This window comes from Lepidochelys kempii, chromosome 24 (genome assembly GCF_965140265.1).
Source record: "Lepidochelys kempii isolate rLepKem1 chromosome 24, rLepKem1.hap2, whole genome shotgun sequence".
Lineage (NCBI taxonomy): Eukaryota > Metazoa > Chordata > Testudines > Cheloniidae > Lepidochelys > Lepidochelys kempii.
The window spans coordinates 17,510,502-17,652,031 of record NC_133279.1 but is presented as its reverse complement, the minus strand read 5'-3'; the positions used below and the strand labels follow the sequence as shown (position 1 = coordinate 17,652,031).

The window sequence follows — 141,530 nt, the reverse complement described above, 5'->3', positions numbered from 1 at the left end:
AGTTCTCAGTGGTGGCAGATGACAGAACGAGGAGCAATGGTCTCCAGTTGCAGTTGGGGAGGTCTAGGTTGGAGGTCGAGGGGAGGGACGGCATCCACAGGACAGCAACCGGGACCCCAGGGCAGGTCACAGTGGTGAGAGCTCAGCTGCCCGGTCCTGGGGAGCAGCTGGCCGCACGCTGCATGGTGGACGTCTCTTTTTCTTCCATCGGTGGCGGTTGCTACTTCAGGCTCATGATGGCCAGCGAGAAGCCGGGAAGGCTGGGCTGTGCAGGCCCTGCGGCCCGCCCGCCCCTTCTGTCTGCAGTCCCACCCCTGTTCTGCTCCCTCCCCCGTGGCCCTGCCCCGGTTCCCCCCACAGTCCTGTCCCAGTCCACCCACCCCCTTGCAGCCCTCCCGCCCACGTCCCCAAGACCAGGAAAGATCTGTCCCGCCGCCAACTCGGGGTGAGAGCTCTTCCAGTCCCCAGTCCCCAGTCCCCAGCCGCAGCTGGGATCCGGGTGCTGGGCCTTCCCCCGCCACCTGGCACTTCTGCCAGGCACCGGGCTTGGGGTGCAGGGGTGCCCATTTTCCAGGGGGCCCCCAATGGGCTGAGGCTGCTGGGCACTGGCCCTGATGGCCCATTGGCTAATCCGCCACCGCTGCACTGCGGGTAGGGGTGCAGGCTCCCCTGGCTGAGCTGGCCTGGCAGGGCGGGGCAGGTGGGGGTAGGGGGCAGGGGGCTCTGTGTGTGGACGGAGCGGGGTTTGGGTTTAAACACGGGTCAGAGCCATGTCCACAGGGAGAGGGGGAAGCCGGCTGGCTTTGAAACAGGGGAGCGTGGCTCCGAACTCGCTTGCAAAGCCACAGGGTGTGACAAGAGGCTCTGGCCCCATAGGGAGCCTGGGGCTGAGCTTTGCCTAGAGCTGGGCCAAGGGCATAGCTAGGTAAAGCGGGAACTGCCGGGAGGCTGCGGGGGCCTGGCCCACTGGAAATCCCGGCCCTGGGCCTCCCTTTGTCCTAGTGCCGATGGGCCCAGGGAGCCAGGGCTGGAAGGAATCCGGGACAGGCGCTCACCTTCCCAGATCTGCCCGCTGATGGAAATGCACTGGCTGGCACGGCCCTCGCACTGCAGGGTCTCCGTGCTGGAACAGCTGCTCCGACCCAGGGCAATGCAGATCGGGCACCGGCCTCCCGTCTAGACGGTGTTGATGATCGGCCCTGCAAGACCCCCAAAGAGAAGGTCGGTGGGGGTTGACGGGCTGGGCTGAGGACAGGTGCCTTCTCTACTTTGTTACCACTTGTTTCTAGCACCACAAGAAGTGAGATCAGGGACCCCATTGTGCCAAGAGCTGCACAGACTCCCCAGAGCAGGGGCCCTGATTGCACTGGGCACTGCATAGATCCCCCCAGCCTGCTACTGGGGGCCCCCCATTGTGCCAGGCACTGCACGCCTCCCTCCCCTGAGATCAGGGTCCCCCCTATGGCACCAGGTGCTACACGGGACCCCACACTTCTCCAGAAAAGAACCTTTTCCGAACCAGTTTGACACTCAGTCGGAGCCTGGGCCACTGGGAACGAGCAGGGAGGGATGCAGAGACGTACAGACAGGAGAGAACCGGGTATTGCAGCTGTTCGTAGAGCAGGTCCGGGATTGAATCTTCACAAAGACCCCGTTCCCGAAGAAGAGGGAGATGTTCCTGGGCGTGGCGGAGGATACACAGGAGAAGGAATAGCCTGCATTTTCCTTCGCTTCTGGTTAGAAGCAAAACAGTCACAAAAATTATTTACAGATGAAACCTGCGCCCCGAGGGCTGGTGATTCCTGGGAGCCACCTCACCCCTTTTCCTGGCGTCCCAGGCCAGAAGGGCCCATTCCCAGCATCTACTCTGACCTGCCGCATAGCCCAGGCTGGAGAAGTCCTCCCTACATTGTGCCCGATCACGTGTATTTGATGAAAGCATCTTCCAGGAGGGCAGCCAGCCTGGCCTGGGGGATGCCGAGGGACGGCGCATCCACCGCATCCCTAAGGAGCTTGTTAACCACCCTCCCCAGCATGTCTAGCTAAATACTTGTCTGGCACGCATCATCATGGTATCTGAACCCTGCGCCATCTTTAATGTATTATCCTCACAGCCACCTTGTGGGATGGGGCAGGGCTGTCACCCGCATTGAACAGATGGGGGAAACTGAGGCACAGATCCTCAGCACGACCTAACTCTTTGAAGCTCTGGGCCTAAGTGGTGTGTCCCAGGTCACACAGGGCGGCTGGCAGAGGGGGGCCTGGAGCCCAGGTGTGCTAAGCCCTTGGCACGCGTGTCCCGCCCACAGCCAGCAAACGGTCGGTGCGGAGACCGATGGTGGAAAGTCAGTGCCACCCACCTTTGACCAGTGCGTTTGCGTCCCAGACACCGAGGCAGGTGCTGTGACCAGCGGGGCAGGGCTGTGGCTGAGCAGGACAGTTGCTCACAGAATTTCTCCTACACTGGTAACAGGATCTGGTGAGGAGGGAAATAAAGCAGGATTTCCATTTTAATTTCTGGTGCCAGCGTCCCCCCTTTTCTCGTCCGGTCCCCGAAGGCCTCGGGTTCGTGGAGGTGGCCTTGGCTGGGTTGATCTCACTCCCCCTGTTAAAGCCAGTGCCTGGGATCGGTGCTGGCAGTGGCAGGGTGCACAGGCCGGTGTCTGCAGCAGTTTGGGGCACAGAGGGATGCGACAAAGTGGGAATTGAGCTCCTATTTCTACGATGCCATGGAGTGCCTCAGTTTCCCTCTGTGCTTTGCAAGGCTGTGCAGGGCCGCCCCTCCATCCATCCCCGACACACCTGTGAGGAAGTGGAAGCGTTCTTAATGTTTCCTCTGAATAGTGTGGGGGTGCCTCAGTTTCCCCTACGCAGTTCTTAAGTATCTAGGTGGGATAAGGGTGTATGATCCTTGCAGAGCCCGAGAGGGCAGGTGTGTGCAGGGGTCTGGAGACAGAGAATGGCCGACACCCTGTTTCCTGGCCACTGATGGCCTGGGCCCTTCCCCCTGCAAGGTGAGAGCTAAAGGGTTGGAGAACAAAGGAATCAGGAGCCCTCCTGGCCCGGGAAAGGGACAAAGCCCAGAGGAAGAGGGGCTGGAGGGAGTTTCAGTTTGGGGCTGGCTGGGGAGTGGAGTGAAGTGCAGACGGGGTTGTCTGGCTCACTGCCCCCCAAAATGGACCGGGCTGAGGGGTCCTGTTCTCTGCACCCACAAGCTCTGTTTTAGACCATGTTCCTGTTGTCTAATAAACTTTCTGTTTAATTGGCTAGCGGAGAGTCCCATCTGACTGTGGAGTTGGGGGACAGGACCCTCTGGCTTCCCCAGGACCCCGCCTGGGCAGACTCACTGTGGGAAGCGCACGGAGGGGCAGAGGAGGCTGAATGCTCCGAGGTCAGACCCAGGAAGGTGGAAGCCGGGCGAGCTGTGTGTCCTGCAGACAGGCTGCTCCCAGAGAGGAGACTTCCCCAGAGTCCTGCCTGGCTTCGTAGGGAGCAGGTCCAGAGCACCGCCCGGGGACTCCCTGACAACACCCATCCTTCCGTCCGTCCATCCTCCTACACGTCCACCCTTCCCCCCACACACCCATCCATCCATTCCCCTACGAGGCTGTCTGTCCATCTATCCATCTGCCTTCACGCCTGTCCATCCATTCCCCTACACACCTGTCAAGGTTCCTTCCCCACTCTGAACTCTAGGGTACAGATGTGGGGACCTGCATGAAAACCTCCTAAGCTTACTTTTACCAGCTTAGGTGAAAACTTCCCCAAGGTACAAATTAATTTTACGCGTTGCCCTTGGATTTCCACTGCCACCACCAAACTTTATCTGGGTTTACTGGGGAACGTAGTTTGGACACATCTTTCCCCCAAAATCCTCCCAACCCTTGCACTCCACTTCCTGGGGAAGGTTTGGTAAAAATCCTCACCAATTTGCACAGGTGACCACAGACCCAAACCCTTGGATCTTAGAATGATGAAAAAGCATTCAGTTTTCTTACAAGAAAACTTTTAATAGAAGTAAAGGAATCACCTCTGGAAAATCAGGATGGTAGATACCCGACAAGGTAATTAGATTCAAAACATAGAGAATCCCTCTAGGCAAAACCTTAAGTTACAAAAAAGACACACAGACAAGAATAGTCATTCGATTCAGCACAGCTCTTTTCTCAGACATTTAAAGAAATCATAATCTAACACATACCAAGCTAGATTACTTACTAAAAGTACGAAGACTCCATTCCTTTTCTATCCCCGGCAAAAGCAGCATACAGAGAGACCCAGACCCTTTGTTTTTCTCCCTCCTCCCAGCTTTGGAAAGTATTTTGTCTCCTCATAGGTCATTTTGGTCAGGTGCCAGTGAGGTTACCTTTAGCTTCTTAACCCTTTACAGGTGAGAGAATTTTTCCTCTGGCTGGGAGGGATTTTAAAGGGGTTTACCCTTCCCTTTATATTTATGACACACCCCCCAAATCTCAGCTGGGTGAAACGCTGGCTGGGATTTCTTCCTGGAGCTCTAGGAAAAACAGAGTTAATAAGACACATGCACCTCTAAATATACTACCAAGTACATAAAGACTAACAATCTTTTCAACATCTCAAGGACGATTTTAACCAGTTGATTGTGGGAAACTTTCACGGGAGAGTGCATCAGCCACTTTGTGAGAAGCTCCTGAGATGTGTTGGATGTCGAAATCAAAATCTTGGAGAGCTAAACTCCACCGAAGAAGTGTTTTGTTATTTCCCGTAGCGGTATGAAGCCACTGTAGTGCAGCATGGTCGGTTTGCAGGTGGAAACGCCGTCCCCAAACGTATGGGCGTAGCTTTTCCAGGACGTAGACAATGGCGAAACATTCTTTTTCACTGACTGACCAGTTGTTTTCCCTCTCAGACAGTTTTTTGCTGAGAAACACTACAGGGTGGAATTCTTGATCCGGTCCTTTCTGTATTAAAACTGCTCCCACACCACGCTCGGACGCATCTGTGCTAACTAGGAATGGTTTGTCAAAGTCTGGGGCCCTTAGTACAGGGTCAGACATGAGTGTCGCTTTAAGCTGGTGAAAGGCCTCCTGACACTTTTTGGTCCACTGAACAGCATTTGGCGGTTTCTTTTTGGTTAGGTCTCTCAGTGGGGCGGCGATTTGGTACAAATCGTCTGTAATAACCAGCCAAGCCTAAGAAGGATTGAACCTGTTTCTTTGACTTTGGGACAGGCCACTTTTGGATCGCATCCACTTTGGCTTGTAGGGCGCTGACAGTTCCTTGACCCACCTGGTGTCCAAGGTAAGTCACTCTGTTTAGGCCTATTTGACACTTCTTGACCTTAACAGTTAGTCCTGCCTCCCTTATGCGCTCAAGGACTTTTTGTAGATGTTCCAGGTGTTCTGCCCAGGAATCTGAAAATATGGCCATATTGTCAAGGTTGGCGACTGCATATTCTCCTAATCCCGCTAGGAGACCATCTACAAGTCTTTGGAAGGTGGCGGGTGCATTCCGCAGCCCAAAAGGGAGGACATTAAATTCATACAGCCCGAGATGTGTGATGAAGGCTGACCTTTCCTTGGTGGATTCATCTAGCGGTACCTGCCAGTACCCCTTGGTTAAGTCCAAGGTAGAGATGAATTGGGCCTGCCCCAGTTTCTCTAATAGTTCATCTGTGCGTGCTATTGGATAGTTGTCTGGGCGAGTTACAGCGTTTAGCTTATGGTAGTCCACACAGAAACGTATCTTCCCATCTGGTTTGGGAACTAGAACCACTGGAGATGCCCATGCACTCTGTAACATATCCTGGATCTCCCGGTCTATAGCAGTTTTAGCTTGAGGAGACACCCGGTAAGGTTGGACTTTAATTGGGTGAGCATTACCTGTGTCAATGGAGCGGTATGCCCGTTCAGTCAATCCTGGGGTGGATGAGAACGTCGGTGCGTAGCTAGTGCACAGCTCCTTGGTCTGCTGTCACTGCATACGCCCAAGGGTCATGGAGAGGTTCACCTCTTCCACACCACAAACAGTTTTCCCTTCGTAATAGACACCTTCAGGCCACTCAGCGTCGTCTCCTCCCTGGGCTGGAAACTGACAAACCTTTAATTCTCTGGAATAAAAGGGCTTTAGAGAATTAATATGGTACACCTTAGGCTTTCGGTTGGAGGTGGGGAATGCTATGAGGTAATTAACAGCTCCCAGGAGCTCCTGGACCGTGAATGGCCCTTCCCACGATGCTTCCATTTTATGGGCCTGGAGCGCCTTTAAGACCATGACCTGGTCCCCTACTTTGAAGGAACGCTCTCTGGCATGTTTATCATACCAGGCTTTTTGCTCTTTTTGAGCATCCTGTAAGTTTTCTTTAGCAAGGGCTAAAGAGGTTCGGAGGGTGTTTTGTAGGTTGATTACAAAGTCCAGAATGTTAGTTCCTGGAGAAGGTGTAAATCCCTCCCATTGCTGCTTCACCAACTGTAATGGCCCCTTAACCTCACAGCCATATACAAGTTCAAATGGGGAAAACCCTAAACTGGGATGTGGTACAGCTCTGTAGGCAAAGAGCAACTGCTGCAACACTAGGTCCCAATCATTGGAGTGCTCATTTACGAATTTACGGATCATGGCCCCCAAAGTCCCATTAAACTTCTCCACCATGTCGTTTGTTTGATGGTGGTAAGGAGTGGCAACCAAATGATTTACCCCATGAGGTTCCCAGAGGTTTTCCATAGTTCCTGCCAGGAAATTAGTCCCTGCACCTGTGAGGATGTCGGAGGGCCAACCTACCCTGGCAAAAATGTCTGCTAGTGCCTGGCACACACTTTTAGCCCTGGGGTTCCTTAGAGCTACTGCTTCTGGCCATTGGGTGGCAAAATCCATGAAAGTCAGTCTGTACTGCTTCCCTCTGGGTGTCTTTTTCAGAAAAGGACCCAGAATATCCACAGCTACTCACTGAAATGGAACTTCAATGATGGGGAGTGGTTGGAGAAGGGCTTTCACCTGGTCTTGGGGTTTTCCCACTCTTTGGCATCCTTCACAAGACCGGACATAGGTAGAAACATCCTTGCCCATTCCTTCCTAGTGGAATGGCCCCTCCAAAAGGTCTTTGGTCCTGTTCAGCCCAGCATGGCCACTAGGGTGATCGTGGGCTAAGCTCAAGAGCTTGGCCCAGTATTTAGTTGGAACTACCAACTGTCTCTGAGGATGCCAGTCTTCCTGGTGTCCACCAGAAAGAGTTTCTTTGTATAAAAATCATCTTTCTATAACAAACCTGGATCGAATAGAAGAGCTGAGAGGTGGTGGGTTGCTCCGTGCCGCCGTCCAAACTCTCTGGAGGCTTTCATCCTCTTCCTGTTCAGTCTGGAACTGTTCCCTTGATTCTGAAGACATCAGTTCCTCATTGGATTGTGGACCTATGCTTGGTCCCTCTGGAAGCAATGTAGGGGGTGGGGCTATTTCCGTTGACTGTGAACCGCTCTCTGCTGGGACACTATGTTGGGGTTCAGGCTCTGGCTTAGCCTCTTGTGTAGGGTTATGGGCTGCTGCTGGTTCAGGTTCGGTGGGGCCCTCTGGTGCTGAGGTTGCAAGTACTGGATTCAGTGCTGGCAATGGGTCTGGTGCTGGTTGTTCCTCTGGTTCCGGTTCTGGGACTGGTTCCGTCTGGGTCTCTGGGACTGGATCCACTAGTGCTGTTGCAGACATTGGCCTGGGGTCCAGGTCCATCACCTCTGACCGGGTCCTGAGAGAAGTTTCCGGAACAGAGCTAGGCCTCACGGCTTGTTTAGCCTGGCTGCGGGTGACCATTCCCACCCTCTTGGCCCACTTCACATGATTGACCAAGTCTTCCCCCAACAGCATGGGGATGGGATAATCATCATTGACTGCAAAAGTCCAAGTTCCTGACCAGCCCTGGTACTGGATAGGCAATTTGGCTGTAGGCAAATGGAAAGAGTGGGACTTGAAGGGTTGAATCGTCACTTGGATCTCTGGGTTGATTAAATTGGGGTCCACTAAGGAAGCATGGATAGCTGACACTTGTGCTCCGGTGTCCCTCCACGCGGTGACCTTCTTCCCGCCCACACTCACAGTTTTCCTCCACTCCAAGGGTATCTGGGAGGTATCTGGGCCTGCGGATCTTTGGTGTGATTCCGGTGCAATGAACTGTAATCTGTTGGGGTTCTTGGGGCAGTTGGCCTTTACATGCCCCAGCTCGTTACATTTAAAACATCGTCCAGCTGACGGGTCACTGGGGTGAGGTGGGTTGCTGGAGAACGGGGTGGTGGGACCATAAGGTGTTTGGAGGGTTCTTTGGGAGGTAGGTGGGGTCTTGGGTGGCTCCCGGAAATAGGGTGTGGTCTGGGGTTGTCCCTTCTGGTCTCCGCTCCAACTGCGACCAGTTTTCTTCTTCTCTGCCACCTCTACCCATCTGTCTTCAGTCTCTCCTGCCTCGATTACAGTTTTGGGCTTCCCATCTAGGATGTATTTTTCTATTTCCTCAGGAACACCCTTTAAGAATTTTTCCATTTGGATTAGGAAGGGCAAATTTACTGGAGATTCAACACTTGCTCCTGATATCCAGGCATCCCAGTGTTTCACAATGTGGTAGGCATGTCGGGTAAATGACACGTCTGGTTTCCAGCTTAGGGCTCTGAACTTCCGACGAGAATGCTCGGGTGTTATTCCCATTCTGACTCTCTCCTTGGATTTAAGCAGTTCATACTTGTTCATGTGTTCTTTAGGCATTTCAGCCACCACCTCAGCTAATTGTCCACTGAGCTGCGGCCTCAGCTCTACCATGTCTTGGTCTGCAGAGATGCTGTACCCAAGGCAGGCCCTTTTGAAGTTTTCCAAGAAGGCCTCGGTATCATCGCCTGCCTTGTAGGTGGGGAACTTTCTGGGATGGGAAGTGCTACCTGGAGAAGGATTGCTAGGGTTTGTTGGTATATTCTGCTGAGTCTTTACCTTCTCCATCTCCAGTTCATGCTTCCTCTCTTTTTCCTTCTCCTCCTCCACATGCTGCCTCTCTTTTTCCTTCTCCTCCTCCACATGCTTCCTTGCCTCCATTTCCCTCCTGTGGGCAGCCTACAGAAAAAGACAATTCCCTTTGTCTCTGCTCTGGCCTCCTTCTCCAGCCGCATGAGTTCTATCTGTCTTTCATGTTCCTTTTGTTTTTCCTCAGCCTGAAATCTGGCTAATTCCAGCGTTTCTTGAGCCGTGGATTCTGTCATCCGAACCTCTCTGTTTTTAACTAACTTTACACCCGAGGTTTGGAAATAAACAAACAAACAAAACTTGGCTGTAAAATTTTGCTGTGCTGGAATAGGATACTTATTCTCTGATAGTGATTGTCAGCCTACAGAAAAAGACAATTCCCTTTGTCTCTGCTCTGGCCCCAAATCAAAGCAAAAAACCTCCAACTACTTGGAAACCTGCTTATCAGCAGCCCCAAAGGAAAAAAAAAAGTTGTGTTCAAATCTGTGCTCCTTCGAAAAAAAAGTCAAAATCCTAAAAAAACCCCCCCTGCCACTTTTGTCTCCAGGAAAACGGGAAGAACACCCCCCACCCCATTTAGTTTTAGGGGAAAAAAAACCTCAGGTTTTCGAAGACTGTGAATTTCTCTGCAGGAGATTAACTACTCTGCCTCCAGGCAAAGAAAACCTGCAATTCACAAAGATAATCCCCTTTTGTCTCTGCTCTGGCCCCAAAGCGGAGAAAAAACTAGTTGCTTTCAGTTGGACCTCCTTTCCAGCAGCCCCAAAGGAAAAAAAATTTCCTTTTTAAAATCCGTTTTTCTGGTTCAAAAAAATCTCAAATTGATCTCAAAATGATTTCAGGTTAATCCCACCACTCTTCCACCATGTCAAGGTTGCTTCCCCACTCTGAACTCTAGGGTACAGATGTGGGGACCTGCATGAAAATGTCCTAAGCTTACTTTCCCCAAGGTACAAATTAATTTTGTCCTTTGCCCCTAGATTTCTTCTGCCACCACCAAACTTTAGCTGGGTTTACTGGGAAACATAGTTTGGACACGTCTTTCCCCCCAAATCCTCCCAATCCTTGCACCCCACTTCCTGGGGAAGGTTTGGTAAAAATCCTCACCAATTTGCATAGGTGACCACAGACCCAAACCCTAGGATCTTAGAACAATGAAAAAGCATTGAGTTTCCTTACAAGAAGACTTTTAATAGAAGTAGAAAAGAATCACCTCTGTAAAATTAGGATGGCAAATACTTTACAGGGGAATTAGATTCAAAACAGAGAGAATCCCTCTAGGCAAAACCTTAAGTTACAAAAAGACACACAGACAGGAATATCTATTCTATTCAGCACAGCTATTTTCTCAGCCATTTAAAGAAATCATAATCTAACACATACCTAGCTAGATTACTTACTAAGTTCTAAGAGTCCATTCCTGTTCTGTCCCCAGCAAAAGCATCACACAGACAGACACAGACCCTTTGTTTTTTCTCTTTCCTCCCAGCCTTTGAAAGTATCTTATCTCCTCATTGGTCATTTTGGTCAGGTGCCAGCGAGGTTACCTTTAGCTTCTTAACCCTTCACAGGTGAGAGGATTTTTTCCTCTGGAGAGGAGGGATTATAAAGGAGTTTACCCTTCCCTTTCTATTTATGACAACAGGTGAAAGTGTTTTGCCACGGGGCAAGGGGGATTTTATAGCACCGGGGACAGAAAGGTGGATCCTCTTCCCTTTATATTTATGACAGCTCCTTTCTTATGTTATTCTAAAAATACATAAGTGTTACGGCCACATTGTGACTGACAAATAGCTTCCTTTCTCAGTTCCACCATGTAATTATAAAATAACTCCACTGGGATATAAATATTGCTCTTACAGTTCAGTGGATAGTACATAGAGCTGCACAAACAAGTCATTGTGTCAGGAAATTTTAGCTCGTACTGACTTCACTAGTGCTTTATATCTGGCCTGTTGTAAAATGAGGCAAACATCAAGATAAGCTGATGTACCCCCTGGAAGACCTGTGTGTACCCCTGGAGTACAAGGACCCCTGGCTGAGAACCACAGATCTCCACTAACGCACAAGGGAATTGGCCTCAAGACACATCGCATCACCTGATCAGCCAAAGTCACATGCAGGGCTGTGAAATCTCCCATCTCCGGGTCCACCAGGATGTCATGGGGCAGCCCCAGCCGATCGCTCAGGGGGCAGGTATTTGCCATCCTGCCGGATAAAACCACAGCCAGATGCTTCCTCGCTGTTCCCCTGCCTGTCAGCGCTGAGATTCGTGCCAGGACTCCTGGCTTCATTCCCCGGGTTTGAAAGGGAATGGGGGTGCAACAGGTGGGGGCTGGGAGCCAGGACTTCTGGGCTCATTCCCCAGCTGTAGAAGCGGGCTGGGGTGTAGTGAGTTTGAGCAGAGATGGCTGCAAATCAGTACTCCCGAGTTCTGTCCGTGGCTGTGAAAGAGGAGTGGGATCTCGTGGGTTAGAGTGGGCTGGGAGTCAGGAGTGAGGACTTCTCAGCTGTCTTCTTGGTTCTAACCCTGAATTGAACACATCTTTTCTCTACCTCAGTTTCCATATTTCTTTGATAGGGATAATATAACTTTGCAACCATCTAGGGACATAGAAGGGCAGGGGAAGGTGTTCTGAGGTTTAATTGATGTTTCCACATGAAAGCTCTAAAAAAACCAAAGTGGAAAAATCTCTCTCTTTCTTTCTTTCTTTCTTTCTTTCTTTCTTTCTTTCTTTCTTTCTTTCTTTCTTTCTTTCTTTCTTTCTTAAAACTACCTTACGCTCACGTAATGAATTAAAGGCCCCCACGCTCTGGAGAGGAAAGAGTTGATGCTCCTGGGATCGCTGGCTGGAGACGAACAGCTATCAATCCAAAGGCTTAACAAGCATTAATCGTATTCTGAAGAAGAGAATTGGCAGGATCAGCGATGAAAAGTGGGCTGAAGTCGAGTGTGGCTGAGCTGACGTAACTCTGAGAGGCAGAGGCCTGGAGCAGAGAGTGACGGCGGGGTGTGTGTGTGTGTGTGTGAAAGGTTCACTGCAAAGCCAGGCAGAAAATCCTCTTCGGAGCAGCCGAAGTCTTGTTTTTCTGTCTACACAGACGTGTGGGGTTTGTTTGCAGGCACAAGCTGCACCCCAGATAGCCACGTCAGCAGCTGAAAATGTATTCTAGCCACAGACACTCAGGCAGAAAACAGACTTGTCTGCGGTTTTGAGTAAGATACAAATGACCAGCTAGCAAGATGCCTTTCCCCATCCGGAGAGTTAAATGGAACTGGGCAGAACTGCTGCAAAAGCAGGTGGAATTTCTCCAAGATCTGCTTGCCCACACGTTCAGTGAGGAGGCATTGGTGGTAACAACTCCCACAGTTGGTTGGTGGTGGTATTTCGCCCACAGGCACTGCCTGGGGAGGGTTGGGGAGCCGCGGTTTGTACTGAGAAGGGATTTTTCCAACCTCCAGGGAGCGCTCTGCAATGCGAGGTGTGTGCGTCCAGAGAGCAATCGTGCTCCGGCCCCCTGCAGCCCTGCGCCCCCTCGGAAGGGACCTGCGTCACCGTCGTGGCAGAGATGAGGCTGGGTGAGTGAAAGAAGATTTCTACTTAGTGTAGACACCATTGTCCACCTGAAGCCAGGGGTCGAACCCAGGAGTCCTGGCTCCCAGCCCCTCCCCCTACTCTAACCAATAGTCTCCGCTCCTCTCCAGGAGCAGGGACTGCTCAGTCTGGAAAGGTAATGTCATAGACGAGGGATGGGATGAGATGGGGATTTGCATTGGGTGGCTGTGGGGCCTGGATCAGACAGAAGAGAGGATTTTATCAGGGGTGGGGAGATGAGATTAGTTGGGGGTGGGGTGGATGGAACAAAAGGGGAGGATGGAGCACCTGGGGGTCCATTGGGGAGCTCAGAGGTGATCATAGAATATCAGGGTTGGAAGGGACCCCAGAAGGTCATCTAGTCCAACCCCCTGCTCGAAGCAGGACCAATTCCCAGTGAAATCATCCCAGCCAGGGCTTTGTCAAGCCTGACCTTAAAAACCTCTAAGGAAGGAGATTCTACCACCTCCCTAGGTAACGCATTCCAGTGTTTCACCACCCTCTTAGTGAAAAAGTTTTTCCTAATATCCAATCTAAACCTCCCCCACTGCAACTTGAGACCATTACTCCTCGTTTTGTCATCTGCTACCATTGGGAACAGTCTAGAGCCATCCTCTTTGGAACCCCCTTTCAGGTAGTTGAAAGCAGCTATCAAATCCCCCCTCATTCTTCTCTTCTGCAGGCTAAACAATCCCAGCTCCCTCAGCCTCTCCTCATAACTCATGTGTTCCAGTCCCCTTATCATTTTTGTTGCCCTTCGCTGGACTCTCTCCAATTTATCCACATCCTTCTTGAAGTGTGGGGCCCAAAACTGGACACAGTATTCCAGATGAGGCCTCACCAATGTCGAATAGAGGGGAACGATCATGTCCCTCGATCTGCTCGCTATGCCCCTACTTATACATCCCGAAATGCCATTGGCCTTCTTGGCAACAAGGGCACACTGCTGACTCATCTCCAGCATCTCATCCACTGTAACCCCTAGGTCCTTTTCCGCAGAACTGCTGCCTAGCCATTCGGTCCCTAGTCTGTAGCTGTGTATTGGTTTCTTCCGTCCTAAGTGCAGGACCCTGCACTTATCCTTATTGAACCTCATCAGATTTCTTTTGGCCCAATCCTCCAATTTGTCTAGGTCCTTCTGTATCCTATCCCTCCCCTCCAGCGTATCTACCACTCCTCCCAGTTTAGTATCATCCGCAAATTTGCTGAGAGTGCAATCCACACCATCCTCCAGATCATTTATGAAGATATTGAACAAAACTGGCCCCAGGACCGACCTTTGGGGTACTCCACTTGATACCGGCTGCCAAGTAGATGTGGAGCCATTGATCACTACCCGTTGAGCCCGACAATCTAGCCAGCTTTCTACCTACCTTGTAGTGCATTCATCCAGCCCATACTTCCTTAACTTGCTGACAAGAATACTGTGGGAGACCGTGTCAAAAGTTTTGCTAAAGTCAAGAAACAATACATCCACTGCTTTCCCTTCATCCACAGAACCAGTAATCTCATCATAAAAGGCGATTAGATTAGTCAGGCATGACCTTCCCTTGGTGAATCCATGCTGGCTGTTCCTGATCACTTTCCTCTCATGCAAGTGCTTCAGGATTGATTCTTTGAGGACCTGCTCCATGATTTTTCCAGGGACTGAGGTGAGGCTGACTGGCCTGTAGTTCCCAGGATCCTCCTTCTTCCCTTTTTTAAAGATGGGCACTACATTAGCCTTTTTCCAGTCATCCGGGACTTCCCCCGTTCGCCACGAGTTTTCAAAGATAATGGCCAATGGCTCTGCAATCACAGCCGCCAATTCCTTCAGCACTCTCGGATGCAACTCGTCCGGCCCCATGGACTTGTAGAAGGCCAGCTTTTCTGAATAGTCCCTAACCACCTCTATCTCTACAGAGGGATGGCAATCTCTTCCCCATTTTGTGATGCCCAGCGCAGCAGTCTGGGAGCTGACCTTGTTAGTGAAAACAGAGGCAAAAAAAGCATTGAGTACATTAGCTTTTTCCACATCCTCTGTCACTAGGTTGCCTCCCTCATTCAGTAAGGGGCCCACACATTCCTTGGCTTTCTTCTTGTTGCCAACATACCTGAAGAAACCCTTCTTGTTACTCTTGACATCTCTGGCTAGCTGCAGCTCCAGGTGCGATTTGGCCCTCCTGATAACATTCCTACATGCCCGAGCAATATTTTTATACTCTTCCCTGGTCATATGTCCAACCTTCCACTTCTTGTAAGCTTCTTTTTTATGTTTACGATCCGCTAGGATTTCACCATTAAGCCAAGCTGGTTGCCTGCCATATTTACTATTCTTTCGACTCATTGGGATGATTTGTCCCTGTAACCTCAACAGGGATTCCTTGAAATACAGCCAGCTCTCCTGGACTCCTTTCCCATTCAAGTTCGTCCCCCAGGGGATCCTGGCCATCCGTTCCCTGAGGGAGTCGAAGTCTGCTTTCCTGAAGTCCAGGGTCCGTATCCTGCTGCTTACCTTTCTTCCCTGCATCAGGATCCTGAACTCAACCTACTCATGGTCACTGCCTCCCAGATTCCCATCCACTTTTGCTTCCCCCACTAATTCTACCCGGTTTGTGAGGAGCAGGTCAAGAAAAGCGCCCCCCCTAGTTGGCTCCTCTAGCACTTGCGCCAGGAAATTGTCCCCTACGCTTTCCAAAAACTTCCTGGATTGTCTATGCACCGCTGTATTGCTCTCCCAGCAGATATCAGAAAAATTAAAGTCACCCATGAGAATAGCATGTTGCCTCAATATAAATCCATGGGACGCCCACAATTTGAACACTGTGTGTGGATGTGGTCGCCCCTCTCAGAAAAGAGATATTGGAATTGGAAAAATCTTCAGAAAAGCCCAACCAAAATGATGAGGGGGATGGAACGGCTGCCATATGAAGAGAGATTAATAAGAGTGGGACTTTTCAACCTGGAAAAGAGACGGCTAAGGGGGATATGACTTAGGTCTAGAGAAGGCTGAAGGGTGTGGAGGAAGGAAATAAGAAAGTGTTATTTACTCCTCCTAATATAAGAACGAGGGGTCACCACAGGCTGCACGTTTAAAACAAACCAAAGGAAGTACTGCTTCACACAGTGCACAGTCAATCTGTGGAACTCATTGCCGGGGGATGTTGTGAAGGTGAAGATGATAACAGGGTTCAAACAGGAACTAGAGAAGTTCCTGGAGGACAGGTCCATCTGTGGCTATAGCCAGGATGGGCAGAGAAGGTGGCCCTAGCCTCTGTTTGCCAGGAGCTAGGAATGGGCGACAGGGGATGGATCACTGGATGATTCCCTGTTCTGTTCCTTCCCTCTGGGGCACCTGGCATTGGCCAGAGGATACTGGGCTAGATGGACCTTTGGTGTGACCCAGGGGGGCCGTTCCTCTGTTATGTTCTCACGTTGTTCCAGCCCCCTGCTCTGAGCACTAGACCCCAGTCTGCCTGCAGAGCCGGGTGCAGTCCTGCTGGGAGGGGAGTGTGTGAGAAACCACATGGGGGACGGGGGAGGGGGGTTGTGGGAGCCCCTGATTACGTCTCTCTCCCCCCGTCCAGGTGGCATCACCGTGACGAAGATTGTGGCTGGATGTGGCTCCCCTGGCACCTGCGTGAAGAGAGTGGGGGTGAAGAAATACGCTCAGGGCGTGGTGGAGGTGCTGAGCCAGGCTGACTGCTACCCAGCTCCCAGGGCCGGTGGAGGCATCAGGGAGCCCTGAGCCCCGGCCTGGCGTCCTTCCCTTGTGCTGTGTGCTGGGCTGCAGTGAACCTCCCTTCAGCAGCCACCGGCTGCTCCTTCTCTTTGGGGGAGATTGCGGGTTAATTTTGTGCATTGGCTGAATGAAGCAAGTTGTGAGGAAAGCACCCCCCTTGCTCCTTGTCCCCTGACCGCCCCCTACCGGGCCCCACCCCGCCCCTATCTGTGCACAAGTGATGTTGACAGGAAGAGAACCCGGGAGTCCTGACTCCCAGTACCCCACCCTGTAACCCACCAGACCCCACTCCCTTCTGAAAGCCAGGGATAGAGCCCAGGAGTCCTGGCTCCCAAGCCCCCTGCTCTAACCACTGGACCCCTCTCCCCTTGCAGGGCCAGGGAATGGAACCCAGGAGTCCTGCCTAGGCCCCCTCCCCCAAGGCAAGGCCCATGGCTGGGGGAAAGGCACCGGCTGGCTGAGCTCCCCTGGGGAAGGAGGGCTGTGGGAAGGAGAGGCCGTGGCTCACCCAGCTGTCCAGGCGGACGGGAAAGCCCTGGAGGGGAGAAATGTCCTTCTAGGTTGATTTTGCAGGGCTCAGTTCGTCCCGCTCTCTGGAGCGGCTCCACTGGGAGTGCCGGGCTCAGGGATGGTGTCAGGAAACAGGGCAGATCCCCCCAACCGGTGGTGCTCTGTGAGCAGATTTCACCCAGCGTGAACTCCTGGATCGCTGCCCCCGGAGTCACAGCCAGTCCCCTCAGTTACTCTCAGAGAAGCCGGATTTTGTGAGGAAAGTTCACTTCCACCCCAAACTAGCCCACCCAGGTTGTCCCCTGCCCCAGGAGACCAGTCTCTTACCCCAGGGCCACGGGACCCCAGTTCCTACACCAAAGGCAACGCTGGCAGCCAGGTCTGTAGGAATCTCGCTAAAGATTCGTGAGCTAAGGAAAGGGAATGAGGGTCACAAGGGGTTAAAGCAGGTAAAATTCATGCCCGGGTGAGTCGCAGTCTGTAATTCCAAACGGTGGCGGTGAAGGAAGAAACTGCCATTTTCCAAAGTCTTTTCAGGTGCCCCCAGACGGTCTCCAGGGATCCCCGCTTTGCATCCGGTTCCGGTCCCTGTAAGCGTCCAGCCAGCCCAGCGAGGCAGGGTTACCTCAATCCATCCTTACAGCTTCTTCTCCCAGAGAAGAAGGTGGCAGGGCCCCCACCCACGTGGGCTTTGCCTTCGATGGGGGGAGGGAGGAACGCGGTGGTCTGCACACGCGATGCCCCTGCCTTTGGGGTCAGCACTTTTCTGGTGCTAAAGTTCTTCGTTAGCATCCCTACGGCATTGTCAAGGTTCCTTCCCCACTCTGAACTCTAGGGTACAGATGTGGGGACCTGCATGAAAACCTCCTAAGCTTACTTTTACCAGCTTAGGTTAAAACTTCCCCAAGGTACAAGCTATTTTACCCTTTCCCTTGGATTTCCACTGCCACCACCAAACTTTATCTGGGTTCCTGAGAAAACGTAGTTTGGAAACGTCTTTCCCCCCAAAATCCTCCCAACTCTTGCACCCCACTTCCTGGGGAAGGTTTGGTACAAATCCTCACCAATTTGCATAGGTGACCACAGACCCAAACCCTTGGATCTTAGAACAAAGAAAAAGCATTGAGTTTCCTTACAAGAAGACTTTTAATAGAAGTAGAAAAGAATCACCTCTGTAAAATCGGGATGGCAAATACCTTACAGGGGAATTAGATTCAAAACAGAGAGAATCCCTCTAGGCAAAACCTTAAGTTACAAAAAGACACACAGACAGGAATATCCATTCTATTCAGCACAGCTATTTTCTCAGCCATTTAAAGAAATCATAATCTAGCACATACCTAGCTAGATTACTTACTAACTTCTAAGAGTCCATTCCTGTTCTGTCCCCGGCAAAAGCATCAGACAAACAGAGACCCTTTGTTTTTCTCCCTCCTCCCAGCTTTTGAAAGCATCTCATCTCCTCATTGGTCATTTTGGTCAGGTGCCAGCGAGGTTACCTTTAGCTTCTTAACCCTTTACAGGTGAGAGGATTTTTCCTCTGGACAGGAGGGATTATAAAGGGGTTTACACTTCCCTTTATATTTATGACAACAGGTGAAAGTGTTTTGCCACTGGCCATGAGGGATTTTAGAGCTTCAGGGACAGAAAGGTGGTTCCCCTTCCCTTTATATTTATGACAAGTCCGTTCTTATGTTATTTTAAAAATATATAAAAGTGTCACGGCCACACTGTGACTGACAAATAGCTGCCTTTCTCATTTCCACTGTGTAATTATAAGATAACTCCACTGGGATATAAATATTGTTCTTACAGTTCAGTGGATAGTACATAGAGCTGCACAAACAAGTCATTGTGTCAGGAAATTTTAGCTCGTACTGACTTCACTAGTGCTTTTTATCTGGCCTGTAGTAAAATGAGGCAAACATCAAGATAAGCTGATGTATCACCGTGGAAGACCTGTGTGTACCCCTGGGGTACACGGACCCCTGGCTGAGAACCACTGGTCTCCACGAATACACAAGGAAATTGGCTTCAAGACACATTGGCATCACCTGATCAGCCAGTGTCACATGCAGGGTTGTGAAATCTCCCATCTCCGGTCCCACCAGGATGTCACGGGGCAGCCCCAGCCCATCCCTTAGGGGTAGGTATTTGCCAACCTTTCCGCAGAGAAGGACCTGGGGATTACAGTGGATGAGAAGCTGGCAATGAGTCAGCAGGGTGGCCTTGTTGCCAAGAAGGCCAACGGCATTTTGAGCTGCATCAGTAGGAGCGTTGCCAGCAGATGGAGGGAAGAGATTGTTCCCCTCTATTCGGCACTGGTGAGGCCACATCTGGAGTACTGGGTCCAGTTTTGGGCCCCCCACTACAGAAGGGATGTGGACAAATTGGAGAGAGTCCAGCGGAGGACAACGAAAATGATTAGGGGGCTGGAGCACGTGACTTAGGAGGGGAGGCTGAGGGAACTGGGCTTCTTTCGTCTGCAGAAGAGAAGAGTGAGGGGGAATTTGATAGCAGCCTTCAACTACCTGAGGGGGTTCCAAAGAGGATGGAGCTCGGCAGTTCTCAGTGGTGGCAGATGACAGAACGAGGAGCAATGGTCTCCAGTTGCAGTTGGGGAGGTCTAGGTTGGAGGTCGAGGGGAGGGACGGCATCCACAGGACAGCAACCGGGACCCCAGGGCAGGTCACAGCGGTGAGAGCTCAGCTGCCCGGCCCTGGGGAGCAGCTGGCCGCACGCTGCATGGTGGACGTCTCTTTTTCTTCCATCGGTGGCGGTTGCTACTTCAGGCTGATGGTGGCCAGTGAGAAGCTGGGAAGGCTGGGCTGTGCAGGCCCTGGGGCCCGCCCGCCCCTTCTGTCTGCAGTCCCACCCCTGTTCTGCTCCTTCCCCAGTGGCCCTGCCCCGGTTCCCCCCACAGTCCTGTCCCAGTCCACCCACCCCCTTGCAGCCCCCCCGCTCACGGCCCCAAGACCAGGAAAGATCTGTCCCGCCGCCAACTGGGGGTGAGAGCTCTTCCAGTCCCCGGGCCACAGCCGCAGCTGGGATCCGGGCGCTGGGGCTTCCCCCGCCACCTGGCACTTCTGCCAGGCACCGGGCTTGGGGTGCAGGGGTGCCCATTTTCCAGGGGGCCCCCAATGGGCTGAGGCTGCTGGGCACAGGCCCTGACGGCCCATTGGCTAATCTGCCACCGCTGCACTGCGGGTAGGGGTGCAGGCTCCCCTGGCTGAGCTGCCCTGGCAGGGCAGGGCAGGTGGGGGCAGGGGGCAGGGGGCTCTGTGTGTGGACGGAGCGGGGTTTGGGTTTAAACACGGGTCAGAGACATGTCCACAGGGAGAGGGGGAAGCCGGCTGGCTTTGAAACAGGGGAGCGTGGCTCCGAACTCGCTTGCAAAGCCACAGGGTGTGACAAGAGGCTCTGGCCCCATAGGGAGCCTGGGGCTGAGCTTTGCCTAGAGCTGGGCCAAGGGCATAGCCAGGTAAAGCGGGAACTGCCGGGAGGCTGCGGGGGCCTGGCCCACTGGAAATCCCGGCCCGGGTCTCCCTTTGTCCTAGTGCCTATGGGCCCTGAGAGCCAGGGCTGGAAAGAATCCGGGACAGGCGCTCACCTTCCCAGATCTGCCCGCTGATGGAAATGCACTGGCTGGCACGGCCCTCGCACTGCAGGGTCTCCGTGCTGGAACAGCTGCTCCGACCAGGGGCAATGCAGATTGGGCACCGGCCTCCCGTCTAGACGGTGTTGATGATCGGCCCTGCAAGACCCCCAAAGAGAGGGTCGGTGGGGGTTGACGGGCAGGGCTGAGGACAGGTGCCTTCTCTACTTTGTTACCACTTATTTCTAGCACTGCAATAACTGAGATCAGGGACCTCCTTGTGCCAAGAGCTGCACAGACTCCCCAGAGCAGGGGCCCTGATTGCACTGGGCACTGCATAGATCCCCCCCAGCCTGCTACTGGGGGCCCCCATTGTGCCAGGCACTGCACGCCTCCCTCCCCTGAGATCAGGGTCCCTCCTATGGCACCAGGTGCTACACGGGACCCCACCCTTCTCCAGAAAAGAACCTTTTCCAAACCAGTTTGACACTCAGTCGGAGCCTGGGCCACTGGGAAGAAGCAGGGAGGGATGCAGAGACGTACAGACAGGAGAGAACCGGGTATTGCAGCTGTTCGTACAGCAGGTCCGGGATTGAATCTTCACAAAGACCCCGTTCCCGAAGAAGAGGGAGATATTCCTGGGCGTGGCGGAGGATACACAGGAGAAGGAATAGCCTGCATTTTCCTTCGCTTCTGGTTAGAAGCAAAACAGTCACAAAAATTATTTACAGATGAAACCAGTGCCCGAGGGCTGGTGATTCCTGGGAGCCACCTCGCCCCTTTTCCTGGCGTCCCAAGCCAGAAGGGCCCATTCCCAGCATCTACTCTGACCTGCCGCACAGCCCAGGCTGGAGAAGTCCTCCCTACATTGTGCCCGATCACGTGTATTTGATGAAAGCATCTTCCAGGAGGGCAGCCAGCCTGGCCTGGGGGATGCCGATGGATGCTGCATCCACCACATCCCTAAGGAGCTTGTTAACCACCCTCCCCAGCATGTCTCGCTAAATACTTGTCTGGCACGCATCATCATGGTATCTGAACCCTGCGTCATCTTTAATGTATTATCCTCACAGCCACCTTGTGGGATGGGGCAGGGCAGTCACCCGCATTGAACAGATGGGGGAAAGTGAGGCACAGATCCTCAGCAGGACCTAACTCTTTGAAGCTCTGGGCCTAAGTGGTGTGTCCCAGGTCACACAGGGTGGCTGGCAGAGGGGGACCTGGAGCCCAGGTGTGCTAAGCCCTTGGCGCGCGTGTCCCGCCCACAGCCAGCAAACGGTCGGTGCGGAGAACGATGGTGGAAAGTCAGCGCCACCCACCCTTGACCAGTGCGTTTGCCTCCTAGACACCGAGGCAGGTGCTGTGACCAGCGGGGCAGGGCTGGGGCTGAGCACGACAGTTACTCACAGAATTTCTCCTACACTGGTAACAGGATCTGGTGAGGAGGGAAATAAAGCAGGATTTCCATTTTAATTTCTGGTGCCAGCGTCCCCCTTTTCTCGTCCGGTCCCCGAAGGCCTCGGGTTCGTGGAGGTGGCCTTGGCTGGGTTGATCTCACTCCCCCTGTTAAAGCCAGTGCCTGGGATCGGTGCTGGCAGGGGCAGGGTGCACCGGCTGGTGTCTGCAGCAGTTTGGGGCACAGAGGGATGCGACAAAGTGGGAATTGAGCTCCTATTTCTACGATGCCATGGAGTGCCTCAGTTTCCCTCTGTGCTTTGCAAGGCTGTGCAGGGCCGCCCCTCCATCCATCCCCGACACACCTGTGAGGAAGTGGAAGCGTTCTTAATGTTTCCTCTGAATAGTGTGGGGGTGCCTCAGTTTCCCCTAGGCAGTTCTTAAGTATCTAGGTGGGATAAGGATGTATGATCCTTGCAGAGCCCGAGAGGGCAGGTGTGTGCAGGGGTCTGGACACAGAGAATGGCCGACACCCTGTTTCCTGGCCACTGATGGCCTGGGCCCTTCCCCCCTGCAAGGTGAGAGCTAAAGGGTTGGAGAACAAAGGAATCAGGTGACCTCCTGGCCCGGGAAAGGGGAAAGCCCAGAGGAGGTGGGGCTGGAGGGAGTTTCAGTTTGGGGCTGGCTGGGGAGTGGAGTGAAGTGCAGATGGGGTTGTCTGGCTCACTGCCCCCCAAAATGGACCCGGCTGAGGGGTCCTGTTCTCTGCACCCACAAGCTCTGTTTTAGACCATGTTCCTGTTGTCTAATAAACCTCTGTTTTACTGGCTGGCTGAGAGTCCCGTCTGACTGTGGAGTTGGGGGACAGGACCCTCTGGCTTCCCCAGGACCCCGCCTGGGCAGACTCACTGTGAGAAGAGCATGGAATGGCAGAGGAGGCTGAATGCTCCGAGGTCAGACCCAGGAAGGTGGAAGCCGGGCGAGCTGTGTGTCCTGCAGACAGGCTGCTCACAGAGAGGAGACTTCCCCAGAGTCCTGCCTGGCTTCGTAGGGAGCAGGTCCAGAGCATCGCCCGGGGACTCCCTGACAACACCCATCCTTCCGTCCGTCCATCCTCCTACACGTCCACCCTTCCCCCCACACACCCATCCATCCATTCCCCTACGAGGCTGTCTGTCCATCCATCCATCTGCCTTCACGCCTGTCCATCTGTTCCCCTACACACCTGTCAAGGTTCCTTCCCCACTCTGAACTCTAGGGTACCGATGTGGGGACCTGCATGAAAACCTCCTAAGCTTACTTTCATCAGCTTAGGTTAAAACTTCCCCAAGGTACAAATTAATTTCGTCCTTTGCCCCTAGATTTCTACTGCTACAACCAAACTTTAACTGGGTTTACTGGGAAACGTAGTTTGGACACGTCTTTCCCTCCCAAACCTCCCAACCCTTGCACGCGACTTCCTGGGGAAGGTTTGGTAAAAATCCTCACCAATTTGCATAGGTGACCACAGACCCAAACCCTTGCATCTTAGAACAATGAAAAAGCATTGAGTATCCTTAAAAAGAAGACTTTTAATAGAAGTAGAAAAGAATCACCTCTGTAAAATCAGGATGGCAAATACCTTACAGGGGAATTAGATTCAAAACAGAGAGAATCCCTCTAGGCAAAACCTTAAGTTACAAAAAGACACACAGACAGGAATATCCATTCTGTTCAGCACAGCTATTTTCTCAGCCATTTAAAGAAATCATAATCTAACACATACCTAGCTAGATTACTCACTAAATTCTAAGAGTCCATTCCTGTTCTGTCCCCGGCAAAAGCATCACACAGACAGACACAGACCCTTTGTTTTTCTCCCTCCTCCCAGCTTTTGAAAGCATCTTATCTCCTCATTGGTCATTTTGGTCAGGTGCCAGCGAGGTTACCTTTAGCTTCTTAACCCTTTACAGGTGAGAGGATTTTTCCTCTGGAGAGGAGGGATTATAAAGGAGTTTACCCTTCCCTTTCTATTTATGACAACAGGTGAAAGTGTTTTGCCACTGGCCATGGGGGATTTTATAGCACCGGGGACAGAAAAGTGGTTCCCCTTCCCTTTATATTTATGACACGTCCTTTCTTATGTTATTACCTAAGTGTTACGGCCACATTGTGACTGACAAATAGCTTCCTTTCTCAGTTTCCCCGGGTAATGATAAGATAACTCCACTGGGATATAAATATTGTTCTTACAGTTCAGTGGATAGTACATAGAGCTGCACAAACAAGTCATTGTGTCAGGAAATTTTAGCTCGTACTGACTTCACTAGTGCTTTATATCTGGCCTGTTGTAAAACGAGGCAAACATCAAGATAAGCTGATGTACCCCCTGAAGACCTGTGTGTACCCTGGAGTACACGGACCCCTGGCTGAGAACCACTGATCTCCACTAACGCACAAGGGAATTGGCCTCAAGACACATTGCATCACCTGATCAGCCAAAGTCACATGCAGGGTTGTGAAATCTCCCATCTCCGGGTCCACCAGGATGTCATGGGGCAGCCCCAGCCGATCCCCCAGGGGGCAGGTATTTGCCAACCTGCCGGATAAAACCACAGCCAGATGCTTCCTTGCTGTTCTGCTCACTGCAGCTAACATCCAGGCACCATGTGGGTGGCTCTGCCCCTCTGCCTGCTGTCCGCTCTCCTGGCCACAGGTGAGTCCCGTGCGTCCCCGGGCACAGGGAGCCGGGTGGTGGGGTCGGGAATTCACTTGGGGAACGTGCCGCTGTGGATGGCGGATTCTGGGGTCAGGATGGAATTTGTGGGTAAAACCAGCAAGAGGAAAACCCGGTGCCACGTCCCCCGGCTGACTCGGGGAGAGCAGGGATTGGAGCCTGGGACGCCCACAGCCCACGCTAGGGCCTGGCCAGCGGGTCTGAGTCCGTCTGTCCTTCCTTCTTCTCGTTCCTCCTCCATCTCTCGCCCGAGCTTGGGGTCATCCCGATGAGGAGCAGCACCCCCGTTCACATGTCGTCCTGCCTAGAAATGTTCCCCTGCCTGTCAGTGCTGAGATTCCTGCCAGGACTCCTGGCTTCATTCCCTGGGTTTGAAAGGGGAATGGGGGTGCAAAGGGGGGGGGCTGGGAGCCAGGACTTCTGGGCTCATTCCCCAGCTGTCGAAGCGGGCTGGGGTGTAGTGAGTTTGAGCAGAGATGGCTACAAATCAGGACTCCCGGGCTCTGTCCGTGGCTCTGAAAGAGGAGTGGGATCTCGTGGGTTAGAGTGGGCTGGGAGTCAGGAGTGAGGACTTCTCAGCTGTCTTCTTGGTTTTAACCCTGAATTGAACACATCTTTTTTCTACCTCAGTTTCCATATTTCTTTGATAGGGATAATATAACTTTGCAACCATCTAGGGGCGTAGAAGGGGCGGGGAAGGTGTTCTGAGGTTTAATTGATGTTTCCACATGAAAGCTCTAAAAAAACCAAAGTGGGAAAATCTTCCTTTCTTTCTTTCTTAAAACTACCTTATGCTCATGTAATGAATTTAAAGGCCCCCATGCTCTGGAGAGGAAAGAGTTCATGCTCCTGGGATCGCTGGCTGGAGACGAACAGCCATCAATCCAAAGGCTTAACAAGCGTGAATTGTATTCTGAAGAAGAGAATTGGCAGGATCAGCGATGAAAAGTGGGCTGAAGTCGAGTGTGGCTGAGCTGATGTAACTCTGAGAGGCAGAGGCCTGGAGCAGAGAGTGACGGCGGGGTGTGTGTGTGTGTGTGTGAGAAAGGTTCACCACAAAGCCAGGCAGAAACCCCTCTTCAGAACAGCCGAATTCTTGTTTTTCTGTCTACACAGACGTCTGGGGTTTGTTCGCAGGCACAAGCTGCACCCCAGATAGCCACGTCAGCAGGTGAAAATGTATTGTAGCCACAGACACTCAGGCAGCAAACAGACTTGTCTGTGGTTTTGAGTAAGATACAAATGACCAGCTAGCAAGATGCCTTTCCCCATCCAGAGAGTTAAATGGAACTGGGCAGAACTGCTGCAAAAGCAGGTGGCATTTCTCCAAGATCTGCCTGCCCACACGTTCAGTGAGGAGGCATTGGTGGTAACAACTCCCACAGCGCCACCTCTTGGTTGCTGGTGGTATTTCGTCCACAGGCACTGCCTGGGGAGGAGTGGGGAGCTGGGGTTTGTACTGAGAAGGGATTTTTCCAACCTCCAGGGAGCGCTCTGCAATGCGAGGTGTGTGCGTCCAGAGAGCAATTGTGCTCCGGCCCCCTGCAGCCCTGCGCCCCCTCGGAAGCGACCTGCGTCACTGTCGTGGCAGAGATGAGGCTGGGTGAGTGAAAGAAGATTCCTACTAAGTGTAGACACCATTGTCCTCCTGAAGCCAGGGGTCGAACCCAGGAATCCTGGCTCCCAGCCCCTGCCCCTACTCTAACCAATAGTCTCCGCTCCTCTCCAGGAGCAGGGACTGCTCCATCTGGAATGATAATGTCATAGACGGGGGATGGGATGAGATGGGAATTGCAGTGGGTGACTGTGGGGCCTGGATCAGAAGGAGAGAGGATTTTATCGGCGGTCGGAGGGGAGATGAGATTAGTTGGGGGTGGGGTGGATGGAACAAAATGGGAGGATGAAGAAGCTGGGGGTCCACTGGGGAGCTGAGAGGTGATGCTCTGTTTCCCTTCCACAGAGGGATCCTCCTTCTCCTACACGGGTAAATCGTGCCTGGAGCCCAAGAACTGTGAGCCCGGCCCCTTCTCGCTGACCTACCCACACAATGTCACCGTGCGGGCGAACATCGCCTGCTGTGACACCGACGGCTGCAACGCCGGGGCCATCCCAGGTGTGTGTCTGCTGCAAACCTAGAGCCCTGCTCCGGCCATACCTGCCTGGAGAGTACCCAGGAGTCCTGGCTCCCAGCCCAAAGCCCCCATTCCTAACCACTAGACCCCACTCCCTTCCCCGAGCTGGGATTGAGCCCAATGTGTGGTGACTCCCCACCCTTGGCTGACTGTGTGTGTCTGACTGTTCTCAGTGCCAACTGTGAGCTCCGTCCCCAACGGCCAGCAGTGCCAGTCGTTCCTCAGAGTGGGGCCATATAACTGGAACGAGAAGGATGTCTTGGCCTGCACCGGCGCCGAGGACCATTGTGTTGTGGAATCTGGGAAATTAAGACTGGGTAAGTCCTCCAGATGCGGGCGGGGTCTGAACACAGAGTACGAGGTGGAGCCCAGGTGTCCTGGCTCAGTCCCAGCCCCCCTTGCTCTGACCCACTAGACTCCAGTCCCCTGGCAGAGTTGCAGAGAGAACCCAGGAGTCCTACTTGCCGAGATGCCAAAGGAGCACCCAAGGAGGATAAGGCCACTGCGGAGAAAGTAAATGAATTCTCTGCATCAGTCTTCACGGCTGAGGCTGGGAGGGAGATTCCCAAACCGGAGCCATTCTGCTTTGGTGACAAATCTGAGGAACTGTCCCAGATTGAGGAGTCATTACAGGAGTTTTTGCAAGAAATTGATAAATTAAACAGTAATAAGTCACCAGGACCAGATGGGTTTCACCCAAGAGTTCGGAAGGAACTCAAACGTCAAATTACAGAACTACTAACTGTGGTTTGTAACCTACCATTTAAATCAGCTTCTGTCTCAACTGGCTGGAGGATGGCTAATGACACGCCTGTTTCGAAAAAGGGCTCCAGAGGTGATCCCGGCAACTACAGGCCAATAAGTTTGACTTCAGTACAGGGCAAAGTCATTGAAACTATAGGAAAGAAGAGAACTGTCAGCCACATAGATGAACATAATTTGTTGTGGAAGGGTCAACATGGTTTCGGTAAAGGGAAATCACGCCTCACCAGTGTACTAGAATTCTCTGAGGGGGTCAACAAGAGTGTGGACAAGGGGGATCCCATGGATATAGTGTACTTAGATTTTCAGAAAGCGTCCCTCACCAAAGGCTCTTAAGCAAAGTGAGCTGTCATGGGATAAAATCCTCTCATGGCTCAGTAACTGGTTAAAAGATAGGGAAAAAAGGGTAGAAAGAAATGGTCAGTTTTCAGAATGGAGAGAGGGAAATAGTGGGAGTCCCTCAGGGATCTGCACTGGGCCCAGTGCTTTTCACCATATTCCGAAATGTTCTGGAAAAAGGGGTAAATAGTGAGGTGGCAAAATTTGCAGAAGATACAAAGCTACTCAAGATAGTGAAGTCCAAAGCAGACTGTGAAGAGGTACTAAAGGGTCTCTCAGAACTGGGTGACTGGGCAACAAAATGGCAGAGGAAATTCAGTGTTGATAAATGCAAAGTAATGCACATGGGCAAACGTAATCCCAAGTAGACATACACAATAATGGGTCAAATTTACCACTCAAGAAAGATCTTGGAGTCACTGTGGAGAGTTCTCTGAAATCATCCACTCCATGTGCAGTGGCCGTCAAAAAAGCAAACAGAATGCTGGGAGTCATTCATAAAGGGACAGAGAATAGGACAGAGATCTAACCCCAAAGATCGTGTTGCCTCAATATAAATCCATGGGACGCCCACAGCTTGAACACTGCGGACGGATGTGGTCGCCCTGTCTCAAAAAAGATCTATTGGAATTGGAAAGGCTTCAGAAAATGCCAACCAAAATGATGAGGGGGATGGATTGGCTGCCATATGAGGAGAGATTAATAAGAGTGGTACTATTGAGCCTGGAAAAGAGACGGCTAAGGGGGGATATGATCGAGGTCTAAAGAAGGTTGAAGGGTGTGGAGGAAGGAAATAAGGAAGTGTTATTTACTCCTCCTAAAATAAGAACGAGGGGTCACCACAGGCAGCAGGTATAAAATAAACCAAAGGAAGTACTGCTTCACACAATGCACTAGAAACCTGTGGAACTTATTGCCGGGGAAAGTTGTGAAGGCGCAGACTATAACAGGGTTCAAACAGGAACTAGAGAAGTTGTTGGAGGACAGGTCCATCTGCGGCTATTAGCCAGGATGGGCAGGGAAGGTGGCCCTAGCCTCTGTTTGCCAGAAGCTGGGAATGGGCGACAGGGTATGGATCACTGGATGATTCCCTGTTCTGTTCATTCCCTCTGGGGCACCTGGCATTGGCCAGAGGATACTGGGCTAGATGGACCTTTGGGGTGACCCAGGAGGGCCATTCCTCTTCTGTTCTCATGTTGTTCCAGGCTCCCTGCTCTGAGCACTAGACCCCAGTCTGCCTGCAGAGCCGGGTGCAGTCCTGCTGGGAGGGGAGTGTGTGAGAGACCTCATGAGGGTCGCGGGGGTGGGGGGAATTGGGAACCCCCGATCACGTCTCTCCCCCTGTCCAGGTCACATCAAACTGAGGATGATTGCGGGTGGATGTGGCTCCCCTGGCGCCTGCGTGAAGAGAGCGTTGGTGAAGAAATACGCCCAGGGCGTGCCGGAGATCCTGAGCCAGGCCAAGTGCTACGCAGCTCCCAGGGCCGGTGGAGGCATCAGGGAGCCCTGAGCCCCGGCCTGGCATCCTCCCCTTCTGCTGCGTGCCGGGCTGCAGTGCACCTCCCTTCAGCAGCCTCCGGCTGGTGGTTCTCTTTGGGGGGATTGCGGGTTCCTTTTGTGCATTGGCTGAATAAAGCGAGTTCTGGGGAAAGCACCCCCCTTGCTCCTTGTCCCCTGACCGCCCCCTACCGGGCGCCTCCCGCCCCTATCTGTGCACGAGTGATGCTGGCAGGAAGAGAACCCGGGAGTCCTGACTCCCAGTACCACACCCTGTAACCCACCAGACCCCACTCCCTTCTGAAAGGCAGGGATAGAGCCCAGGAGTCCTGGCTCCCAAGCCCCCTGCTCTAACCATTGGACCCCTCTCCCCTTGCAGGGCCAGGGAATGGAACCCAGGAGTCCTGTCTGGACCCCCTCCCGGAAGGCAAGGCCCATTGCCGGGGAAAGGCACCGGCTGGCTGAGCTCCCCAGGGGAAGGAGGGCTGTGGGAAGGAGAGGCCGTGGCTCACCCAGCTGTCCAGGCGGGCGGGAACGCCCTGGAGGGGAGAAATGTCCTTCTAGGTTGATTTTGCAGGGCTCAGTTCGTCCCGCTCTCTGGAGCGGCTCCACTGGGAGTGCCGGGCTCAGAGAAGGTGTCAGGAAACAGGGCAGATCCCCCCAACCGGTGGTGCTCTGTGAGCAGATTTCACCCAGTGTGAACTCCTGGATTGCTGCCCCCGTCTGACCCCGGAGTCACAGCCAGTCCCCTCAGAGACTCTCAGACAAGCCGGACTTTGTGAGGAAAGGTCACGTACACCCCAAACCAGCCCACCCAGGTTGTTCCCAGCCCCAGGAGACCGGTCACTTACCCCAGAGCCACGGGACCCCAGATCCTCCACCAAAGGCAACGCTGGCAGCCAGGTCTGTAGGAAACTCGCTAAAGGGTCGTGAGCTAAGGAAAGGGAATGAGGGTCACAAGGGGTTAAAGCAGGTAAAATTCATGCCCGGGTGAGTCGCAGTCTGTAATTCCAAACGGTGGCAGTGATGGAAGAACCTGCCATTCTCCCAAGTCTTTTCAGGTGCCCCCAATCCGTCTCCAGGGATCCCCGCTTTGCATCCGGTTCCGGTCCCTGTAAGAGTCCAGCCAGCCCAGCGAGGCAGGATCCTTCCCTGAATCCATCCTTACAGCTTCTTCTCCCAGAGAACAAGCTGGCAGGGCCCCCACCCACGTGGGCTTTGCCTTCGATGCGGGGAGGGAGGAACGCGTTGGTCAGCACACACGATGGCCCCTGCCTTTGGACTCAGCACTTTCCTGGTGCTAAAGTTCCTGATTAGCATCCCTCCACCGTCTCTGCTGGGTCAGTGAGTCCCAGGGCTGTGCTCAGGGTGAATGGTTGTTACTCCGCTAAAACAGCAGACGGGGAAGGGAAAACCATACCACGGCCCACTGGTTTTCATGAAATCGAAACTCCAAACACACTGGTCTACCTTCGCCATGCCTTTGATCTAGGCCAGGGGCTCTCGACCTTTCCAGACCGCTGTACCCCTTGTGGCAGTCTGATGTGTCTTGCATAGCCCAAGTTTCCCCTCACTTAAAGCTACTTGCTTCCAAAACCAGACATGGAGTCTAAATTAGCTGTTCCCAGTCAAGAAAGAGATCTTGGAGTCACAGTGGATAGTTCACAGTACGCAGTGCATGTCAAAAAAGAGAACAGAATGTTGGGAATCATTAAGAAAGGGAGAGATAATGAGACAATAAATGTCATATTGCCCCTATATAAATCCATGCTACTCCCATTCTTGAAAACTGTGTGGAGATGTGGTCACCCCAGCGTATAAAAGAGATATCGGAATTGGAAAAGATTCAGGAAAGGGTCATAAAATTATTAGGGGGATGGAACAGCTTCCGTGAGGAGAGATTCATAAGAGTGGGACTTTTCAGCTTGGAAAAGAGACAGACAAGGGGGGATAGGAGAGAGGTCTAGAAAATCATGAGTGGTGTGGAGAAAGTAGATAAGGAAGTGTTATTTACTCCTTCTCATAACACAAGAACTAGGGGCCACCAAATGAAATTAAGAGGCAGTAGGTTTAAAAAAACAAAGGAAGTGTTTTTTCACATAATGCACCATCAACCTGTGGAACTCCTTGCCAGAGGAATGTGCAAAGTCCAAAAGTAAACTGGGTTCAAAAAAGAGCTAGATAAATTCATGGAGGATAGGGCCATCAATGGCTATTAGCCAGGCTGGGTAGGGATGGTGTCCTTAGCCTCTGTTTGCCAGAAGCTGGGAATGGATGACAGGGGATGGAACACTTGATGTTTGATTACCTGTTCTGTTCATTCCCTCTGGGCAGCTGGCATTGGCCACTGTCGGAAGACAGGATACTGGGTTAGATGGACCTTTGGTCTGACCCAGTGTGGCCCTGTCAGGGTTCCTTCCCCACTCTGAACTCGAGGGTACAGATGTGGGGACCCGCAGGAAAGACCCCCTCAGCTTATTCTTACCAGCTTAGGTTAAAAACTTCCCCAAGGTACAAACTTTGCCTTGTCCTTGAACCGTACGCTGCCACCACCAAGCGTCTTACACAAAGACCAGGGAAAGAGCCCACTTGGAGACGTCTTCCCCCAAAATATCACCCCAAGTCCTACACCCCCTTTCCTGGGGAAGGCTTGATAAGAATCCTCCCCAATTTGTACAAGTGAACACAGACCCAAACCCTTGGATCTTCAGAACAATGAAAAAGCAAACAGGTTCTTAAAAGAAGAATTTGAATGAAAGAAAAGGTGAAAGAATCACCCCTGTAAAATCAGGATGGTAAATACCTTCCAGGGTAATCAAATTCAAAACATAGAGAATCCTCTTGGCAAAACCTTAAGTTACAAAAAGACACCAAACCAGGAATATTCATTCCCTCCAGCACAGCTTATTTTACCAGCCATTAAACAAAAGGAAATCTAACACATTTCTAGCTAGATTACTTACTAACTAACAGAAGTTCTGAGACTCCATTCCTGAGCTGTTCCAGCAAAAGATCACACAGACAAGCAGTCCCTTTGTTTCCCTCACTCCCGATTTGAAAGTATCTTGTCTCCTCATTGGTCATTTTGGGTCAGGTGCCAGCAAGGTTGCCTTAGCTTCTTAACCCTTTACAGGTGAAAGTGTTTTGCCTCTGGCCACGAGGGATTTTACAGCACTGGGGACAGAAAGGTGGTTCCCCTTCCCTTTATATTTATGACAGGTCCTTTCTTATGTTATTATAAAAATACATAAGTGTTACGGCCACATCGTGACTGACAAATAGCTTCCTTTCTCAGTTCCACCGTGTAATTATAAGATAACTCCACTGGGATATAAATATTGCACTTACATTTCAGTGGACAGTACATAGAGCTGCACAAACAAGTCATTGTGTCCGGAAATTTTAGCTCGTGTTGACTTCACTAGTGCTTTATATCTGGCCTGTTGTAAAATGAGGCAAACATCAAGATGAGCTGATGTTCCCCCCAGAAGACCTGTGTGTACCCCTGGGGTACACGGACCCCTGGCTGAGAACCACTGATCTCCACTAATGCACAAGGGAATTGGCATCAGTACACATTGGCATCACCTGATCAGCCAGTGTCACATGCAAGGCTGTGAAATCTCCCATCTCCGGGTCCACCAGGATGTCATGGGGCAGCCCCAGCCGATCCCCCAAGGGGCAGGTATTTGCCATCCTGCCGGATAAAACCACAGCCAGATCCTTCTTCGCTGTTCTGCTCACTGCAGCAAACACCCGGGCACCATGTGGGTGGCTCTGCCCCTCTGCCTGCTGTCCGCTCTCCTGGCCACAGGTGAGTCCCGTCCGTCCCCGGGCACAGGGAGCCGGGTGGGGGGGTCGGGAATTTACTTGGGGAACGTACCGCTGTCGATAGCGGATTCTGGGGTCAGGATGGAATTTGTGGGTAAAAGCAGTGAGAGGAAAACCCGGGGCCACGTCCCCCGGCTGACTCGGGGAGAGCAGGGATTGGAGCTTGGGACTCCCACAGCCAACGCTAGGGGTCTGGCCAGCGGGTCTGAGTCCGTCTGTCCTTCCTTCTTCTCATTCCTCCTCCAGCTCTCGCCCAGGCTTGGGGTCATCCTGATGAGGAGCACCACCCCCGTCCACTTGTAATCCTGCTTGGAAATGTTCCCCTGCCCACCAGCACTGAGATTCCTGCCAGGACTCCTGGGTTCATTCCCCAGCTGTGGAAGAGGGCTGGGGTGTAGTGAGTTTGAGCAGAGATGGCTGCAAATCAGGACTCCCAGGTTCTGTCCGTGGCTCGGAAAGAGGAGTGGGGTCTCGTGGGTTAGAGTGGGCTGGGTGTCAGGAGTGAGGACTTCTCGGCTGTTATCTTTCTTCTAACCCTGAATTGAACACATCTTTTTTCTACCTGAGTTTCCCTATTTCTTAGATGGGGATAAGATCACTTTGCTACCATCTAGGGACATAGAAGGGGCAGGGGAAGGCGTTCTGAGGTTTAATTGATGCTTCCACATGAAAACTCGAAAAAAACCAAAGTGGGAAAATTTTTCTCTTTCTTTCTTTCTTTCTTTCTTTCTTTCTTTCTTTCTTTCTTTCTTTCTTTCTTTCTTTCTTTCTTTCTTTCTTTCTTTCTTTCTTTCTTTCTTTCTTTCTTTCTTAAAAAGCCTTATGCTCACATTATGAATTCTAAGGCCCCCACTCTCTGGAGAGGAAAGAGTTGATGCTCCTGGGATCACTTGCTGGAGGCACACAGCCATCTATCCAGAGTCTTAACAAGCGTCAATCATATTCTGAAGAAGAGAATTGGCAGGATTAGCGATGAAAAGTGGGCTGAAGTCGAGTGTGGCTGAGCTGACGTAACTCTGAGAGGCAGAGGCCTGGAGCAGAGAGTGACGGCGGGGTGTGTGTGTGTGTGTGTGAAAAGTCCACCGCAAAGCCAGGCAGAAACCCCTCCTCAGAGCAGCTGAATTCTTGTTTTTCTGCCTACACAGACGTGTGGGGTTTGTTCGCAGGCACAAGCTGCACCCCAGATAGCCACGTCAGAAGATGAAAATGAATTCTAGCCACAGACACTCAGGCAGCAAACAGACTTGTCTGCAGTGTTGAGTAAGATACAAATGACCAGCTAGCAAGATGCCTTTCCCCATCCGGAGCGTTAAATGGAACTGGGCAGAACTGCTGAAAAAGCAGGTGGCATTTCTCCAAGATCTGCCTGCCCACACGTTCAGTGAGGAGGCATTGGTGGTAACAACTCCCACAGCGCCACCTCTTGGTTCTTGGTGGTATTTCGCCCACGGGCACTGCCTGGGGAGGGGTGGGGAGCCGGGGTTTGTACTGAGAAGGGATTTTCCCAACCTCCAGGGAGCGCTCTGCAATGCGAGGTGTGTGCGTCCAGAGAGCAATCGTGCTCCGGCCCCCTGCAGCCCTGCGCCCCCTCGGAAGGGACCTGCATCACTGTCATGGCAGAGATCAGGCTGGGTGAGTGAAAGAAGATTCCTACTAAGTGTAGACACCATTGTCCTCCTGAAGCCAGGGGTGGAACCCAGGAGTCCTGGCTCCCAGCCCCTCCCCCTACTCTAACCAATAGACTCTGCTCCTCTCCAGGAGCAGGGACTGCCCAGTCTGGAAAGGTAATGTCATAGACGGGGGATGGGATGAGATGGGGAATTGCAGTGGGTGGCTGTGGGGCCTGGATCAGACAGAAGAGAGGATTTTATCGGGGGTCGGAGGGAAGATGAGATTAGTTGGGGGTGGGGTGGATGGAACAAAAGGGGAGGATGGAGCAGCTGGGGGTCCATTGGGGAGCTCAGAGGTGATGCTCTGTTTCCCTTCCACAGAGGGAAACTCCTTCTCTTACACGGGTAAGTCGTGCCTGGAGCCCGAGAACTGTGAGCCCGGCCCCTTCTCGCTGACCTACCCGCACAATGTCACTGTGCGGGCGAACATCGCCTGCTGTGACACCGACGGCTGCAACGCCGGGGCCATCCCAGGTGTGTGTCTGCTGCAAGCCTAGAGCCCTGCTCTGGCCACACCTGCCTGGAGAGAACCCAGGAGTCCTGGGTGCCAGCCCAAAGCCCCCATCCCTAACCACTAGACCCCACTCGCTTCCCTGAGCTGGGATTGAGCCCAGGGTGTGGTGACTCCCCACCCCTGGCTGACTGTGTGTGTCTGACTGTTCTCAGTGCCAACTGTGAGCTCCGTCCCCAACGGCCGGCAGTGCCTGTCATTCTTCAAATCGGGGGCAGATCACTGGCAGAAGAAGAAGGAGCTCTTGGCCTGCACCGGCGCCGAGGACCATTGTGTTGAGGATTATGGGGTGTTAACACTGGGTAAGTCCTCCAGATGGGGGCGGGGTCTGAACACAGAGTACGAGGTGGAGCCCAGGTGTCCTGGCTCAGTCCCAGCCCCCCTTGCTCTGACCCACTAGACTCCACTCCCCTGGCAGAGTTGCAGAGAGAACCCTGGAGTCCTACTTGCTGAGATGCCAAAGGAGCACCCAAGGAGGATAAGGCCACTGCGGAGAAAGTAAATGAATTCTCTGCATCAGTCTTCACGGCTGAGGCTGGGAGGGAGATTCCCAAATCGGAGCCATTCTGTTTTGGTGACAAATCTGAGGAACTGTCCCAGATTGAGGAGTCATTACAGGAGTTTTTGCAAGAAATTGATAAATTAAACAGTAATAAGTCACCAGGACCAGATGGGATTTGCCCAAGAGTTCGGAAGGAACTCAAACGTCAAATTACAGAACTACTAACTGTGGTTTGTAACCTACCATTTAAATCAGCTTCTGTCCCAAATGGCTGAAGGATGGCTAATGAGATGCCAATTTCTAAAATGGGCTCCAGAGGTGATCCCAGCTACAACAGGCCAATAAGTCTGACTTCGGTACTGGGGAAACTCATTGAAACTATAGGAAAGAAGAGAACTGACAGCCACATAGATGAACATAATTTGCTGGGGAAGGGTCAACATGGTTTCGGTAAAGGGAAATCACGCCTCACCAATGTACTAGAATTCTCTGAGGGGGTCAACAAGCGTGTGGACAAGGGGGATCCCGTGGATATAGTGTACTTAGATTTTCAGAAAGCGTCCCTCACCAAAGGCTCTTAAGCAAAGTGAGCTGTCATGGGATAAAATCCTCTCATGGCTCAGTAACTGGTTAAAAGATAGGGAAAAAAGGGTAGGAAGAAATGGTCAGTTTTCAGAAGGGAGAGAGGTAAATAGTGGGAGTCCCCCAGGGATCTGCACTGGGCCCAGTCCTATTCACCATATTCCGAAATGTTCTGGAAAAAAGGGTAAATAGTGAGGTGGGAAAATTTGCAGAAGATACAAAGCTACTCAAGATAGTGAAGTCCAAAGCAGACTGTGAAGAGGTACTAAAGGGTCTCTCAGAACAGGGTGACTGGGCAACAAAACGGCAGATGAAATTCAATGTTGATGAATGCAAAGTAATGCACATGGGCAAACGTTATCCCAAGTAGACATATACAATGATGGGTCAAATTTTACCACTCAAGAAAGATCTTGCAGTCATTGTGGAGAGTTCTCTGAAATCATCCACTCCATTTGTAGCAGCCGTGAAAGAAGTGAACAGAATGCTGGGAATCATTCATAAAGGGACAGAGAATAGGACAGAAAAGAGCGTGTTGCCTCAATATAAATCCATGGGATGCCCACAAGTAGAACACTGAATGCGGATGTGGTCGCCCCCTCTCAGAAGAGAGATAAGGGAATTGGAAAAGCTTCAGAAAAGCCCAACGAAAATGATGAGGGGGATGGAACGGCTGCCATATGAGGAGAGATTAATAAGAGTGGTACTATTGAGCCTGGAAAAGAGACGGCTAAGGGGGATATGATCGAGGTCTAGAGAAGGTTGAAGGGTGTGGAGGAAGGAAATAAGGAAGTGTTATTTACTCCTCCTAACATAAGAACGAGGGGTCACCACAGGCAGCACGTTTTTAACAAACAAAAGGAAGTACTGCTTCACACAACGCACAGTCAACCTGTGGAACTCATTGCCGGGGGATGTTGTGAAGGCGAAGACTATAACAGGGTTCAAACAGGAACGAGAGAAGTTCCTGGAGGACAGGTCCATCTGTGGCTATAGGGCAGGGATGGTGGCCCTAGCCTCTGTTTGCCAGAAGCTGGGAATGGGCGACAGGGGATGGATCACTGTGCTGGATTTGTGCTGGAAATGGCCCAACTTGATGATCACTTTAGATAAGCTATTACCAGCAGGACAGTGGGGTGGGAGGAGGTGTTGTTTCATGATCTCTGTGTGTATATAATATCTGCTGCAGTTTCCACAGTATGCATCCGATGAAGTGAGCTGTAGCTCACGAAAGCTTATGCTCAAATAAATTGGTTAGTCTCTAAGGTGCCACAAATCCTCCTTTTCTTTTTGCGAATACAGACTAACACGGCTGTTCCTCTGAAACCTGTTACTAAGTTCTAAGAGTCCATTCCTGTTCTGTCCCCAGCAAAAGCATCACACAGACAGACACAGACCCTTTGTTTTTCTCCCTCCTCCCAGCTTTTGAAAGTATCTTATCTCCTCATTGGTCATTTTGGTCAGGTGCCAGTGAGGTTAGTAGTATAATGGCCCTACAGTCAATCAAACCCTAACTCCGCCCATTGACCACTTAGCCCTTGACCTCTGGCTCCCACCGGAAGTCCCACCCCAATGGGGTATTACTTCCGGGGTCATGGCTGCCACAAGACCGGAAGCAAGGTATGTCATGTGACCCCTCTAACAAGTTCTCCCACTGCCCTCTACCAACCAGGAGAGGTTTTGCCCCAGTAGGACTTCCCCCAATAGGAGATTTGACCAATCAGGGCGAGTTTCAGGGCAGTATGTCCTCCCCGGAAGTGGGTCTTGTGACCCCTCTAACAACTCCTCCTCCCACCCTCTACCAATCAGGAGGGGTTTTGTCCCTATAGGACCAAGAGGAGATCTGACCAATCAGGATGAGTTCCGGGGGCAGGGTGACCCATCTGGAAATGATTAGTGTGACCCCTCTAACAACTCCTCCTCCCACCAACGTCTGCCAATCAGGCCGCCCCGAGAGCAGATTTGACCAAAATAGGGCAGGTTCTGGGATGGGGTGAACCGCCCAGAAGAGGGGCATATGACCCCCTCTGCCAATCAGAACGCAGCACCATCACCCCATAAGTCCCAGCGTCGGGCAGAAGAGGCTGTCTTTTACCAAGAGCTCGTGTTTTAGAAATCGTGGAAACATGGACTCCTTCACCACCCCTGTGGGAACTTCGGACTTTGTTTTAGCCCCAAGGGCCTTCGACAAACCGCAGAGAAAGCGTTACATCAGCAAGAGTTCCAAGGAGGAGACGGGGGCAACTGAGGGGAGCCCTTTGGCCCAACCGTTGATGCACACACGGGACCCCGAAACCCGGCTGCTTGTGAGGCACCGTGATGAGCGTGATGGCCTCTTGTTGTCCACCCCCCGAGAGGTGGAAGGTGATCATGGCTTGGGGGAGTTACGGGCAGACAAGGTGACTGCAAAGGATGTGGCTCAGGTAAATGAATGTTTAAGAGGTGACGGTCGGGGTGGGGGTGTGTAATGGGGGGCTAGGAACCAGGGATTGTGTAAATCAAAAACCAAGCAGTGGGGTGCTTACGCTGTTCCTTTTTTGAAAAAAATCTCTCGACAGCTCGATGATGCCGTTCTAGAGGACCCGGAGACCCTGGACAGCGTTGCACCAAGCGGCAAGGATGAACTGGGCCCCCCTTGTTTTTGCTCAACGCCGATACAAAATGTTGAAGAGGACTCCGAGGATGACGGCTAGGAGGAGTTTAGGAGGAGGCTTGGCATGGAACTGACTGAGCCAGTGTCACGTCGTGAGCGTAAAAAAGTCATGCGGACTATTGTACGCGTTGCTGTTTATGCTGTTCTTAATCACTGTCTCAGGGAAAAGCTTTTTGAAGATTTTGAGGGCTGTGTCATAGATGTGCCAGGCCAGCGGCACCATGACTGTGTGACTTGGACTTCAGTGGATATAAACTGCCAGCTCCAGGGCCTGTGTGCTGAGCTGGGTTTGGAAAGCTTATTAACCACTGTGATTGCCATAGGTTATGCTACGCACTGTCTGTGTCTAACCCAAGAACATTTAGCGCAAGGGGTGACCTTGATAAATGCTGTGCAATTCAGTGGAGACCCTGGCTGTGTTTTAAAGAAAATGGCCAAACCGGAAGATGCCTGCTTAGACAGTTATATTGACCAGCTGGTCCGCACAAAATGTTACAGAACCCTGCTTAAGAAAATGGCTATTTGTAAGAAATCTATAAGGATTAAGTTAGAAAATGGCGAGGGGCCAAACATGCGATATAAAACTTGGTAGCTGTAAATTCAAAATAAAATCTATTGAAAAGGGCTTTGTGACTCTCTGTATTTCTGTTAAAACGGCTCTGGCCCTTAAGGGAGTTTAAAGGTTTTCTTTCTTTCTTTCTTTCTTTTTTTTTTTAATGGAGTATTGTGGTTTGTTTTAAAGGAGCTGTATGTCTTTTAAATAAAAAATTGTTTGTGAGCACCTCGCTCTTGTGTCTTTTGTGTAAGAGAAAGACCCACTGACAGCAAAAAAAAAAAGCTGAAATGTATGTTGTGGAAGGGGAAAAAATATCCTAAAAACGTGTTTACAATAAAACAAACAGGGATTGTTCAGACATGTGGTTGAGGACAATAGAGCTGACTTATCCTGTTGAACTGAATGGGTTTAACCACCCCCCTCACTGAATAGCCAGAGTGACTGTGATTACTCACCCTTGTGGCCATAGGGTTAATTTTGATGCGGGGGGGGGGGTGCACCCATCGTCAGGGAGATGGGTGGGTGAGGATGGTGAGTTCTGATTAATATGAAATGAAATAAAACCTCAGGAGTTCGCAGATGCTATTGGACAGTTTAAATATAACCCCTGGAGTTGGCAGAACGCTATAGGCCAGTTTAAATATGACCCAGGAGTGGGGTGAAGGCCATGGGGCACTTTTTCTAGAAAGCACCCCACCCCACCCAACTTTAAGCATGAAAGACACATGTTTAAAAACAACAACAACAACAAAAAACACAAGCCCCAAGACATTCATTGATATCTGCAAAGGGTCTCTCACTTGAAACGGTTATTGTAAGAAGGCCCTACAGGGGTGGGGGAAAAATATGTATTTGAACTTAAAAAAGAAAAGCAGGCCAATTGTGCAGAAAACTTATTCCCCCCAGATCACAAAAGGGAATGCTAGGGAGGGGTGATCCAATCAACCTGCTAACTATTTTGAAACAAAAGAGTTAGGATGGTCTAAAAACCTCAGATAGCTTGGAGACTTTCTCTTTCAACAGAAACTCTCTTGAATTGCTGCTGGACTGCAAGAGGAGGTATGTTCCCTGTTTTTAACTCTGAAAAAAATATATATTTATTAGATAATGCCATGCTTTGGCCATGCTGTCTTAGTAAATAATGGTGCCTATCTTTATTGCAGTGTGATCTGTTTAGCATGGAGCCAGTAACTTTAAGTTGCAGTTCATCACCAGGCCAAGGTAAAAAAAAAAACATTTTAACTGTAGTTTTGCTTAATAACTTCAGGTATTACATAGGATGAATAGGGATTTGGGGGCTAATACTAACTAACATTTTGGCTTGTTTTTTAACCCAAAGGCTCCAAGCACACATGGCTGGGGCGGGGGACAGAACAACCAGGGGTCTCTTTAAAAGCATGTGGTTTTATTGAAAAGTATTTTGTTGCAAACAGGGTTTTAAACTGCTCTGTGTGTGTGTGTATGTGTAAAACATAGGTGGTTTTTAAAAAGTATATGTCTACAAAGTGATGGTGATGGTGTGTTTCCAATTAACAGGGTTTTTACTTTGCAAAATGAGATGTATTTTAAAATGTATTATATATATATATATATTTGTGGGGGTTGTTTTTAAAGCGGTAGAAATAAACTCAAAACCTGTGTTGCTTGTACACCCTGAAATGGATTATTTTGTTTTAAAGCTATGACTTTTTTAAATAGAAAAAACACCCTAATGAATATTTTTTGATTTTAAAGTTTACTAGATAGTTTCATGTGTCTTATTAGAATGTTGTTTGCTTTACAGTACGGTCAAAACGTGAGGGGGTAAACAACCTCAAAAGAAAAAGGAAAGAGACAACTGAAAAGAAAAATTCATCAGTATCAGTGACGGATGGATGGATGAAGCTGGGTAAATATATTTTGCTTATTAGTCTGTGTCATAAATATAAAGGGAAGGGTAAACCCCTTTGAAATCCCTCCTGGCCAGGGGAAAGCTCCTCTCACCTGTAAAGGGTTAAGAAGCTAAAGGTAACCTCGCTGGCACCTGACCAAAATGACCAATGAGGAGACAAGATACTTTCAAAAGCTGGGAGGAGGGAGAGAAACAAAGGGTCTGTGTCTGTCTGTATGCTGGTTTCTGCCAGGGATAGACCAGGAATGGAGCCTTAGAACTTTTAGTAAGTAATCTAGCTAGGTATGTGTTAGATTATGATTTCTTTAAATGGCTGAGAAAAGAATTGTGCTGAATAGAATAACTATTTCTGTCTGTGTATCTTTTTTGTAACTTAAGGTTTTGCCTAGAGGGGTTCTCTATGTTTTTGAATCTAATTACCCTGTAAGATATCTACCATCCTGATTTTACAGGGGGGATTTCTTTATTTCTATTTACTTCTATTTTTTATTAAAAGTCTTCTTGTAAAAAACTGAATGCTTTTTCATTGTTCTCAGATCCAAGGGTTTGGGTCTGTGGTCACCTATGCAAATTGGTGAGGCTTTTTATCCAACATTTCCCAGGAAAGGGGGGGTGCAAGTGTTGGGAGGATTGTTCATTGTTCTTAAGATCCAAGGGTCTGGGTCTGTAGTCACCTAGGCAAATTGGTGAGGCTTTTTACCAAACCTTGTCCAGGAAGTGGGGTGCAGGGTTTTGGGAAGTATTTTGGGGGGAAGGACGCGTCCAAACAGCTCTTCCCCAGTAACCAGTATTAGTTTGGTGGTGGTAGCGGCCAGTCCAAGGACAACGGGTGGAATATTTTGTACCTTGGGGAAGTTTTGACCTAAGCTGGTAAGGATAAGCTTAGGAGGTTTTTCATGCAGGTCCCCACATCTGTACCCTAGAGTTCAGAGTGGGGGAGGAACCTTGACAGTCTGGTTAATTTATGAGGTTTTGTATTTTAAGTAAATACATAGGTGTGGGTGAGAAAGCTGGCAAAGTTACGTTTTTGTACAAAATGCATTTTTCCCCCCGTCCCAATCAGTCAGGTGCAGCCCTTCTGACAAGGCTGTAGTGGGAGCTACCAGGACACAACCCCGAGAACCACCAAAGAACCAGGAATCTGCTTTGAGACCTTTAACAAGGCAAAACAGCACAAGAGAGCAGATGAAGCATCAGGCCAGTCCAAACCTCATTTACGTCAAAGCCAAGGACAAAACAAACACTCTGGTAAAAAACACCCATGCAAACACAACTCCAGTTCCTCAGCGGCCACCGCCACACCGAGCCCTGAGAAAACTGTGAGCGAAAACGCCCACGTTCACAAACCCAGAGCACGCACGCTAGGGGCTCTGAATGTGCCCAGAAACACACACATTCCAAACCCGGAGCAGGCGCTCTCGGGGTTGTGAACAAAAAACCAAGGATTGATAAGCCATTCTCCCAAAACCATAAGCTTGTCACAGATCCCCCATATTCTCGTATTTTGGAAGAGTTTGATGCTTCATTCAGAAAACTGATGGACGCTGTATCCTCGGGGGGTCTAAAACAACAGCATTCTCAAAAGATTTGGAAAAAATACGATGCTTTGTTCAGAAAACTGATGGATGCTGAATCCTCAGGGCGCCTAAAAGAAAGGGGGTCTGGAAAGGGTGGCTCTGATCAGGCATGACTAGGTGTGGAAAGGGGTACCCTGAAGGGTGCACGTCAGCTCATGTGTAAACAAAAGGGCGGACAGCGCTTGGGGGATAAACAGATGGCTGCCAAAAAGTTCCAGGCCAGGGTCGCTGTAAAAATTTTAAAAAGGGCTAAAGAGGTAATGAGGAAAAAAACCCAAAAAGATGAGAGCCTCCGGTAGGGGGCATCAACTGGCATGTCTGAAAATGGGGAGGCGAAATCAGACTCTGGTTTAGAAAATTCCCCAGAGGGCTCTCTAGACGGGGGCCCCATCTACTCCCAATGACCCTCACAGAGGCGTCTCAGAGTCTGACTCTCAATTAGTATGGGATGTAGAAGATGCCACTGATGGTTCTGTAGAGGAACCCCCAAGTAACCCTGAAAATGCAGAGATCTATATGGAGAGAGTGAGAAGTTGGCAACGTGAATTACCTAGATTTGGGGGGTCAGTGTATTGTGAGGAGTTTTGTTTTGTCAATCTTGAGGAAATAAATTCAGCTGAAGCTGAAGAGGTTGTTGAAGCCATACACAGAGGGATACAGCTAGTTCTCGATGACATTAATGGTAGGGTAGGCCCTGATGATTATGTACAGTTATGTTTAGAGAGCCGTCATTGAACTGACCCTTTGTTTTCAGTCAGAAGAAGTAGGGATGAGCTGTCCGCTGAGGATTTCTTAAACCAGACCTCAAAGCTGCTACAGAGCGATAGAGAATTGCATGTCGATGGGACATTGCGCCTCATTGTGACAGTTGTAAAAAATAGGGGTGGGGGCGCTCGAAGAGTTTTAAATTCTATCCTTAGTAGTCAAATTATTCCAAAAAAGAGACAATGTTTAGTAGAGCTGACTTACACTGGTACCAATTTCTATGTTTTGCGGGTGGGCTCTTGTCCGTCATGGCCGGTCATAAACCTACGGATGCGGAATTGTTAGCAGAGGCTAGAAAGTTGCATGAGAAACTGGGGTGGTCAGATCCAGAGAAGGTTCTGCTCAGTGACGTAGCAAAGTTTGAACAGCATTTAGGAGGTGGTGCTGTATGCAGTGAAAGGTGGCTGGGGTTTTACCCTAAGACTTATTTCATCCTGTTGCATGATGAACATTACTATGGGGTTCTGGCGTGGGGGTGCTCCTGAGGTGTCCTAGCTGTAGACTGTTTTGTCGGCCCAAAGAGTGTTTAGACAGACATGTCAACTGTGCATCAAAAAAAACCAGTTGAATGCCTGTCTAAAACTTTGTGTGATCAGTGTCCGTCGTACGTGGACAAGCGGCACCGGTGTAAAGGGAGGCGCTGTAAGCAGGGTCAGGGTTTGGTCGTTGGAGATATAGACAGTCACCTCTGTTTTATGGACAGCCTTAGGAAGCCCGAATCCTCAGAAAAGTATATTTTTTATGATTTTCAATGTACGCAGGAGACTGGGTTGCATGTGCCCAATTACATTTTTGCGATGTCCCTAAAGCCAGAAAAATCCTGGGAATTTAAGGGTGACGAATGTCTTTCAATATTTGTTAAGACCTTTATTGGCAAAGAGTTCCGGGACTACACGTTCCTAGCGCACAGTTCCAAAGGTGATGATGCGTATGTAACCCTTCTGCCAGGCCAAGTTGATAGCAGCAAGGGCCGGGTTCAGTACACAGTGGTTCCCTCTCATCAAAGCAAATGGAAAACTGGCTCGAGCCCCCACATAGTGACCTGGGAAAATCTTACACACCCTCTGGACACCTCAAAGAGGCGATACTTCCCCTCTTGCAAGCACAGAGTCTCGGTGTAGCAGAGAATCTTTAATAACATGAGGTAAACGACATCAGCATTAAATTGGGAAAACACCACAACTAGTGTTCATTAACCAAACCATGAGCAAAGACCCACCCCAGCAAATTGGGCCACATCCTTTCCCTCGGGTTCTTGAGTCCCAGAACCCAAACGTCTTGAGTCCAGCAATCCACAAATCACCCAAAGTCCAAAAAGTCCAGCCCCAGAGTTCAAAAGTTCATCTGCAGAGTGTTACTCCCCAGTCTGGCTAAAAATGTGCCTGTGTGTGGGGGAAAGAGGTAAGGGGCACCTTACGTGACCTGAAGCTGACTGCCCCACAGGGCTCCGCTCCACTCCACCACGACCGGCTCCGCTCCGCCACGAACGGCTCCGCTCTGCACAGCTCGCCGTCTCACGAACAGCTCCGCTCCGCACAGCTCGCCTCGCTGTCTCACAAACGGCTCCGCCAGCCTGTCCACGATCAGCACCGCTGCACTCTAGATCTTCCGGCTCCCCACTACTTGACACAGCGCTCAGTGATTCCAGCTCAAAGTAGTGGGAGCCTTAGTGCTGGTGCACCATAAGGCCAAAGTGAATTCAGCACAGTACCTGTAGCAAGACTCTTAATAGACCCAAAATTAGCTCTGACATTCCACAGTGGAGAGAGACAGACAGAGGTGCAACTGGTGTTTCAGGCCCTCACAAAGGGGCCCACACCACCAGGTACTAATACCTGTCTCAAGCCTCTCTCCAGTCACAGAGTTTTGGCACCCATGTCCCTTCCCTAGCGACTGCTACTTTGTTGATGGTGAGTCCCTCCATCATAACAAATGGCCAAGTACAGTTCCAAGCACAGTTCCCATAATCAGGGTAATAGCAAGTTATTCTTCCTGCCCCAATAACAGAGACACTGGGGATCCCACAACAGCCAAAGTGACCATTTGGGCAGCTATGGCCTCATTCTAGGCGGGGTGGATGTGCCTATGCAAATGAGATCAGCCCCTGAAGTTCTTTTCCACAACTTGCCACACCTCACCACCAGATGTCAGGGTGGAGCTCATCCTGGCTCTGCTTACATCCTCCCCCCAGCCGAGAATTTGTCGTCCCGACAAATCACACTCCCTTTATACCAACTCATTGGTTTCCTCCAAAGGGCCTCAGGAAGCCCACTTGAGCTTCCACAATCCTGTGTGCTAAATGTATTGGCTCCTCACTAGTCACCCCAGGTGCATCATAAGTTAACCATTTTACTGGTCTTATCACCTTGTCTCGTCTATTGAGAATCTCTGTTGCCGAGGTAGGGGGAACATCCTCTTGAGTGATGGATGGAGAGGCTTCCTTTGAGGGTCCCTTGGCTACTGGCATAGGCCCCTGCACTCCTAGTTCTAACGCTGGAGGGTCCAAGGTGCCCAGGACATCCTCTACCTGTGTGTCCACTGTCCAATAACCTGTGTGTGTCATCAGCAGCACAGGGGTGTCGGAAATGGGCCTAAATAATTCCGCTATGGGGTTTAGGGCGGAAGAGGGAGAACTTTCATTTCGTTCAGCTGATCGAGACTGAAATCTTGTCTCCATCCCAGGATACACCAGGGTTGTGTCTTCCTCCTCAGACTCACTCTCAGATGTGCAGAATAGGGGTAAGTTAGCTGCCCGGGTCCCGCTGTCTGTGTTGGATGGCAGCTTTGGTCTAGCTCTTCTGTTCTGGCCGACTGCCCTGTCATGGCCCATCTCATAAGGGGTGCTTACCAATTCCCCCACAGGGAGCAAAAGGTTTCTATGCACTGTCTTTATTTGCCCTGGACCGTCTTCAGGTTTGATCTTGTAGACTGGCAGATCTCCCAGCTTTTCCATCACCAGGTAAGGTATTGCCTTTCATCCGTCAGCTATCTTGTGTTTGCCGGCAATACCCAAATTTCGCAGCAGGACTCTGTCCCCCGGCTGGAGTTCCTGGGAACGCACTCTAGCATCATATCGATGTTTGTTGCGGTCTGCGTTCTTCTGAGTCGTTTCTGAGGGGGTGGAATCTCCATCCTTTGAAGTGTTTAAGGCCCAGCTTGACACAGCTCTGGCTGGGATGAATTAGTTGGGGTTGGTCCTGCTTTGAGCAGGGTTTGGACTAGATGACCTCCTGAGCTCTCTTCCAACCCTGATCTTCTATGGTTCTCTGATTCTCTGAACCTGCCTGCCTGCTCTGGTCACTGCAGAAAATGCCCGGCCACCATGTGGGCGCCCCAACCCCTCTGCCTGCTGTCTGCTCAGCTGGTCACAGGGGAGTCCCATCCGCCCCTAGGCACATGGAGCCGGGCACCGATGAGGAGCAGGAAACGTTTGGAAATCACAGACAATTCTCAGGAGCCAGGAAAACCGTCCCCCACCCTTGTCATCCTGCTTGGAAATGTTCCCCTGCCCCCTGCACTGAGATTCCTGCCAGGACTCCTGGGATCATTCCCAGGCTCTGGGAGGGAGTGGGGGGGTCTCTTCTGGGGTGTATGTACCCCACGCTGGCCCAAGGAGTGCAGGGAGAAAAGGGCTGAGCAGCAGAGAGGGTTTTGCAGATTCCTGGGCACAGGGACTAGCGTGAGGGCCGCGCTGAGCTGGGTGAGCCGGGACCGCGCCCTGCTTGGCCAGGAGGGGACACTGTTGCACCATCGCACTGACTCACATGGTCTGATTTCTGGGAGCCAGGACTCCTGGGTTCTATCCCCAGGTCAGGGAGGGGGTGGGTCTAGAATAGGCTGGAAGCCAGCAGCAATTAGGACTCCTTGCTTAAAAGAACAGGAGTACTTGTGGCAACTTAGAGACTAACAAAGTCATATAAATTGGTTCGTCTCTAAGGTGCCACAAGTACTCCCGTCCTTTCTGGGGATACAGACTAACACGGCTGCTACTCTGAAATCTGACTCCTTGGCTGTATTCGTGGCTCTGAGTCTGACACCGCCTCTTTCTGCCTCAGTTTCCCTGTTTATAAGATTGGGGATAATGTTCCCTTCCTCCCACCTGGGACCCTGGCAAAAGCGGGGGAAGGCATTTGGAGGTTGAAGTGATGTTTCCAGAGGAAAGCTCTGGAAAAAACCAAAGTGCATGAATTGGTTTTCTTTCTCTCCTCCTTCAATTAAAAACTTATGTTCACTGACTGAACTGTAACTCTCCCAAGCTCTAGACAGGAAAGAGTTAACGATCATGGGATCTCTTCAGCCAGTCCAGAGTTTTTGCATGCATGATGGAGGTGTGAAGGCATCAGTGGCAAGGGTGAACTTGGCCAATCAAATTCGGAAGAAGAGAGTTGACAGGACAGGATGGTCCCCGGCTTTGGAGTGGACACTTTTCTGGTGCTAAAGTTCTTCATTAGCATCGCCGGGCGTCTTTGCTGGGTCAGTGAGTCCCAGGGCTGTGCTCAGGGTGAATGGTTGTTATTCCATTAAACAGGAGACAGGGAAAGGAAATCCATACGATGGTCCATTGGTTTTCATGAAATCGAAACTCCAAACACAGTGTTCTACCTTTGCCATGCCTTTGATCTAGGCCAGTGACACTCGACCTTTCCAGACAGCTGTACCCCTTGCAGCAGTCTGATGTGTCTTGGGTACCCCAAGTTTCCCCTCACCTAAAAACGACTTGCTCACAAAACCATCCATAAAAATGGACAATGTCACGGCCACACTGCTGCTGACAAATTGCTTCCTTTCTCATTTCCACCATTACAAAATAACTCGGCTGGAATGCAGTATGTCAAGTTTCCTTCCCCACTCTGAACTCTAGGGTACAGATGTGGGGACATGCATGAAAACCTCCTAAGCTTACTTTCACCAGCTTAGGTTAAAACTTCCCCAAGGTACAAATTAATTTTATCCTTTGCCCCTGGATTTCCACTGCCACCACCAAACTTTAACTGGGTTTACTGGGAAACGTAGTTTGGACATGTCTTTCCCCCCAAAATCCTCCCAACCTTTGCACCCCACTTCCTGGGGAAGGTTTGGTAAAAATCCTCACCAATTGCATAGGTGACCACAGACCCACACCCTTGGATCTTAGAACGATGAAAAAGCATTCAGTTTCCTTACAAGAAGACCTTTAATAGAAGTAAAGGAATCACCTCTGGAAAATCAGGATGGTAGATACTTTACAGGGTAATTAGAATAATAGAATCATAGAATATCAGGGTTGGAAGGGACCTCAGGAGGTCATCTAGTCCAACCCCCTGCTCAAAGCAGGACCAATCCCCAATTAAATCATCCCAGCCAGGGCTTTCTCAAGCCCGACCTTAAAAACTTCTGAGGAAGGAGATTCTACCACCTCCCTAGATAACACATTCCAGTGTTTCACCACCCTCCTAGTGAAAAAGTTTTTCCTAATATCCAACCTAAACCTCCCCCACTGCAACTTGAGACCATTACTCCTTGTCCTGTCCTCTTCCACCACTGAGAATAGTCTAGAACCATCCACTCTGGAACCACCTCTCAGGAAGTTGAAAGCAGCTATCAAATCCCCCTTAATTCTTCTCTTCTGCAGACTAAAGAATCCCAGGCAGAGGCCTGGAGCAGAGAGTGACAGCGGGGTGTGTGTGTGTGAATGTGTGTGTGTGTGAAAGGTTCACCGCAAAGGTTCACAGGCAGAAACCTCTTCAGAGCAGCCAAATTCTTTTTTTTCTGTTTGCACAGACGTGTGGGGTTTGTTCGCAGGCATAACCTGCACCCCAGATAGCCACGTCAGCAGCTGAAAATGTATTCTAGCCACAGACACTCAGGCAGGAAACAGACTTGTCTGTGGTTTTGAGTAAGATACAAATGACCAGCTAGCAAGATGCCTTTCCCCATCCGGAGAGTTAAATGGAACTGGGCAGAACTGCTGCAAAAGCAGGTGGAATTTCTCCAAGATCTGCTTGCCCACACGTTCAGTGAGGAGGCATTGGTGGTAACAACTCCCACAGTTGGTTGGTGGTGGTATTTCGCCCACAGGCACTGCCTGGGGAGGGGTGGGGAGCCATGGTTTGTACTGAGAAGGGATTTTTCCAACCTCCAGGGAGCACCCTGCAATGCGAGGTGTGTGCGTCCGAAGAGCAATCATGCGCCGGCCCCCTGCAGCTCTGCGCCCCCTGGGAAGGGACCTGCGTCACTGTCGTGGCTGAGTTCAGGCTGGGTGAGTGAAAGAAGATTCCTACTAAGTGTAGACACCATTGTCCTCCTGAAGCCAGGAGTCGAACCCAGGAGTCCTGGCTCCCAGCCCCTCCCCCTACTCTAAACAATAGACTGTGCTCCTCTCCAGGAGCAGGGACTGCTCCGTCTGGAAAGGTAATGTCATAGACAGGGGATGGGATGAGAAGGGAATTGCAGTGGGTGACTGTGGGCCCAGGATCAGACAGAAGAGAGGATTTTATCGGGGATGGGGGGGGAAGATGAGATTACTTGGGGGTGGGGTGGATGGAACAAAAGGGGAGGATGGAGCAGCTGGGGGTCCATTGGGGAGCTCAGAGGTGATGCTCTGTTTCCCTTCCACAGAGAGAAACTCCTTCTCCTACATGGGTAAATCGTGCCTGGAGCCCAAGAACTGTGAGCCCGGCCCCTTCTCGCTGACCTACGCACACAATGTCACCGTGCGGGTGAACATCGCCTGCTGTGACACCGACGGCTGCAACGCCGGGGCCATCCCAGGTGTGTGTCTGCTGCAAACCTAGAGCCGTGCTCTGGCCATACCTGCCTGGAGAGTACCCAGGAGTCCTGGCTCCCAGCCCCCCTGCTCTAACTACTAGACCCCACTCCCTTCCCGTAGCTGGGATCGAGCCCAGCGTGTGGTGAATCCCCACCCCTGGCTGACTGTGTGTGTCTGACTGTTGTCAGTGCCAAGTGTGAGCTCTGTCCCCAACGGCCGGCAGTGCCCGTCATTCTTCAAAATGGGGGCAGATGGCTGGCAGGAGAAGGAGAAGGAGCTCTTGGTCTGCACCGGCGCCGAGGACCATTATGTTGAGGAATCTGGGATATTAACACTGGATAAGTTCTCCAGATGGGGGCGGGGTCTGAACACAGGGTACAAGGTGGAGCCCAAGTGTCCTGGCTCAGTCCCAGCCCCCCTTGCTCTGACCCACTAGACTCCACTCCCCTGGCAGAGTTGCAGAGAGAACCCTGGAGTCCTACTTGCTGAGATGCCAAAGGAGCACCCAAGGAGGATAAGGCCACTGCAGAGAAAGTAAATGTATTCTGTGCATCGGTCTTCACGGCTGAGGCTGGGAGGGAGATTCCCATACCTGAGCCATTCCGTTTTGGTGACAAATCTGAGGAACTGTCCCAGATTGAGGAGTCATTACAGGAGTTTTTGCAACAAATTGATAAATTAAACAGTAATAAGTCACCAGGACCAGATGGGATTCGCCCAAGAGTTCGGAAGGAACTCAAACGTCAAATTACAGAACAACGAACTGTGGTTTGTAACCTACCATTTAAATCAGCTTCTGTCTCAACTGGCTGGAGGACGGCTAATGACACTCCAATTTTCTAAAAAGGGCTCCAGAGGTGATCCCGGCAACTTCAGGCCAATAAGTCTGACTTCGGTACTGGGCAAACTCATTGAAACTCTAGGAAAAAAGAGAACCGTCAGCCACATAGATGAACATAATTTGTTGGGGAAGGGTCAACATGGTTTTGGTAAAGGGAAATCACGCTTCACCAATGTACAAGAATTCTCTGAGGGGTCAACAAGCGTGTGGACAAGGGGCATCCCGTGGATATAGTGTACTTAGATTTTCAGAAAGCATGCCTCACCAAAGGCTCTTAAACAAAGTGAGCTGTCATGCGATAAAATCCTCTCATGTCTCAGTAACTTCACCTTGAAATGAAACGGCTAAGGGGGCATACGATCGAGGTTGAAGCGTGTGGAGGAAGTAGAGAAGGAGTGTTATTTACTCCTCCTAACATAAGAACGAGGGGTCACCACAGGCAGCAGGTATAAAACAAACCAAAGGAAGTACTGCTTCACACAACGCACAAGAAACCTGTGGAACTCATTGCCGGGGGAAGTTGTGAAGGTGCAGACTATAACAGGGTTCAAACAGGAACTAGAGAAGTTCCTGGAGGACAGGTCCATCTGTGGCTATTAGCCAGGATGGGCAGGGAAGGTGGCCCTAGCCTCTGTTTGCCAGGAGCTGGGAATGGGCGACAGGGGATGGATCAGTGGATGATTCCCTGCTCTGTTCATTCCCTCTGGGGCACCTGGCATTGGCCAGAGGATACTGGGCTAGATGGATCTTTGGGGTGGCCCAGGAGGGCCGTTCCTCTGTTATGTTCTCACGTTGTTCCAGGCTCCCTGCTCTGAGCACTAGACCCCAGTCTGCCTGCAGAGCCGGGTGCAGTCCTGCTGGGAGGGGAGTGTGTGAGAGACCTCATGAGGGTCGGGGGGGAGAATTGGGAGCCCCCGATCACGTCTCTCCCCTGTCCAGGTGACATCAAACTGAGGATGACTGCGGCTGGATGTGGCTCCCCTGGCGCCTGCGTGAAGAGGGCGTTGGTGAAGAAATACGCCCAGGGCGTGCCGGAGATCCTGAGCCAGGCCAAGTGCTACCCAGTTCCCAGGGCCGGTGGAGGCATCGGGGAGCCCTGAGCCCCGGCCTGGCATCCTCCCCTTCTGCTCCGTGCCGGGCTGCAGTGCACCTCCCTTCAGCAGCCACGGGCTGCTGCTTCTCTTTGGGGGAGATTGCGGATTCCTTTTGTGCATTGGCTGAATAAAGCGAGTTGTGGGGAAAGTACCCCCCTAGCTCCTTATCCCCTGACCGTCCTGTACCACCCCCCCACCCCTATCTGTGCACAAGTGATGCTGGCAGGAAGAGAACCCGGGAGTCCTGACTCCCAGTACCCCTCCCTGTAACCCACCAGACCCCACTCCCTTCTGAAAGCCAGGGATAGAGCCCAGGAGTCCTGGCTCCCAAGCCCCCTGCTCTAACCACTGGACCCCTCTCCCCTTGCAGGGCCAGGGAATGGAACCCAGGAGTCCTACCTAGACCCCCTCCCCAAAGGCAAGGCCCGTGGCCTGTGGAAAGGCACCGGCTGGCTGAGCTCCCCTGGGGAAGGAGGGCTGTGGGAAGGAGAGGCCGTGGCTCACCCAGCTGTCCAGGCGGGTGGGAACGCCCTGGAGGGGAGAAATGTCCTTCTAGGTTGATTTTGCAGGGCTCAGTTCGTCCCGCTCTCTCTGGAGCGGCTCCACTGGGTGTGCCGGGCTCAGGGAAGGTGTCAGGAAACAGGGCAGATCCCCCCAACCGGTGGTGCTCTCATAGAATCATAGAATCATAGAATCATAGAATATCAGGGTTGGAAGGGACCCCAGAAGGTCATCTAGTCCAACCCCCTGCTCAAAGCAGGACCAATTCCCAGTTAAATCATCCCAGCCAGGGCTTTGTCAAGCCTGACCTTAAAAACCTCTAAGGAAGGAGATTCTACCACCTCCCTAGGTAACGCATTCCAGTGTTTCACCACCCTCTTAGTGAAAAAGTTTTTCCTAATATCCAATCTAAACCTCTGTGAACTCCTGGATCGCTGCCCCCGTCTTTTCAGGTGTCCCCAGACGGTCCCCAGGGATCCCAGCTTTGCATTCGGTTCCGGTCCGTGTAACGGTCTAGCCAGCCCAGAGAGGCAGGGTTTCCTCAATCCATCCATACAGCTTCTTCTCCCAGAGAACAAGGTGGCAGGGCCCCCACCCACGTGGGCTGTGCCTTCGATTGGGGGAGGGAGGAACGCGGCGGTCAGCACACGCGATGGCCCCTGCCTTTGGGGTCAGCACTTTTCTGGTGCTAAAGTTCTTCGTTAGCATCCCTACGCCATTCTCAAGGTTCCTTCTCCACTCTGAACTCTAGGGTACAGATGTGGGGACCTGCATGAAAACCTCCTAAGCTTACCTTCACCAGCTTAGGTTAAAACTTCCCCAAGGTACAAATTAATTTTACCCTTTCCCTTGGATTTCTACTGCCACCACCAAACTTTATCTGTGTTTACTGGGAAACGTAGTTTGGACACGTCTTTCCCCAAAAACCTCCCAACCCTTGCACCCCACTTCCTGGGGAAGGTTTGGTAAAAATCCTCACCAGTTTGCATAGGTGACCACAGACCCAAACCCTTGGATCTTAGAAAGATGAAAAAGCATTAAGTTTTCTTACAAGAAGACTTTTAATAGAAGTAAAGGAATCACCTCTGTAAAATCAGGATGGTAGATACCTTACAGAGTAATTACATTCAAAACATAGAGATTCCCTCTAGGCAAAACCTTAAGTTACAAAAAAGACACACAGACGGGAATAGTCATTCTATTCATCACAGTTCTTTTGTCAGCCAATTAAAGAAATCATAATCTAACATATACCTAGCTAGATTACTTACTAAAAGTACGAAGACTCCATTCCTTTTCTATCCCCGGCAAAAGCAGCATACAGACAGAGCCAGACCCTTTGTTTTTCTCCCTCCTCCTAGCTTTTGAAAGTATCTTGTCTCCTCATTGGTCGTTTTGGTCAGATGCCAGCGAGGTTACCGTTAGCTTCTTAACCCTTTACAGGTGAGAGGATTTTTCCTCTGGCCAGGAGGGATTTTAAAGGGGTTTACCCTTCCCTTTATATTTATGACACGTCCCCCAAATCTCAGCTAGGGTGAAATGGTGGCTAGGATTTCTTCCTGGAGCTCTAGGAAAAACAGAGTTAATAAGACACATGCACCTCTAAATATACTACCAAGTACATAAAGACTAACAATCTTTTCCACATCTCAAGGACGGTTTTAACCAGTTGATTGTGGGAAACTTTCACGGGAGAGTGCATCAGCCACTTTGTGAGAAGCTCCTGAGATGTGTTGGATGTCGAAATCAAAATCTTGGAGAGCTAAACTCCACCGAAGAAGTGTTTTGTTATTTCCCGTAGCAGTATGAAGCCACTGTAGTGCAGCATGGTCGGTTTGCAGGTGGAAACGCCGTCCCCAAACGTATGGGCGTAGCTTTTCCAGGACGTAGACAATGGCGAAACATTCTTTTTCACTGACTGACCAGTTGTTTTCCCTCTCAGACAGTTTTTTGCTGAGAAACACTACAGGGTGGAATTCTTGATCAGGTCCTTTCTGTATTAAAACTGCTCCCACACCACGCTCGGACGCATCTGTGGTTACTAGGAACGGTTTGTCAAAGTCTGGGGCCCTTAGTACAGGGTCAGACATGAGTGTCGCTTTAAGCTGGTGAAAGGTCTCCTGACACTTTTTGGTCCACTGAACAGCATTTGGCGGTTTCTTTTTGGTTAGGTCTCTCAGTGGGGCGGCGATTTGGTACAAATCGTCTGTAATAACCAGCCAAGCCTAAGAAGGATTGAACCTGTTTCTTTGACTTTGGGACAGGCCACTTTTGGATCGCATCCACTTTGGCTTGTAGGGCGCTGACAGTTCCTTGACCCACCTGGTGTCCAAGGTAAGTCACTCTGTTTAGGCCTATTTGACACTTCTTGACCTTAACAGTTAGTCCTGCCTCCCTTATGCGCTCAAGGACTTTTTGTAGATGTTCCAGGTGTTCTGCCCAGGAATCTGAAAATATGGCCACATCGTCAAGGTAGGCGACTGCATATTCTCCTAATCCCGCAAGGAGACCATCTACAAGTCTTTGGAAGGTGGCGGGTGCATTCCGCAGCCCGAAAGGGAGGACATTAAATTCATACAGCCCGAGATGTGCGATGAAGGCTGACCTTTCCTTGGTGGATTCATCTAGCGGTACCTGCCAGTACCGCTTGGTTAAGTCCAAGGTAGAGATGAATTGGGCCCGCCCCAGTTCATCTGTGCGTGGCATTGGATAGTTTTCTGGGTGAGTTACAGCATTCAGTTTATGGTAGTCCACACAAAAACGTATCTTCCCATCTGGTTTGGGAACTAGAACCACTGGAGATGCCCATGCACTCTGTAACATATCCTGGATCTCCCGGTCTTTAGCAGTTTTAGCTTGAGGAGACACCCGGTAAGGTTGGACTTTAATTTGGTGAGCATTACCTGTGTCAATGGAGTGGTATGCCCGTTCAGTCAGTCCTGGGGTGGATGAGATCGTCGGCGCATAGCTTGTGCACAGCTCCTTGGTCTGCTGTCACTGCATACGCCCAAGGGTCATGGAGAGGTTCACCTCTTCCACACCACCAACAGTTTTCCCTTTGTAATAGACACCTTCAGGCCACTCAGCGTCGTCTCCTCCCTGGGCTGGAAACTGACAAACCTTTAATTCTCTGGAAAAAAGGGCTTTAAAGAATTAATATGGTACACCTTAGGCTTTTGGTTGGAGGTGGGGAATGCTATGAGGTAATTAACAGCTCCCAGGAGCTCCTGGACCATGAATGGCCCTTCCCACGATGCTTCCATTTTATGGGCCTGGAGCGCCTTTAAGACCATGAGCTGGTCCCCTACTTTGAAGGAACGCTCTCTGGCATGTTTATCATACCAGGCTTTTTGCTCTTTTTGAGCATCCTGTAAGTTTTCTTAAGCAAGGGCTAAAGAGGTTCGGAGGGTGTTTTGTAGGTTGGTTACAAAGTCCAGAATGTTAGTTCCTGCAGAAGGTGTAAATCCCTCCCATTGCTGCTTCACCGACTGTAATGGCCCCTTAACCTCACAGCCATATACAAGTTCAAATGGGGAAAACCCTAAACTGGGATGTGGTACAGCTCTGTAGGCAAACAGCAACTGCTGCAACACTAGGTCCCGATCGTTGGAGTGCTCATTTACGAATTTACGTATCATGGCCCCCAAAGACCCATTAAACTTCTCCACCATGCCGTTTGTTTGATGGTGGTAAGGAGTGGCAACCAAATGATTTACCCCATGAGCTTCCAAGAGGTTTTCCATAGTTCCTGCCAGGAAATTAGTCCCTGCACCTGTGAGGATGTCGGAGGGCCAACCTACCCTGGCAAAAATGTCTGCTAGTGCCTGGCACACACTTTTAGCCCTGGGGTTGCTTAGAGCTCCTGCTTCCGGCCATCGGGTGGCAAAATCCATGAAAGTCAGTCAGTACTGCTTCCCTCTGGATCTCAGAAAAGGACCCAGAATATCCACAGCTACTCACTGAAATGGAACTTCAATGATGGGGAGTGGTTGGAGAGGGGCTTTGACCTGGTCTTGGGGTTTTCCCACTCTTTGGCATACTTCACAAGACCGGACATATGTAGAAACATCCTTGCCCATTCCCTCCCAGTGGAATGGCCCCCCAAAAACGGTCTTTGGTCCTGTTCAGCCCAGCATGGCCACTAGGGTGATCGTGGGCTAAGCTCAAGAGCTTGGCCCGGTATTTAGTTGGAACTACCAACTGTCTCTGAGGATGCCAGTCTTCCTGGTGTCCACCAGAAGAGTTTCTTTGTATAAAAGTCCTCTTTCTACAACAAACCTGGATCGATTAGAAGAGCTGAGAGGCGATGCGTTGCTCCGTGCCACTGTCCAAGCTCTCTGGAGGCTTTCATCCGCTTCCTGTTCGGTCTTGACCTGTTCCCTTGATGCTGGAGACATCAGTTCCTCATTGGATTGTGGACCTATGCTTGGTCCCTCTGGAAGCAATGTAGGGGATGGGGCTGTTTCCGTTGACTGTGAACCGCTCTCCGCTGGGACACTATGTTGGGGTTCAGGCTCTGGCTGGGCCTCTTGTGTAGCGTTATGGGCTGCTGCTGGTTCAGGTTCGGTGGGGCCCTCTGGTGTTGAGGTTGCAAGTACTGGATTCAGTGCTGGCAATGGGTCTGGTGCTGGTTGTTCCTCTGGTTCTGGTTCTGGGACTGGTTCCGTCTGGGTCTCTGGGACTGGATCCACTAGTGCTGTTGCAGACATTGGCCTGGGGTCCAGGTCCATCACCTCTGACCGGCTCCTGATAGAAGTTTCCTGAACAGAGCTATGCCTCACGGCTCGTTTAGCCTGGCTGCGGGTGACCATTCCCACCCTCTTGGCCCACTTCAGATGATTGGCCAAGTCTTCCCCCAACAGCATGGGGATGGGATATTCATCATAGACTGCAAATGTCCACATTCCTGACCAGCCCTGGTACTAGACAGGCAATTTGGCTGTAGGCAAATTGAAAGAGTGGGACTTGAAAGGTTGAATTGTCACTTGGATCTCTGGGTTGATTAAATTGGGGTCCACCAATTAAGCATGGATAGCTGACACTTGTGCTCTGGTGTCCCTCCACTCGGCGACCTTCTTTCCGCCCACATTCACAGTTTTCCTCCACTCCAAGGGTATCTGGGCCTGTGGATCTTTGGTTTGATTCCGGTGCAATGAACTGTAATCTGTTGGGGTTCTTGGGGCAGTTGGCCTTTACATGCCCCAGCTCGTTACATTTAAAACATCGTCCAGCTGACGGGTCACTGGGGTGAGGTGGGTTGCGGGAGAACGGGGTGGTGGGACGATAAGGTGTCTGGAAGGTTCTTTGGGAGGCAGTTGGGGCCTTGGGCGGCCCCTGGCAATAGGGTGTGGTCTGGGGTTGTCCCTTCTGGTCTCCGCTCCAACTGCGACCAGTTTTCTTCTTCTCTGCCACCTCTACCCATCTGTTTCTAATCTCTCCTGCCTCGATTACAGTTTTGGGCTTCCCATCTAGGATGTATCTTTCTACTTCCTCAGGAACACCCTCTAAGAATTGTTCCATTTGCATTAGGAAGGGCAAATTTACTGGAGATTCAACACTTGCTCCTGATATCCAGGCATCCCAGTGTTTCACAATGTGGTAGGCATGTCGGGTAAATGACACGTCTGGTTATCACCTTAGGGCTCTGAACCTCCGACGAGAATGCTTGGGTGTTATCCCCATTCTGACTATCGCCTTGGATTTAAACAGTTCATACTCGTTCATGTGTTCTTTAGGCATTTCAGCCGCCACCTCAGCTAATTGTCCACTGAGCTGCGGCCTCAGCTCTACCATGTATTGGTCTGTAGGGATGCTGTACCCAAGGCAGGCCCTTTTGAAGTTTTCTAAGAAGGCCTCGGTATCATCGCCTGCCTTGTAGGTGGGGAACTTTCTGGGATGGGAAGTGCTACCTGGAGAAGGATTGCTAGGGTTTGTTGGTATATTCTGCTGAGTCTTTACCTTCTCCATCTCCAGTTCATGCTTCCTCTCTTTTTCCTTCTCCTCCTCCACATGCTTCCTTGCCTCCATTTCCCTCCTGTGGGCAACCTCCTGTACCTCCTTCTCCAGCCGCATGAGTTCTATCTGTCTTTCATGTTCCTTTTGTTTTTCCTCAGCCTGAAATCTGGCTAATTCCAGCGTTTCTTGAGCCGTGGATTCTGTCATCCGAACCTCTCTGTTTTTAACTAACTTTACAGCCGAGGTTTGGAAATAAACAAACAAACAAAACTTGGCTGTAAAATTTTGCTGTGCTGGAATAGGATACCTATTCTCTGATAGTGATTGTCAGCCTACAGAAAAAGACAATTCCCTTTGTCTCTGCTCTGGCCCCAAATCAAAGCAAAAAACCTCCAACTACTTGGAAACCTGCTTATCAGCAGCCCCAAAGGAAAAAAAAATGTGTTCAAATCTGTGCTCCTTCGAAAAAAAAATCAAAATCCTAAAAAAAAAACCCCTATTCACAAAGATAATCCCCTTTTGTCTCTGCTCTGGCCCCAAAGCGGAGAAAAAACTAGTTGCTTTCAGGTTTCAGAGTAACAGCCGTGTTAGTCTGTATTCGCAAAAAGAAAAGGAGGACTTGTGTGCTCTAATAAATTGGTTAGTCTCTAAGGTGCCACAAGTCCTCCTTTTCTAGTTGCTTTCAGTTGGACCTCCTTTCCAGCAGCCCCAAAGGAAAAAAAAATTCCTTTTTAAAATCCGTTTTGCTGGTTCAAAAAAATCTCAAATTGATCTCAAAATGATTTCAGGTTAATCCCACCACTCTGCCACCATGTCAAGGTTGCTTCCCCACTCTGAACTCTAGGGTACAGATGTGGGGACCTGCATGAAAATCTCCTAAGCTTACTTTCCCCAAGGTACAAATTAATTTTGTCCTTTGCCCCTAGATTTCTACTGCCACCACCAAACTTTAGCTGGGTTTACTGGGAAACATAGTTTGGACACGTCTTTCCCCCCAAATCCTCCCAATCCTTGCCCCCCACTTCCTGGGGAAGGTTTGGTAAAAATCCTCACCAATTTGCATAGGTGACCACAGACCCAAACCCTAGGATCTTAGAACAATGAAAAAGCATTGAGTTTCCTTACAAGAAGACTTTTAATAGAAGTAGAAAAGAATCACCTCTGTAAAATTAGGATGGCAAATACTTTACAGGGGAATTAGATTCAAAACAGAGAGAATCCCTCCAGGCAAAACCTTAAGTTACAAAAAGACACACAGACAGGAATATCCATTCTATTCAGCACAGCTATTTTCTCAGCCATTTAAAGAAATCATAATCTAGCACATACCTAGCTAGATTACTTACTAAGTTCTAAGAGTCCATTCCTGTTCTGTCCCCAGCAAAAGCATCACACAGACAGACACAGACCCTTTGTTTTTTCTCTTTCCTCCCAGCTTTTGAAAGCATCTTATCTCCTCATTGGTCATTTTGGTCAGGTGCCAGCGAGGTTACCTTTAGCTTCTTAACCCTTTACAGGTGAGAGGATTTTTTCCTCTGGACAGGAGGGATTATAAAGGAGTTTACCCTTCCCTTTCTATTTATGACAACAGGTGAAAGTGTTTTTTCCACTGGCCATGGGGGATTTTATAGCACCGGGGACAGAAAGGTGGTTCCCCTTCTCTTTATATTTATGACAGGTCCTTTCTTATGTTATTCTAAAAATACATAAGTGTTACGGCCACATTGTGACTGACAAATAGCTTCCTTTCTCAGTTCCACCATGTAATTATAAAATAACTCCACTGGGATATAAATATTGCTCTTACAGTTCAGTGGATAGTACATAGAGCTGCACAAACAAGTCATTGTGTCAGGAAATTTTAGCTCGTACTGACTTTGCTAGTGCTTTATATCTGGCCTGTTGTAAAATGAGGCAAACATCAAGATAAGCTGATGTACCCCCTGGAAGACCTGTGTGTACCCCTGGAGTACAAGGACCCCTGGCTGAGAACCACAGATCTCCACTAACGCACAAGGGAATTGGCCTCAAGACACATTGGCATCACCTGATCAGCCAAAGTCACATGCAGGGTTGTGAAATCTCCCATCTCCGGGTCCACCAGGATGTCATGGGGCAGCCCCAGCCGATCGCCCAGGGGGCAGGTATTTGCCATCCTGCCGGATAAAACCACAGCCAGATGCTTCCTCACTGTTCTGTCACTGCAGCTAACATCCAGGCACCATGTGGGTTGCTCTGCCCCTCTGCCTGCTGTCCGCTCTCCTGGCCACAGGTGAGTCCCGTCCGTCCCCGGGCACAGGGAGCCGGGTGGTGGGGTCGGGAATTCACTTGGGGAAAGTGCTGCTGTCGATGGTGGATTCTAGGGTCAGGATGGAATTTGTGGGTAAAACCAGCAAGAGGAAAACCCGGAGCCACGTCCCCCGGCTGACTCGGGGAGAGCAGGGATTGGAGTCTGGGACTCCCACAGCCCACACTAGGGGCCTGGCCAGCGGGTCTGAGTCCGTCTGTGCTTCCTTCTTCTCATTCCTCCTCCAGCTCTCGCCCGAGCTTGGGGTCATCCCGATGAGGAGCAGCACCCCCGTCCACATGTCGTCCTGCCTAGAAATGTTCCCCTGCCTGTCAGCGCTGAGATTCCTGCCAGGACTCCTGGCTTCATTCCCCGGGTTTGAAAGGGGAATGGGGGTGCAAAGGGGGGGGGGCTGGGAGCCAGGACTTGTGGGCTCATTCCCCAGCTGTAGAAGCGGGCTGGGGTGTAGTGAGTTTGAGCAGAGATGGCTGCAAATCAGGACTCCCGGGTTCTGTCCGTGGCTCTGAAAGAGGTGTGGGATCTCGTGGGTTTGAGCGGGCTGGGAGTCAGGAGTGAGGACTTCTCAGCTGTCTTCTTGGTTCTAACCCTGAATTGAACACATCTTTTTTCTACCTCAGTTTCCATATTTCTTTGATAGGGATAATATAACTTTGCAACCATCTAGGGACATAAAAGGGCAGGGGAAGGTGTTCTGAGGTTTAATTGATGTTTCCACATGAAAGCTCTAAAAAAACCAAAGTGGGAAAATCAATGTTTCTTTCTTTCTTTCTTTCTTTCTTTCTTTCTTTCTTTCTTTCTTTCTTTCTTTCTTTCTTAAAACTACCTTATGCTCACGTAATGAATTTAAAGGCCCCCACGCTCTGGAGAGGAAAGAGTTTATGCTCTTGGGATCGCTGGCTGGAGACGAACAGCCATCAATCCAAAGGCTTAACAAGCGTCAATTGTATTCTGAAGAAGAGAATTGGCAGGATCAGCGATGAAAAGTGGGCTGAAGTCAAGTGTGGCTGAGCTGACGTAACTCTGAGAGGCAGAGGCCTGGAGCAGAGAGTGACGGCGGGGTGTGTGCGTGTGTGAGAAAGGTTGACCGCAAAGCCAGGCAGAAACCCCTCTTCAGAGCAGCCGAATTCTTGTTTTCTGTCTACACAGACGTGTGGGGTTTGTTCGCAGGCACAAGCTGCACCCCAGATAGCCACGTCAGCAGGTGAAAATGTATTCTAGCCACAGACACTCAGGCAGCAAACAGACTTGTCTGTGGTTTTGAGTAAGATACAAATGACCAGCTAGCAAGATGCCTTTCCCCATCCGGAGAGTTAAATGGAACTGGGCAGAACTGCTGCAAAAGCAGGTGGCATTTCTCCAAGATCTGCCTGCCCACACGTTCAGTGAGAAGGCATTGGTGGTAACAACTCCCACAGCGCCACCTCTTGGTTCCTGGTGGTATTTCACCCACGGGCACTGCCTGGGTGGGGTGGGGAGCCGGGGTTTGTACTGAGAAGGGATTTTTCCAACCTCCAGGGAGCGCTCTGCAATGCGAGGTGTGTGTGTCCGAAGAGCAATCGTGCTCCGGCCCCCTGCAGCCCTGCGCCCCCTCGGAAGGGACCTGCGTCACTGTCGTGGCAAGGTTCAGGCCGGGTGAGTGAAAGAAGATTCCTATTAAGTATAGACACCATTGTCCTCCTGAAGCCAGGGGTCGAACCCAGGAGTCCTGGCTCCCAGCCCCTCCCCCTACTCTAACCAATAGACTCCGCTCCTTTCCAGGAGCAGGGACTGCTCAGTCTGGAAAGATAATATCATAGACGTGGGATGGGATGAGATGGGGAATTGCAGTGGGCGGCTGTGGGGCCTGGATCAGACAGAAGAGAGGATTTTATCAGGGGTGGGGAGATGAGATTAGTTGGGGGTGGGGTGGATGGAACAAAAGGGGAGGATGGAGCAGCTGGGGGTCCATTGGGGAGCTCAGAGGTGATGCTCTGTTTCTCTTCCACAGAGGGATCCTTGTCCTACACGGCTAAATCGTGCCTAGAGCCCAAGAACTGTGAGCCTGGTCCCTTCTCGGTCACCTACGCGCACAATGTCACTGTGCGGGCGAACATCGCCTGCTGTGACACCGACGGCTGCAATGCCGGGGCCATCCCAGGTGTGTGTCGGCTGCAAACCTAGAGCCCTGCTCCAGCCACACCTGCCTGGAGAGAACCCAGGAGTCCTGGCTCCCAACCCCACCCCCCACCTCTAACCGCTGGACCCCACTCCCCTCCTACAACTGGGGACAGAACCCAGGAGTCCTGGCTCCCAGCCCCCCTGCTTTAACCACTAGACCCCACTCCCTTCCCCGAGCTGGGATCGAGCCCAGCGTGTGGTGACTCCCCACCCCTGGCTGACTGTGTGTGTCTGACTGTTCTCAGTGCCAACTGTGAGCTCCATCCCGAACGGCCGGCAGTGCCCATCGTGCTTCACACTGTGGACAGGAAGCTGTAAGGACAACGAGCCCTTGGCTTGCACTGGTGCCGAGGACCATTGTGTTGAGGAATCTGGGATATTTCAACTGGGTAAGTCCTCCAGATGCGGGAGGGATCTGAACACAGAGCACGAGGTGCAGCCCAGGTGTCCTGGCTCAGTCCCAGGGCCCCTTGCTCTGACCCACTAGACTCCACTCCCCTGGCAGAGTTGCAGAGAGAACTCTGGATTCCTTCTTGCCGAGATGCCAAAGGAGCACCCAAGGAGGATAAGGCCACTGCGGAGAAACTAAATGAATTCTGTGCATCGGTCTTCACAGCTGAGGATGGGAGGGAGATTCCCAAACCTGAGCCATTCTTTTGTGGTGACAAATCTGAGGAACTGTCCCAGATTGAGGAGACATTACAGGAGGTTTTGCAACAAATTGATACATTAAACAGTAATAAGTCACCAGGATCAGATGGGATTCGCCCAGGTGTTCGGAAAGAACTGAAATGTCAAATTACAGAACTACTAACTGTGGTTTGTAACCTACCATTTAAATCAGCTTCTGTCCCAAATGGCTGGAGGATGGCTAATGACACACCAATTTTCTAAAAAGGGCTCCAGAGATGATCCCAGCAACTACAGGCCAATAAGTCTGACTTCAGTACAGGGCAAACTCATTGAAACTATAGGAAAGAAGAGAACTGTCAGCCACACAGATGAACATAATTTGTTGGGGAAGGGTCAATATGGTTTCCGTAAAGGGAAATCATGCCTCACCAATCTACTAGAATTCTCTGAAAGGTTCAACAAGCCTGTGGCAAGGGGGATCCCGTGGATATAGTGTACTTAGATTTTCAGAAAGCCTTTGAAAAGCTCCCTCACCAAAGGCTCTTAAGCAAAGTGAGCTGTCATGCGATAAAATCCTCTCATGGCTCAGTAACTGGTTAAAAGATAGGGAAAAAAGGTTTGGAAGAAATGGTCAGTTTTCAGAACAGAGAGACGTAAATAGTGGGAGTCCCCCAGGGATCTGCACTTGGCCCAGTGCTATTCACCATATTCCAAAATGTTCTGGAAAAAGGGGTAAATAGTGAGGTGGCAAAATTTGCAGAAGATACAAACCTACTCAAGATAGTTAAGTCCAAAGCAGACAGCGAAGTGGTACTAAAGGATCGCTCAGAACTGGGAGACTGGGCAACAATACGGGAGATGAAATTCAAGGTTGATAAATGCAAAGTAATGCACATGGGCAAACGTAATCCCAAGTAGACATACACAATGATGGGTCGAATTTACCACTCAAGAAAGATCTTGGAGTCATTGCGGAGAGTTCTCTGAAATCATCCACCCCATGTGCAGCTGCGGTGAAGAAAGCGAGCAGAATGCTGGGAGTCATTAAGTAAAAGACAGAGAATAAGACAGACAATAGCATGTTGCCTCTGTATAAATCCATGGGACGCCCACAGCTTGAACACTGCGTGCGGATGTGGTCGCCCCATCTCAAAAAAGAGATATTGGAATTGGAAAAGCTTCAGAAAAGCCCAACCAAAATGATGTGGGGGATGGAACGGCTGCCACATGAGGAGAGATTAATAAGAGTGGGACTTTTCAACCTGGAAAAGAGACGGCTAAGGGGGGATATGATTGAGGTCTAGAGAAGGTTGAAGGGTGTGGAGGAAGTATATAAGGAAGTGTTATTTACTCCTCCTAACATAAGAACGAGGGGTCACCAGAGGCAGCAGATTTAAAACAAATAAAAGGAAGTACTGCTTCACACAACACACAGTCAACCTGTGGAACTCATTGCTGGGGGAAGTTGTGAAGGTGCAGACTATAACAGGGTTCAAACAGGAACTAGAGAAGTTCCTGGAGGACAGGTCCATCTGTGGCTACAGCCAGGATGGGCAGGGATGGTGGCCCTAGCCTCTGTTTGCCAGGAGCTGGGAATGGGCGACAGGGTATGGATCACTGGATGATTCCCTGTTCTGTTCCTTCCCTCTGGGGCACCTGGCATTGGCCAGAGGATACTGGGCTAGATGGACCTTTGGTGTGACCCAGGGGGGCCGTTCCTCTGTTATGTTCTCACGTAGTTAAAGCCCCCTGCTCAGAGCACTAGACTCCTATGCCTGCAGAGCCTGGTGCAGTCCTGCTGGGAGGGGAGTGTGTGAGAGATCTCTTCGGGGTCGGGGGGGGGGGAATGTGGGAGCCCCCGATCACGTCTGTCTCCCCCCGTCCAGCTGGCATCACCCTGAGGAGGGCTGCGGTTGGATGTGCCTCCCCTGGCGCCTGTGTGAAGAGAGCGGGAGAGAAGAAATACGCCCGGGGCGCGCTGGAGTGGCTCTTCCAGGCCAAGTGCTACCCAGCTCCCAGGGCCGGGGGAGGCATCGGGAAGCCCTGAGCCCTGCCCTGGCGTCCTCCCCTTCTGCTGCGTGCTGGGCTGCAGTGAACCTCCCTTCAGCAGCCTCCGGCTGCTGCTTCTCTTTGGGGGGGATTGCGGGTTCCTTTTGTGCATTGGCTGAATAAAGCAAGCTGTGGGGAAAGCAGCCCCCTCACTCCTTGTCCCCTGACCGTCCCGTACCAGGCCCCCCCCCCGCCCCTATCTGTGCACAAGTGATGCTGGCAGGAAGAGAACCCGGGAGTCCTGACTCCCAGTACCCCACCCTGTAACCCACCAGACCCCACTCCCTTCTGAAAGGCAGGGATAGAGCCCAGGAGTCCTGGCTCCCAAGCCCCCTGCTCTAACCACTGGACCCCTCTCCCCTTGCAGGGCCAGGGAATGGAACCCAGGAGTCCTGCCTGGACCCCCTCCCGGAAGGCAAGGCCCATGGCTGGGGGAAAGGCACCGGCTGGCTGAGCTCCGCTGGGGAAGGAGGGCTGTGGGAAGGAGAGGCTGTGGCTCACCCAGCTGTCCAGGCAGGCGGGAACGCCCTGGAGGGGAGAAATGTCCTTCTAGGTTGATTTTGCAGGGCTCAGTTCGTCCCGCTCTCTGGAGCGGCTCCACTGGGAGTGCCGGGCTCAGGGAAGGTGTCAGGAAACAGGGCAGATCCCCCCAACCGGTGGTGCTCTGTGAGCAGATTTCACCCAGCGTGAACTCCTGGATCGCTGCCCCCGTCTGACCCCGGAGTCACAGCCAGTCCCCTCAGATACTCTCAGACAAGCCGGACTTTGTGAGGAAAGGTCACGTACACCCCAAACCAGCCCACCCAGGTTGTTCCCAGCCCCAGGAGACCGGTCACTTACCCCAGAGCCCCGGGACCCCAGATCCTCCACCAAAGGCAACGCTGGCAGCCAGGTCTGTAGGATACTCGCTAAAGGTTTGTGAGCTAAGGAAAGGGAATGAGGGTCACGAGGGGTTAAAGCCGGTAAAATTCATACCCAGGTGAGTTGTAGTCTGTAATTCCAAACGGTGGCGGTGATGGGAGAAACTGCCATTCTCCCAAGTCTTTTCAGGTGCCCCCAGACGGTCTCCGGGGATCCCCGCTTTGCATCCCGTTCTGGTCCCTGTAAGAGTCCAGCCAGCCCAGCGAGGCAGGATCCTTCCCTGAATCCATCCTTACAGCTTCTTCTCCCAGAGAACAAGCTGGCAGGGCCCCCACCCACTTGGGCTTTGCCTTCGATGGGGGGAGGGAGGAACGCGGCGGTCAGCACACACGATGGCCCCTGCCTTTGGGGTCAGCACTTTTCTGGTGCTAAAGTTCCTCCTTAGCATCCCTCCGGCGTCTCTGCTGGGTCAGTGAGTCCCAGGGCTGTGCTCAGGGTGAATGGTTGTTACTCCGCGAAAACAGCAGATGGGGAAGAGAAAACCATACCACGGCCCATTGGTTTTCATGAAATTGAAACTCCAAACACACTGTTCTACCTTCGCCATGCCTTTGATCTAGGCCAGGGGCTCTCGACCTTTCCAGACAGCTGTACCCCTTGCGGGAGTCTGATGTGTCTTGGGTACCCCAAGTTTCCCCTCACTTAAAAACGACTTGCTCACAAAACCAGCCATAAAAATGCAAAATGTCATGGCCATGCTGCTGCTGACAAGCTGCTTCCTTTCTCATTTCCGCCATTATAAAATAACTCGGTGGGAACACAGGACAAATCCTGCACTGGCATTTCAGTGTAGAGTATATAGAGCAATATGAACAAGGGGTCGACAGTTTAGCTCGTACTGACTTCACTCGTGCCTTAATGCGGCCGGTTGTAAAATGAGGCAAGCATCAAGATGAGCTGATGTTCCCCCCGGAAGACCTGTGTGTACCCCTGGTGTACCTGGACCCCTGGCTGAGAACCACTGATCTGCACTAATGCACAAGGGAATTGGCCTCAAGACACATTGGTATCATCTGATCAGCCAGTGTCCCATGCAGGGTTGTGAAATCTCCCATCTCCGGGCCCACCAGGATGTCATGGGGCAGCCCCAGCCGATCCCGCAGGGGGCAGGTATTTGGCAACCTTTCTGCAGAGAAGGACCTGGGATGAGATGAGAATGGATGGGTGGTTGAGAAGCTGGCTATGAGTCAGCAGGGTGGCCTTGTTGCCAAAAAGGCCAACGGCAGTTTGAGCTGCATCAGTAGGAGCGTTGCCAGCGGATGGAGGGAAGTGATTCTTCCCAACTATTCGGCACTGGTGAGGCCACATCTGGAGTACTGGGTCCAGTTTTGGGCCCCCCACTACAGAAGGGATGTGGACAAATTGGAGAGAGTCCAGCGGAGGGCAAGGAAAATGATTAGGGGGCTGGGGCACGTGACTTAGGAGGGGAGGCTGAGGGAACTGGGCTTCTCTCGTCTGCAGAAGAGAAGAGTGAGGGGTGATTTTATAGCAGCCTTCAACTACCTGAGGGGGTTTCCAAAGAGGATGGAGCTCAGTTGTTCTCAGTGGTGGCAGACAACAGAACAAGGAGAAATGGTCTGCAGTTGCTGTGGGGGAGGTCTAGGCTGGAGATCAGGAAACACTATTTCAATAGGAGGGTGGTGAAGCGCTGCATTGGGTTTCCTAGGGAGGGGGTGGAATCTCCATCCTTTGAGGTGTTTAAGGCCCAGCTTGCCACAGCCCTGTCTGGGATGAATTACTTGGGGTTGGTCCTGCTTTGAGCAGGGGTTGGACTAGATGACCTCCTGAGCTCTCTTCCAACCCTGATCTTCTATGGTTCTCTGATTCTCTGAACCTGCCTGCCATACCCACAGCCAGCTGCTTCATCGCTGCTCTGGTCACTGCAGAAAATGCCCGGCCACCATGTGGGTGCCCCAGCCCCTCTGACTGCTGTCTGCAGGGAGTGGGGGTCTCTTCTGGGGTGTATGTACCACACGCTGGCCCAGCGAGTGCAGGGAGAAAAGGGCTGAGCAGCGGGAGGGGTTTTGCAGATTCCTGGACACAGGGACTATCGTGAGGGCCGCGCTGAGCTGGGTGAGCCGGGACCGTGCCCTGCTTGGCCAGGAGGGGACACTGTTGCACCATCGCACTGACTCACATGGTCTGAGTTCTGGGAGCCAGGACTCCTGGGTTCTATCCCCAGGTCAGGGAGGGGGTGGGTCTAGAATAGGCTGGAAGCCAGCAGCAATTAGGACTCCTTGGTTAAAAGAACAGGAGTACTTGTGGCACCTTAGAGACTAACAAATTCATATGCCACAAGTACTCCCGTCCTTTCTGGCGATACAGACTAACACGGCTGCTACTCTGAAATCTGACTCCTTGGCTGTATTCGTGGCTCTGAGTCTGACACTGCCTCTTTCTGCCTCAGTTTCCCTGTTTATAAGATGGGGATAATGTTCCCTTCCTCCCACCTGGGACCCTGGCAAAGGGAGGAGAAGGCTTTTGGAGGTTGAAGTGATGTTTCCAGAGGAAAGCTCTGGAAAATACCAAAGTGGACCAATTGGTTTTCTCTCTGTCGTCCTTCAATTAAAAACTTATGTTCAGTGACTGAATTGAAACTTTTCCAAGCTCTGGACAGGAAAGAGTTAAGGATCATGGGATCTCTTCAGCCAGCCCAGAGTTTTTGCATGCACGATGGAGGTGTGAAGCCATCAGTGGCAAGGGTGAACGATCACCAATCAAATTCGGAAGAAGAGAGTTGACAGGACAGGATGGTCCCCGGCTTTGGAGTCGACACTTTTCTGGTGCTAAAGTTCTTCGTTAGCATCGCCGGGTGTCTTTGCTGGGTCAGTGAGTCCCAGCACTGTGCTCAGGGTGAATGTTTGTTCCTCCGTTAAAACAGCAGACGGGGAAGGGAAAACCGTACAACGGCCCATTGGTTTTAATGAAATCGAAACACCAAACACACTGTTCTACCTTAGACAATGGCATAACATTCTTTTTCACTGACTGACCAGTTGCTTTCCCTCTCAGACAGCTTTTTGGTGAGAAACACTACAGGGTGGAATTCTTGATCAGGTCCTTTCTGCATTAAAACTGCTCCCACACCACGCTCGGACGCATCTGTGGTTACGAGGAACGGTTTGTCAAAGTCTGGGGCCCTTAGTACAGGGTCAGACATGAGTGTCTCTTTAAGCTGGTTAAAGGCCTCCTGACACTTTTTGGTCCACTGAACAGCATTTGGCTGTTTCTTTTTGGTTAGGTCTGTCAGCGGGGTGGCGATTTGGCTGTAGTGCAGTACAAATTGTCTGTAATAACCAGCCAAGCCTAAGCAGGATTGAACCTGTTTCTTTGACTTTGGGACAGGCCATTTTTGGATCGCATCCACTTTGGCTTGTAGGGGGCAGATAGTTCCTTGACCCACCTGGTGTCCAAGGTAAGTCACACTGTTTAGGCCTATTTGACACTTCTTAGCCTTAACAGTTAGTCCTGCCTCCCTTATGCGCTCAAGGACTTTTTGTAGATGTTCCAGGAGTTCTGCCCAGGAATCCGAAAATATGGCCACATCGTCAAGGTAGGCGACTGCATATTCTCCTAATCCCGCTAGGAGACCATCTACAAGTCTTTGGAAGGTGGCGGGTGCATTCCGCAGCCCGAAAGGGAGGACATTAAATTCATACAGCCCGAGACGTGTGATGAAGGCTGACCTTTCCTTGGCGGATTCATAGTGGTACCTGCCAGTACCCCTTGGTGAAGTCCAAGGTAAAGATGAACTGGGCCCGCCCCAGTTTCTCTAATAGTTCACGTGTGCGTGGCATTGGATAGTTGTCTGGGCGAGTTACAGCATTTAGCTTATGATAGTCCACACAAAAACGTATCTTCCCATCTGGTTTGGGAACTAGAACCACTGGAGATGCCCATGCACTCTGTAACATATCCTGGATCTCCCGGTCTATAGCAGTTTTAGCTTGAGGAGACACCCGGTAAGGTTGGACTTTAATTGGGTGAGCATTACCTGTGTCAATGGAGCGGTATGCCCGTTCAGTCAATCCTGGGGTGGATGAAAACGTCGGTGCGTAGCTAGTGCACAGCTCCTTGGTCTGCTGTCACTGCATACGCCCAAGGGTCATGGAGAGGTTCACCTCTTCCACACCACAAACAGTTTTCCCTTCGTAATAGACACCTTCAGGCCACTCAGCGTCATCTCCTCCCTGGGCTGGAAACTGACAAACCTTTAATTCTCTGGAATAAAAGGGCTTTAGAGAATTAATATGGTACACCTTAGGCTTTCAGTTGGAGGTGGGGAATGCTATGAGGTAATTAACAGCTCCCAGGAGCTCCTGGACCGTGAATGGCCCTTCCCACGATGCTTCCATTTTATGGGCCTGGAGCGCCTTTAAGACCATGACCTGGTCCCCTACTTTGAAGGAACGCTCTCTGGCATGTTTATCATACCAGGCTTTTTGCTCTTTTTGAGCATCCTGTAAGTTTTCTTTAGCAAGGGCTAAAGAGGTTCGGAGGGTGTTTTGTAGGTTGGTTACAAAGTCCAGAATGTTAGTTCCTGGAGAAGGTGTAAGTCCCTCCCATTGCTGCTTCACCAACTGTAATGGCCCCTTAACCTCACAGCCATATACAAGTTCAAATGGGGAAAACCCTAAACTGGGATGTGGTACAGCTCTGTAGGCAAAGAGCAACTGCTGCAACACTAGGTCCCAATCATTGGAGTGTTCATTTACGAATTCACGGATCATGGCCCCCAAAGTCCCATTAAACTTCTCCACCATGCCGTTTGTTTGATGGTGGTAAGGAGTGGCAACCAAGTGACTTACCCCATGAGCTTCCCAGAGGTTTTCCATAGTTCCTGCCAGGAAATTAGTCCCTGCACCTGTGAGGATGTCGGAGGGCCAACCTACCCTGGCAAAAATGTCTGCTAGTGCCTGGCACACACTTTTAGCCCTGGGGTTCCTTAGAGCTACTGCTTCTGGCCATTGGGTGGCAAAATCCATGAAAGTCAGTCTGTACTGCTTCCCTCTGGGTGTCTTTTTCAGAAAAGGACCCAGAATATCCACAGCTACTCACTGAAATGGAACTTCAATGATGGGGAGTGGTTGGAGAAGGGCTTTCACCTGGTCTTGGGGTTTTCCCACTCTTTGGCATCCTTCACAAGACCGGACATAGGTAGAAACATCTTTGCCCATTCCCTCCTTGTGGAATGGCCCCTCCAAAAGGTCTTTGGTCCTGTTCAGCCCAGCATGGCCACTAGGGTGATCGTGGGCTAAGCTCAAGAGCTTGGCCCGGTATTTAGTTGGAACTAACAACTGTCTCTGAGGATGCCAGTCTTCCTGGTGTCCACCAGAAAGAGTTCCTTTGTATAAAAATCATCTTTCTATAACAAACCTGGATCGAATAGAAGAGCTGAGAGGTGGTGGGTTGCTCCGTGCTGCCGTCCAAACTCTCTGGAGGCTTTCATCCTCTTCCTGTTCAGTCTGGAACTTTTCTCTTGATTCTGAAGACATCAGTTCCTCATTGGATTGTGGACCTATGCTTGGTCCTTCTGGAAGCAATGTAGGGGGTGGGGCTATTTCCGTTGACTGTGAACCGCTCTCCGCTGGGACACTATGTTGGGGTTCAGGCTCTGGCTTAGCCTCTTGTGTAGGGTTATGGGCTGCTGCTGGTTCAGGTTCGGTGGGGCCCTCTGGTGCTGAGGTTGCAAGTACTGGATTCAGTGCTGGCAATGGGTCTGGTGCTGGTTGTTCCTCTGGTTCCGGTTCTGGGACTGGTTCCGTCTGGATCTCTGGGACTGGATCCACTAGTGCTGTTGCAGACATTGTCCTGGGGTCCAGGTCCATCACCTCTGACCGGGTCCTGAGAGAAGTTTCCGGAACAGAGCTAGGCCTCACGGCTTGTTTAGCCTGGCTACGGGTGACCATTCCCACCCTCTTGGCCCGCTTCACATGATTGACCAAGTCTTCCCCCAAGAGCATGGGGATGGGATAATCATCATTGACTGCAAAAGTCCAAGTTCCTGACCAGCCCTGGTACTGGACAGGCAATTTGGCTGTAGGCAAATGGAAAGAGTGGGACTTGAAGGGTTGAATCGTCACTTGGATCACTGGGTTGATTAAATTGGGGTCCACTAAGGAAGCATGGATAGCTGACACTTGTGCTCCGGTGTCCCTCCACGCGGTGACCTTCTTCCCGCCCACACTCACAGTTTCCCTCCACTCCAAGGGTATCTGGGAGGTATCTGGGCCTGCGGATCTTTGGTGTGATTCCGGTGCAATGAACTGTAATCTGTTGGGGTTCTTGGGGCAGTTGGCCTTTACATGCCCCTGCTCGTTACATTTAAAACATCGTCCAGCTGAAGGGTCACTGGGGTGAGGTGGGTTGCTGGAGAATGGGGTGGTGGGACGATAAGGTGTTTGGAGGGTTCTTTGGGAGGTAGGTGGGGTCTTGGGTGGCTCCCGGAAATAGGGTGTGGTCTGGGGTTGTCCCTTCTGGTCTCTGCTCCAACTGCGACCAGTTTTCTTCTTCTCTGCCTCCTCTACCCATCTGTCTTCAGTCTCTCCTGCCTCGATTACAGTTTTGGGCTTCCCATCTAGGATGTATTTTTCTATTTCCTCAGGAACACCCTCTAAGAATTTTTCCATTTGCATTAGGAAGGGCAAATTTACTGGAGATTCAACACTTGCTCCTGATATCCAGGCATCCCAGTGTTTCACAATGTGGTAGGCATGTCGGGTAAATGACACGTCTGGTTTCCAGCTTAGGGCTCTGAACCTCCGACGAGAATGCTCGGGTGTTATTCCCATTCTGACTCTCTCCTTGGATTTAAGCAGTTCATACTTGTTCATGTGTTCTTTAGGCATTTCGGCCACCACCTCAGCTAATTGTCCACTGAGCTGCGGCCTCAGCTCTACCATGTCTTGGTCTGCAGAGATGCTGTACCCAAGGCAGGCCCTTTTGAAGTTTTCCAAGAAGGCCTCGGTATCATCGCCTGCCTTGTAGGTGGGGAACTTTCTGGGATGGGAAGTGCTACCTGGAGAAGGATTGCTAGGGTTTGTTGGTATATTCTGCTGAGTCTTTACCTTCTCCATCTCCAGTTCATGCTTCCTCTCTTTTTCCTTCTCCTCCTCCACATGCTTCCTCTCTTTTTCCTTCTCCTCCTCCACATGCTTCCTTGCCTCCATTTCCCTCCTGTGGGCAGCCTACAGAAAAAGACAATTCCCTTTGTCTCTGCTCTGGCCTCCTTCTCCAGCCGCATGAGTTCTATCTGTCTTTCATGTTCCTTTTGTTTTTCCTCAGCCTGAAATCTGGCTAATTCCAGCGTTTCTTGAGCCGTGGATTCTGTCATCCGAACCTCTCTGTTTTTAACTAACTTTACACCCGAGGTTTGGAAATAAACAAACAAACAAAACTTGGCTGTAAAATTTTGCTGTGCTGGAATAGGATACCTATTCTCTGATAGTGATTGTCAGCCTACAGAAAAAGACAATTCCCTTTGTCTCTGCTCTGGCCCCAAATCAAAGCAAAAAACCTCCAACTACTTGGAAACCTGCTTATCAGCAGCCCCAAAGGAAAAAAAAATGTGTTCAAATCTGTGCTCCTTCGAAAAAAAAATCAAAATCCTAAAAAAAAAAAACCCCTATTCACAAAGATAATCCCCTTTTGTCTCTGCTCTGGCCCCAAAGCGGAGAAAAAACTAGTTGCTTTCAGGTTTCAGAGTAACAGCCGTGTTAGTCTGTATTCGCAAAAAGAAAAGGAGGACTTGTGTGCTCTAATAAATTGGTTAGTCTCTAAGGTGCCACAAGTCCTCCTTTTCTAGTTGCTTTCAGTTGGACCTCCTTTCCAGCAGCCCCAAAGGAAAAAAAATTTCCTTTTTAAAATCCGTTTTGCTGGTTCAAAAAAATCTCAAATTGATCTCAAAATGATTTCAGGTTAATCCCACCACTCTGCCACCATGTCAAGGTTGCTTCCCCACTCTGAACTCTAGGGTACAGATGTGGGGACCTGCATGAAAATCTCCTAAGCTTACTTTCCCCAAGGTACAAATTAATTTTGTCCTTTGCCCCTAGATTTCTACTGCCACCACCAAACTTTAGCTGGGTTTACTGGGAAACATAGTTTGGACACATCTTTCCCCCCAAATCCTCCCAATCCTTGCCCCCCACTTCCTGGGGAAGGTTTGGTAAAAATCCTCACCAATTTGCATAGGTGACCACAGACCCAAACCCTGGGATCTTAGAACAATGAAAAAGCATTGAGTTTCCTTACAAGAAGACTTTTAATAGAAGTAGAAAAGAATCACCTCTGTAAAATTAGGATGGCAAATACTTTACAGGGGAATTAGATTCAAAACAGAGAGAATCCCTCCAGGCAAAACCTTAAGTTACAAAAAGACACACAGACAGGAATATCCATTCTATTCAGCACAGCTATTTTCTCAGCCATTTAAAGAAATCATAATCTAACACATACCTAGCTAGATTACTTACTAAGTTCTAAGAGTCCATTCCTGTTCTGTCCCCAGCAAAAGCATCACACAGACAGACACAGACCCTTTGTTTTTTCTCTTTCCTCCCAGCCTTTGAAAGTATCTTATCTCCTCATTGGTCATTTTGGTCAGGTGCCAGCGAGGTTACCTTTAGCTTCTTAACCCTTTACAGGTGAGAGGATTTTTTCCTCTGGAGAGGAGGGATTATAAAGGAGTTTACCCTTCCCTTTCTATTTATGACAGCTCCTTTCTTATGTTATTCTAAAAATACATAAGTGTTACGGCCACATTGTGACTGACAAATAGCTTCCTTTCTCAGTTCCACCATGTAATTATAAAATAACTCCACTGGGATATAAATATTGCTCTTACAGTTCAGTGGATAGTACATAGAGCTGCACAAACAAGTCATTGTGTCAGGAAATTTTAGCTCGTACTGACTTCACTAGTGCTTTATATCTGGCCTGTTGTAAAATGAGGCAAACATCAAGATAAGCTGATGTACCCCCTGGAAGACCTGTGTGTACCCCTGGAGTACAAGGACCCCTGGCTGAGAACCACAGATCTCCACTAACGCACAAGGGAATTGGCCTCAAGACACATTGCATCACCTGATCAGCCAAAGTCAAATGCAGGGTTGTGAAATCTCCCATCTCCGGGTCCACCAGGATGTCATGGGGCAGCCCCAGCCGATCGCCCAGGGGGCAGGTATTTGCCATCCTGCCGGACAAAAACCACAGCCAGATGCTTCCTCGCTGTTCCCCTGCCTGTCAGCGCTGAGATTCGTGCCAGGACTCCTGGGTTCATTCCCCGGGTTTGAAAGGGGAATGGGGGTGCAACAGGTGGGGGCTGGGAGCCAGGACTTCTGGGCTCATTCCCCAGCTGTAGAAGCGGGCTGGGGTGTAGTGAGTTTGAGCAGAGATGGCTGCAAATCAGTACTCCCGGGCTCTGTCCGTGGCTGTGAAAGAGGAGTGGGATCTCGTGGGTTAGAGTGGGCTGGGAGTCAGGAGTGAGGAGTTCTCAGCTGTCTTCTTGGTTCTAACCCTGAATTGAACACATCTTTTTTCTACCTCAGTTTCCATATTTCTTTGATAGGGATAATATAACTTTGCAACCATCTAGGGACATAAAAGGGCAGGGGAAGGTGTTCTGAGGTTTAATTGATGTTTCCACATGAAAGCTCTAAAAAAACCAAAGTGGAAAAATCTCTTTCTTTCTTTCTTAAAACTACCTTATGCTCACGTAATGAATTAAAGGCCCCCACGCTCTGGAGAGGAAAGAGTTGATGCTCCTGGGATCGCTGGCTGGAGACGAACAGCTATCAATCCAAAGGCTTAACAAGCATTAATCGTATTCTGAAGAAGAGAATTGGCAGGATCAGCGATGAAAAGTGGGCTGAAGTCGAGTGTGGCTGAGCTGACGTAACTCTGAGAGGCAGAGGCCTGGAGCAGAGAGTGACGGCGGGGTGTGTGTGTGTGTGTGTGAAAGGTTCACTGCAAAGCCAGGCAGAAAATCCTCTTCGGAGCAGCCGAAGTCTTGTTTTTCTGTCTACACAGATGTGTGGGGTTTGTTCGCAGGCACAAGCTGCACCCCAGATAGCCACATCAGCAGCTGAAAATGTATTCTAGCCACAGACACTCAGGCAGCAAACAGACTTGTCTGCGGTTTTGAGTAAGATACAAATGACCAGCTAGCAAGATGCCTTTCCCCATCCGGAGAGTTAAATGGAACTGGGCAGAACTGCTGCAAAAGCAGGTGGAATTTCTCCAAGATCTGCTTGCCCACACGTTCAGTGAGGAGGCATTGGTGGTAACAACTCCCACAGTTGGTTGGTGGTGGTATTTCGCCCACAGGCACTGCCTGGGGAGGGTTGGGGAGCCGCGGTTTGTACTGAGAAGGGATTTTTCCAACCTCCAGGGAGCGCTCTGCAATGCGAGGTGTGTGCGTCCAGAGAGCAATCGTGCTCCGGCCCCCTGCAGCCCTGCGCCCCCTCGGAAGGGACCTGCGTCACCGTCGTGGCAGAGATGAGGCTGGGTGAGTGAAAGAAGATTTCTACTTAGTGTAGACACCATTGTCCACCTGAAGCCAGGGGTCAAACCCAGGAGTCCTGGCTCCCAGCCCCTCCCCCTACTCTAACCAATAGTCTCCGCTCCTCTCCAGGAGCAGGGACTGCTCAGTCTGGAAAGGTAATGTCATAGACGAGGCATGGGATGAGATGGGGATTTGCATTGGGTGGCTGTGGGGCCTGGATCAGACAGAAGAGAGGATTTTATCAGGGGTGGGGAGATGAGATTAGTTGGGGGTGGGGTGGATGGAACAAAAGGGGAGGATGGAGCACCTGGGGGTCCATTGGGGACCTCAGAGGTGATCATAGAATATCAGGGTTGGAAGGGACCCCAGAAGGTCATCTAGTCCAACCCCCTGCTCGAAGCAGGACCAATTCCCAGTGAAATCATCCCAGCCAGGGCTTTGTCAAGCCTGACCTTAAAAACCTCTAAGGAAGGAGATACTACCACCTCCCTAGGTAACGCATTCCAGTGTTTCACCACCCTCTTAGTGAAAAAGTTTTTCCTAATATCCAATCTAAACCTCCCCCACTGCAACTTGAGACCATTACTCCTCGTTTTGTCATCTGCTACCATTGAGAACTGTCTAGAGCCATCCTCTTTGGAACCCCCTTTCAGGTAGTTGAAAGCAGCTATCAAATCCCCCCTCATTCTTCTCTTCTGCAGGCTAAACAATCCCAGCTCCCTCAGCCTCTCCTCATAACTCATGTGTTCCAGTCCCCTAATCATTTTTGTTGCCCTTCGCTGGACTCTCTCCAATTTATCCACATCCTTCTTGAAGTGTGGGGCCCAAAACTGGACACAGTACTCCAGATGAGGCCTCACCAATGTCGAATAGAGGGGAACGATCATGTCCCTCGATCTGCTTGGTATGCCCCTACTTATACATCCCGAAATGCCATTGGCCTTCTTGGCAACAAGGGCACACTGCTGACTCATATCCAGCATCTCATCCACTGTAACCCCTAGGTCCTTTTCCGCAGAACTGCTGCCTAGCCATTCGGTCCCTAGTCTGTAGCTGTGCATTGGGTTCTTCCGTCCTAAGTGCAGGACCCTGCACTTATCCTTATTGAACCTCATCAGATTTCTTTTGGCCCAATCCTCCAATTTGTCTAGGTCCTTCTGTATCCTATCCCTCCCCTCCAGCGTATCTACCACTCGTCCCAGTTTAGTATCATCCGCAAATTTGCTGAGAGTGCAATCCACACCATCCTCCAGATCATTTATGATGATATTGAACAAAACTGGCCCCAGGACCGACCCTTGGGGTACTCCACTTGATACCGGCTGCCAAGTAGATGTGGAGCCATTGATCACTACCCGTTGAGCCCGACTATCTAGCCAGCTTTCTACCCACCTTATAGTGCATTCATCCAGCCCATACTTCCTTAACTTGCTGACAAGAATACTGTGGGAGACCGTGTCAAAAGTTTTGCTAAAGTCAAGAAACAATACATCCACTGCTTTCCCTTCATCCACAGGCCCCATGCTGAGCCCCGGCCTGGCATCCTCCCCTGCTGCTGCGTGCCGGGCTGCAGTGCACCTCCCTTCAGTAGCCACGGGCTGCTGCTTCTCTTTGGGGGAGATTGCGGGTTAATTTTGTGCATTGGCTGAATAAAGCGAGTTGTGGGGAAAGTACCCCCCTAGCTCCTTGTCCCCTGACCGTCCCGTACCGGCCCTCCCCTACCCCTATCTGTGCACAAGTGATGCTGGCAGGAAGAGAACCCGGGAGTCCTGACTCCCAGTACCAGACCCTGTAACCCACCAGACCATACTCCCTTCTGAAAGCCAGGGATAGAGCCCAGGAGTCCTGGCTCCAAAGACCCCTGCTCTAACCACTGGACCCCTCTCCCCTTGCAGGGCCAGGGAATGGAACCCAGGAGTCCTGCCTGGACCCCCTCCCGGAAGGCAAGGCCCATGGCTGGGGGAAAGGCACCGGCTGGTTGAGCTCCCCTGGGGAAGGAGGGCTGTGGGAAGGAGAGGCCGTGGCTCACCCAGCTGTCCAGGCGGGCGGGAAAGCCCTGGAGGGGAGAAATGTCCTTCTAGGTTGATTTTGCAGGGCTCAGTTCGTCCCGCTCTCTGGAGCGGCTCCACTGGGAGTGCCGGGCTCAGGGAAGGTGTCAGGAAACAGGGCAGATCCCCCCAACCGGTGGTGCTCTGTGAGCAGATTTCACCCAGTGTGAACTCCTGGATCGCTGCCCCCGTCTGACCCCGGAGTCACAGCCAGTCCCCTCAGATACTCTCAGACAAGCCGGACTTTGTGAGGAAAGGTCACGTACACCCCAAACCAGCCCACCCAGGTTGTCCCCTGCCCAAGGAGACCGGTCACTTACCCCAGAGCCCCGGGACCCCAGATCCTCCACCAAAGGCAACGCTGGCAGCCAGGTCTGTAGGAATCTCGTGAAAGGTTCGTGAGCTAAGGAAAGGGAATGAGGGTCACAAGGGGTTAAAGCAGGTAAAATTCATGCCCAGGTGAGTCGCAGTCTGTAATTCCAAACGGTGGCGGTGAAGGAAGAAACTACCATTTTCCAAAGTCTTTTCAGGTGCCCCCAGACGGTCTCCAGGGATCCCCGCTTTGCATCCGGTTCCGGTCCCTGTAAGCGTCCAGCCAGCCCAGCGAGGCAGGGTTCCCTCAATCCATCCTTACAGCTTCTTCTCCCACAGAACAAGCTGGCAGGGCCCCCACTCACGTGGGCTTTGCCTTCGATGGGGGGAGGGAGGAACGCGGTGGTCTGCACACGCGATGCCCCTGCCTTTGTGGTCAGCACTTTTCTGCTGCTAAAGCTCTTCGTTACATCCCTACGGCATTGTCAAGGTTCCTTCCCCACTCTGAACTCTAGGGTACAGATGTGGGGACCTGCATGAAAACCTCCTAAGCTTACTTTTACCAGCTTAGGTTAAAACTTCCCCAAAGTACAAGCTATTTTACCCTTTCCCTTGGATTTCCACTGCCACCACCAAACTTTATCTGGGTTTCTGAGAAAACGTAGTTTGGAAACGTCTTTCCCCCCAAAATCCTCCCAACTCTTGCACCCCACTTCCTGGGGAAGGTTTTGGTAGAAATCCTCTCCAATTTGCATAGGTGACCACAGACCCAAACCCTTGGATCTTAGAACAAAGAAAAAGCATTGAGTTTCCTTACAAGAAGACTTTTAATAGAAGTAGAAAAGAATCACCTTTGTAAAATCAGGATGGCAAATACCTTACAGGGGAATTAGATTCAAAACATAGAGAATCCCTCTAGGCAAAACCTTAACTTACAAAAAAGACACACAGACAAGAATAGTCATTCGATTCAGCACAGCTATTTTCTCAGTCATTTAAAGAAATCATAATCTAAGACATACGTAGCTAGATTACTTACTAACTTCTAAGAGTCCATTCCTGTTCTGTCCCCGGCAAAAGCATCACACAGACAAACACAGATCCTTTGTTTTTATCCCTCCTCCCTGCTTTTGAAAGCATCTTATCTCCTCATTGGTCATGTTGTCAGGTGCCAGCGAGGTTACCTTTAGCTTCTTAACCCTTTACAGGTGAGAGGATATTTCCTCTGGACAGGAGGGATTATAAAGGGGTTTACACTTCCCTTTATATTTATGACAACAGGTGAAAGTGTTTTGCCACTGGCCATGAGGGATTTTAGAGCTCCAGGGACAGAAAGGTGGTTCCCCTTCCCTTTATATTTATGACAGCTCCTTTCTTATTTTATTCTAAAAATATATAAAAGCGTCACGGCCACACTGTGACTGACAAATAGCTGCCTTTCTCATTTCCACTGTGTAATTATAAGATAACTCCACTGGGATATAAATATTGCACTGACAGTTCAGTGGATAGTACATAGAGCTGCACAAACAAGTCATTGTGTCAGGAAATTTTAGCTCGTGTTGACTTCACTAGTGCTTTTTATCTGGCCTGTTGTAAAATGAGGCAAACATCAAGATGAGCTGATGTACCACCCTGGAAGACCTGTGTGTACCCCTGGAGTACACGGACCCCTGGCTGAGAACCACTGATCTCCGTGATGCACAAGGAAATTGGCCTCAAGACACATTGCATCACCTGATCAGCCAGTGTCACATGCAGGGTTGTGAAATCTCCCATCTCCGGGCCCACCAGGATGTCACGGGGCAGCCCCAGCCGATCCCGCAGGGGGCAGGTATTTGCCAACCTTTCCGCAGAGAAGGACCTGGGGATTACAGTGGATGAGAAGCTGGCTATGAGACAGCAGGGTGGCCTTGTTGCCAAGAAGGCCAAAGGCATTTTGAGCTGCATCAGTAGGAGCGTTGCCAGCAGATGGAGGGAAGTGATCGTTCCCCTCTATTCGGCACTGGTGAGGCCACATCTGGAGTACTGGGTCCAGTTTTGGGCCCCCCACTACAGAAGGGATGTGGACAAATTGGAGAGAGTCCAGCGGAGGGCAACGAAAATGATTAGGGGGCTGGAGCACGTGACTTAGGAGGGGAGGCTGAGGGAACTGGGCTTCTTTCGTCTGCAGAAGAGAAGAGTGAGGAGGAATTTGATAGCAGCCTTCAACTACCTGAGGGGGGTTCAAAAGAGGATGGAGCTCGGCAGTTCTCAGTGGTGGCAGATGACAGAACGAGGAGCAATGGTCTCCAGTTGCAGTGGGGGAGGTCTAGGTTGGAGGTCGAGGGGAGGGACGGCATCCACAGGACAGCAACTGGGACCCCAGGGCAGGTCACAGTGGTGAGAGCTCAGCTGCCCGGTCCTGGGGAGCAGCTGGCCGCACGCTGCATGGTGGACGTCTCTTTTTCTTCCATCGGTGGCGGTTGCTACTTCAGGCTCATGGTGGCCAGCGAGAAGCCGGGAAGGCTGGGCTGTGCAGGCCCTGCGGCCCGCCCGCCCCTTCTGTCTGCAGTCTCACCCCTGTTCTGCTCCCTCCCCCGTGGCCCTGCCCCGGTTCCCCCCACAGTCCTGTCCCAGTCCACCCACCCCCTTGCAGCCCCCCCGCCCACGGCCCCAAGACCAGGAAAGATCTGTCCCGCCGCCAACTGGGGGTGAGAGCTCTTCCAGTCCCCGGGCCACAGCCGCAGCTGGGATCCGGGCGCTGGGGCTTCCCCCGCCACCTGGCACTTCTGCCAGGCACCGGGCTTGGGGTGCAGGGGTGCCCATTTTCCAGGGGGCCCCCAATGGGCTGAGGCTGCTGGGCACTGGCCTTGACGGCCCATTGGCTAATCCGCCACCGCTGCACTGCGGGTAGGGGTGCAGGCTCCCCTGGCTGAGCTGGCCTGGCAGGGCGGGGCAGGTGGGGGTAGGGGGCAGGGGGCTCTGTGTGTGGACGGAGCGGGGTTTGGGTTTAAACACGGGTCAGAGCCATGTCCACAGGGAGAGGGGGAAGCCGGCTGGCCTTGGAACAGGGGAGCGTGGCTCCGAACTCGCTTGCAAAGCCACAGGGTGTGAGAAGAGGCTCTGGCCCCATAGGGAGCCTGGGGCTGAGCCTTGCCCAGAGCTGGGCCAAGGGCATAGCCAGGTAAAGCGGGAACTGCCGGGAGGCTGCGGGGGCCTGGCCCACTGGAAATCCCGGCCCTGGGCCTCCCTTTGTCCTAGTGCCGATGGGCCCAGGGAGCCAGGGCTGGAAGAAATCCGGGACAGGCGCTCACCTTCCCAGATCTGCCCGCTGATGGAAATGCACTGGCTGGCACGGCCCTCGCACTGCAGGGTCTCCGTGCTGGAACAGCTGCTCCGACCCGGGGCAATGCAGATCGGGCACCGGCCTCCTGTCTAGATGGTGTTGATGATCGGCCCTGCAAGACCCCCAAAGAGAGGGTCGGTGGGGGTTGACGGGCTGGGCTGAGGACAGGTGCCTTCTCTACTTTGTTACCACTTGTTTCTAGCACCACAAGAAGTGAGATCAGGGACCCTCTTGTGCCAAGAGCTGCACAGACTCCCCAGAGCAGGGGCCCTGATTGCACTGGGCACTGCATAGATCCCCCCAGCCTGCTACTGGGGGCCCCCATTGTGCCAGGCACTGCACGCCTCCCTCCCCTGAGATCAGGGTCCCTCCTATGGCACCAGGTGCTACACGGGACCCCACCCTTCTCCAGAAAAGAACCTTTTCCGAACCAGTTTGACACTCAGTCGGAGCCTGGGCCACTGGGAACGAGCAGGGAGGGACGCAGAGACGTACAGACAGGAGAGAACCGGGTATTGCAGCTGTTCGTAGAGCAGGTCCGGGATTGAATCTTCACAAAGACCCCGTTCCCAAAGAAGAGGGAGATGTTCCTGAGCGTGGCGGAGGATACACAGGACAAGGAATAGCCTGCATTTTCCTTCGCTTCTGGTTAGAAGCAAAACAGTCACAAAAATTATTTACAGATGAAACCTGCGCCCCGAGGGCTGGTGATTCCTGGGAGCCACCTCACCCCTTTTCCTGGCGTCCCAGGCCAGAAGGGCCCATTCCCAGCATCTACTCTGACCTGCCGCATAGCCCAGGCTGGAGAAGTCCTCCCTACATTGTGCCCGATCATGTGTATTTGATGAAAGCATCTTCCAGGAGGGCAGCCAGCCTGGCCTGGGGGATGCCGAGGGACGGCGCATCCACCGCATCCCTAAGGAGCTTGTTCACCATCCTCCCCAGCATGTCTAGCTAAATACTTGTCTGGCACGCATCATCATGGTATCTGAACCCTGCGTCATCTTTAATGTATTATCCTCACAGCCACCTTGTGGGATGGGGCAGGGCTGTCACCCGCATTGAACAGATGGGGGAAACTGAGGCACAGACCCTCAGCACGACCTAACCCTTTGAAGCTCTGGGCCTAAGTGGTGTGTCCCAGGTTACACAGGGCGGCTGGCAGAGGGGGGCCTGGAGCCCAGGTGTGCTAAGCCGTTGGCATGCGTGTCCCGCCCACAGCCAGCAAACGGTCGGTGCGGAGACCGATGGTGGAAAGTCAGTGCCACCCACCTTTGACCAGTGCGTTTGCCTCCCAGACACCGAGGCAGGTGCTGTGACCAGCGGGGCAGGGCTGGGGCTGAGCACGACAGTTGCTCACAGAATTTCTCCTACACTGGTAACAGGATCTGGTGAGGAGGGAAATAAAGCAGGATTTCCATTTTAATTTCTGGTGCCAGCGTCCCCCCTTTTCTCGTACGGTCCCCGAAGGCCTCGGGTTCATGGAGGTGGCCTTGGCTGGGTTGATCTCACTCCCGCCGTTAAAGCCAGTGCCTGGGATCGGTGCTGGCAGTGGCAGGGTGCACAGGCCGGTGTCTGCAGCAGTTTGGGGCACAGAGGGATGCGACAAAGTGGGAATTGAGCTCCTATTTCTACGATGCCATGGAGTGCCTCAGTTTCCCTCTGTGCTTTGCAAGGCTGTGCAGGGCCGCCCCTCCATCCATCCCCGACACACCTGTGAGGAAGTGGAAGCGTTCTTAATGTTTCCTCTCAATAGTGTGAGGGTGCCTCAGTTTCCCCTAGGCAGTTCTTAAGTATCTAGGTGGGATAAGGGTGTATGATCCTTGCAGAGCCCGAGAGGGCAGGTGTGTGCAGGGGTCTGGAGACAGAGAATGGCCGACACCCTGTTTCCTGGCCACTGATGGCCTGGGCCCTTCCCCCCTGCAAGGTGAGAGCTAAAGGGTTGGAGAACAAAGGAATCAGGAGCCCTCCTGGCCCGGGAAAGGGACAAAGCCCAGAGGAATAGGGGTTGGAGGGAGTTTCAGTTTGGGGCTGGCTGGGGAGTGGAGTGAAGTGCAGACGGGGTTGTCTGGCTCACTGCCCCCCAAAATGGACCGGGCTGAGGGGTCCTGTTCTCTGCACCCACAAGCTCTGTTTTAGACCATGTTCCTGTTGTCCAATAAACCTTCTGTTTAATTGGCTAGCGGAGAGTCCCGTCTGACTGTGGAGTTGTGGGACAGGACCCTCTGGCTTCCCCAGGACCCCGCCTGGGCGGGCTCACTGTGGGAAGCGCACGGAGGGGCAGAGGAGGCTGAATGCTCCGAGGTCAGACCCAGGAAGGTGGAAGCCGGGCGAGCTGTGTGTCCTGCAGACAGGCTGCTCCCAGAGAGGAGACTTCCCCAGAGTCCTGCCTGGCTTCGTAGGGAGCAGGTCCAGAGCACCGCCCGGGGACTCCCTGACAACACCCATCCTTCCGTCCGTCCATCCTCCTACACGTCCACCCTTCCCCCCACATACCCATCCATCCATTCCCCTACGAGACTGTCTGTCCATCTATCCATCTGCCTTCACGCCTGTCCATCCATTCCCCTACACACCTGTCAAGGTTCCTTCCCCACTCTGAACTCTAGGGTACCGATGTGGGGACCTGCATGAAAACCTCCTAAGCTTACTTTTACCAGCTTAGGTGAAAACTTCCCCAAGGTACAAATTAATTTTACGCGTTGCCCTTGGATTTCCATTGCCACCACCAAACTTTATCTGGGTTTACTGGGGAACGTAGTTTGGACACATCTTTCCCCCAAAATCCTCCCAACCCTTGCACTCCACTTCCTGGGGAAGGTTTGGTAAAAATCCTCACCAATTTGCACAGGTGACCACAGACCCAAACCCTTGGATCTTAGAATGATGAAAAAGCATTCAGTTTTCTTACAAGAAAACTTTTAATAGAAGTAAAGGAATCACCTCTGGAAAATCAGGATGGTAGATACCCGACAAGGTAATTAGATTAAAAACATAGAGAATCCCTCTAGGCAAAACCTTAAGTTACAAAAAAGACACACAGACAAGAATAGTCATTCGATTCAGCACAGCTCTTTTCTCAGACATTTAAAGAAATCATAAACTAACACATAGCTAGCTAGATTACTTACTAAAAGTTCAAGGACTCCATTCCTGTTCTGTCCCCAGCAAAAGCAGCATACAGAGAGACCCAGACCCTTTGTTTTTCTCCCTCCTCCCATTTTTGGAAAGTATTTTGTCTCCTCATAGGTCATTTTGGTCAGGTGCCAGTGAGGTTACCTTTAGCTTCTTAACCCTTTACAGGTGAGAGAATTTTTCCTCTGGCTGGGAGGGATTTTAAAGGGGTTTACCCTTCCCTTTATATTTATGACAAAGGCCAATGTCATATTGGGCTGCATTAGTTGGAGTGATGCCAGAAGATCGAGGGAAGTGATTATTCCCCTCTATTCGGCATTGGTGAGGCCACTTCTGGAGTACTGGGTCCAGTTTTGGGCCCCCCACTACAGAAGGGATGTGGACAAATTGGAGAGAGGCCAGCAGAGGGCAAGGAAAATGATTAGGGGGCTGGGGCACGTGACTTTGGATGGGAGGCTGAGGGAACTGGGCTTCTTTTGTCTGCAGAAGAGCAGAGTGAGGGGGGATTTGATAGCAGTCTTCAACTACCTTAGGGGGGCTCCAAAGAGGGTGGTGCTTGGCTGTTCTCAGTGGTAGTAAATGAGACAACGAGGAGCAATGGTCTCCAGTTGCAGTGGGGGAGGTCTAGGCTGGAGATCAGGAAACACTATTTCAATAGGAGGGTGGTGATGCGCTGCTTTGGGTTCTCTAGGGAAGGGGTGGAATCTCCATCCTTTGAGGTGTTTAAGGCCCAGCTTGACACAGCCCTGGCTGGGATGAATTAGTTGGGGTTGGTCCTGCTTTGAGCAGGGTTTGGACTAGATGACCTCCTGAGCTCTCTTCCAACCATGATCTTCTATGGTTCTCTGATTCTCTGAACCTGCCTGCCATACCCACAGCCAGCTGCTTCATCGCTGCTCTGGTCACTGCAGAAAATGCCCGGCCACCATGTGGGCGCCCCAACCCCTCTGCCTGTTGTCTGCTCACCTGGTCACAGGGGAGTCCCATCCGCCCCTTGGCACAGGGAGCCGAGCACCGATGAGGAGCAGGAAACGTTTGGAAATCACAGACAATTCTCAGGAGGCAGGAAAACCATCCCCCACCCTTGTCATCCTACTTGTAAATGTTCCCCTGCCCCCTGCGCTGAGATTCCTGCCAGGACTCCTGGGATCATTCCCAGGCTCTGGGAGGGAGTGGGGGGTCTCTTCTGGGGTGTATGTACCCCACGCTGGCCCAAGGAGTGCAGGGAGCTGGGTGAGCCGGGACCGCGCCCTGCTTGGCCAGGAGGGGCATTGTTGCACCATCGCACTGACTCACATGGTCTGTTTTCTGGGAGCCAGGACTCCTGGGTTCTATCCCCAAGTCAGGGAGGGGGTGGGTCTAGAATAGGCTGGAAGCCAGCAGCAATTAGGACTCCTTGCTTAAAAGAACAGGAGTACTTGTAGCAACTTAGAGACTAACAAAGTCATATAAATTGGTTCGTCTCTAAGGTGCCACAAGTACTCCCGTTCTTTCTGGGGATACAGACTAACACGGCTGCTACTCTGAAATCTAACTCCTTGGCTGTATTCGTGGCTCTGAGTCTGACACCGCCTCTTTCTGCCTCAGTTTCCCTGTTTATAAGATTGGGGATAATGTTCCCTTCCTCCCACCTGGGACCCTGGCAAAAGCGGGAGAAGGCATTTGGAGGTTGAAGTGATGTTTCCAGAGGAAAGCTCTGGAAAAAAACAAAGTGGATGAAGTGGTTTTCTTTCTCTCCTCCTTCAATTAAAAACTTATGTTCACTGACTGAACTGTAACTCTCCCAAGCTCTAGACAGGAAAGAGTTAACGATCATGGGATCTCGTCAGCCAGTCCAGAATTTTTGCATGCATGAAGGAGGTGTGAAGGCATCAGTGGCAAGGGTGAACGATCACCAATCAAATTCGGAAGAAGGGAGTTGACAGGACAGGATGGTCCCCGGCTTTGGAGTCGACACTTTTCTGGTGCTAAAGTTCTTCATTAGCATCGCCGGGCGTCTTTGCTGGGTCAGTGAGTCCCAGGGCTGTGCTCAGGGTGAATGGTTGTTATTCTATTAAACAGGAGACAGGGAAAGGAAATCCATACGATGGTCCATTGGTTTTCATGAAATCGAAACTCCAAACACAGTGTTCTACCTTTGCCATGCCTTTGATCTAGGCCAGTGACACTCGACCTTTCCAGACAGCTGTACCCCTTGCAGCAGTCTGATGTGTCTTGGGTACCCCAAGTTTCCCCTCACTTAAAAACGACTTGCTCACAAAAACATCCATAAAAATGGACAATGTCACGGCCACACTGCTGCTGACAAATTGCTTCCTTTCTCATTTTCACCATTACAAAATAACTCGGCTGGAATGCAGTATGTCAAGGTTCCTTCCCCACTCTGAACTCTAGGGTACAGATGCGGGGACCTGCATGAAAACCTCCTAAGCTTACTTTCACCAGCTTAGGTTAAAACTTCCCCAAGGTACAAATTAATTTTATCCTTTGCCCCTGGATTTCCACTGCCACCACCAAACTTTAACTGGGTTTACTGGGAAACGTAGTTTGGACATGTCTTTCCCCCCAAAATCCTCCCAACCTTTGCACCCCACTTCCTGGGGAAGGTTTGGTAAAAAGCCTCACCAATTGCATAGGTGACCACAGACCCAAACCCTTGGATCTTAGAATGATGAAAAAGCATTCAGTTTCCTTACAAGAAGACCTTTAATAGAAGTAAAGGAATCACCTCTGGAAAATCAGGATGGTAGATACCTTACAGGGTAATTAGAATCATAGAATATCAGGGTTGGAAGGGACCTCAGGAGGTCATCTAGTCCAACCCCCTGCTCAAAGCAGGACCAATCCCCAATTAAATCATCCCAGCCAGGTCTTTCTCAAGCCCGACCTTAAAAACTTCTGAGGAAGGAGATTCTACCACCTCCCTAGGTAACACATTCCAGTGTTTCACCACCCTCTTGGTGAAAAAGTTTTTCCTAATATACAACCTAAACCTCCCCCACTGCAACTTGAGACCATTACTCCTTGTCCTGTCCTCTTCCACCACTGAGAATTGTCTAGAACCATTCACTCTGGAACCACCTCTCAGGAAGTTGAAAGCAGCTATCAAATCCCCCCTCATTCTTCTCTTCTGCAGACGAAACAATCCCAGTTCCCTCAGCCTCTCCTCATAAGTCATGTGTTCCAGACCCCTAATCATTTTTGTTGCCCTTCGCTGGACTCTCTCCAATTTATCCACATCCTTCTTGTAGTGTGGGGCCCAAAACTGGACACTGTACTCCAGATGAGGCCTCACCAATGTCGAATAGAGGGGGACGATCACGTCCCTCAATCTGCTCGCTATGCCCCTACTTATACATCCCAAAATGCCATTGGCCTTCTTGGCAACAAGGGCACACTGCTGACTCATATCCAGCTTCTCGTCCACTGTCACCCCTAGGTCCTTTCCCGCAGAACTGCTGCCTAGCCATTCAGTCCCTAGTCTGTAGCGGTGCATTGGGTTCTTCCGTCCTAAGTGCAGGACCCTGCACTTATCCTTATTGAACCTGATCAGATTTCTTTTGGCCCAATCCTCCAATTTGTCTAGGTCCCTCTGTATCCTATCCCTGCCCTCCAGAGTATCTACCACTCCTCCTAGTTTAGTATCATCCGCAAATTTGCTGAGGGTGCAATCCACACCATCCTCCAGATCATTTATGAAGATATTGAACAAAACCGGCCCCAGGACCGACCCCTGGGGCACTCCACTTGATACCGGCTGCCAACTAGACATGGAGCCATTGATCACTGCCCGTTGAGCCCGACAATCTAGCCAACTTTCTACCCACCTTATAGTGCATTCATCCAGCCCTTACTTCTTTAACTTGCTGACAAGAATACTGTGGGAGACGGTGTCAAAAGCTTTGCTAAAGTCAAGAAACAATACATCCACTGCTTTCCCTTCATCCACAGAACCAGTAGTCTCATCATAGAAGGCGATTAGATTAGTCAGGCATGACCTTCCCTTGGTGAATCCGTGCTGACTGTTCCTGATCACTTTCCTCTCATGTAAGTGCTTCAGGATTGATTCTTTGAGGACCTGCTCCATGATTTTTCCAGGGACTGAGTTGAGGCTGACTGGCCTGTAGTGCCCAGGATCCTCCTTCTTCCCTTTTTTAAAGATTGGCACTACATTAGCCTTTTTCCAGTCATCCGGGACTTCCCCCGTTCGCCACGAGTTTTCAAAGATAATGGCCAATGGCTCTGCAATCACAGACTGGCGCCAATTCCTTCAGCACTCTCGGATGCAACTCGTCCGGCCCCATGGACTTGCAGAAGGCCAGCTTTTGTAAATAGTCCCTAACCACCTCTTTCTCCACCGAGGGCTGGCCATCTACTCCCCATGTTGTGATGCCCAGCGCAGCAGTCTGGGAGCTGACCTTGTTCGTGAAGACAGAGGCAAAAAAAGCATTGAGTACATTAGCTTTTTCCACATCCTCTGTCACTAGGTTGCCTCCCTCATTCAGTAAGGGGCCCACACATTCCTTGGCTTTCTTCTTGTTGCCAACATACCTGAAGAAACCCTTCTTGTTACTCTTGACATCTCTGGCTAGCTGCAGCTCCAGGTGTGATTTGGCCCTCCTGATTTCATTCCTACATGCCCGAGCAATATTTTTATACTCATCCCTGGTCATATGTCCAACCTTCCACTTCTTGTAAGCTTCTTTTTTATGTTTAAGATCCACTAGGATTTCACCGTTAAGCCAAGCTGGTTGCCTGCCATATTTACTATTCTTTCGACACATCGGGATGGTTTGTCCCTGTAACCTCAACAGGGATTCCTTGAAATACAGCCAGCTCTCCTGGACTCCTTTCTCCTTCATGTTAGTCCCCCAGGGGATCCTGGCCATCAGTTCCCTGAGGGAGTCGAAGTCTGCTTTCCTGAAGTCCAGGGTCCGTATCCTGCTGCTTACCTTTCTTCTCTGCGTCAGGATCCTGAACTCAACCAACTCATGGTCACTGCCCCCCAGATTCCCATCCACTTTTGCTTCCTCCACTAATTCTTCCCAGTTTGTGAGCAGCAGGTCAAGAAAAGCGCCCCCCCTAGTTGGCTCCTCTAGCACTTGCACCAGGAAATTGTCCCCTATGCTTTCCAAAAACTTCCTGGATTGTCTGTGCACCGCTGTATTGCTCTCCCAGCAGATATCAGGAAAATTAAAGTCACCCATGAGAACCAGGGCGTGCGATCTAGTAGCTTCTGCGAGTTGCCGGAAGAAAGCCTCGTCCACCTCCTCCCCCTGGTCCGGCGGTCTATAGCAGACTCCCACCACTACATCACTCCTGTTGCTCACACTTCTAAACTTAATCCAGAGACACTCAGGTTTTTCCTGCAGTTTCATGCTGGAGCTCTGAGGATTCATACTGCTCCCTTACATACAGTGCGACTCCCCCACCTTTTCTGCCCTGCCTGTCTTTCAAAACATTAGATTCAAAACATAGAGAAAAGGAGGACTTGTGGCACCTTAGAGACTAACCAATTTATTTGAGCATGAGCTCAAGTTGGGCCATTTCCAGCACAAATCCAGGTTCTCTCACCCCCTCACCCCCTCCCAAAAACCACACACACAAACTCACTATCCTGCTGGTAATAGCTCATCCAAACTGACCACTCTCCAAGTTTAAATCCAAGTTAAACCAGAACATCTGGGGGGGGGGAGGGGGAGGAAAAAACAAGGGGAAATAGGCTACCTTGCATAATGACTTAGCCACTCCCAGTCTCTATTTAAGCCTAAATTAATAGTATCCAATTTGCAAATGAATTCCAATTCAGCAGTTTCTCGCTGGTGTCTGGATTTGAAGTTTTTTTGTTTTAAGATAGCGACCTTCATGTCTGTGATTGCGTGACCAGAGAGATTGAAGTGTTCTCCGACTGGTTTATGAATCTTATAATTCTTGACATCTGATTTGTGTCCATTTATTCTTTTACGTAGAGACTGTCCAGTTTGACCAATGTACATGGCAGAGGGGCATTGCTGGCACATGATGGCATATATCACATTGGTGGATGTGCAGGTGAACGAGCCTCTGATAGTGTGGCTGATGTTATTAGGCCCTGTGATGGTGTCCCCTGAATAGATATGTGGGCAGAGTTGGCAACGGGCTTTGTTGCAAGGATAAGTTCCTGGGTTAGTGGTTCTGTTGTGTGGTATGTGGTTGTTGGTGAGTATTTGCTTCAGGTTGCGGGGCTGTCTGTAGGCAAGGACTGGCCTGTCTCCCAAGATTTGTGAGAGTGTTGGGTCATCCTTCAGGATAGGTTGTAGATCCTTAATAATGCGTTGGAGGGGTTTTAGTTGGGGGCTGAAGGTGACGGCTAGTGGCGTTTTGTTATTTCTTTGTTAGGCCTGTCCTGTAGTAGGTAACTTCTGGGAACTCTTCTGGCTCTATCAATCTGTTTCTTTACTTCCGCAGGTGGGTATTGTAGTTGTAAGAAAGCTTGACAGAGATCTTGAAGGTGTTTGTCTCTGTCTGAGGGGTTGGAGCAAATGTGGTTGTATCGCAGAGCTTGGCTGTAGACGATGGTTCGTGTGGTGCGGTCAGGGTGAAAGCTGGAGGCATGTAGGTAGGAATAGCGGTCAGTAGGCTTCCGGTATAGGGTGGTGTTTATGTGACCATTGTTTATGAGCACTGTAGTGTCCAGGAAGTGGATCTCTTGTGTGGACTGGACCAGGCTGAGGTTGATGGTGGGATGGAAATTGTTGAAATCATGGCGGAATTCCTCAAGGGCTTCTTTTCCATGGGTCCAGATGATGAAGATGTCATCAATGTAGCGCAAGTAGAGTAGGGGCGTTAGGGGACGAGAGCTGAGGAAGCGTTGTTCTAAATCAGCCATAAAAATGTTGGCATACTGTGGGGCCATACGGGTACCCATAGCAGTGCCGCTGATCTGAAGGTATACATTGTCTGATACAATGATACGTCGGCGTGTAGCTAGTACACAGCTCCTGGATCTTCTGTCGCTGCATAAGCCCAAGGGTCATGGAGAGGTTCACCTCTTCCACACCAGCACTTTTCCCTTCGTAGTAGACACCTTCAGGCCACTCAGCGTCGTCTCCTCCCTGGGCTGTAAACTGACAAACCTTTAATTCTCTGGAATAAAAGGGCTTTAGAGAATTAATATGGTACACCTTAGGCTTTTGGTTGGAGGTGGGGAATGCTATGAGATAATTAACAGCTCCCAGGCGCTCCTGGACCGTGAATGGCCCTTCCCACGATGCTTCCATTTTATGGGCCAGGAGCGCCTTAAGACCATGACCTGGTCCCCTACTTTGAATGAACGCTCTCTGGCATGTTTATCATACCAGGCTTTTTGCTCTTTTTGAGCATCCTGTAAGTTTTCTTTAGCAAGGGCTAAAGAGGTTCGGAGGCTGTTTTGTAGGTTCGTTACAAAGTCCAGAATGTTAGTTCCTGGAGAAGGTGTAAATCCCTCCCATTGCTGCTTCACCGACTGTAATGGCCCCTTAACCTCACGGCCATATACAAGATCAAATGGGGAAAACCCTAAACTGGGATGTGGTACAGCTCTGTAGGCAAAGAGCAACTGCTGCAACAGTAGGTCCCAATCATTGGAGTGCTCATTTACGAATTTACGTATCATGGTCCCCAAAGTCCCATTAAACTTCTCCACCATGCCGTTTGTTTGATGGTGGTAAGGAGTGGCAACCAAGTGATTTACCCCATGAGCTTCCAAGAGGTTTTCCATAGTTCCTGCCAGGAAATTAGTCCCTGCACCTGTGAGGATGTCGGAGGGCCAACCTACCCTGGCAAAAATGTCTGCTAGTGCCTGGCACACACTTTTAGCCCTGGGGTTTCTTAGAGTTACTGCTTCCGGCCATCAGGTGGCAAAATCCATGAAAGTCAGTCTGTACTGCTTCCCTCTGGGTGTCTTTTTCGGAAAAGGACCCAGAATATCCACAGCTACTCACTGAAATGGAACTTCAATGATGGGGAGTGGTTGGAGAGGGGCTTTGACCTGGTCTTGGGGTTTTCCCACTCTTTGGCATACTTCACAAGACCGGACATATGTAGAAACATCCTTGCCCATTCCCTCCCAGTGGAATGGCCCCCCAAAAACGGTCTTCGGTCCTGTTCACCCCAGCATGGCCACTAGGGTGATCGTGGGCTAAGCTCAAGATCTTGGCCCGGTATTTAGTTGGAACTACCAACTGTCTCTGAGGATGCCAGTCTTCCTGGTGTCCACCAGAAAGAGTTTCCTTGTATAAAAGTCCTCTTTCTACAACAAACCTGGATCGATTAGAAGAGCTGAGAGGCGGTGCATTGCTCCGTGCTGCCGTCCAAGCTCTCTGGAGGCTTTCATCCGCTTCCTGTTCATCTGGAACTGTTCCCTTGATGCTGGAGACATCAGTTCCTCATTGGATTGTGGACCTATGCTTGGTCCCTCTGGAGCAATGTAGGGGATGGGGCTGTTTCCGTTGACTGTGAACCGCTCTCCGCTGGGACACTATATTGGGGTTCAGGCTCTGGCTGATCCTCTTGTGTAGGGTTATGGGCTGCTGCTGGTTCAGGTTCGGTGGGGCCCTCTGGTGTTGAGGTTGCAAGTACTGGATTCAGTGCTGGCAATGGGTCTGGTGCTGGTTGTTCCTCTGGTTCTGGTTCTGGGACTGGTTCCATCTGGGTCTCTGGGACTGGATCCACTAGTGCTGTTGCAGACATTGGGCTGGGGTCCGGGTCCATCACCTCTGACCGGCTCCTGAGAGAAGTTTCCTGAACAGAGCTAGGCCTCACGGCTCGTTTAGCCTGGCTGCGGGTGACCATTCCCACCCTCTTGGCCCACTTCAGATGATTGACCAAGTCTTCCCCCAACAGCATGGGGATGGGATAATCATCATCAACTGCAAAAGTCCACGTTCCTGACCAGCCCTGGTACTGGACAGGCAATTTGGCTGTAGGCAAATGGAAAGAGTGGGACTTGAAGGGTTGAATCGTCACTTGGATCTCTGGGTTGATTAAATTGGGGTCCACTAAGGAAGCATGGATAGCTGACACTTGTGCTCTGGTGTCCCTCCACGCGGTGACCTTCTTCCCACCCACACGCACAGTTTCCCTCCACTCCAAGGGTATCTGGGAGGTATCTGGGCCTGTGGATCTTTGGTGTGATTCCGGTGCAATGAACTGTAATCTGTTGGGGTTCTTGGGGCAGTTGGCCTTTACTTGCCCCAGCCCGTTACATTTAAAACATCGTCCAGCTGAGGGGTCACTGGGGCGATGTGGGTTGCTGGAGAACGGGGTGGTGGGACGATAAGGTGTCTGGAGGGTTCTTTGAGAGGTAGGTGGGGCCTTGGGTGACCCCCGGTAATAGGGTGTGGTCTGGGGTTGTCCCTTCTGGTCTCTGCTCCAACTGCGACAAGTTTTCTTCTTCTCTGCCACCTGCACCCATCTGGCTCCGATCTCTCCTGCCTCGATTACAGTTTTGGGCTTCCCATCTAGGATGTATCTTTCTATTTCCTCAGGAACACCCTCTAAGAATTGTTCCATTTGCATTAGGAAGGGCAAATTTACTGGAGATTCAACACTTGCTCCTGATATCCAGGCATCCCAGTGATTTACAATGTGGTAGGCATGTCGGGTAAATGACACGTCTGGTTTCCACCTTAGGGCTCTGAAGCTCCGACGAGAATGCTCGGGTGTTATCCCCATTCTGACTCTCACCTTGGATTTAAACAGTTCATACTTGTTCATGTGTTCTTTAGCCATTTCAGCCGCCACCTCAGCTAATTGTCCACTGAGCTGCGGCCTCAGCTCTACCATGTATTGGTCTGTAGAGATGCTGTACCCAAGGCAGGCCCTTTTGAAGTTTTCTAAGAAGGCCTCGGTATCATCGCCTGCCTTGTAGGTGGGGAACTTTCTGGGATGGGAAGTGCTACCTGGAGAAGGATTGCTAGGGTTTGTTGGTATATTCTGCTGAGTCTTTACTTGCTCCATCTCCAGTTCATGCTTCCTCTCTTTTTCCTTCTCCTCCTCCACATGCTTCCTTGCCTCCATTTCCCTCCTGTGGGCAGCCTCCTGTACCTCCTTCTCCAGCCGCATGAGTTCTATCTGTCTTTCATGTTCCTTATGTTTTTCCTCAGCCTGAAATCTGGCTACTTCCAGCTTTTGTTGAGCCGTGGATTCTGTCATCCTAACCTCTCTGTTTTTAACTAACTTTACACCGGAGGTTTGGAAATAAACAAACAAAACTTGGCTGTAAAATTTTGCTGTGCTGGAATAGGATACCTATTCTCTGTTAGTGATTGTCAGCCTACAGAAAAAGACAATTCCCTTTGTCTCTGCTCTGGCCCCAAATCAAAGCAAAAAACCTCCAACTACTTGGAAACCTGCTTATCAGCAGCCCCAAAGGAAAAAAAAATTTGTGTTCAAATCTGTGCTCCTTCTTAAAAAAAAAAAAAATCAGAATCCTAAAAAAAAAAAACCCCTGCCACTTTTGTCTCCAGGGAAATGGGTAGAACACCCCCCCCTCCCATTTAGTTGTAGGGGGAAACAAAACCTCAGGTTTTCGAAGACTGTGCATTTCCCTGCAGGAGATTAACTTCTCTGCCTCCAGGCAAAGAAAACCTGCAATTCACAAAGATAATCCCCTTTTGTCTCTGCTCTGGCCCCAAAGCAGAGAAAAAACTAGTTGCTTTCAGTTGGACCTCCTTTCCAGCAGCCCCAAAGGAAAAAAAATATTTCCTTTTTAAAATCCATTTTTCTGGTTCAAAAAAATCTCAAATTGATCTCAAAATGATTTCAGGTTAATCCCACCACTCTGCCACCATGTCAAGGTTCCTTCCCACTCTGAACTCTAGGGTACAGATGTGGGGACCTGCATGAAAACCTCCTAAGCTTACTTTCATCAGTTTCGGTGAAAACTTCCCCAAGGTACAAATTAATTTTGTCCTTTGCCCCTAGATTTCTACTGCCACCACCAAACTTTAACTGGGTTTACTGGGAAAGGTAGTTTGGACACGCCTTTCCCCCCAAATCCTCCCAACCCTTGCACCCCACTTCCTGGGGAAGGTTTGGTACAAACCTCACCAATTTGCATAGGTGACCACAGACCCAAACCCTTGGATCTTAGAACAATGAAAAAGCATTGAGTTTCCTTACAAGAAGACTTTTAATAGAAGTAGAAAAGAATCACCTCTGTAAAATCAGGATGGCAAATACCTTACAGGGGAATTAGATTCAAAACAGAGAGAATCCCTCGAGGCAAAACCTTAAGTTACAAAAAGACACACAGACAGGAATATCCATTCTGTTCAGCACAGCTATTTTCTCAGCCATTTAAAGAAATCATAATCTAGCACATACCTAGCTAGATTACTTACTAAGTTCTAAGAGTCCATTCCTGTTCTGTCCCCAGCAAAAGCATCACACAGACAGACACAGACCCTTTGTTTTTCTCCCTCCTCCCAGCTTTTGAAAGCATCTTATCTCCTCATTGGTCATTTTGGTCAGATGCCAGCGAGGTTACCTTTAGCTTCTTAACCCTTTACAGGTGAGAGGATTTTTCCTCTGGAGAGGAGGGATTATAAAGGAGTTTACCCTTCCCTTTCTATTTATGACAACAGGTGAAAGTGTTTTGCCACGGGGCATGGGGGATTTTATAGCTCTGGGGACAGAAAGGTGGTTCCCCTTCCCTTTATATTTATGACAGGTCCTTTCTTATGTTATTCTAAAAATACATAAGTGTCACGGCCACATTGTGACTGACAAATAGCTTCCTTTCTCAGTTCCCCCGTGTAATGATAAGATAACTCCACTGGGATATAAATATTGTTCGTACAGTTCAGTGGATAGTACATAGAGCTGCACAAACAAGCCATTGTGTCAGGAAATTTTAGCTCGTATTGACTTCACTAGTGCTTTATATCTGGCCTGTTGTAAAATGAGGCAAACATCAAGATAAGCTGATGTACCCCCTGAAGACCTGTGTGTACCCCTGGAGTACACGGACCCCTGGCTGAGAACCACTGATCTCCACTAACGCACAAGGGAATTGGCCTCAAGACACATTGCATCACCTGATCAGCCAATGTGACATGCAGGGTTGTGAAATCTCCCATCTCCGGGTCCACCAGGATGTCATGGGGCAGCCCCAGCCGATCCCCCAGGGGGCAGGTGAAGGGTTCATGTAGCGTTCATGCACCTGGAAACAGTCAGGGCACACCCTGACTGTTGTGTAGGAGCAATGCACACATTGCTCTGTTCTATCCAAGGACATGGACCATGAAAACATGGACCATCTGGGAAGTCAAAATAAGGACATCAGCCGTGGGAAGCTTCCTCGGCCGAAGCTCAAGGCCTGAGAATGAAGATTGTAGTAGATAGAGGCTAGTAAATAGGAATATTAATCAAAGTCATATTATTTCCTTTGTTGATGCCTTTTGCGGTTGGTTGGGGTATGTGATGCGCAGGGGGGAGAGGTGGAAAAGCTGACAGGGGTGATCCCATCAGCAGACCAGCCTGCTTGCTTGCCTAAAGCCGTGTCCTGTCTTGTATTGAACCGCCACAGGCAGGTATTTGCCAACCTGCCTGAGAAAACCACAGCCAGATGCTTCCTCGCTGTTCTGCTCACTGCAGCTAACATCCAGGCACCATGTGGGTGGCTCTGCCCCTCTGCCTGCTGTCCGCTCTCCTGGCCATAGGTGAGTCCCGTCCGTCCCCGGGCACAGGGAGCCGGGTGGTGGGGTCGGGAATTCACTTGGGGAACGTGCTGCTGTCGATGGCGGATTCTGGGGTCAGGATGGAATTTGTGGGTAAAACCAGCGAGAGGAAAACCCGGAGCCACGTCCCCCGGCTGACTCGGGGAGAGCAGGGATTGGAGCCTGGGACTCCCACAGCCCACGCTAGGGGCCTGGCCAGCGGGTCTGAGTCCGTCTGTCCTTCCTTCTTCTCGTTCCTCCTCCATCTCTCGCCCAAGCTTGGGGTCATCCCGATGAGGAGCAGCACCCCCGTCCACATGTCGTCCTGCCTAGAAATGTTCCCCTGCCTGTCAGCGCTGAGATTCCTGCCAGGACTCCTGGCTTCATTCCCCGGGTTTGAAAGGGGAATGGGGGTGCAACGGGTGGGGGCTGGGAGCCAGGAGTTCTGGGCTCATTCCCCTGCTGTAGAAGCGGGCTGGGGTGTAGTGAGTTTGAGCGGAGATGGCTGCAAATCAGGACTCCCGGGTTCTGTCCGTGGCTCTGAAAGAGGAGTGGGATCTCGTGGGTTAGAGTGGGCTGGGAGTCAGGAGTGAGGACTTCTCAGCTGTCTTCTTGGTTCTAACCCTGAATTGAACACATCTTTTTTCTACCTCAGTTTCCATATTTCTTTGATAGGGATAATATAACTTTGCAACCATCTAGGGACATAGAAGGGCAGGGGAAGGTGTTCTAAGGTTTAATTGATGTTTCCACATGAAAGCTCTAAAAAAACCAAAGTGGGAAAATCTTCCTTTCTTTCTTTCTTTTTTTCTTTCTTAAAACTACCTTACGCTCACGTCATGAATTTAAAGTCCCCCACGCTCTGGAGAGGAAAGAGTTGATGCTCCTGGGATCGCTGGCTGGAGGTGCACAGCCATCTATCCAAAGGTTTAACAAGCATCAATCGTATTCTGAAGAAGAGAATTGGCAGGATCAGCGATGAAAAGTGGGCTGAAGTCGAGTGTGGCTGAGCTGACGTAACTCTGAGAGGCAGAGGCCTGGAGCAGAGAGTGACCGCGGGGTGTGTGTGTGTGTGTGAAAGGTTCACTGCAAAGCCAGGCAGAAAATCCTCTTCAGAGCAGCCGAAGTCTTGTTTTTCTGTCTACACAGACGTGTGGGGTTTGTTCACAGGCACAAGCTGCACCCCAGACAGCCACGTCAGCAGCTGAAAATGTATTCTAGCCACAGACACTCAGGCAGCAAACTGACTTGTCTGCGGTTTTGAGTAAGATACAAATGACCAGCTAGCAAGATGCCTTTCCCCATCCGGAGAGTTAAATGGAACTGGGCAGAACTGCTGCAAAAGCAGGTGGCATTTCTCCAAGATCTGCCTGCCCACACGTTCAGTGAGGAGGCATTGGTGGTAACAACTCCCACAGTTGGTTGGTGGTGGTATTTCGCCCACGGGCACTGCCTGGGGAGGGTTGGGGAGCCGCGGTTTGTACTGAGAAGGGATTTTTCCAACCTCCAGGGAGCGCTCTGCAATGCGAGGTGTGTGCGTCCAGAGAGCAATCGTGCTCCGGCCCCCTGCAGCCCTGTGCCCCCTCAGAAGGGACCTGCGTCACCGTCGTGGCAGAGATGAGGCTGGGTGAGTGAAAGAAGATTTCTACTAAGTGTAGACACCATTGTCCTCCTGAAGCCAGGGGTGGAACCCAGGAGTCCTGGCTCCCAGCCCCTCCCCCTACTCTAACCAATAGTCTCCGCTCCTCTCCAGGAGCAGGGACTGCTCAGCCTGGAAAGGTAATGTCATAGACGGGGGATGGGATGAGATGGGGATTTGCATTGGGTGGCTGTGGGGCCTGGATCAGACAGAAGAGAGGATTTTATCAGGGGTGGGGAGATGAGATTAGTTGGGGGTGGGGTGGATGGAACAAAAGGGGAGGATGGAGCACCTGGGGGTCCATTGAGGAGCTCAGAGGTGATCATAGAATCATAGAATATCAGGGTTGAAAGGGACCCCAGAAGGTCATCTAGTCCAACCCCCTGCTCAAAGCAGGACCAATTCCCAGTTAAATCATCCCAGCCAGGGCTTTGTCAAGCCTGACCTTAAAAACCTCTAAGGAAGGAGATTCTACCACCTCCCTAGGTAACGCATTCCAGTGTTTCACCACCCTCTTAGTGAAAAAGTTTTTCCTAATATCCAATCTAAACCTCCCCCACTGCAACTTGAGACCATTACTCCTCGTTCTGTCATCTGCTACCATTGAGAACAGTCTAGAGCCATCCTCTTTGGAACCCCCTTTCAGGTAGTTGAAAGCAGCTATCAAATCCCCCCTCATTCTTCTCTTCTGCAGGCTAAACAATCCCAGCTCCCTCAGCCTCTCCTCATAACTCATGTGTTCCAGTCCCCTAATCATTTTTGTTGCCCTTCGCTGGACTCTCTCCAATTTATCCACATCCTTCTTGAAGTGTGGGGCCCAAAACTGGACACAGTACTCCAGATGAGGCCTCACCAATGTCGAATAGAGGGGAACGATCACGTCCCTCGATCTGCTCGCTATGCCCCTACTTATACATCCCAAAATGCCATTGGCCTTCTTGGCAACAAGGGCACACTGCTGACTCATATCCAGCTTCTTGTCCACTGTCACCCCTAGGTCCTTTTCCGCATAACTGCTGCCTAGCCATTCGGTCCCTAGTCTGTAGCTGTGCATTGGGTTCTTCCGTCCTAAGTGCAGGACCCTGCACTTATCCTTGTTGAACCTCATCAGATTTCTTTTGGCCCAATCCTCCAATTTGTCTAGGTCTTTCTGTATCCTATCCCTCCCCTCCAGCTTATCTACCACTCCTCCCAGTTTAGTATCATCCGCAAATTTGCTGAGAGTGCAATCCACACCATCCTCCAGATCATTTATGAAGATATTGAACAAAACTGGCCCCAGGACCGACCCTTGGGGCACTCCACTTGATACCGGCTGCCAACTAGATATGGAGCCATTGATCACTACCCGTTGAGCCCGACAATCTAGCCAGCTTTCTACCCACCTTGTAGTGCATTCATCCAGCCCATACTTCTTTAACTTGCTGACAAGAATACTGTGGGAGACGGTGTCAAAAGCTTTGCTAAAGTCAAGAAACAATACATCCACTGCTTTCCCTTCATCCACAGAACCAGTAATCTCATCATAAAAGGCGATTAGATTAGTCAGGCATGACCTTCCCTTGGTGAATCCATGCTGGCTGTTCCTGATCACTTTCCTCTCATGCAAGTGCTTCAGGATTGATTCTTTGAGGACCTGCTCCATGATTTTTCCAGGGACTGAAGTGAGGCTGACTGGCCTGTAGTTCCCAGGATCCTCCTTCTTCCCTTTTTTAAAGATTGGCACTACATTAGCCTTTTTCCAGTCATCCGGGTCTTCCCCGGTTCTCCACGAGTTTTCAAAGATAATGGCCAATGGCTCTGCAATCACAGCCGCCAATTCCTTCAGCACTCTCGGATGCAACTCGTCCGGCCCCATGGACTTGTGCACGTCCAGCTTTTCTAAATAGTCCCTAACCACCTCTATCTCCACAGAGGGCTGGCCATCTCTTCCCCATTTTGTGATGCCCAGTGCAGCAGTCTGGGAGCTGACCTTGTTTGTGAAAACAGAGGCAAAAAAAGCATTGAGTACATTAGCTTTTTCCACAACCTCTGTCACTAGGTTGCCTCCCTCATTCAGCAAGGGGCCCACACATTCCTTGGCTTTCTTCTTGTTGCCAACATACCTGAAGAAACCCTTCTTGTTACTCTTGACATCTCTGGCTAGCTGCAGCTCCAGGTGCGATTTGGCCCTCCTGATAACATTCCTACATGCCCGAGCAATATTTTTATACTCTTCCCTGGTCATATGTCCAACCTTCCACTTCTTGTAAGCTTCTTTTTTATGTTTAAGATCTGCTAGTTGAACCTCATCAGGAGGTTCAAGGAATGTGTGGGCCCCTTACTGAATGAGGGAGGCAACCTAGTGACAGAGGATGTGGAAAAAGCTAATGTACTCAATGCTTTTTTTGCCTCTGTCTTCACGAACAAGGTCAGCTCCCAGACTGCTGCGCTGGGCATCACAACATGGGGAGTAGATGGCCAGCCCTCGGTGGAGAAAGAGGTGGTTAGGGACTATTTACAAAAGCTGGCCTTCTGCAAGTCCATGGGGCCGGACGAGTTGCATCCGAGAGTGCTGAAGGAATTGGCGGCTGTGATTGCAGAGCCATTGGCCATTATCTTTGAAAACTCGTGGCGAACGGGGGAAGTCCCGGATGATTGGTTGGACTAGATGACCTTCTGGGGTCCCTTCCAACCCTGATATTCTATGATTCTATGATTCTATGATCAGCGGCACTGCTATGGGTACCCGCATGGCCCCACAGTATTCCAACATTTTTATGGCTGATTTAGAACAACGCTTCCTCAGCTCTCGTCCCCTAAAGCCCCTACTCTACTTGCGCTATATTGATGACATCTTCATCATCTGGACCCATGGAAAAGAAGCCCTTGAGGAATTCCACCATGATTTCAACAATTTCCATCCCACCATCAACCTCAGCCTGGTCCAGTCCACAGAAGAGATCCACTTCCTGGACACTACAGTGCTCATAAACAATGGTCACATAAACACCACCCTATACCGGAAACCTACTGACCGCTATTCCTACCTGCATGCCTCCAGCTTTCACCCTGACCACACCACACGATCCATCGTCTACAGCCAAGCTCTGCGATACAACCGCATTTGCTCCAACCCCTCAGACAGAGACAAACACCTACAAGATCTCTGTCAAGCTTTCTTACAACTACAGTACCCATCTGCGGAAGTGAAGAAACAGATTGATAGAGCCAGAAGAGTTCCCAGAAGTTACCTAGTACAGGACAGGCCTAACAAAGAAAATAACAGAACGCCACTAGCCGTCACCTTCAGCCCCCAACTAAAACCCCTCCAACGCATTATTAAGGATCTACAACCTATCCTAAAGGATGACCCAACACTCTCACAAATCTTGGGAGACAGGCCAGTCCTTGCCTACAGACAGCCCCGCAACCTGAAGCAAATACTCACCAACAACCACATACCACACAACAGAACCACGAACCCAGGAACTTATCCTTGCAACAAAGCCCGTTGCCAACTCTGCCCACATATCTATTCAGGGGACACCATCACAGGGCCTAATAACATCAGCCACACTATCAGAGGCTCGTTCAGCTGCACATCCACCAATGTGATATATGCCATCATGTGCCAGCAATGCCCCTCTGCCATTTACATTGGTCAAACTGGACAGTCTCTACGCAAAAGAATAAATGGACACAAATCAGATGTCAAGAATTATAACATTCAAAAACCAGTCGGAGAACACTTCAATCTCTCTGGTCACGCAATCACAGACATGAAGGTCGCTATCTTAAAACAAAAAACTTCAAATCCAGACTCCAGCGAGAAACTGCTGAATTGGAATTCATTTGCAAATTGGATACTATTAATTTAGACTTAAATAGAGACTGGGAGTGGCTAAGTCATTATGCAAGGTAGCCTATTTCCCCTTGTTTTTTCCTACCCCACCTCCCCCCAGATGTTCTGGTTTAACTTGGATTTAAACTTTGAGAGTGGTCAGTTTGGATGAGCTATTGCCAGCAGGAGAGTGAGTTTGTGTGTGTATGGAGGTCGGGGGGGTGAGAAGGCCTGGATTTGTGCTGGGGGTGGCCCACCTTGATTATCATGCGCATTGTGGGGAGAGTGGTCACTTTGGATGAGCTATTACCAGCAGGATAGTGAGTTTATGTGTGTGGTTTTTGGGAGGGGGTGAGGGGGTGAGAGAACCTGGATTTGTGCAGGAAATGGCCCAACTTGATTATCATGCACATTGTGTAGAGAGTTGTCACTTTGGATGGGCTATCACCAGCAGGAGAGTGAATTTGTGTGGGGGGGTGGAGGGTGAGAAAACCTGGATTTGTGCTGGAAATGGCCCAACTTGATGATCACTTTAGATAAGCTATTACCAGCAGGACAGTGGGGTGGGAGGAGGTTTTGTTTCATATTTTCTGTGTGTATATAAAGTCTGCTGCAGTTTCCATGGCATGCATCCGCTGAAGTGAGCTGTAGCTCACGAAAGCTCATGCTCAAATAAATTGGTTAGTCTCTAAGGTGCCACAAGTCCTCCTTTTCTTTTTGCGAATACAGACTAACACGGCTGTTCCTCTGAAACCTACTCAAGATATTAAAGTCCAAAGGAGACTGTGAAGAGGTACTAAAGGGTCTCTCAGAACTGGGTGACTGGGCAACAAAATGGCAGAGGAAATTCAATGTTGATAAATGCAAAGTAATGCACATGGGCAAACGTAATCCCAAGTAGACATACACAATAATGGGTCGAATTTACCACTCAAGAAAGATCTTGGAGTCACTGTGGAGAGTTCTCTGAAATCATCCACTCCATGTGCAGCGGCCGTCAAAAAAGCAAACACATGATGGGAATCATTCATAAAGGGACAGAGAATAGGACAGAGATCTAACCCCAAAGATCGTGTTGCCTCAATATAAATCCATGGGACGCCCACAGCTTGAACACTGCGGACGGATGTGGTTGCCCTGTCTCAAAAAAGATGTATTGGAATTGGAAAGGCTTCAGAAAATGCCAACCAAAATGATGAGGGGGATGGAATGGCTGCCATATGAGGAGAGATTAATAAGAGTGGGACTCTTCCGCTTGGAAATGAAACGGCTAAGGGGCGGTATGATCGAGGTCTAAAGAAGGTTGAAGCATCTGGAGGAAGTAAAGAAGGAAGTGTTATTTACTCCTCCTAACATAAGAACGAGTGGTCACCACAGGCAGCAGGTATAAAACAAACCAAAGGAAGTACTGCTTCACACAATGCACAAGAAACCTGTGGAACTCATTGCCGGGGGAAGTTGTGAAGGCGCAGACTATAACAGGGTTCAAACAGGAACTAGAGAAGTTCCTGGAGGACAGGTCCATCTGTGGCTATTAGCCAGGATGGGCAGGGAAGGTGGCCCTAGCCTCTGTTTGCCAGAAGCTGGGAATGGGCGACAGGGTATGGATCACTGGATGATTCCCTGTTCTGTTCATTCCCTCTGGGGCACCTGGCATTGGCCAGAGGATACTGGGCTAGATGGACCTTTGGTCTGACCCAGGAGGGCCATTCCTCTTATGTTCTCATGTTGTTCCAGGCCCCCTGCTCTGAGCACTAGACCCCAGTCTGCCTGCAGAGCCGGGTGCAGTCCTGCTGGGAGGGGAGTATGTGAGAGACCTCATGAGGGTCACGGGGGGGGGAATTGGGAACCCCCGATCACGTCTCTCCCCCTGTCCAGGTAACATCAAACTGAGGAAGACTGCGGCTGGATGTGGCTCCCCTGGCGCCTGCGTGAAGAGAGCGTTGGTGAAGAAATACACCCAGGGCGTGCCGGAGATCCTGAGCCAGGCCAAGTGCTACCTAGCTCCCAGGGCCGGTGGAGGCATCGGGGAGCCCTGAGCCCCGGCCTGGCATCCTCCCCTTCTGCTGCGTGCTGGGCTGCAGTGCGCCTCCCTTCAGTAGCCACGGGCTGCTGCTTCTCTTTGGGGGAGATTGCGGGTTAATTTTGTGCATTGGCTGAATAAAGCAAGTTGTGAGGAAAGTACCCCCCTAGCTCCTTATCCCCTGACCGTCGCGTACCGGTCCCCCCCACCCCTATCTGTGCACAAGTGATGCTGGCAGGAAGGGAACCCGGGAGTCCTGACTCCCAGTACCCCACCCTGTAACTCACCAGACCATACTCCCTTCTGAAAGCCAGGGATAGAGCCCAGGAGTCCTGGCTCCCAAGCCCCCTGCTCTAACCACTGGACCCCTCTCCCCTTGCAGGGCCAGGGAATGGAACCCAGGAGTCCTGCCTAGACCCCCTCCCCCAAGGCAAGGCCCGTGGCTGGGGGAAAGGCACCGGCTGGCTGAGCTCCCCTGGGGAAGGAGGGCTGTGGGAAGGAGAGGCTGTGGCTCACCCAGCTGTCCAGGCGGGCGGGAAAGCCCTGGAGGGGAGAAATGTCCTTCTAGGTTGATTTTGCAGGGCTCAGTTCGTCCCGCTCTCTGGAGCGGCTCCACTGGGTGTGCCGGGCTCAGGGAAGGTGTCAGGAAACAGGGCAGATCCCCCCAACCGGTGGTGCTCTGTGAGCAGATTTCACCCAGCGTGAACTCCTGGATCGCTGCCCCCGTCTGCCCCCGGAGTCACAGCCAGTCCCCTCAGATACTCTCAGACAAGCCGGACTTTGTGAGGAAAGTTCACGTACACCCCAAACCAGCCCACCCAGGTTGTCCCCTGCCCCAGGAGACCGGTCACTTACCCCAGAGCCACGGGACCCCAGATCCTCCACCAAAGGCAACGCTGGCAGCCAGGTCTGTAGGAATCTCAGGTAAAATTCATGCCCGGGTGAGTCGCAGTCTGTAATTCCAAACGGTGGCGGTGAAGGAAGAAACTGCCATTTTCCAAAGTCTTTTCAGGTGCCCCCAGACGGTCTCCAGGGATCCCCGCTTTGCATCCGGTTCCGGTCCCTGTAAGCGTCCAGCCAGCCCAGCGAGGCAGGGTTACCTCAATCCATCCTTACAGCTTCTTCTCCCAGAGAAGAAGGTGGCAGGGCCCCCACCCACGTGGGCTTTGCCTTCGATGGGGGGAGGGAGGAACGCGGTGGTCTGCACACGCGATGCCCCTGCCTTTGGGGTCAGCACTTTTCTGGTGCTAAAGTTCTTCGTTAGCATCCCTACGGCATTGTCAAGGTTCCTTCCCCACTCTGAACTCTAGGGTACAGATGTGGGGACCTGCATGAAAACCTCCTAAGCTTACTTTTACCAGCTTAGGTTAAAACTTCCCCAAGGTACAAGCTATTTTACCCTTTCCCTTGGATTTCCACTGCCACCACCAAACTTTATCTGGGTTCCTGAGAAAACGTAGTTTGGAAACGTCTTTCCCCCCAAAATCCTCCCAACTCTTGCACCCCACTTCCTGGGGAAGGTTTGGTACAAATCCTCACCAATTTGCATAGGTGACCACAGACCCAAACCCTTGGATCTTAGAACAAAGAAAAAGCATTGAGTTTCCTTACAAGAAGACTTTTAATAGAAGTAGAAAAGAATCACCTCTGTAAAATCGGGATGGCAAATACCTTACAGGGGAATTAGATTCAAAACAGAGAGAATCCCTCTAGGCAAAACCTTAAATTACAAAAAGACACACAGACAGGAATATCCATTCTATTCAGCACAGCTATTTTCTCAGCCATTTAAAGAAATCATAATCTAGCACATACCTAGCTAGATTACTTACTAACTTCTAAGAGTCCATTCCTGTTCTGTCCCCGGCAAAAGCATCAGACAAACAGAGACCCTTTGTTTTTCTCCCTCCTCCCAGCTTTTGAAAGCATCTCATCTCCTCATTGGTCATTTTGGTCAGGTGCCAGCGAGGTTACCTTTAGCTTCTTAACCCTTTACAGGTGAGAGGATTTTTCCTCTGGACAGGAGGGATTATAAAGGGGTTTACACTTCCCTTTATATTTATGACAACAGGTGAAAGTGTTTTGCCACTGGCCATGAGGGATTTTAGAGCTTCAGGGACAGAAAGGTGGTTCCCCTTCCCTTTATATTTATGACAAGTCCGTTCTTATGTTATTTTAAAAATATATAAAAGTGTCACGGCCACACTGTGACTGACAAATAGCTGCCTTTCTCATTTCCACTGTGTAATTATAAGATAACTCCACTGGGATATAAATATTGTTCTTACAGTTCAGTGGATAGTACATAGAGCTGCACAAACAAGTCATTGTGTCAGGAAATTTTAGCTCGTACTGACTTCACTAGTGCTTTATATCTGGCCTGTAGTAAAATGAGGCAAACATAAAGATGAGCTGATGTATCACCGTGGAAGACCTGTGTGTACCCCTGGGGTACACGGACCCCTGGCTGAGAACCAGTGGTCTCCACGAATGCACAAGGAAATTGGCCTCAAGACACATTGGCATCACCTGATCAGCCAGTGTCACATGCAGGGTTGTGAAATCTCCCATCTCCGGTCCCACCAGGATGTCACGGGGCAGCCCCAGCCCATCCCTTAGGGGTAGGTATTTGCCAACCTTTCCGCAGAGAAGGACCTGGGGATTACAGTGGATGAGAAGCTGGCAATGAGTCAGCAGGGTGGCCTTGTTGCCAAGAAGGCCAAAGGCATTTTGAGCTGCATCAGCAGGAGCGTTGCCAGCAGATGGAGGGAAGTGATTATTCCCCTCTATTCGGCACTGGTGAGGCCACATCTGGAGTACTGGGTCCAGTTTTGGGCCCCCCACTACAGAAGGGATGTGGACAAATTGGAGAGAGTCCAGCGGAGGACAACGAAAATGATTAGGGGGCTGGAGCACGTGACTTAGGAGGGGAGGCTGAGGGAACTGGGCTTCTTTCGTCTGCAGAAGAGAAGAGTGAGGGGGAATTTGATAGCAGCCTTCAACTACCTGAGGGGGGTTCCAAAGAGGATGGAGCTCGGCAGTTCTCAGTGGTGGCAGATGACAGAACGAGGAGCAATGGTCTCCAGTTGCAGTTGGGGAGGTCTAGGTTGGAGGTCGAGGGGAGGGACGGCATCCACAGGACAGCAACCGGGACCCCAGGGCAGGTCACAGCGGTGAGAGCTCAGCTGCCCGGCCCTGGGGAGCAGCTGGCCACACGCTGCATGGTGGACGTCTCTTTTTCTTCCATCGGTGGCGGTTGCTACTTCAGGCTGATGGTGGCCAGTGAGAAGCTGGGAAGGCTGGGCTGTGCAGGCCCTGGGGCCCGCCCGCCCCTTCTGTCTGCAGTCCCACCCCTGTTCTGCTCCTTCCCCAGTGGCCCTGCCCTGGTTCCCTCCACAGTCCTGTCCCAGTCCACCCACCCCCTTGCAGCCCCCCCGCTCACGGCCCCAAGACCAGGAAAGATCTGTCCCGCCGCCAACTGGGGGTGAGAGCTCTTCCAGTCCCCGGGCCACAGCCGCAGCTGGGATCCGGGCGCTGGGGCTTCCCCCGCCACCTGGCACTTCTGCCAGGCACCGGGCTTGGGGTGCAGGGGTGCCCATTTTCCAGGGGGCCCCCAATGGGCTGAGGCTGCTGGGCACAGGCCCTGGCGGCCCATTGGCTAATCCGCCACCGCTGCACTGCGGGTAGGGGTGCAGGCTCCCCTGGCTGAGCTGCCCTGGCAGGGCAGGGCAGGTGGGGGCAGGGGGCAGGGGGCTCTGTGTGTGGACGGAGCGGGGTTTGGGTTTAAACACGGGTCAGAGCCATGTCCACAGGGAGAGGGGGAAGCCGGCTGTCTTTGAAACAGGGGAGCGTGGCTCCGAACTCGCTTGCAAAGCCACAGGGTGTGACAAGAGGCTCTGGCCCCATAGGGAGCCTGGGGCTGAGCCTTGCCCAGAGCTGGGCCAAGGGCATAGCCAGGTAAAGCGGGAACTGCCGGGAGGCTGCGGGGGCCTGGCCCACTGGAAATCCCGGCCCGGGCGTCCCTTTGTCCTAGTGCCTATGGGCCCTGAGAGCCAGGGCTGGAAGGAATCCGGGACAGGCGCTCACCTTCCCAGATCTGCCCGCTGATGGAAATGCACTGGCTGGCACGGCCCTCGCACTGCAGGGTCTCCGTGCTGGAAGAACTGCTCCGACCAGGGGCAATGCAGATCGGGCACCGGCCTCCCGTCTAGACGGTGTTGATGATCGGCCCTGCAAGACCCCCAAAGAGAGGGTCGGTGGGGGTTGACGGGCAGGGCTGAGGACAGGTGCCTTCTCTACTTTGTTACCACTTATTTCTAGCACCGCAATAACTGAGATCAGGGACCTCCTTGTGCCAAGAGCTGCACAGACTCCCCAGAGCAGGGGCCCTGATTGCACTGGGCACTGCATAGATCCCCCCAGCCTGCTACTGGGGGCCCCCCATTGTGCCAGGCACTGCACGCCTCCCTCCCCTGAGATCAGGGTCCCCCCTATGGCACCAGGTGCTACACGGGACCCCACCCTTCTCCAGAAAAAAACCTTTTCCGAACCAGTTTGACACTCAGTCGGAGCCTGGGCCACTGGGAAGAAGCAGGGAGGGATGCAGAGACGTACAGACAGGAGAGAACCGGGTATTGCAGCTGTTCGTAGAGCAGGTCCGGGATTGAATCTTCACAAAGACCCCATTCCCAAAGAAGAGGGAGATATTCCTGGGCGTGGCGGAGGATACACAGGACAAGGAATAGTCTGCATTTTCCTTCGCTTCTGGTTAGAAGCAAAACAGTCACAAAAATTATTTACAGATGAAACCAGTGCCCCGAGGGCTGGTGATTCCTGGGAGCCACCTCGCCCCTTTTCCTGGCGTCCCAGGCCAGAAGGGCCCATTCCCAGCATCTACTCTGACCTGCCGCACAGCCCAGGCTGGAGAAGTCCTCCCTACATTGTGCCCGATCACGTGTATTTGATGAAAGCATCTTCCAGGAGGGCAGCCAGCCTGGCCTGGGGGATGCCGATGGATGCTGCATCCACCACATCCCTAAGGAGCTTGTTAACCACCCTCCCCAGCATGTCTCGCTAAATACTTGTCTGGCACGCATCATCATGGCATCTGAACCCTGCGTCATCTTTAATGTATTATCCTCACAGCCACCTTGTGGGATGGGCAGGGCTGTCACCCCCATTGAACAGATGGGGGAAACTGAGGCACAGATCCTCAGCAGGACCTAACTCTTTGAAGCTCTGGGCCTAAGTGGTGTGTCCCAGGTCACACAGGGCGTCTGGCAGAGAGGGGCCTGGAGCCCAGGTGTGCTAAGCCCTTGGCGCGCGTGTCCCGCCCACAGCCAGCAAACGGTCGGTGCGGAGAACGATGGTGGAAAGTCAGCGCCACCCACCCTTGACCAGTGCGTTTGCCTCCTAGACACCGAGGCAGGTGCTGTGACCAGCGGGGCAGGGCTGGGGCTGAGCACGACAGTTACTCACAGAATTTCTCCTACACTGGTAACAGGATCTGGTGAGGAGGGAAATAAAGCAGGATTTCCATTTTAATTTCTGGTGCTAGCGTCCCCCTTTTCTCGTCCGGTCCCCGAAGGCCTCGGGTTCGTGGAGGTGGCCTTGGCTGGGTTGATCTCACTCCCCCTGTTAAAGCCAGTGCCTGGGATCGGTGCTGGCAGGGGCAGGGTGCACCGGCTGGTGTCTGCAGCAGTTTGGGGCACAGAGGGATGCGACAAAGTGGGAATTGAGCTCCTATTTCTACGATGCCATGGAGTGCCTCAGTTTCCCTCTGTGCTTTGCAAGGCTGTGCAGGGCCGCCCCTCCATCCATCCCCGACACACCTGTGAGGAAGTGGAAGCGTTCTTAATGTTTCCTCTGAATAGTGTGGGGGTGCCTCAGTTTCCCCTAGGCAGTTCTTAAGTATCTAGGTGGGATAAGGATGTATGATCCTTGCAGAGCCCGAGAGGGCAGGTGTGTGCAGGGGTCTGGACACAGAGAATGGCCGACACCCTGTTTCCTGGCCACTGATGGCCTGGGCCCTTCCCCCCTGCAAGGTGAGAGCTAAAGGGTTGGAGAACAAAGGAATCAGGTGACCTCCTGGCCCGGGAAAGGGGAAAGCCCAGAGGAGGTGGGGCTGGAGGGAGTTTCAGTTTGGGGCTGGCTGGGGAGTGGAGTGAAGTGCAGATGGGGTTGTCTGGCTCACTGCCCCCCAAAATGGACCCGGCTGAGGGGTCCTGTTCTCTGCACCCACAAGCTCTGTTTTAGACCATGTTCCTGTTGTCTAATAAACCTCTGTTTTACTGGCTGGCTGAGAGTCCCGTCTGACTGTGGAGTTGGGGGACAGGACCCTCTGGCTTCCCCAGGACCCCGCCTGGGCAGACTCACTGTGGGAAGCGCACGGAGGGGCAGAGGAGGCTGAATGCTCCGAGGTCAGACCCAGGAAGGTGGAAGCCGGGCGAGCTGTGTGTCCTGCAGACAGGCTGCTCCCAGAGAGGAGACTTCCCCAGAGTCCTGCCTGGCTTCGTAGGGAGCAGGTCCAGAGCATCGCCCGGGGACTCCCTGACAACACCCATCATTCCGTCCGTCCATCCTCCTACACGTCCACCCTTCCCTCCACACACCCATCCATCCATTCCCCTACGAGGCTGTCTGTCCATCTATCCATCTGCCTTCACGCCTGTCCATCCATTCCCCTACACACCTGTCAAGGTTCCTTCCCCACTCTGAACTCTAGGGTACCGATGTGGGGACCTGCATGAAAACCTCCTAAGCTTACTTTCATCAGCTTAGGTTAAAACTTCCCCAAGGTACAAATTAATTTCATCCTTTGCCCCTAGATTTCTACTGCTACAACCAAACTTTAACTGGGTTTACTGGGAAACGTAGTTTGGACACGTCTTTCCCTCCCAAATCCTCCCAACCCTTGCACGCGACTTCCTGGGGAAGGTTTGGTAAAAATCCTCACCAATTTGCATAGGTGACCACAGACCCAAACCCTTGCATCTTAGAACAATGAAAAAGCATTGAGTTTCCTTAAAAAGAAGACTTTTAATAGAAGTAGAAAAGAATCACCTCTGTAAAATCAGGATGGCAAATACCTTACAGGGGAATTAGATTCAAAACAGAGAGAATCCCTCTAGGCAAAACCTTAAGTTACAAAAAGACACACAGACAGGAATATCCATTCTGTTCAGCACAGCTGTTTTCTCAGCCATTTAAAGAAATCATAATCTAACACATACCTAGCTAGATTACTCACTAAATTCTAAGAGTCCATTCCTGTTCTGTCCCCGGCAAAAGCATCACACAGACAGACACAGACCCTTTGTTTTTCTCCCTCCTCCCAGCTTTTGAAAGCATCTTATCTCCTCATTGGTCATTTTGGTCAGGTGCCAGCGACGTTACCTTTAGCTTCTTAACCCTTTACAGGTGAGAGGATTTTTCCTCTGGAGAGGAGGGATTATAAAGGAGTTTACCCTTCCCTTTCTATTTATGACAATAGGTGAAAGTGTTTTCCACTGGCCATGGGGGATTTTATAGCACCGGGGACAGAAAAGTGGTTCCCCTTCCCTTTATATTTATGACAGGTCCTTTCTTATGTTATTATAAAATATACATAAGTGTCACGGCCACATTGTGACTGACAAATAGCTTCCTTTCTCAGTTCCCCCGTGTAATGATAAGATAACTCCACTGGGATATAAATATTGTTCTTACAGTTCAGTGGATAGTACATAGAGCTGCACAAACAAGTCATTGTGTCAGGAAATTTTAGCTCGTACTGACTTCACTAGTGCTTTATATCTGGCCTGTTGTAAAATGAGGCAAACATCAAGATAAGCTGATGTACCCCCTGGAAGACCTGTGTGTACCCTGGAGTACACGGACCCCTGGCTGAGAACCACAGATCTCCACTAACGCACAAGGGAATTGTCCTCAAGACACATTGCATCACCTGATCAGCCAAAGTCACATGCAGGGTTGTGAAATCTCCCATCTCCGGGTCCACCAGGATGTCATGGGGCAGCCCCAGCCGATCCCCCAGGGGGCAGGTATTTGCCAACCTGCCGGATAAAACCACAGCCAGATGCTTCCTCGCTGTTCTGCTCACTGCAGCAAACACCCGGGCACCATGTGGGTGGCTCTGCCCCTCTGCCTGCTGTCCGCTCTCCTGGCCACAGGTGAGTCCCGTGCGTCCCCGGGCACAGGGAGCCGGGTGGTGGGGGCGGGATTTCACTTTGGGAACGTGCCGCTGTGGATGACGGATTCTGGGGTCAGGATGGAATTTGTGGGTAAAACCAGCGAGAGGAAAACCCGGGGCCATGTCCCCCGACTGAATTGGGGAGAGCAGGGATTGGAGCTTGGGACTCCCACAGCCCACGCTAGGGGCCTGGCCAGCGGGTCTGAGTCCGTCTGTCCTTCCTTCTTCTCGTTCCTCCTCCATCTCTCGCCCAAGCTTGGGGTCATCCCGATGAGGAGCAGCACCCCCGTCCACATGTCGTCCTGCCTAGAAATGTTCCCCTGCCTGTCAGCGCTGAGATTCCTGCCAGGACTCCTGGCTTCATTCCCCAGGTTTGAAAGGGGAATGGGGGTGCAACGGGTGGGGGCTGGGAGCCAGGACTTCTGGGCTCATTCCCCAGCTGTCGAAGCGGGCTGGGGTGTAGTGAGTTTGAGCAGAGATGGCTGCAAATCAGGACTCCCGGGCTCTGTCCGTGGCTGTGAAAGAGGAGTGGGATCTCGTGGGTTAGAGTGGGCTGGGAGTCAGGAGTGAGGACTTCTCAGCTGTCTTCTTGGTTTTAACCCTGAATTGAAGACATCTTTTTTCTACCTCAGTTTCCATATTTCTTTGATAGGGATAATATAACTTTGCAACCATCTAGGGGCATAGAAGGGGCGGGGAAGGTGTTCTGAGGTTTAATGGATGTTTCCACATGAAAGCTCTAAAAAAACCAAAGTGGGAAAATCTTCCTTTCTTTCTTTCTTTCTTTCTTAAAACTACCTTATGCTCACATAATGAATTTAAAGGCCCCCATGCTCTGGAGAGGAAAGAGTTGATGCTCCTGGGATCGCTGGCTGGAGATGAACAGCCATTAATCCAGGGGCTTAACAAGCGTGAATTGTATTCTGAAGAAGAGAATTGGCAGGATCAGTGATGAAAAGTGGGCTGAAGTCGAGTGTGGCTCAGCTGATGTAACTCTGAGAGGCAGAGGCCTGGAGCAGAGAGTGACGGCGGGGTGTGTGTGTGTGTGTGTGTGAGAAAGGTTCACCGCAAAGCCAGAAAGAAACCCCTCTTCAGAACAGCCGAATTCTTGTTTTTCTGTCTACACAGACGTCTGGGGTTTGTTCGCAGGCACAAGCTGCACCCCAGATAGCCATGTCAGCAGGTGAAAATGTATTCTAGCCACAGACACTCAGGCAACAAACTGACTTGTCTGTGGTTTTGAGTAAGATACAAATGACCAGCTAGCAAGATGCCTTTCCCCCTCCGGAGCGTTATATGGAACTGGGCAGAACTGCTGCAAAAGCAGGTGGCATTTCTCCAAGATCTGCCTGCCCACACGTTCAGTGAGGAGGCATTGGTGGTAACAACTCCCACAGCGCCACCTCTTGGTTGCTGGTGGTATTTCGTCCACAGGCACTGCCTGGGAGGGGTGGGGAGCCGGGGTTTGTACTGAGAAGGGATTTTTCCAACCTCCAGGGAGCGCTCTGCAATGCGAGGTGTGTGCGTCCAGAGAGCAATCGTGCTCCGGCCCCCTGCAGCCCTGCGCCCCCTGGGAAGGGACCTGCGTCACCGTCGTGGCAGAGATCAGGCTGGGTGAGTGAAAGAAGATTTCTACTAAGTGTAGACACCATTGTCCTCCTGAAGCCACGGGTCAAACCCAGGAATCCTGGCTCCCAGCCCCTCCCCCTACTCTAACCAATAGTCTCCGCTCCTCTCCAGGAGCAGGGACTGCTCAGTCTGGAATGATAATGTCATTGACGGGATGGGATGAGATGGGGTATTGCAGTGGGTGGCTGTGGGGCCTGGATCAGACAGAAGAGAGGATTTTATCACGGAGGGTGGGGAGATGAGATTAGTTGGGGGTGGGGTGGATGGAACAAAAGGGGAGGATGGAGCAGCTGGGGGTCCATTGGGGAGTTCATAGGTGATGCTCTATTTCTCTTCCACAGAGAGATCCTCCATGTCCTACACGGGTAAATCGTGCCTGGAGCCCAAGAACTGTGAGCCTGGCCCCTTCTCGCTGACCTACCCACACAATGTCACCGTGCGGGCGAACATCGCCTGCTGTGACACCGACGGCTGCAACGCCGGGGCCATCCCAGGTGTGTGTCTGCTGCAAACCTAGAGCCCTGCTCTGGCCACACCTGCCTGGAGAGAACCCAGGAGTCCTGGCTGCCAGCCCAATGCCCCCATCCCTAACCACTAGACCCCACTCCCTTCCCCGAGATGGGATTGAGCCCAATGTGTGGTGACTCCCCACCCTTGGCTGACTATGTGTGTCTGACTGTTCTCAGTGCCAACTGTGAGCTCCGTCCCCAACGGCCGTCAGTGCCCGTCGATCCTCACAGTGGGGCCATATCACTGGAACGAGAAGGATGTCTTGGCCTGCACCGGCACTGAGGACCATTGTGTTGTGGAATCTGGGATATTTTTTTTTGGTAAGTCCTCCAGATGCGGGCGGGGTCTGAACACAGAGCACGAGGTGGAGCCCAGGTGTCCCGGCTCAGTCCCAGACCCCCTTGCTCTGACCCACTAGACTCCACTCCCCTGGCAGAGTTGCAGAGAGAACCCAGGAGTCCTACTTGCCGAGATGCCAAAGGAGCACCCAAGGAGGATAAGGCCACTGCGGAGAAACTAAATGAATTCTCTGCATCAGTCTTCACGGCTGAGGCTGGGAGGGAGATTCCCAAATCGGAGCCATTCTGTTTTGGTGACAAATCTGAGGAACTGTCCCAGATTGAGGAGACATTACAGGAGTTTTTGCAACAAATTGATAAATTAAACAGTAATAAGTCACCAGGACCAGATGGGATTCGCCCAAGAGTTCGGAAGGAACTCAAATTTCAAATTACAGAATGACTAACTGTGGTTTGTAACCTACTTTTTAAATCAGCTTCTGTTCCAGCTGGCTGGAGGATGGCTGATGACACGCCAATTTCTAAAAAGGGCTCCAGAGGTGATCCCGGCAGCTGCAGGCCAATAAGTCCGACTTCAGTACTGGGCAAACTCATTGAAACTATAGGAAAGAAGAGAACTGTCAGACACACAGATGAACATAATTTGTTGGGGAAGGGTCAACATGGTTTCGGTAAAGGGAAATCACGCCTCACCAATCCACTAGAATTGTCTGAAGGGGTCAACAAGCGTGTGGACAAGGGGGATCCCATGGATATAGTGTACTTAGATTTTCAGAAAGCGTCCCTCACCAAAGGCTCTTAAGCAAAGTGAGCTGTCATGCGATAAAATCCTCTCATCGCTCAAAAAGAAAAGGAGGACTTGTGGCACCTTAGAGACTAACCAATTTATTTGAGCCTGAGCTTTCGTGAGCTACAGGTCACTTCATCGGATGCATACCGTGGAAACTGCAGCAGACTTTATATACACACAGAGAATATGAAACAATACCTCCTCCCACCCCACTGTCCTGCTGGTAATAGCTTATCTAAAGTGATCATCAAGTTGGGCCATTTCCAGCACAAATCCAGGTTTTCTCGCCCTCCACCCCCCCACACAAATTCACTCTCCTGCTGGTGATAGGCCATCCAAAGTGACAACTCTCCACACAATGAATGTCACGGCTAACCTGGTGGCTGAACTTTGTGACTTTGTCCTTACCCATAACTATTTTACTTTTGGGGACAATGTATACCTTCAGATCAGCGGCACTGCTGTGGGTACCCGCATGGCCCCACAGTATGCCAACTTTTTTATGGCTGACTTAGAACAACACTTCCTCAGCTCTCGTCCCCTAAAGCCCCTACTCTACTTGCGCTATATTGATGACATCTTCATCATCTGGACCCATGGAAAAGAAGCCCTTGAGGAATTCCACCATGATTTCAACAATTTCCATCCCACCATCAACCTCAGCCTGGTCCAGTCCACACAAGAGATCCACTTCCTGGACACTACAGTGCTCATAAACAACGGTCACATAAACACCACCCTATACCGGAAACCTACTGACCACTATTCCTACCTGCATGCCTCCAGCTTTCACCCTGACCACACCACACGATCCATCATCTACAGCCAGGCTCTGCGATACAACCGCATTTGCTCCAACCCCTCAGACAGAGACAAACACCTACAAGATTTCTGTCAAGCTTTCTTACAACTACAATACCCACCTGCGGAAGTGAAGAAACAGATTGATAGAGCCAGAAGAGTTCCCAGAAGTCACCTACTACAGGACAGGCCTAACAAAGAAAATAACAGAACGCCTGCACATCCACCAATGTGATCTATGCCATCAAGTGCCAGCAATGCCCCTCTGCCATGTACCTTGGTCAAACTGGACAGTCTCTACGTAAAAGAATAAATGGACACAAATCAGATGTCAAGAATTATAAGATTCATAAACCAGTCGGAGAACACTTCAATCTCTCTGGTCATGCAATCACAGACATGAAGGTCACTATCTTAAAACAAAAAAACTTCAAATCCAGACTCCAGCGAGAAACTGCTGAATTGGAATTCATTTGCAAATTGGATACTATTAATTTAGACTTAAATAGAGACTGGGAGTGGCTAAGTCATTATGCAAGGTAGCCTATTTCCCCTTGTTTTTTCCTACCCCCCCTCCCCCCAGATGTTCTGGTTTAACTTGGATTTAAACTTTGAGAGTGGTCAGTTTGGATGAGCTATTGCCAGCAGGAGAGTGAGTTTGTGTGTGTATGGAGGTGGGGGGGGGGGTGAGAAGGCCTGGATTTGTGCTGGGGGTGGCCCACCTTGATTATCATGCGCATTGTGGGGAGAGTGGTCACTTTGGATGAGTTATTACCAGCGGGATAGTGAGTTTGTGTGTGGGGTTTTTGGGAGGGGGTGGGGGCGTGAGAGAACCTGGATTTGTGCAGGAAATGGCCCAACTTGATTGTCATGCACATTGTGTGGAGAGTTGTCACTTTGGATGGCCTATCACCAGCAGGAGAGTGAATTTGTGTGGGGGGTGGAGGGTGAGAAAACCTGGATTTGTGCTGGAAATGGCCCAACTTTCTGATCACTTTAGATAAGCTATTACCAGCAGGACAGTGGGGTGGGAGGAGGTTTTGTTTCATATTCTCTGTGTGTATATAAAGTCTGCTGCAGTTTCCACGGTATGCATCCGATGCAGTGAGCTGTAGCTCACGAAAGCTCATGCTCAAATAAATTGGTTAATCTCTAAGGTGCCACAAGTACTCCTTTTCTTTTTGCGAATACAGACTAACACAGCTGTTACTCTGAAACCTGTCTCATGGCTCAGTAACTGGTTAAAAGATAGGGAAAAAAGGGTAGGAAGAAATGGTCAGTTTTCAGAAGGGAGAGAGGTAAATAGTGGGAGTCCCCCAGGGATCTGCACTGGGCCCAGTGCTATTCACCAAATTCCGAAATGTTCTGGAAAAAAGGTAAATAGTGAGGTGGCAAAATTTGCAGAAGATACAAACCTACTCAAGATAGTGAAGTCCAAAGCAGACTGTGAAGAGGTACTAAAGGGTCTCTCAGAACTGGATGACTGGGCAACAAAATGGCAGAGGAAATTCAGTGTTGATAAATGCAAAGTAATGCACATGGGCAAACGTAATCCCAAGTAGACATACACAATAATGGGTCAAATTTACCACTCAAGAAAGATCTTGGAGTCACTGTGGAGAGTTCTCTGAAATCATCCACTCCATGTGCAGCGGCCGTCAAAAAAGCAAACAAATGCTGGGAATCATTCATAAAGGGACAGAGAATAGGACAGAGATCTAACCCCAAAGATCGTGTTGCCTCAATATAAATCCATGGGACGCCCACAGCTTGAACACTGCGGACGGATGTGGTCGCCCTGTCTCAAAAAAGATCTATTGGAATTGGAAAGGCTTCAGAAAATGCCAACCAAAATGATGAGGGGGATGGAATGGCTGCCATATGAGGAGAGATTAATAAGAGTGGGACTCTTCAGCTTGGAAATGAAACGGCTAAGGGGGGATATGATCGAGGTCTAAAGAAGGTTGAAGCGTGTGGAGGAAGTAAAGAAGGAAGTGTTATTTACTCCTCCTAACATAAGAACGAGGGGTCACCACAGGCAGCAGGTATAAAACAAACCAAAGGAAGTACTGCTTCACACAACGCACAAGAAACCTGTGGAACTCATTGCCGGGGGAAGTTGTGAAGGCGCAGACTATAACAGGGTTCAAACAGGAACTAGAGAAGTTCCTGGAGGACAGGTCCATCTGCGGCTATTAGCCAGGATGGGCAGGGAAGGTGGCCCTAGCCTCTGTTTGCCAGAAGCTGGGAATGGGCGACAGGGGATGGATCACTGGATGATTCCCTGCTCTGTTCATTCCCTCTGGGGCACCTGGCATTGGCCAGAGGATACTGGGCTAGATGGACCTTTGGGGTGACCCAGGAGGGCCGTTCCTCTTCTGTTCTCATGTTGTTCCAGGCTCCCTGCTCTGAGCACTAGACCCCAGTCTGCCTGCAGAGCCGGGTGCAGTCCTGCTGGGAGGGGAGTGTGTGAGAGACCTCATGAGGGTCGCGGGGGGGGGGAATTGGGAACCCCCGATCACGTCTCTCCCCCTGTCCAGGTCACATCAAAATGAGGAATACTGCGGCTGGATGTGGCTCCCCTGGCGCCTGCGTGAAGAGAGTGTTGGTGAAGAAATACGCCCAGGGCGTGCCGGAGATCCTGAGCCACGCCAAGTGCTTCCCAGCTCCCAGGGCCAGCGGAGGCATCGGGGAGCCCTGAGCCCCGGCCTGGCATCCTTCCCTTCTGCTGCGTGCCGGGCTGCAGTGAACCTCCCTTCAGCAGCAACTGGCTGCTGCTTCTCTTTGGGGGAGATTGCGGATTCCTTTTGTGCATTGGCTGAATAAAGCGAGTTGTGGGGAAAGTACCCCCCTAGCTCCTTGTCCCCTGACCGTCCCGTACCGGCTCCCCCCCCCCAACCCCTGTCTGTACACAAGTGATGCTGGCAGGAAGAGAACCCGGGAGTCCTGACTCCCAGTACCACACCCTGTAACCCACCAGACCCCACTCCCTTCTGAAAGACAGGGATAGAGCCCAGGAGTCCTGGCTCCCAAGCCCCCTGCTCTAACCACTGGACCCCTCTCCCCTTGCAGGGCCAGGGAATGGAACCCAGGAGTCCTGCCTGGACCCCCTCCCGGAAGGCAAGGCCCATGGCTGGGGGAAAGGCACCGGCTGGCTGAGCTCCCCTGGGGAAGGAGGGCTGTGGGAAGGAGAGGCCGTGGCTCACCCAGCTGTCCAGGTGGGCGGGAACACCCTGGAGGGGAGAAATGTCCTTCTAGGTTGATTTTGCAGGGCTCAGTTCGTCCCGCTCTCTGGAGCGGCTCCACTGGGAGTGCTGGGCTCAGGGAAGGTGTCAGGAAACAGGGCAGATCCCCCCAACCGGTGGTGCTCTGTGAGCAGATTTCACCCAGCGTGAACTCCTGGATCGCTGCCCCCGTCTGACCCCGGAGTCACAGCCAGTCCCCTCAGATACTCTCAGACAAGCCGGACTTTGTGAGGAAAGGTCACGTACACCCCAAACCAGCCCACCCAGGTTGTTCCCAGCCCCAGGAGACCGGTCACTTACCCCAGAGCCACGGGACCCCAGATCCTCCACCAAAGGCAACGCTGGCAGCCAGGTCTGTAGGAATCTCGCTAAAGGTTCGTGAGCTAAGGAAAGGGAATGAGGGTCACGAGGGGTTAAAGGCGGTAAAATTCATGCCCAGATGAGTCGCATTCTGTAATTCCAGACGGTGGCGGTGATGGAAGAACCTGCCATTCTCCCAAGTCTTTTCAGGTGCCCCCAGACCGTCTCCGGGGATCCCTGCTTTGCATCTGGTTCTGGTCCCTGTAAGAGTCCAGCCAGCCCAGCGAGGCAGGATCCTTCCCTGAATCCATCCCTTACAGCTTCTTCTCCCAGAGAACAAGCTGGCAGGGCCCCCACCCACGTGGGCTTTGCCTTCGATGAGGGAGGGAGGAACGCGGCAGTCAGCACACACGATGGCCCCTGCCTTTGGACTCAGCACTTTCCTGGTGCGAAAGTTCCTCCTTAGCATCCCTCCACCGTCTCTGCTGGGTCAGTGAGTCCCAGGGCTGTGCTCAGGGTGAATGGTTGTTACTCCGCGAAAACAGCAGACGGGAAAGGGAAAACCATACCACGGCCCATTGGTTTTCATGAAATTGAAACTCCAAACACACTGTTCTACCTTCGCCATGCCTTTGATCTCGGCCAGGGGCTCTCGACCTTTCCAGACCGCTGTACCCCTTGTGGCAGTCTGATGTGTCTTGCATAGCCCAAGTTTCCCCTCACTTAAAGCTACTTGCTTCCAAAACCAGACATGGGGTCTAAATTAGCTGTTCCCAGTCAAGAAAGAGATCTTGGAGTCACAGTGGATAGTTCACAGTACGCAGTGTATGTCAAAAAAGAGAACAGAATGTTGGGAATCATTAAGAAAGGGAAAGATAATGAGACAGTAAATGTCATATTGCCCCTATATAAATCCATGCTACTCCCATTCTTGAAAACTGTGTGGAGATGTGGTCACCCCAGCGTATAAAAGAGATATCGGAATTGGAAAATCATAGAATCATAGAATATCAGGATTGGAAGGGACCCCAGAAGGTCATCTAGTCCAACCCCCTTCTTGAAGCAGGACCAATTCCCAGTTAAATCATCCCAGCCAGGGCTTTGTCAAGCCTGACTTTAAAAACCTCTAAGGAAGGAGATTCCACCACCTCCCTAGGTAACGCATTCCAGTGTTTCACCACCCTCTTAGTGAAAAAGTTTTTCCTAATATCCAATCTAAACCTCCCCCACTGCAACTTGAGACCATTACTCCTCGTTCTGTCATCTGCTACCATTGAGAACAGTCTAGAGCCATCCTCTTTGGAACCCCCTTTCAGGTAGTTGAAAGCAGCTATCAAATCCCCCCTCATTCTTCTCTTCTGCAGGCTAAACAATCTCAGCTCCCTCAGCCTCTCCTCATAAGTCATGTGTTCCAGACCCCTAATCATTTTTGTTGCCCTTCGCTGGACTCTCTCCAATTTATCCACATCCTTCTTGTAGTGTGGGGCCCAAAACTGGACACAGTACTCCACATGAGGCCTCACCAATGTCGAATAGAGGGGAACGATCACGTCCCTCAATCTGCTCGCTATGCCCCTACTTATACATCCCACAATGCCATTGGCCTTCTTGGCAACAAGGGCACACTGCTGACTCATATCCAGCTTCTCATCCACTGTCACCCCTAGGTCCTTTTCTGCAGAACTGCTGCCTAGCCCTTCGGTCCCTAGTCTGTAGCGGTGCATTGGATTCTTCCGTCCTAAGTGCAGGACCCTGCACTTATCCTTATTGAACCTCATCAGCTTTCTTTTGGCCCAATCCTCCAATTTGTCTAGGTCCCTCTGTATCCTATCCCTCCCCTCCAGCGTATGTACCACTCCTCCCAGTTTAGTATCATCCGCAAATTTGCTGAGGGTGCAATCCACACCATCCTCCAGATCATTTATGAAGATATTGAACAAAACCGGGCCCAGGACCGACCCCTGGGGCACTCCACTTGACACCGGCTGCCAACTAGACATGGAGCCATTGATCACTACCCGTTGAGCCCGACAATCTAGCCAACTTTCTACCCACCTTAAAGTGCATTCATCCAGCCCTTACTTCTTTAACTTGCTGACAAGAATACTGTGGGAGACTGTGTCAAAAGCTTTGCTAAAGTCAAGAAACAATACATCCACTGTATTCAGAAAAGATTCAGAAAAGGGTCATAAAATTATTAGGGGGATGGAACAGCTTCCGTGAGGAGAGATTCATAAGAGTGGGACTTTTCAGCTTGGAAAAGAGACAGACAAGGGGGGATAGGAGAGAGGTCTAGAAAATCATGAGTGGTGTGGAGAAAGTAGATAAGGAAGTGTTATTTACTCCTTCTCATAACACAAGAAGTAGGGGGCCACCAAATGAAATTAAGAGGCAGTAGGTTTAAAAAAACAAAGGAAGTGTTTTTTCACATAATGCACCATCAACCTGTGGAACTCCTTGCCAGAGGAATGTGCAAAGTCCAAAAGTAAACTGGGTTCAAAAAAGAGCTAGATACATTCATGGAGGATAGGGCCATCAATGGCTATTAGCCAGGCTGGGTAGGGATGGTGTCCTTAGCCTCTGTTTGCCAGAAGCTGTGAATGGATGACAGGGGATGGAACACTTGATGTTTGATTACCTGTTCTGTTCATTCCCTCTGGGCACCTGGCATTGGCCACTGTTGGAAGACAGGATACTGGGTTAGATGGACCTTTGGTCTGACCCAGTGTGGCCCTGTCAGGGTTCCTTCCCCACTCTGAACTCGAGGGTACAGATGTGGGGACCCGCAGGAAAGACCCCCTCAGCTTATTCTTACCAGCTTAGGTTAAAAACTTCCCCAAGGTACAAACTTTGCCTTGTCCTTGAACCGTACGCTGCCACCACCAAGCGTCTTACACAAAGACCAGGGAAAGAGCCCACTTGGAGACGTCTTCCCCCAAAATATCACCCCAAGTCCTACACCCCCTTTCCTGGGGAAGGCTTGATAAGAATCCTCCCCAATTTGTACAAGTGAACACAGACCCAAACCCTTGGATCTTCAGAACAATGAAAAAGCAAACAGGTTCTTAAAAGAAGAATTTGAATGAAAGAAAAGGTGAAAGAATCACCCCTGTAAAATCAGGATGGTAAATACCTTCCAGGGTAATCAAATTCAAAACATAGAGAATCCTCTTGGCAAAACCTTAAGTTACAAAAAGACACCAAACCAGGAATATTCATTCCCTCCAGCACAGCTTATTTTACCAGCCATTAAACAAAAGGAAATCTAACACATTTCTAGCTAGATTACTTACTAACTAACAGAAGTTCTGAGACTCCATTCCTGAGCTGTTCCAGCAAAAGATCACACAGACAAGCAGTCTCTTTGTTTCCCTCACTCCCGATTTGAAAGTATCTTGTCTCCTCATTGGTCATTTTGGGTCAGGTGCCAGCAAGGTTGCCTTAGCTTCTTAACCCTTTACAGGTGAAAGTGTTTTGCCTCTGGCCACGAGGGATTTTACAGCACCGGGGACAGAAAGGTGGTTCCCCTTCCCTTTATATTTATGACAGGTCCTTTCTTATGTTATTATAAAAATACATAAGTGTTACGGCCACATCGTGACTGACAAATAGCTTCCTTTCTCAGTTCCACCGTGTAATTATAAGATAACTCCACTGGGATATAAATATTGCACTTACATTTCAGTGGACAGTACATAGAGCTGCACAAACAAGTCATTGTGTCCGGAAATTTTAGCTCGTGTTGACTTCACTAGTGCTTTATATCTGGCCTGTTGTAAAATGAGGCAAACATCAAGATGAGCTGATGTTCCCCCCAGAAGACCTGTGTGTACCCCTGGGGTACACGGACCCCTGGCTGAGAACCACTGATCTCCATGAATGCACAAGCAAATTGGCCTCAAGACACATTGGCATCACCTGATCAGCCAGTGTCACATGCAGGGCTGTGAAATCTCTCATCTCCGGGTCCACCAGGATGTCTTGGGGCTGCCCCAGCTGATCCCGCAGGGGGCAGGTATTTGCCAACCCTTCTGCAGAGAAGGACCTGGGGATTACAGTGGATGAGAAGCTGGCTATGAGACAGCAGGGTGGCCTTGTTGCCAAGAAGGCCAACGGCATATTGGGCTGTATTAGTAGGAGCGTTGCCAGCAGATGGAGGGAAGTGATTATTCCCCTCTATTCGGCATTGGTGAGGCCACATCTGGAGTACTGGGTCCAGTTTTGGGCCCCCCACTACAGAAGGGATGTGGAAAAATTGGAGAGAGTCCAGCAGAGGACAACAAAAATGATTAGGGGGCTGGAGCACGTGACTTCGGAGGGGAGGCAGAGAGAACTGGGCTTCTTTCGTCTGCAGAAGAGAAGAGTGAGGAGGAATTTGAGAGCAGCCTTCAACTACCTGAGGGGGATTCCAAAGAGGGTGGAGCTCGGCTGTTCTCAGTGGTGCCAGATGACAGAACGAGGAGCAATGGTCTCCAGTTGCAGTGGGGGAGGTCTAGGCTGGAGATCAGGAAACACTATTTCAATAGGAGGGTGGTGAAGCGCTGCATTGGGTTCCCTAGGGAGGGGGTGGAATCTCCATCCTTTGAGGTGTTTAAGGCCTACTTGACACAGGCCTGGCCAGGATAAATTCGTTGGGGTTGGTCCTGCTTTGAGCAGGAGTTGGACTAGATGACCTCCTGAGCTCTCTTCCAACCCTGATCTTCTATGGTTCTCCGATTCTCTGAACCTGCCTGCCGTGCCCACAGCCAGCAGCTTCATCGCTGCTCTGGTCACTGCAGAAAATGTCCGGCCACCATGTGGGCGCCCCAGCCCCTCTTCCTGCTGTCTGCTCACCTGGTCACAGGGGAGTCCCATCCGTCCCCAGGCACATGGAGCTGGGCACCGATGAGGAGCAGGAAACATTTGGAAATCACAGACAATTCTCAGGAGTCAGGAAAACCGTCCCCCACCCTTGTCATCCTGCTTGGAAATGTTCCCCTGCCCCCTGCGCTGAGATTCCTGCCAGGACTCCTGGGATCATTCCCCGGCTCTGGGAGGGAGTGGGGGGTCTCTTCTGGGGTGTATGTACCCCACGCTGGCCCAGCGAGTGCAGGGAGAAAAGGGCCGAGCAGCAGAGAGGGTTTTGCAGATTCCTGGGCACAGGGACTAGCGTGAGGGCCGCGCTGAGCTGGGTGAGCCGGGACCGCGCCCTGCTTGGCCAGGAGGGGACACTGTTGCACCATCGCACTGACTCACATAGTCTCATTTCTGGGAGCCAGGACTCCTGGGTTCTATCCGCAGGTCAGGGACGGGGTGGGTCTAGAATAGGCTGGAAGCCAGCAGCAATTAGGACTCCTTGCTTAAAAGAACAGGAGTACTTGTGGCATCTTAGAGACTAACAAATTCATATAAATTGGTTCGTCTCTAAGGTGCCACAAGTACTCCCGTCCTTTCTGGCGATACAGACTAACACGGCTGCTACTCTGAAATCTGACTCCTTGGCTGTATTCGTGGCTCCGAGTCTGACACTGCCTCTTTCTGCCTCAGTTTCCTTGTTTATAAGATGGAGGTAATGTTTGTGACGAAGTGGGACTGTTCTTGATGTTTCCTCCGAGTGGTGTGGGGGTGCCTCGGTTTCCCCTGGGCAGTTCTTGGGTGTCTAGGGGGTGGGGTAAGGGTGTATGATCATTGCAGAGCCCTAGAGGGCAGGTGTGTGCAGGAGTCCGGACACAGAGAATGGCCGACACCCTGTTTCCTGGCCACTGATGGCCTGGGCCCTTCCCCCCTGCAAGGTGAGAGCTAAAGGGTTGGAGAACAAAGGAATCAGGTGCCCTCCTGGCCTGGGAAAGAGACAAAGCCCAGAGGAGGAGGGGCGGGAGGGAGTTTCAGTTTGGGGCTGGCTGGGACATGGAGTGAAGTGCAGACGTGGTTGCAAAATGGACCCAGCTGAGGGGTCCGGTTCTCTGCACCTGCAAGCTCTGTGTTAGACCATGTTCCTGTCGTCTAATAAACCTTCTGTTTTACTGGCTGGCTGAGAGTCACGTCTGACTGCGAAGTTGGGGGGCAGGACCCTCTGGGTTCCCCAGGAGCCCTGCCTGAGCGGACTCGCTGGGGGAAGCGCACGGAGGGTCAGAGGATGCTGAATGCTCCGAGGTCAGACCCAGGTAGGTGGAAGCCGTGTGAGCTGTGTGTCCTGCAGACAGGCTGCTCACAGAAAGGCGACTGCCCCAGAGTCCTGACTGGCTTCATGGGGAGCAATTCCAGAGCATCGCCCAGGGACTCCGTGACAATGTTCCCTTCCTCCCACCTGGGACCCTGGCAAAGGCAGGGGAAGGCATTTGGAGGTTGAAGTGATGTTTCCAGAGGAAAGCTCCGGAAAAAAACAAAGTGAACCAATTGGTTTTCTTTCTTTCGTCCTTCAATTAAAAACTTATGTTCACTGACTGAATTGAAACTCTCCCAAGCTCTGGACAGGAAAGAGTTAACGATCATGGGATCTCTTCAGCCAGCCCAGAGTTTTTGCATGCATGATGGAGGTGTGAAGCCATCAGTGGCGAGGGTGAACGATCACCAGTCAAATTCGGAAGAAGAGAGTTGACAGGACAGGATGGTCCCCGGCTTTGGAGTCGACACTTTTCTGGTGCTTGCATTTCAGTGAAGAGAATATAGAGCAATATGAACAAGGGGTCGACAGTTTAGCTCGTACTGACTTCACTCGTGCCTTAATGTGGCCTGTTGTAAAACGAGGCAAATATCCAGATGAGCTGATGTACCCCCGGAAGACCTGTGTGTACCCCTGGGGTACACGGACCCCTGGCTGAGAACCGCTGACCTCCACTAACGCACAAGGGAATTGGCTTCAGTACACACTGGCATCACCTGGTCAGCCAGTGTCACATGCAGGGCTGTGAAATCTCCCATCTCCGGGTCCACCAGGATGTCATGGGGCAGCCCCAGCCGATCCCCCAGGGGGCAGGTACTTGGCAACCTGCCGGATAAAACCACAGCCAGATGCTTCCTCGCTGTTCTGCTCACTGAAGCAAACACCCGGGCACAATGTCACCGTGTGGGCGAACTTCGCCTGCTGTGTCACCGACGGCTGCAAGGTCGGGGCCATCCCAGGTGTGTGTCTGCTGCAAACCTAGAGCCCTGCTCCGGCCACACCTGCCTGGAGAGAACCCAGGAGTCCTGGCTCCCAGCCCCCCTGCTCTAAACACTAGACCCCACTCCCTTCCCTGAGCTGGGATCGAGCCCAGCGTGTGATGACTCCCCACCCCTGGCTGACTGTGTGTGTCTGACTGTTCTCAGTGCCAACTGTGAGCTCCGTCCCCAACGGCCGGCAGTGCCTGTCGTTCTTCAAAATGGGGGCAGATGGCTGGCAGGAGAAGGAGAAAGAGCTCTTGGCCTGCACCGGCACCGAGGACCATTGTGTTGAGGAAACTGGGATATTAACACTGGGTAAGTCCTCCAGATGGGGGCGGGGTCTGAACACAGAGTACGAGGTGGAGCCCAGGTGTCCTGGCTCAGTCCCAGCCCCCCTTGCTCTGACCCACTAGACTCCACTCCCCTGGCAGAGTTGCAGAGAGAACCCTGGAGTCCTAGTTGCTGAGATGCCAAAGGAGCACCCAAGGAGGATAAGGCCACTGCAGAGAAAGTAAATGAATTCTGTGCATCGGTCTTCACGGCTGAGGCTGGGAGGGAGATTCTCAAACCGGAGCCATTCTGTTTTGGTGACAAATCTGAGGAACTGTCCCAGATTGAGGAGTCATTACAGGAGTTTTTGCAAGAAATTGATAAATTAAACAGTAATAAGTCACCAGGTCCAGATGGGATTCGCCCAAGAGTTCGGAAGGAACTCAAATATTAAATTACAGAACGACTAACTGTGGTTTGTAACCTACCATTTAAATCAACTTCTGTTCCAACTGGCTGGAGGATGGCTAATGACACGCCAATTTCTAAAAAGGGTTCCAGAAGTGATCCCGGCAGCTGCAGGCCAATAAGTCTGACTTCAGTACAGGGCAAACTCATTGAAACTATAGGAAAGAAGAGAACTGACAGCCACATAGATGAACATAATTTGTTGGGGAAGGGTCAACATGGTTTCGGTAAAGGGAAATCACGCCTCACCAATCTACTAGAATTCTTTGAGGGGGTCAACAAGTGTGTGGACAAGGGGAATCCCATGGATACAGTGTACTTAGATTTTCAGAAAGCGTCCCTCACCAAAGGCTCTTAAGCAAAGTGAGCTGTCATGCGATAAAATCCTCTCATGGCTCAGTAACTGGTTAAAAGATAGGGAAAAAAGGGTAGGAAGAAATGGTCAGTTTTCAGAAGGGAGAGAGGTAAATAGTGGGAGTCCCCCAGGGATCTGCACTCGGCCCAATCCTATTCACCATATTCCGAAATGTCCTGGAAAAAGGGGTAAATAGTGAGGTGGCAAAATTTGCAGAAGATACAAAGCTACTCAAGATAGTGAAGTCCAAAGCAGACTGTGAAGAGGTACTGAAGGATCTCTGAACTGGGTGACTGGGCAACAAAACGGGAGAGGAAATTCAGTGTTGATAAATACAAAGTAACGCACATGGGGAAACGTAATCCCAACTAGGCATACACAATGATGGGTCGCATTTACCACTCAAGAAAGATCTTGGAGTCATTGTGGAGAGTTCTCTGAAATCATCCACTCCATGTGCAGCGGCCTTGAAGAAAGGGAACAGAAAGCTGGGAATCATTAAGAAACGAACAGAGAATAAGACAGTCAACCTGTGGAACTCCTTGCCAGAGGATGTTTTGAAGGCCAAGACTATAACAGGGTTCCAACAGGAACTAGAGAAGTTCCTGGAGGACAGGTCCATCTGCGGCTATTAGCCAGGATGGGCAGGGAAGGTGGCCCTAGCCTCTGTTTGCCAGAAGCTGGGAATGGGCGACAGGGTATGGATCACTGGATGATTTCCTGTTCTGTTCATTCCCTCTGGGGCACCTGGCATTGGCCAGAGGATACTGGGCTAGATGGACCTTTGGTGTGACCCAGGGGGGCCGTTCCTCTGTTATGTTCTCACGTTGTTCCAGCCCCCTGCTCTGAGCACTAGACCCCAGTCTGCCTGCAGAGCCGGGTGCAGTCCTGCTGGGAGGGGAGTGTGTGAGAAACCACATGGGGGTCGGGGGAGGGGGGATGTGGCAGCCCCTGATTACGTCTCTCTCCCCCCGTCCAGGTGGCATCACCGTGACGAAGATTGTGGCTGGATGTGGCTCCCCTGGCGCCTGCGTGAAGAGAGTGGGGGTGAAGAAATACGCTCAGGGCGTGGTGGAGGTGCTGAGCCAGGCTGACTGCTCCCCAGCTCCCAGGGCCGGTGGAGGCATCAGGGAGCCCTGAGCCCCAGCCTGGCGTCCTTCCCTTGTGCTGTGTGCTGGGCTGCAGTGAACCTCCCTTCAGCAGCCACCGGCTGCTCCTTCTCTTTGGGGGAGATTGCGGGTTAATTTTGTGCATTGGCTGAATGAAGCAAGTTGTGAGGAAAGTACCCCCCTTGCTCCTTGTCCCCTGACCGCCCCCTACCGGGCCCCACCCCGCCCCTATCTGTGCACAAGTGATGTTGACAGGAAGAGAACCCGGGAGTCCTGACTCCCAGTACCACACCCTGTAACCCACCAGAGCCCACTCCCTTCTGAAAGCCAGGGATAGAGCCCAGGAGTCCTGGCTCCCAAGCCCCCTGCTCTAACCACTGGACCCCTCTCCCCTTGCAGGGCCAGGGAATGGAACCCAGGAGTCCTGCCTAGGCCCCCTCCCCCAAGGCAAGGCCCATGGCTGGGGGAAAGGCACCGGCTGGCTGAGCTCCCCTGGGGAAGGAGGGCTGTGGGAAGGAGAGGCTGTGGCTCACCCAGCTGTCCAGGCGGGCGGGAAAGCCCTGGAGGGGAGAAATGTCCTTCTAGGTTGATTTTGCAGGGCTCAGTTCGTCCCGCTCTCTGGAGCGGCTCCACTGGGAGTGCCGGGCTCAGGGATGGTGTCAGGAAACAGGGCAGATCCCCCCAACCGGTGGTGCTCTGTGAGCAGATTTCACCCAGCGTGAACTCCTGGATCGCTGCCCCCGGAGTCACAGCCAGTCCCCTCAGTTACTCTCAGAGAAGCCGGATTTTGTGAGGAAAGTTCACTTCCACCCCAAACTAGCCCACCCAGGTTGTCCCCTGCCCCAGGAGACCAGTATCTTACCCCAGGGCCACGGGACCCCAGATCCTACACCAAAGGCAACGCTGGCAGCCAGGTCTGTAGGAATCTCGCTAAAGATTCGTGAGCTAAGGAAAGGGAATGAGGGTCACAAGGGGTTAAAGCAGGTAAAATTCATGCCCGGGTGAGTCGCAGTCTGTAATTCCAAACGGTGGCGGTGAAGGAAGAAACTGCCATTTTCCAAAGTCTTTTCAGGTGCCCCCAGACGGTCTCCAGGGATCCCCGCTTTGCATCCGGTTCCGGTCCCTGTAAGCGTCCAGCCAGCCCAGCGAGGCAGGGTTACCTCAATCCATCCTTATAGCTTCTTCTCCCAGAGAAGAAGGTGGCAGGGCCCCCACCCACGTGGGCTTTGCCTTCGATGGGGGGAGGGAGGAACGCGGTGGTCTGCACACGCGATGCCCCTGCCTTTGGGGTCAGCACTTTTCTGGTGCTAAAGTTCTTCGTTAGCATCCCTACGGCATTGTCAAGGTTCCTTCCCCACTCTGAACTCTAGGGTACAGATGTGGGGACCTGCATGAAAACCTCCTAAGCTTACTTTTACCAGCTTAGGTTAAAACTTCCCCAAGGTACAAGCTATTTTACCCTTTCCCTTGGATTTCCACTGCCACCACAAAACTTTATCTGGGTTCCTGAATAAACGTAGTTTGGAAACGTCTTTCCCCCCTAAATCCTCCCAACTCTTGCACCCCACTTCCTGGGGAAGGTTTGGTACAAATCCTCACCAATTTGCATAGGTGACCACAGACCCAAACCCTTGGATCTTAGAACAAAGAAAAAGCATTGAGTTTCCTTACAAGAAGACTTTTAATAGAAGTAGAAAAGAATCACCTCTGTAAAATCGGGATGGCAAATACCTTACAGGGGAATTAGATTCAAAACAGAGAGAATCCCTCTAGGCAAAACCTTAAGTTACAAAAAGACACACAGACAGGAATATCCATTCTATTCAGCACAGCTATTTTCTCAGCCATTTAAAGAAATCATAATCTAGCACATACCTAGCTAGATTACTTACTAACTTCTAAGAGTCCATTCCTGTTCTGTCCCCGGCAAAAGCATCAGACAAACAGAGACCCTTTGTTTTTCTCCCTCCTCCCAGCTTTTGAAAGCATCTTATCTCCTCATTGGTCATTTTGGTCAGGTGCCAGCGAGGTTACCTTTAGCTTCTTAACCCTTTACAGGTGAGAGGATTTTTCCTCTGGACAGGAGGGATTATAAAGGGGTTTACACTTCCCTTTATATTTATGACAACAGGTGAAAGTGTTTTGCCACTGGCCATGAGGGATTTTAGAGCTTCAGGGACAGAAAGGTGGTTCCCCTTCCCTTTATATTTATGACAGGTCCGTTCTTATGTTATTTTAAAAATATATAAAAGTGTCACGGCCACACTGTGACTGACAAATAGCTGCCTTTCTCATTTCCACTGTGTAATTATAAGATAACTCCACTGGGATATAAATATTGTTCTTACAGTTCAGTGGATAGTACATAGAGCTGCACAAACAAGTCATTGTGTCAGGAAATTTTAGCTCGTACTGACTTCACTAGTGCTTTATATCTGGCCTGTAGTAAAATGAGGCAAACATAAAGATGAGCTGATGTACCACCGTGGAAGACCTGTGTGTACCCCTGGGGTACACGGACCCCTGGCTGAGAACCAGTGGTCTCCACGAATGCACAAGGAAATTGGCCTCAAGACACATTGCATCACATGATCAGCCAGTGTCACATGCAGGGTTGTGAAATCTCCCATCTCCGGTCCCACCAGGATGTCACGGGGCAGCCCCAGCCCATCCCTTAGGGGTAGGTATTTGCCAACCTTTCCGCAGAGAAGGACCTGGGGACTACAGTGGATGAGAAGCTGGCAATGAGTCAGCAGGGTGGCCTTGTTGCCAAGAAGGCCAAAGGCATTTTGAGCTGCATCAGTAGGAGCGTTGCCAGCAGATGGAGGGAAGAGATTGTTCCCCTCTATTCGGCACTGGTGAGGCCACATCTGGAGTACTGGGTCCAGTTTTGGGCCCCCCACTACAGAAGGGATGTGGACAAATTGGAGAGAGTCCAGCGGAGGACAACGAAAATGATTAGGGGGCTGGAGCACGTGACTTAGGAGGGGAGGCTGAGGGAACTGGGCTTCTTTCGTCTGCAGAAGAGAAGAGTGAGGGGGAATTTGATAGCAGCCTTCAACTACCTGAGGGGGGTTTCAAAGGGGATGGAGCTCGGCAGTTCTCAGTGGTGGCAGATGACAGAACGAGGAGCAATGGTCTCCAGTTGCAGTTGGGGAGGTCTAGGTTGGAGGTCGAGGGGAGGGACGGCATCCACAGGACAGCAACCGGGACCCCAGGGCAGGTCACAGCGGTGAGAGCTCAGCTGCCCGGCCCTGGGGAGCAGCTGGCCGCACGCTGCATGGTGGACGTCTCTTTTTCTTCCATCGGTGGCGGTTGCTACTTCAGGCTGATGGTGGCCAGCGAGAAGCCAGGAAGGCTGGGCTGTGCAGGCCCTGGGGCCCGCCCGCCCCTTCTGTCTGCAGTCCCACCCCTGTTCTGCTCCCTCCCCCGTGGCCCTGCCCCGGTTCCCCCCACAGTCCTGTCCCAGTCCACCCACCCCCTTGCAGCCCCCCCGCTCACGGCCCCAAGACCAGGAAAGATCTGTCCCGCCGCCAACTGGGGGTGAGAGCTCTTCCAGTCCCCGGGCCACAGCCGCAGCTGGGATCCGGGCGCTGGGGCTTCCCCCGCCACCTGGCACTTCTGCCAGGCACCGGGCTTGGGGTGCAGGGGTGCCCATTTTCCAGGGGCCCCCCAATGGGCTGAGGCTGCTGGGGACAGGCCCTGGCGGCCCATTGGCTAATCCGCCACCGCTGCACTGCGGGTAGGGGTGCAGGCTCCCCTGGCTGAGCTGCCCTGGCAGGGCAGGGCAGGTGGGGGTAGGGGGCAGGGGGCTCTGTGTGTGGACGGAGCGGGGTTTGGGTTTAAACACGGGTCAGAGCCATGTCCACAGGGAGAGGGGGAAGCCGGCTGGCTTTGAAACAGGGGAGCGTGGCTCCGAACTCGCTTGCAAAGCCACAGGGTGTGACAAGAGGCTCTGGCCCCATAGGGAGCCTGGGGCTGAGCCTTGCCCAGAGCTGGGCCAAGGGCATAGCCAGGTAAAGCGGGAACTGCCGGGAGGCTGCGGGGGCCTGGCCCACTGGAAATCCTGGCCCGGGCCTCCCTTTGTCCTAGTGCCTATGGGCCCTGAGAGCCAGGGCTGGAAGGAATCCGGGACAGGCGCTCACCTTCCCAGATCTGCCCGCTGATGGAAATGCACTGGCTGGCACGGCCCTCGCACTGCAGGGTCTCCGTGCTGGAACAACTGCTCCGACCAGGGGCAATGCAGATCGGGCACCGGCCTCCCGTGTAGACGGTGTTCATGATCGGCCCTGCAAGACCCCCAAAGAGAGGGTCGGTGGGGGTTGACGGGCAGGGCTGAGGACAGGTGCCTTCTCTACTTTGTTTCCACTTATTTCTAGCACCGCAATAACTGAGATCAGGGACCTCCTTGTGCCAAGAGCTGCACAGACTCCCCAGAGCAGGGGCCCTGATTGCACTGGGCACTGCATAGATCCCCCCAGCCTGCTACTGGGGGCCCCCATTGTGCCAGGCACTGCACGCCTCCCTCCCCTGAGATCAGGGTCCCCCCTATGGCACCAGGTGCAACACGGGATCCCACCCTTCTCCAGAAAAGAACCTTTTCCGAACCAGTTTGACACTCAGTCGGAGCCTGGGCCACTGGGAAGAAGCAGGGAGGGATGCAGAGACGTACAGACAGGAGAGAACCGGGTATTGCAGCTGTTCGTACAGCAGGTCCGGGATTGAATCTTCACAAAGACCCCATTCCCGAAGAAGAGGGAGATATTCCTGGGCGTGGCGGAGGATACACAGGAGAAGGAATAGCCTGCATTTTCCTTCGCTTCTGGTTAGAAGCAAAACAGTCACAAAAATTATTTACAGATGAAACCAGTGCCCCGAGGGCTGGTGATTCCTGGGAGCCACCTCGCCCCTTTTCCTGGCGTCCCAGGCCAGAAGGGCCCATTCCCAGCATCTACTCTGACCTGCCGCACAGCCCAGGCTGGAGAAGTCCTCCCTACATTGTGCCCGATCACGTGTATTTGATGAAAGCATCTTCCAGGAGGGCAGCCAGCCTGGCCTGGGGGATGCCGATGGATGCTGCATCCACCACATCCCTAAGGAGCTTGTTAACCACCCTCCCCAGCATGTCTCGCTAAATACTTGTCTGGCACGCATCATCATGGTATCTGAACCCTGCGTCATCTTTAATGTATTATCCTCACAGCCACCTTGTGGGATGGGGCAGGGCAGTCACCCGCATTGAACAGATGGGGGAAAGTGAGGCACAGATCCTCAGCAGGACCTAACTCTTTGAAGCTCTGGGCCTAAGTGGTGTGTCCCAGGTCACACAGGGTGGCTGGCAGAGGGGGACCTGGAGCCCAGGTGTGCTAAGCCCTTGGCGCGCGTGTCCCGCCCACAGCCAGCAAACGGTCGGTGCGGAGAACGATGGTGGAAAGTCAGCACCACCCACCTTTGACCAGTGCGTTTGCCTCCCAGACACCGAGGCAGGTGCTGTGACCAGCCCCTTTTCCTGGCGTCCCAGGCCAGAAGGGCCCATACCCAGCATCTAGTCTGACCTGCCGCATAGCCCAGGCTGGAGAAGTCCTCCCTACACGGGGCCCGATCACGTGCGTTTGATGAAAGCATCTTCCAGGAGGGCAGCCAGCCTGGCCTGGGGGATGCCGATGGATGCTGCATCCACCACATCCCTAAGGAGCTTGTTAACCACCCTCCCCAGCATGTCTCGCTAAATACTTGTCTGGCACGCATCATCATGGCATCTGAACCCTGCGTCATCTTTAATGTATTATCCTCACAGCCACCTTGTGGGATGGGCAGGGCTGTCACCCCCATTGAACAGATGGGGGAAACTGAGGCACAGATCCTCAGCAGGACCTAACTCTTTGAAGCTCTGGGCCTAAGTGGTGTGTCCCAGGTCACACAGGGTGGCTGGCAGAGAGGGGCCTGGAGCCCAGGTGTGCTAAGCCCTTGGCGCGCGTGTCCCGCCCACAGCCAGCAAACGGTCGGTGCGGAGAACGATGGTGGAAAGTCAGCGCCACCCACCCTTGACCAGTGCGTTTGCCTCCTAGACACCGAGGCAGGTGCTGTGACCAGCGGGGCAGGGCTGGGGCTGAGCACGACAGTTACTCACAGAATTTCTCCTACACTGGTAACAGGATCTGGTGAGGAGGGAAATAAAGCAGGATTTCCATTTTAATTTCTGGTGCTAGCGTCCCCCTTTTCTCGTCCGGTCCCCGAAGGCCTCGGGTTCGTGGAGGTAGCCTTGGCTGGGTTGATCTCACTCCCCCTGTTAAAGCCAGTGCCTGGGATCGGTGCTGGCAGGGGCAGGGTGCACCGGCTGGTGTCTGCAGCAGTTTGGGGCACAGAGGGATGCGACAAAGTGGGAATTGAGCTCCTATTTCTACGATGCCATGGAGTGCCTCAGTTTCCCTCTGTGCTTTGCAAGGCTGTGCAGGGCCGCCCCTCCATCCATCCCCGACACACCTGTGAGGAAGTGGAAGCGTTCTTAATGTTTCCTCTGAATAGTGTGGGGGTGCCTCAGTTTCCCCTAGGCAGTTCTTAAGTATCTAGGTGGGATAAGGATGTATGATCCTTGCAGAGCCCGAGAGGGCAGGTGTGTGCAGGGGTCTGGACACAGAGAATGGCCGACACCCTGTTTCCTGGCCACTGATGGCCTGGGCCCTTCCCCCCTGCAAGGTGAGAGCTAAAGGGTTGGAGAACAAAGGAATCAGGTGACCTCCTGGCCCGGGAAAGGGGAAAGCCCAGAGGAGGTGGGGCTGGAGGGAGTTTCAGTTTGGGGCTGGCTGGGGAGTGGAGTGAAGTGCAGATGGGGTTGTCTGGCTCACTGCCCCCCAAAATGGACCCGGCTGAGGGGTCCTGTTCTCTGCACCCACAAGCTCTGTTTTAGACCATGTTCCTGTTGTCTAATAAACCTCTGTTTTACTGGCTGGCTGAGAGTCCCGTCTGACTGTGGAGTTGGGGGACAGGACCCTCTGGCTTCCCCAGGACCCCGCCTGGGCAGACTCACTGTGGGAAGCGCACGGAGGGGCAGAGGAGGCTGAATGCTCCGAGGTCAGACCCAGGAAGGTGGAAGCCGGGCGAGCTGTGTGTCCTGCAGACAGGCTGCTCCCAGAGAGGAGACTTCCCCAGAGTCCTGCCTGGCTTCGTAGGGAGCAGGTCCAGAGCATAGCCCGGGGACTCCCTGACAACACCCATCCTTCCGTCCGTCCATCCTCCTACACGTCCACCCTTCCCCCCACACACCCATCCATCCATTCCCCTACGAGGCTGTCTGTCCATCCATCCATCTGCCTTCACGCCTGTCCATCCATTCCCCTACACACCTGTCAAGGTTCCTTCCCCACTCTGAACTCTAGGGTACCGATGTGGGGACCTGCATGAAAACCTCCTAAGCTTACTTTCATCAGCTTAGGTTAAAACTTCCCCAAGGTACAAATTAATTTCGTCCTTTGCCCCTAGATTTCTACTGCTACAACCAAACTTTAACTGGGTTTACTGGGAAACGTAGTTTGGACACGTCTTTCCCTCCCAAATCCTCCCAACCCTTGCACGCGACTTCCTGGGGAAGGTTTGGTAAAAATCCTCACCAATTTGCATAGGTGACCACAGACCTAAACCCTTGCATCTTAGAACAATGAAAAAGCATTGAGTATCCTTAAAAAGAAGACTTTTAATAGAAGTAGAAAAGAATCACCTCTGTAAAATCAGGATGGCAAATACCTTACAGGGGAATTAGATTCAAAACAGAGAGAATCCCTCTAGGCAAAACCTTACGTTACAAAAAGACACACAGACAGGAATATCCATTCTGTTCAGCACAGCTATTTTCTCAGCCATTTAAAGAAATCATAATCTAACACATACCTAGCTAGATTACTCACTAAATTCTAAGAGTCCATTCCTGTTCTGTCCCCGGCAAAAGCATCACACAGACAGACACAGACCCTTTGTTTTTCTCCCTCCTCCCAGCTTTTGAAAGCATCTTATCTCCTCATTGGTCATTTTGGTCAGGTGCCAGCGAGGTTACCTTTAGCTTCTTAACCCTTTACAGGTGAGAGGATTTTTCCTCTGGAGAGGAGGGATTATAAAGGAGTTTACCCTTCCCTTTCTATTTATGACAACAGGTGAAAGTGTTTTGCCACTGGCCATGGGGGATTTTATAGCACCGGGGACAGAAAGGTGGTTCCCCTTCCATTTATATTTATGACACGTCCTTTCTTATGTTATTACATAAGTGTTACGGCCACATTGTGACTGACAAATAGCTTCCTTTCTCAGTTTCCCCGGGTAATGATAAGATAACTCCACTGGGATATAAATATTGTTCTTACAGTTCAGTGGATAGTACATAGAGCTGCACAAACAAGTCATTGTGTCAGGAAATTTTAGCTCGTACTGACTTCACTAGTGCTTTATATCTGGCCTGTTGTAAAACGAGGCAAACATCAAGATAAGCTGATGTACCCCCTGAAGACCTGTGTGTACCCTGGAGTACACGGACCCCTGGCTGAGAACCACTGATCTCCACTAACGCACAAGGGAATTGGCCTCAAGACACATTGCATCACCTGATCAGCCAAAGTCACATGCAGGGCTGTGAAATCTCCCATCTCCGGGTCCACCAGGATGTCATGGGGCAGCCCCAGCCGATCCCCCAGGGGGCAGGTATTTGCCAACCTGCCGGATAAAACCACAGCCAGATGCTTCCTTGCTGTTCTGCTCACTGCAGCTAACATCCAGGCACCATGTGGGTGGCTCTGCCCCTCTGTCTGCTGTCCACTCTCCTGGCCACAGGTGAGTCCCGTCCGTCCCCGGGCACAGGGAGCCGGGTGGTGGGGTCGGGAATTCACTTGGGGAACGTGCCGCTGTGGATGGCGGATTCTGGGGTCAGGATGGAATTTGTGGGTAAAACCAGCAAGAGGAAAACCCGGTGCCACGTCCCCCGGCTGACTCGGGGAGAGCAGGGATTGGAGCCTGGGACGCCCACAGCCCACGCTAGGGCCTGGCCAGCGGGTCTGAGTCCGTCTGTCCTTCCTTCTTCTCGTTCCTCCTCCATCTCTCGCCCGAGCTTGGGGTCATCCCGATGAGGAGCAGCACCCCCGTTCACATGTCGTCCTGCCTAGAAATGTTCCCCTGCCTGTCAGTGCTGAGATTCCTGCCAGGACTCCTGGCTTCATTCCCTGGGTTTGAAAGGGGAATGGGGGTGCAAAGGGGGGGGGGCTGGGAGCCAGGACTTCTGGGCTCATTCCCCAGCTGTCGAAGCGGGCTGGGGTGTAGTGAGTTTGAGCAGAGATGGCTACAAATCAGGACTCCCGGGCTCTGTCCGTGGCTCTGAAAGAGGAGTGGGATCTCGTGGGTTAGAGTGGGCTGGGAGTCAGGAGTGAGGACTTCTCAGCTGTCTTCTTGGTTTTAACCCTGAATTGAAGACATCTTTTTTCTACCTCAGTTTCCATATTTCTTTGATAGGGATAATATAACTGTGCAACCATCTAGGGACATAGAAGGGGCGGGGAAGGTGTTCTGAGGTTTAATTGATGTTTCCACATGAAAGCTCTAAAAAAACCAAAGTGGGAAAATCTTCCTTTCTTTCTTTCTTCCTTCCTTTCTTTCTTTCTTAAAACTACCTTATGCTCACGTAGTGAATTTAAAGGCCCCCACGCTCTGGAGAGGAAAGAGTTGATGCTCCTGGGATCGCTGGCTGGAGACGAACAGCCATCAATCCAAAGGCTTAACAAGCGTGAATTGTATTCTGAAGAAGAGAATTGGCAGGATCAGCGATGAAAAGTGGGCTGAAGTCGAGTGTGGCTGAGCTGATGTAACTCTGAGAGGCAGAGTCCTGGAGCAGAGAGTGACGGCGGGGTGTGTGTGTGTTTGAGAAAGGTTCACCACAAAGCCAGGCAGAAACCCCTCTTCAGAACAGCCGAATTCTTGTTTTTCTGTCTACACAGACGTGTGGG

At 51.4% G+C, this 141,530-nt stretch overlaps 3 protein-coding genes across 3 annotated transcripts; all 3 read left to right on the top strand.

Moving 5' to 3' along the window:
* Window positions 1–30,491: 30,491 nt before the first annotated feature.
* Window positions 30,492–52,454, top strand: LOC140902986 (uncharacterized). Its single transcript, XM_073323568.1, has 9 exons — window positions 30,492–30,567; window positions 35,050–35,202; window positions 35,395–35,541; window positions 38,496–38,629; window positions 47,001–47,140; window positions 49,891–50,003; window positions 50,363–50,515; window positions 50,702–50,875; window positions 52,294–52,454. The coding sequence occupies exons 1-9, from the start codon at window positions 30,492–30,494 to the stop codon at window positions 52,452–52,454; spliced, it is 1,251 nt and encodes a 416-aa protein (XP_073179669.1).
* Window positions 52,455–61,127: 8,673 nt separating this feature from the next.
* Window positions 61,128–106,480, top strand: LOC140902985 (phospholipase A2 inhibitor and Ly6/PLAUR domain-containing protein-like). The gene is made up of 4 exons (XM_073323567.1): window positions 61,128–61,176; window positions 63,200–63,349; window positions 63,615–63,758; window positions 106,320–106,480. Exons 1-4 carry the CDS (start codon window positions 61,128–61,130, stop codon window positions 106,478–106,480), a joined length of 504 nt encoding a protein of 167 aa, XP_073179668.1.
* Window positions 106,481–114,541: 8,061 nt separating this feature from the next.
* On the top strand, window positions 114,542–121,385 carry LOC140902769 (phospholipase A2 inhibitor and Ly6/PLAUR domain-containing protein-like). The gene is made up of 5 exons (XM_073323211.1): window positions 114,542–114,635; window positions 116,153–116,269; window positions 116,626–116,778; window positions 116,971–117,114; window positions 121,225–121,385. The coding sequence occupies exons 1-5, from the start codon at window positions 114,542–114,544 to the stop codon at window positions 121,383–121,385; spliced, it is 669 nt and encodes a 222-aa protein (XP_073179312.1).
* The last annotated feature ends 20,145 nt before the right edge of the window (window positions 121,386–141,530 follow it).

What these genes read in the sequence shown, in the direction of transcription:
- LOC140902986 (XM_073323568.1), top strand. Translation starts at nt 30,492, where the DNA reads ATGGCCCCTGCCTTTGGACTCAGCACTTTCCTGGTGCTAAAGTTCCTG. An exon ending in TTATGGGGTGTTAACACTGG is followed by an intron (nt 35,542 to 38,495) that starts GTAAGTCCTCCA and finishes ACTTTGTTTTAG; the next exon opens with CCCCAAGGGCCTTCGACAAA. An exon ending in CAACGCCGGGGCCATCCCAG is followed by an intron (nt 50,516 to 50,701) that starts GTGTGTGTCTGC and finishes GACTGTTGTCAG; the next exon opens with TGCCAAGTGTGAGCTCTGTC.
- LOC140902985 (XM_073323567.1), top strand. Translation starts at nt 61,128, where the DNA reads ATGTGGGTTGCTCTGCCCCTCTGCCTGCTGTCCGCTCTCCTGGCCACA. An exon ending in GTCCGCTCTCCTGGCCACAG is followed by an intron (nt 61,177 to 63,199) that starts GTGAGTCCCGTC and finishes TCTCTTCCACAG; the next exon opens with AGGGATCCTTGTCCTACACG. An exon ending in CAATGCCGGGGCCATCCCAG is followed by an intron (nt 63,350 to 63,614) that starts GTGTGTGTCGGC and finishes GACTGTTCTCAG; the next exon opens with TGCCAACTGTGAGCTCCATC.
- LOC140902769 (XM_073323211.1), top strand. Translation starts at nt 114,542, where the DNA reads ATGCTTCCTCGCTGTTCTGCTCACTGCAGCAAACACCCGGGCACCATG. An exon ending in CGTGGCAGAGATCAGGCTGG is followed by an intron (nt 116,270 to 116,625) that starts GTGAGTGAAAGA and finishes TCTCTTCCACAG; the next exon opens with AGAGATCCTCCATGTCCTAC. An exon ending in CAACGCCGGGGCCATCCCAG is followed by an intron (nt 116,779 to 116,970) that starts GTGTGTGTCTGC and finishes GACTGTTCTCAG; the next exon opens with TGCCAACTGTGAGCTCCGTC.